General features: G+C 50.4%; 3 protein-coding genes across 4 annotated transcripts; all 3 read left to right on the forward strand.

Moving 5' to 3' along the window:
- The first annotated feature begins 20242 nt into the window (after positions 1-20242).
- Positions 20243-93976, forward strand: TRAPPC10 (trafficking protein particle complex subunit 10). The gene is made up of 23 exons (XM_065942706.1): positions 20243-20474; positions 37119-37200; positions 40936-41071; positions 49722-49918; positions 52159-52354; positions 54148-54259; positions 56697-56944; positions 63462-63608; positions 64167-64281; positions 65109-65185; positions 65942-66033; positions 68032-68172; positions 68473-68585; positions 71128-71642; positions 72477-72618; positions 74222-74380; positions 75200-75429; positions 82755-82855; positions 84347-84473; positions 85481-85651; positions 87863-88040; positions 90293-90487; positions 90799-93976. Exons 1-23 carry the CDS (start codon positions 20408-20410, stop codon positions 91035-91037), a joined length of 3780 nt encoding a protein of 1259 aa, XP_065798778.1. The 5' UTR covers positions 20243-20407; the 3' UTR covers positions 91038-93976.
- A 1225-nt stretch (positions 93977-95201) lies between these two features.
- PWP2 (PWP2 small subunit processome component) lies at positions 95202-109592 on the forward strand. Of its 2 annotated transcripts, XM_065942363.1 has the most exons (21): positions 95202-95320; positions 96571-96683; positions 97613-97707; positions 97971-98070; positions 98701-98844; positions 99728-99863; positions 100038-100264; positions 100467-100610; positions 102428-102498; positions 102818-102954; positions 103276-103424; positions 103571-103718; positions 103995-104145; positions 104735-104915; positions 105801-105948; positions 106477-106585; positions 107058-107123; positions 107627-107845; positions 107993-108143; positions 108286-108360; positions 108510-109592. In XM_065942363.1, the coding sequence occupies exons 1-21, from the start codon at positions 95303-95305 to the stop codon at positions 108685-108687; spliced, it is 2760 nt and encodes a 919-aa protein (XP_065798435.1). In that variant the 5' UTR covers positions 95202-95302; the 3' UTR covers positions 108688-109592. The 2 variants fall into 2 exon arrangements, with proteins under 2 accessions (XP_065798435.1, XP_065798436.1); XM_065942364.1 differs by lacking the exons at positions 95202-95320; positions 97613-97707 and adding an exon at positions 95424-95792.
- Positions 109593-113439: 3847 nt separating this feature from the next.
- On the forward strand, positions 113440-122067 carry GATD3 (glutamine amidotransferase class 1 domain containing 3). Its single transcript, XM_065942365.1, has 7 exons — positions 113440-113641; positions 113871-113923; positions 115183-115296; positions 116132-116251; positions 118269-118361; positions 120861-121016; positions 121536-122067. The coding sequence occupies exons 1-7, from the start codon at positions 113483-113485 to the stop codon at positions 121663-121665; spliced, it is 825 nt and encodes a 274-aa protein (XP_065798437.1). The 5' UTR covers positions 113440-113482; the 3' UTR covers positions 121666-122067.
- The last annotated feature ends 18513 nt before the right edge of the window (positions 122068-140580 follow it).

Genomic DNA, 140580 nt, shown 5'->3' on the forward strand with positions numbered 1-140580 from the left:
GGCACCATAGTAACTATTTGCATGAGTTATTTTATGACAGGAAGTGCTAGGAAGGAACACGGAACTAATAAGCTACCACTAACCAGAAGAGTCATATCTTTTTGCCTTTTCATTCTGTTTATGGGGTTCTCAAGGCAAGAATACTGAAGTAATTGGCCATTCCCTTCTCCATTAGATGGAAGTTCGTAACATAGTATAGGAGGTGGTGATCAAAACCATCCCCAAGAAAAAGAAATGCAAAAAGTCAAAATGGTTGTCTGAGAAGGCCTTACAAATAACCTGAGAAAAGAAAAAAAGCTAAAGTCAAAGGAGAAAAGGAAAGATAGAGCCATCTAAATGCAGAGTTCCAGAGAATAGCAAGGAGAGATAAGAAAGCCTTCCTAAATAAGTGATGAATGCAAAGAAACAGGAAAACAATAGAATGGAAAAAACTAGAAATCTCTGCAATAAAATTAGAGATACCAAAAGAACATTTCATGCAAAGATGGGCACAATAAAGGACAGAAATGGAACGGACCTAACAGAGGCAGAAGATATTAAGAAGAGGTGGCAAGAATACACAGAAGAACTATACAAAAAAGATCTTAATGACCCAGATAACCATGATGGTGTGATCACTCACCTAGAGCCAAACATCCTGGAATACAAAGTTAAGTGACCCTTAGGAAGCACCACTATGAACAAAGCTGGTGGAGGTGATGGAATTCCAGCTGAGCTATTTCAAATCCTAAAAGATGATGGTGTGAAAGTGCTGCACTCAATATGCCAGCAAATTTGGAAAACTCAGCAGTGGCCACAGGACTGGAAAAGGTTAGTTTTCATTCCAATCCCAAAGAAAGGCAATACCAAAGAATGTTCAAACTACTGCAGAGTTGTACTCATCTCACACGCTAGCAAAGTAATGCTCAAAATTCTCCAAGCCAAGCTTCAATAGTACGTGAAATGAGAACTTCCAGATGTTCAAGCTGGATTTAGAAAAGGCAGAGAAACCAGAGATCAAATTGCCAACATCCACTGGATCATCAAAAAAGCAAGAGAGTTCCAGAATAACATCTACTTCTGCTTCATTGACTACACTAAAGGCTTTGACTGTGTGGATCACCACAAACTGGAAAATTCTTCCAGACATGGGAATACCAGATCACCTTACCTGCCTCCTGAGAAACCTGCATGCAGGTCAAGAAGCAATAGTTAGAACCAGACATGGAACAATGGACAGGTTCCAAATTGGGAAAGGAATATGTCAAGGCTGTATATTGTCACCCTGCTTGTTTAACTTATGTGCAGAGTACGTCATGCAAAATGCCAGGCTGGATGAAGCACAAGCTGGAATCAAGATTGCAGGGAGAAATATCCATAACCTAAACAGGTAAGGACTGATGCTGAACCTCCAATACTTAGGCCACCTGATGCGAAGAGTCAACTCGTCAGAAAAGACCCTGAAGCTGGGAAAGATTGAAGGCAGGAGGAGAAGGGGGCGACAGAGGGTGAGGCAGTTGAATGTCATCACCGACTCGATGGACATGAGTTTCAGCAAGTTCCAGGAGTTGGTGAGGGACAGGAAGCCTGGTGTGCTGCAGTTCATGGGGTTGCAAAGAGTCAGACATGAGTGACTGAATTGAACTGGCCATTTCCAATATTGATTCTTCCTGTGTGGAACATCCCATTCCTCCTCTCATATAATCCTTTTTCATGTCTTGCAATAAAGTTTTACGATTTTTTTCCTTATAGATTATACACATCTGCTCGTAAGTACCAGCCACCCATTCTGGACTTAGATCCTTCTGTTTTGTGCGTTAAATCAAGTTAATCCTAGCCCTAACCCTACTTTGATTTTTCCAAACCTCTATCAGTTCAGTTCAGTTCAGTCACTCGTCATGTCCGACTCTTTGTGACCCCATGAACTGCAGCACTCCAGGCCTCCCTGTCCATCACCAACTCCCGGAGTCCACACAAACCCATGTCCATTGAGTCGGTGGTGCCATCCAACCATCTCATCCTTCGTCGTCCTCTTCTCCTCCTGCCCTCAATCTTTCCCAGCATCAGGGTCTTTTCAAATGAGTCAGCTCTCCGCATCAGGTGGCCAAAGAATTCGAGTTTCAACTTCAACATCAGTCCTTTCAATGAACACCCAGGACTGATCTCCTTTAGGATAGACTGGTTGGATCTTCTTGCAGTCCAAGGGACTCTCAAGAGTCTTCTCCAACACCACAGTTCAAAAGCATCAATTCTTCGGTGCTCAGTTTTCTTTATAGTTCAACTCTCACATCCATACATGACTACTGGAAAAACCATATCCTTGACTAGACAGACCAAACCTCTATATACTTATTTATTTCCATCTGCTCAAACTACCATAGAATTGTGCTCATTTCACATGCTAACAAGGTAATGCCCAAAATCCTTCAAGCTAGGCTTCAGCCATACACGAACTGAGAATGTTTCCTATTTTGATTAGTAAAGATGTGTTCGAGCCGAGTTGTAATGATTTAAAATTCACAATCTGAAACTGCAGTTACTTTTGTACCAACCTAATAGTTCCCTGTGCTATACTGTAGGATCTTGTTATCTGTTCTCTATATAATAGTATCATCTACTGGCTTCAAACTCCAGTCCATCTCTCCCCTACTCCCCACCCCTTGGCCACCACAAGCCTGTCCTCTGTATGTGTGAGTCTGTTTCTGTTTCGAAGATAAGTCCATTTGTGCTGTGTTTTATTTTATTTTAAAATTTTATTGATTGCATTGATTTGGCTGCTTCAGGTCTTAGATGTGGCACGAGGAATCTGGATTGCTTCATGCCGGACCTTCTGTTGGGGGCTCCTCGGTTCCGTCACACAGATTTAGCTGCTCTTCAGCATGTGGGATCTTGGTTCCCCAACCAGGGATCAAATCCCTGTCCCCTGCATTGCAAGGCATATTCTTAACCACTGGACCCCCAGGGAAGTCCCCCACTTATGTCATATTTTAGATTTCACCTATATTCCCAGGTGGCACTAGTGGTAAAGAATCCACCTGCCAGTGCAGAAGACATAGGAGACATAGGTTTGATCCCTGGATCAGGAAGATTCCCCTGGAGGAGGAAGTGGCAACCTGCTCCAGTGTTCTTGCCTAGAAAATCACATGGATAGAGCAGCTATGTGTAGCTTATGGGCTACACTCCATGAGGTCACAAAGAGCTGGGCATGGCTGAAGCGACTTAGCATGCGCATTAGTGATATCATATGATATTTGTCTTTCTCCTCTGACTTACTTGGTGTGATAATCTCTAGGCTCACCCATACTGCTACAAATGGCACTGTTTCATTCTTTCTAATGGCTGAGTAATATCCCATTGTTTATATGTACCACATCTTCTTTATCTATTCACCTGTCGATGGACATTTAAGTTGCTTCCATTAACATTCTTTCTTAAAGTAATGACCCCTGAGATCATGGACATTTTTCACTTTCCTTCCTACAGTGCATGTGCCTAGGGCAGTGTTCACATCTGTGCCCCCAACTCCCGACCACCCTCAAATATTTCCCAGAACCTGCAATTCTTTCTCATTTTAACCCCCAATGTCACCATTGCTATTTTCACAGAGAGTTCCCATTTTGGATTCCCCATGTCTGAACTTCTGGGCTTGATAGCCCTCTTCCATCTTAGAACCCCTCTGGCTAGGCTCATTGTTCTCAGAATAAACTTTTGGGAACTTCCTCGAGTGGGTCTGTTGGTGGTAAACAACTTTAGTTTTTCTGCAAATGTCTTTGTCTTGTCCTGGTTTTGAAATGAAGTTTGGCTGTGTGACTAGACACAAGCCATCATTGCTTTCTCTCAGTATTTTCAGACAATTTCCACTCCCCTTGCTCAGAGGTCTGTGGACAAGACCTCATCCCTGGCTGCGAATTCGGCCTTTCTCTCTGCCTGTTCAGAAATCCTTCCTCCTCTTTGTCTTCACTGTCTGTAGCCGCACTAGAATGTCTGAGCATGAATTTATTTTTATATGGCTTGAGGTCTGATTTGCCCCCTACCTCTGAGAATACAGTCTTTCATCAATTCTAGAAATTTCTCAGCCATCATTGTGCTTCACATTTTGTCTTTGCCCTGTTCCTTCTTGGGTTCCCTCTATAGCTCCAGCCAGGTATGTGCTGTACCTGCCTTTCCATCCCCAGGTCTCAGACCCTCTTTCCTGTGCCCCACCTCTGTGTCTCTCTGCATGGCATGGGCAATTCTGTCCATCTGCCAGTTGGCACATTCTTTCAGCAGCCACATCTAATCTGCTCTCCGAACAGTCCATTAAGTCTTTTTTTAAAATTATTTACTTACTCACTTTTGGTTGCACTGGGTCTTCGTTGCTGCATGCAGGTTTTCTCTGGTTGTGGTGAGCAAGGGCTTCTCATTGCAGTGGCTTCTCTTGTTGCTGAGCACAGGCTCTAGAGTGCGTGGGCTTCAGTAACTATGGCACGTGAGCTTTTTTTTTGCTCCATGGCATGTGGGATCTTCCTGGACCAGAGATTGAACTGGGGTTCCCTACATTGGCAGACCAATTCTTAACCACTGGACCACCAGGGAAGTGTGCCCATTCACTGAGTCTTAATTTTAAATTTTACGTTTTTATCACTATGTTTTTAAAAAAGCACATCCCTCCGCTTTTTCACATAGTATCATGTTCCTGCCCCATGCTTTTGATCCTCTTTCAATACTTGAAACATCCTGGATGCACGAAACCATGAAGGGCTAAGCCCCAAAGAGTCTTCAATCCTGGAAATACTCCTCCTCACCCAGCACAGTCAGGGCCAAGCAGCTTTCCATGGAGGTACCTCCTTTCTTGGATTACGAAGACATTGGTATAAGGGGTGCAAAGTGACCAGAGGGGTCCATAGCTTTATTTCTGTGCAGAACTTAGTGTATCCCCCGTGGAGCATCCCCTACATTTCCCCAAAACCAGAGCCACTAGTCCAACAGGATCTAAGTTTGCAGGCATAAGAAGCACACATTTTGCAGGTGGTTTCTGGAAATAATGGGGAGAGGAGCCAATGCCACCCCTCCCCGTGGGAAGTCTGATTATGAGGGGAGATTACTGTACATTCTGCTGTTGGCTAAATACATAGACCATGTCCTGGAGTTAACACCTCACCCCTGAGGACACTGGGCCTTAGCCCCACTCAGGGGTTTTCTGAGGCTGGGCTCTCAGCAGTGTGGGGAACCAGTGACAGAGCGGTGGTGTCTGTGGCCACAGCTCTTCTGCTAAGACGTGAGTCCCCCATCTGTGGCTGTGATGTGTGAGGTCTTCTGAGCATGGACTGGGCACTGCAAGGACCCTTGGAGAACAGTGTGGGCTCAGGTCCTAGGGTCCAGGCAGCAAGCCCCTGGCTGGAGCTGACATCACCTCTGGTGGTGATGACTCGCTGCCACCTCCAGTGAGGGTGGGGGTTTCCTGTCACCAGTCTGCCCCCTCCAGGGAGGATGGGGGTCTCCTGTCACCAGTCTGCCCCTTCCAGGGAGGATGGGGGTCTCCTGTCACCAGTCGGCCCCCAGCTGGCTGGTTGAGCTCCTTGAGAAAGGAACCCTTGTCACAGACTTAGCAGCACAGCCTTCTGTGGGCAGTTTGGACATTCGGCCACATCACCCTTGGAGAGCTGGAGTGGGAGTCGCCTTGAAAGTGGCCGGTGAATGAGATGCTGACACCTGCCCATGGGCCATCTGGCCACCTGTTGTCCTCTGTGAGGATGTTCTCTGTGGACATAGGTGGGACACAAAGATGCACACACTTTGGGCCATCCCCTTAGGCCCATCCACGTTCCCTAAGGCAGTGTACCAAGGCCTTTCCCCCAGACCTTCTGGTTCTGGTTCTGGTTCTGATCTGGTGCTCCCAGGCCATTCGTTGCTGCCCAGAAGTCCTCTTGTGGCCGGCCCTCGAGCCACCTGTCCCTCCATCCCAAGGCAGGGCACCATGACCTCTGTAATCTCTGCTCACGGGCCCTCAGGGCCACCTGTTTGGGCTGGGGTGCAGCCGCGTGTATGTTCCTTTGCACTATCATCTCAGGCTGAGCCACTCACGAATCGGATCTAGGCTGCCCCCCTGGTAGCATCTTAGGACTTAGGGGACACCCCCAAGTGGCCAAAGGGAGACTGAGGGGGAGGCGTCAGGGTGACAGAGGTGACAGAAAGGTCTGGACCACAGTCTGGGTAACTTCCTCATCCCTGGGCTTGAACCCAAATGTCCCATATCCATCCCAGGACAGAGGCTGTTGCACCCACCCAACCGTATGACAGTGGTTTGAGAGCCCCAGCTCGGGAGGGGCAGTTCCAGTCACACCCGATGTCGGTGCTGAGTCCTCAGGACCTACCAGGACCCAGAAACCGGAACAGGGTCTAGTTCCCTGAGCCAGAATGACTGGCATCACACTACAACCCAGGGGGGCCCTTCCCGCTACCCCCGGGGAGCCCAGCTTGGCGTCCGCATCCTGGACTATGACACTGGCCGTGGAGTGTGGCCGCCGGAGCGCCTGTGCAGTGGTGGTGGCCACGCTGGTGCCTGGCCTCTGCTTAGTGGAGAGCGGGGGACTTCTGGCCTTCCTAGGACACTGGTCAGAGGGAGGACTCTCTGACCACACAGGTGCATCTGCTCCAAGTCTCCACCCCCTGAGCATCCCACCCCTCCTCCACACCCTGGCCAGGCAGTGCTGGCATCTCCATGGGTTACAGGGAGTCACCGTGGCCACACCCCACTTCTGGCCCATTCACAGCTCATCAGGGTCACCCAGACACCCGCCCAGTGCATCAGAGGTCCCGAGTTCTGGGGCTCAGCGCCCATGCTCACACTCTCTTCCTTGCCTGGCCTTACACTCTGCACCACCATCTGCCCCCCACCATTCAGTCCCCCAAAGACCATGCCTTCCTAGGAGCCAGTCATGCTAAGTCACTTCAGTCATATCTGATTCTATGCAACCCTACCCCATGAACTTAGTCCCCAGGCTCCTCTGTCCATGGGATTCTCCAGGCAAGAATACTGGAGTGGGTTGTTATGCCCTCCTCCAGGGGATCTTCCCCACCCAGGGATCTGACCTGCATCTCTTACATCTTTTGCATTGGCAAGCGGGTTCTTTACCACTAGCACCACCTGGGAAGACCTCTTAGGATCCAGACCCTGCACTAAAGTGAACAGAGCCCATGTTCCTTTGCTCAGGCCAGGCTCAGGCCTGGCTCTCTCCTGACTGTTCTGGAATGAGGGACTGGTGTCCCCTGTGACACCTGACTCGGGTGGGGCCCCTGTAGGTCTCCAGGGAAAGGGGGATGCTCCCCTTGTAAGCGAGAGGGAGGCTGCTCTGCCGGCCCAGAGTTGGGGGGAGTTAGTTCAAGGTTTGCGGGCTTGGTCTAGTAAGATTTTCCCTCCCAGGTCTCAGGGTCCCATCCGCACCCCGTGCCTAGTCCTCAGCACAGTAAACTTGTCACGTGGCCAGGTCCATGGCCAGAATGCCTGTGGCTCTGCCTCCTTTGTGTGACTGGCCATCCCAGTGATCCTGAGACTATCCTGAAAGTCCCATGGCCTCGGACACAAGCCCTTTTGTCTCCCAGGGTCAGTCACCTGCTCATGGACAGATCCTGGGTCCAATTCAGGACAGGCTGCTTACCAGTGACTCGGGGTCCAGGGAGAGAAACAGACCCTTGCTGAGGGCACAGGTCAGGGCGCTGGAACCATGGTCATTTAATTCAGGGAACTATCTCATAACTAATGCTGGGTTCAGTCAAGGGGAATTGAGGACCCCAAGACTAAGCAACAGGTGGTTTCATTTACTTTAAAAATGCAGAATTAAGAATGAACAAATGTAACAATATATAGTGGAGCCATGTGTAACTTTGTTCTGTATTTTCCAAGTCTCCTGTAAATGTTATCATAATTTAAAACATAAAAAAGAAAGAGGAAAAAAAAGAATTAACAAATGTACAGGAAGTGAGACTTGTTAGTTGAGGGACTGAAGTTGAATTCATCTGGGGGACTCAACTGGCCCAGCGATCCTCTGACTTTCCAGCGAAGATTGAGGGGTCATCTGGGGACACAGCCAGAGCAAGGATGAGCACAGTAGCCAGCTCTTGGTGGGCACGCCAGGACCCTGCCTGCAGGCTTTCGTGGGTGGAGGGGTCACCACCTTCTGTAGCCACCCCAGGGCCTTTCTGCCATCTGGCTGGAGCCTCTGTGGCCACACAACTCACTTAGAGAGTGGCCTAGACTAATGGCCACTTAAAAATGCATGACCTCGGCTCCGGCCAGGTCCTGGGTAGTATTGGGAAGATTGATCCTGAGTCTCTCCCCCAGGGCCCCAGGGGCCCTGGAACCAGCATCAACTTCACCTCCCGTCCACCTTCCCTTTGACCCCCATTCACCCCTCCTGGGGCAAATACTGCTGCCCCGAGTTTTGTCACCAGCTTCTCTTGTCTCATGGTTGTCTGCCCAGCGGGTTCAGAGACTGCACGTGTTCATGGCACCAGGACAGACCTCAGGCTGTGAGGGCCGAGGCTGCTGTGTGGCCCATTTCCCACGCAAAGGCACCAGAGCATCAATAACCCCCATGGGTGGGTTTCCTGTCCCCCCACCCCCACGGCTCCCAGCGTGTCCCAGCCTTGCTCAGGCTGCAGGATCTGGTTCTGGCAACCCAGCAAGGCACCAGATTATGGATTTGGGCTGCAGCTCCCCAGCCAGGAGGGAGGATCGTCCCAGGAAGTGCTGTCTCTGCCTTCAGATCTGAAGGCCCCTCTGATCTGAGTCCAGCCTCTCTTGCAGGACTTTGCAGTGACCAGCATGGCCCGGAGTACCCTTATGTCACCTCGGGGCACCGGTGAGCCAGGCTCTGCACTCAAGCCCAGTGGGTAGCACTTTGTCTGAGTACTTAGTTATTCCTCTCCAGGGTCCGTGACTTGTGGCATTAGCTGCAAATGATCAGGACCCTGCTAACAGTGCCCTAAAGCAGAGTCAGTTGTTTACCCATACGCATGCCGTGCTGACCGGCTCTGCAGCTTGATGAGGTCAGCGCCAGTACATTGTCTGTGCAGCCTGCCCAGGCTGGAGGGCGGCTGGGCCTGAGCACGCCTGGCCTGGCAGCATCCACGGCAGAGGCCGTGACAGGCCCTGGGTGTCAGTTGGCTTTCTTCCCAACGTGCATGGCCTCCCAGCACCTGTGTTCTCAGGACGGCTGTCCCGAGGGAGCTTTAAGAGCCTGGCGGCCCAGGGCTGAACCTCCACTTGTGGAAGTGAGTCCTGAGCAAACTGGCTGATGAAGAATTTGGAGAGAGAGGGGCCCGTCGGCCCAGGACCCTCCAGGAAGTTACAGCAGTTAGCGACAGCTGCTGGAGGAAGGCTGGTGTGCAGCAGTTGCTGTGGTTTCTGTTTCCTTATTTTGTTATCAATTTCTGGTGTGTGTGTGCTAAGGTGCTTCAGTTGTGTCTGACTCTTTGTGACCCCATGGATTGCAGGCCCCCCAGGCTCCTGTGTCCGTGGGATTCCCAGGCAAGAATACTGGCATGGGTAGCCATTTCCTCCTCCAGGGGATCTTCCCAACCCAGGGATCAGACTCATGTCTCTTAACGTCTCCTGCATTGGCAGGCAGGTCCTTTACCACTAATGCCACCTGGGAAACCCATCAATCTCTGGTATTATTGCATTATGATTAGAAAATCTCATCTTTTCCTATAGTTTGGAAATCATTGAATCTCTCTGTGGCTCATCGTGTTGTCATGTCTAAGAATGTTCCAGGGCCACGTGGAGAGGTGGTGCCGTCCCTGAGATGGCACCGGCAACGTCTCCCTCAGTTCCACTTTCTGGTCATCTTGTTGGGTTGTGAGTGTAATTTCTTTAGTGCTGGTTCTGCTATGGATACAGAGGAGAGTAAAGGCCCCTCTTACCAAAGGGCCAGCTTTCTCTCTGTGTCTCCTGGCACGAGGCTGTGTCTTAAACTTCTATTCCTTTCCTCCACACAGTGGCCTCAAAGAAAACACTCTCGGTCTGAGCTTTCTGGGAGGATGGCATATCTTGCCCCCACCCTTGCCATCTTGTCAGGCTGCCCGAGTCTGTAGAACTCTCTGTGAAGGGAGGGTAGGGGCGAGAAGGAGCCTGGGGCCAGAGGGGCTGCTGGGCCTGGAGAAGCAGTCTTGGGGCCCAGACCAGAGACAGTGGCGAGCCCCTTACTCACCTGGGGCCTCTGTGCCAGCTGCGGCCAGAACAGGGCAGAGAGACGCTGGCAAGCTTGCCACCTGTATCAGGTGGGCCCAGCTCAGTTGCTTCTGTCAGTTTTAGTCTGGGGCTCCTGGCCTGGCCAGTCAGTGACAGCTGGCCGAGGCCTCGGGGCAGTCAGGCCTCCTTCAGGGTCATGGTCCTCAAACATTTGTTAAAAGATTCAGGGAGAAAGTGGGTTTCCTATTTAATAAGTAGAAAGTGAAAGAGGAGAGTGAAAAAGTTGGCTTAAAGCTCAACATTCAGAAAACTAAGATCATGGCATCCGGTTCCATCACTTCATGGCAAATAGATGGGGAAACAGTGGAAACAGTGACAGACTTTATTTTTCTGGGCTCCAAAATCACTGCATACGGTGATTGCAGCCATGAAATTAAAAGACACTTACTCCTTGGAAGGAAAGTTATGACCAACCTAGACAGCATACTAAAAAGCAGAGACATTACTTTGCCAACAAAGGTCCATCTAGTCAAGGTTATCGTTTTTCCAGCAGTCATGTGTGGATGTGAGAGTTGGACTATAAAGAAAGCTGAGCACCGAAGAATTGATGCTTTTGAACTGTGGTTGTTGGAGAAGACTCTTGAGAGTCCCTTGGACTGCAAGGAGATCCAACTAGTCCATCCTAAAGGAGAGCAGTTCTGGGTGATCATTGGAAGGACTGATGTTGAAGCTGAAACTCGAATCCTTTGACCACCTGATGCGGAGAACTGACTCACTGGAAAAGACCCTGATGCTGGGAAAGATTGAAGGCAGGAGAAGGGGATGATAGAGGATGAGATGGTTGGATGGCATCACCAACACAATGGACATGGGTTTGGGTGGACTCCGGGAGTTGGTGTTGGACAGGGAGGCCTGGCGTACTGTGGTTCATGGGGTCACAAAGAGTCAGACATGACTGAGCGACTGAACTGACTGACTGACTCAAACACTCTTGATGCTCAAAACAAAGCATTCGGGGACTTCCCTGGCAGTCCAGTGGTTAGGAATCCTCGCTTCCCCTGCAGGGGGCCTGGTAGGGGAACTAAGATCTGACTTGCCACTTGGTGTGACCCCCCTCCTCCCCCTGGAAAGTAAAGTTAAAAAAGAAAGCATTTATTATGTGTGATTTTCTGAGCTAGCCAAGTTCCTGGTCAGCATACTAAACATATAGCATTTATGTAATCAGTGAGTCACTGAATTTTAGGGGCCAGGCCGTGGGTGTGTTTTGAGGGCAGCATACCTCCTTTGTGATACCGATCAGGCCGCGTCTTAGGACAGGTGTGTGCAAGACTTGGGTGCAGATGGGATTTTTTGTCGGTCTCAAAAAGGGGAGGAAGGATGTCAGGGAGGGTGAGGTGGGGGAGGACAAGGAGTGCGACAGTGACCGTCACTGAACTGGTTGTCTCCGCGGGCCCTCTGTGCACCCCACACTCTGGGGTGTGATCCCACCACTCACTGAGGGAGAGCCCAGTGAGGTCCATGCCCCACCACATCCTACCTGCCTGCTTCGGAGCCCCCAGTGGGTCCTGGAGGTGGGACCCTGCCAGTGCCTGGCCGCCTAGCAGCAGCTGATCAGAGCGAACTGCCGGCATGGGGTCTGGGGTACCCTGCGTGTCTGCTGGAGTCTGGGTCACCACGCAGGACTGAACAGTTGGGGGAAGAGACACATAAGATCGGGATTAGCTGACCACCCCACCTTCCCATTTGTGCCCACGGAACTCTGGGGCCTTTAGAAGTCGGCATTCTGGGTGGCTCAGCCCATATCACTCTCTTCTGCCCCTGAATCGGATATCAGATGTGCCAGGTGCTGACATCAGAGGCACTAGGCCTGCCCTAGCTTCTGCCCCCCCAGGGAAGGCGGTCACTTGGGCTAGAAAAACAGCCCAAGCAGGTGGATGGAGGACATATGAGGGCCGCCTGCAGGGTGGTCGCTTCTGCCCCTGCCCCACCCCCAACCCATCTGGCAGGACCCCAGGTGAAGGACAGGCGGTTTGGGCATAGAAAGGCCTCTCGGGGGATAACTTCAGCTTGAAAGGGGAGAGCAAGAATCCAGGCTGTCAGAAAGCCAAGGAAAAAGGCAGCAGAGCTAAAAATAGGAGCGCTGAACAGAATGTCCGGAAATGCCAACCACAGCGCCAGGTTTGATTTCATTATTGCTAATTATTTAAGTCACAGTATGCAGAATAAAGCCCGGAGAGAGGATACTGTTCCTGTACAAACAAATGAGGAAACTACTGCACTGAGACAGTAATAGTGAACGGTACTGAGACCAAGGGGGAGGCAGTCAGCGCTAGTCCAAGGCAGTCACCCCTGGCTTTCTGATGCATTTCCTTCCAATCTCTTATATGATAAATGTTGGTTCAAACAGGTTTTTCCTCCATCGTGTTATATTATCAATTATTATTATTATTGATGAATGGTTGTTTGGGAGTAAAGTATTTCCATTGCCATAACTGACAATTTTAAAAATACTTCTTTATTTCTTTCACTTGGCTGCACCTGGTCTTAGTCGTGGCATGCAGGACGGTGGATCTTTCAGGTGTGGCACTGACAGTTACAGAGTGCGGTATTGTGGGGTCCCTTACATCACTCAATGGTGGTGCTGGGGAGGCTGTGAGGGTGGAGATGACCCCGGCCCAGGAGGAGGGCTCACCTCATGAGAAATGAGAGGCCCTATCACCTTCTCTTCTGCACTCTTCAACCCAAGCAACAGGTAGGTACCTTCCTTGTACCTTTATCATAAAAAATGGTCTTTATATCTTGTGACTTTGGTTCTGAGAAATAAAAGATGAAGATTCCTTCATGCTTTGAAGGCCCTGTTGTTTAGTCACTAACTTGTGTCCAACTCTTTGTGACCCCCTAGACTGTAGCCCGCCAGGCTCCTCTGTCCATGGGCAAGAATACTGGAGTGGGTTGCCATTTCCTTCTCCAGAGTCACTCTCTTTAAAAATAAATTTTCTTTTTTTTAACTTTTATGTAGTTGTGATCATATCACTCCTTCCCGATGATTCATTTTTAAACGCTCAGGGGAGATTTCCCTGGTGGTCCAGTGGTTAAGACTCTGTGCTTCCACTTCATGGGGCCTGGATTCAATCCCTGGCCAGGGAAGTAATATCCTGTATGCCATGTGGTATGGCCAAAAACAATAATAATAAATAAATTGCTCAAGAGACTTTGAAAAGATTCAAAGGCCTAAAGATAGGCAGGTTTCAGATTAGATGACAGGCAGGCCTAATTGTTAGTTTTCCTGTTGTTCAAGCCTCATCGCAACTAGCTCAGTTCTGTACCTCCACGATTCTTTCCAGTTAGGGGGTGATGGATTCCTCTGACTTCAGCATACTTCATCAAAGTTACCATTCCAACAAGGAGGAGAAAAACAGCGAAAAGTAGCAATCACCATCATGGCAAGGGGGAAGTTTTATGATCTGGGAATCCACTTTAACAATGAACATTTTAACACTTTCCAGACTATCACAAACCCTTTCTAAACACCATTTTGATGGTGACCTAATAGTTCATCAATAAACATAGCGTAATTGTTACATAAATTATATAACAGCCATTGATGTTTTTGCTGTTTTCAATTTTTGGCCGTCAATGCTGCAACATGAATTTTATCTATAAGGTTCTGGGAGAGGCTGTTTCTTTAAAGAGATCTAGAAGTGGAGTTGTTGCATCAGAGGATGAAAGGGTATAACTGCTTTTTAAAAAGTTGGCATCTCAGAGAACCCACTGAAGCAGAGCAACCACCATGCAGGTGTGCTGGGCCGCTCACTTCCCCACACCCGCACCTCTCTCATTTCCCACTGCCCAAGTTTTTTTTTAAAATTATTAAGTTAGTAAAAAATAAGTTTATATGGCATTTCCTCTCTAACTCACGAGGGAGATTATTTCTCCACATAACTATTCAGTTCAGTCGCTAAGTTGTGTCCGACTCTTTGTGACCCATGGATTGCAGCGCACCAGGCTCCCCTGTCCTTCACCATCTCACGGAGGTTGCTCAAATTCATGTCCATTGAATTGATGATGCCATCCAACCATCTCATCCTCCATCATCCCCTCCTTCTCCTGCCTTCAATCTTTCCCAGCATCAGGGGTTTTTTTCCAATGAGTCAGCTCTTCCCATCAGGTGGTCAAAGTACTGTAGTTTCGGCTTCAGCATCAGTCCTTCCAATGAATACTCAGGGTTGATCTCCTTTAGGATTGCCTGGTTTGACCTCCTTGCTTGACCTCCCTTGTCCCCTCCAAGGGACTCTCAAGAGTCTTCTCTAGCACCATAATTCAAAAGCATCCATTCTTTGACACTTGACCTTCTTTGTGATCCAGCTCTCATATCTGTACATGACTACTGGGAGAACCATAGCTTTGACTCTATGGACCTTTGTTGACAGAGGGATGTCTCTGCATTTCATCATGCTGTCTAGGTTTGTCATAGCTTTTCTACTTCTATCTCCCTCTGTGGACCATGTGCTCCCCTGAGGCTACCTTTCACGGAAGACTGGATTAAGTACAAGGGAACACTTGCCCTGAGGTCAGGACCACCCTGCCTCGCTCCTCAGAGTGCTCCTGCGACAATGCTCCTGCACACCACGGGAGGGAAGGAAGCGCAGTGAGAAGCGCTGGAGTGCCACAAAATGGCACTGTTCACTGGCTGGGTTCTCTCTGTGTTATGGCTTCAGGTCAGGTGAGTTTATTAAAATTCCACTTTGAGATCATGTTGATTCATATGTTGTTGTAGACAGGTCCCACACACCCTTTACATAATAGGGAAAACCCAATCTGACTCTGTGCTGGATCTCTTTCTTTTACTTTAACCTGTGTGTTCTATTGCTTTTGCCACAAGTTAGTCACTAAAGGGATGCTGTCTATAGCTTGAAGTACACATAACAGCCCAACTCTAGGAGCCCTGCCTCCCATGCCTGAGGTTAAACTGAAATACCTTTTTTTTCAGCTCACAGGAAACACCCTGACCAGGATCACCTGTAAAAGGCTGCAGGAAAGAAGAAATAAACACATCCCCTCTGGCAGTCTGGCTGGAAGGAGGAAATAGTTGCTACAGCTTAGGGCTTTTTTTTTTTTTTTTAATCTTTTCTTCCCCACCTCCCCATTTTGCTCTGTGAAAGAAACTAGCATCTAAACCTGGGCAATGAGACTTCCCTGGTGGTCCAGTGGCTAGGAAAGACTTCATGCTTCCAATGCAGGTGGGGTGGGGGGCAGGTTCAATCCCTGGTCAGGAAACTAGATCCTACATGCTGAAACTACAATCAAAGATCTCAAGTGCCCCAACTAAGACCTGGCACAGTCAAATAAATAAGTAAATATTAAAAAAAAAAAGATAAAGCTGGGCAAGATGGTTCCTTGGGACGCTAGTCCACCCTGTCTTTGGTCTGCCGACTTTCTGCTGGTCTTTCGATTTATTGGCTTGTCGAGTGGTATGTAGTGCAAGCTTGGACTGGGTAAAATTTACCAAGTTTCCGCCAGTGGCAGTGTCTTGAAAACTCTAGCACAACATCACAGCAGGGTGCTCACACCAGTGCTGTCCAGACGCAGGACATTGCATGCCCACAGGGTCCCTCCTGCTGCCCTTCTGTAGCCATATCCACTCCCTCCTTACCCCACCCCCCTCCTTAACCCTCAGCAGTCACTAAACTGTTCTCCAGGTCTATAGTTTTGTCATTTCAAGAGAGTTCCGGAAATGGAATTATATGATATATAACCTTTGGGGACTGGAGTTCTTTCATTCTGCATAATTCTATCAAGATCCATCCAGGTGGTTGTGTATATCAACATTTTAGTCTTTTTGCTGCATAGTCTTCCACGGTGCCAATGGACCACACATTGTTAGACTAGTCACCCATCAAAGGGCACCTGGGTGGTTTCCAGTTTTCAGCTACTAGGAATAAACCTGCTGTGAGCACCTGCTGCCTGGCCTTCGGTTGTGGTGCAGCCCTTTGTGGTGAGGGCCCGAGTGGTGGGGCAGAGCAAACTCTGTGAGGCCTCCCTTTAGATGAAGCATCTGCAATATCCCAATACATAATTGAACAGGCTATCTGCAACCTGGAGACAGCGTAATGGGCTACCAGGAAAGACTGTTTGGGCTCCAGTTCCAGCAACCTTTGAAAAAAGCAAATGCTATCTCAGGAGAAAAGGATCCAGGGAAAAAACAAAAACACTCAGTGGACATCAATTAATAGGAATAGCATCATTTTCACCAGTACTAAAAGGGATCACCAGACCAGAATATGTGCTAAATTCAAGCGTTTTCTAAATTCCCATGTGAAAAATAAGACCTCTGATAGGTCTGCTTAGGGGAAGAACAGCTCACTTACTGCCTGTGAGCTGGAGTGTTGCCTGGTAGAGTTTGGAAGAACTTTGACCTCCCCTTCCCTCTGTCCAGAAAGAAAATTCTTCCAAACAAGGGCTGAGCAGTGAGGCCAGGATACAGCATTGCAATGAAGGAAGAATTTTTAGTGTCTGTCTTTTCAGAGTCTCGGCACTTCTCTGTTAGAACAGATTAAGACATGGAGACCTGGCCTTGGTGCCTACGTTTGGTATCATTCATTTTATTTTTATGTTTGTTATTTGAGTAGATGTGCAGTGAGATGTTGTCGTCACTTTAATTTGCATTTCCCTGGTACCTAATGGATGTTGAGCATCTTTTCATGTGATAATTGGCTGTTTGCGTTGAATCTCTTTCCTTTTTTTGAAGTTTTGGTCGTGCTGCAAGACTTGCAGGATCTCAGTTCCCTGACCAGGCACTGAATGTGGGCCCCAGCAGTGAAAGCACCGCGTCCTAACCCCTAGACCGCCAGGGACCTCCCTGAGTTGGTCTCCTCTGATTTTTCTTCTGCTGCTGTTCCTTTCCTGCCTCCTTTTGGATTGGACAAATATTTTATATTATTCCATTTTACTTCCTCTGGAGAAGGAAATGGCAATCCACTCGCATATTCTTGCTTGGGAAATCCCATGGACAGAGGAGCCTGGTTGGCTACAGTCCAGGAGGGTGTAGAGTCACACAAGACAGGGCACACACACACACACACACACACACACACACACACCCCTCTTCATATACACATTTCTCATCTCCCACTTATCACCTCACACCTGAAATTTCTCATTTCACAATGTAACACACTCACAGATATGTGATGTCCTTTATCCATCCCATCCTTTGTATTATCATTGTCATATCATTTACTTTTTTTAAAAAAGTATTTATTTATTTGGCTGTGCCGGATTTTAGTTGTGGCATGTGGGATCTAGCTTCCTGACCAGGGATCGAACCCATGCCCCCTTGCACTGGGAGCACAGAGTCTTAGCCACTGGACCACGAGGGAAGTCCCTCATTTACTTCTATACATTTTAAAACCATCACACAGTTATTAAGCATGCTTTAAACAGTCAGTTGTCTGTTAAGGAACCTATGGGAAGAAGAAAAAAAGCATAATTTATGTTTGTCCATTTGTTGATTATTTCCAGGGCTATCCTTTCCTTCCCATACATTCAAGTTTCCAATGTATTATTGATATATTATTTTTTTCACCCTCAAGAGCATCCTAAAGTGGGAATTCCAACTCCTCCCCCGCCAAATAATATCCTAAAGCATTTCTTGTAGTCTCTACCTGCCCGTCACAGATCCTCTCAACTTTATCAGGAAATAGCTTTATCTGTTCTCTTTTTTTAGAGTTTTTTTTTGTTGTTGTTGTTGTTGGACATATAGTTTTTGGCTGAGTTTTTTAAATTCAGCACTTTAAAAGTTTATACAGTTGTTTTTTGTGTGGTGAAAAGTCAATGGAAATTCTTACCATTTTTCCCCCGAAAGTAACTTGTCTTTCTTGGCTGGATACTTGCAAGACTTTTTCCTTTATGGTTTTCATCAGTTTAACTGTAGTGTGCCTAGGTATGATTTTGAGACCACTTGGTGTCGTTTCAGGGGGGGTTCTAAAGAGCTCCGGTACCACAGTCCTTTATGTCTCTGCGGAGAATACAGTGAGAGCAAAGTGGTAGATGAGAAGTGATTTATTAGACTAGGACATTGTGAGGCTTACAAGCAGGCAGACGAGAAATGCCATGCCCTGATAACTTAGCGGACACAGTTTTCTAAACACAGGAAAAGTGGGGAGGAGAGGAGAACTCTGTCATTCTCAGGAGACGCCATGTTTCTGTCATCAGTTCCTCCCCGGGTGGAGCAGGGGAGTTTACCTGTCCCTCCCTAGATGGTCAGGCCAGGACTGTCACAGCACTTTGGAAAAACATTTTCAGGTCTCAGTACAATCAGGGTCTTTCATTTTGAAGTCACCTTCCCATAAATGTTTTCTGTGTGCACAGAGCTTGGTTTGGGGTCACTGTCTTGTTGACACCATTGGGCAGGGTGCAGGCCCTTTTCTACTGTTGTTTTATTGTTTTGTGGGCATTGTGTAAAAAGCTTGTCCTAGGGGCCAAAGAACATGTTTCGGGGGCTACTAACTCACTCAGCTCACTGGGTAGGATGTGGGTCTCATGTCACCATTGTTTTGTTGTTTGGGGGCGTGTCTCGTGTTTCTGTTGCAAGAAATTGTTAAGCAATCCTGCTTGGTTTTGTGGTTAAGCAAACCTGCTTTCTCCAGTAATCATTAACTTACAGGGGTCAACCATATTCTTTTTACCTACAATCTACTAGTGGGATTAACTATTTAATCACCTATTTTGTCTCTTCATTCTGTCCCTATCAACTTTATTTGCAGGTATTCTACTGAAGTCCTGAGTTTCTCAATCTGTAAGTCAACATTTATCATCAAGTTTGTGGACTTCTGCCCTCCTCTCACTCTCTTCTTGGTGGGTCTCTTGGAATCTCACCCAGCAAGTGTTGAGGCCAGCTGGCATGGGGCATGTACAGGGGACCCCCCAACAGACTTCTCATTCCCCATCCTGAGATTGGTGCTCTGCCTCACAGGTTCCAGCTGTCCTGGATTCTGCCTCCTGCCTGCTCACCCAGCCACAGAGCACGCACTATGCACACACGTTTAGCAACTGTGTTCACATTCAAACTGTTCCACATACATTCGCTGCTTTTGTAAAAGGTACCCCAAACCTACTTTCCTTTCATAAGAAATGTACATGCAGTTAAAGTAAGGTTTTATTTTGTGTATCCCCCAAAGGTGCACAAGCCACGGAAGGCCCTGGTGGGTATGGAGAGCGGAGTGGGTTGGGGACAAAAGTAAAAGGCAACCCCTGCTCCAAGAACTTTTCAGTGCCATGGAGACAGGAAACCAGAGTTGTGGAAATTCAGCGATGGTTGCTTCCAACCAGAGGGAGAGGATTTGTGGGGGTCGACCTCCCAGGGGAACCTTGAGGAGGTGCTGGAGGGTTCAGGTTGTACTGGGAAGGTGTATCATCTTGTTCTACTTCACGGCAGCAATATTATTTCATAAAAGCAGAATAACAAGAAACACAGGACCAAGAGTTTTGCAAGGGGTAACTACCATTTGCTCAGTGGTGGGAATTAACCCGGTGTCTTAACTCATCCCCCCAAGCATCATATCTTTAGTAAAGATAACAATGCTCGGTTATGGGCGACAGTCCCACACCGGTGAGAAACTGACATGCCCATGTCCACCTGCTGTTCTTGGTGACTCCCGGGTCCATATGTCAGTGTTAGTGACCCCAGGTGGTTTCCACGTCCGCACACGGCTGTCAGCGACTCCCGAGTCCGTCCTCGGCCTCGGGTACGCGGCGTGGAGGCAGGGCAGGGACGATGTTCCTGGGCGCCCCACCGCGAGTTTGGGCTGCTCTCTCCACGTCAACTCAGTCTGCCAGAGGGCCCCGGTTTGGGGTGGCGGCTCTCGGCCGTCCAGCCTCTACCGTAGGGGACCAGGCGGGACGCACAGGTGCCCACGGCGGGTTCACGGGTGCTTCGGCCTCCAAAGCGCAGAGGAGAGCTCCACCAATGCTCGCGCAGCCCAAACGACCGTTCCGTCGGAGGAATGAGCCCGCGCGGCGGAAATGCCTCCCCTTTAAAGCGCGCGCCCCGGAAGCGGTACCCGCCGCGCGCCGGCACCGGAAGTGGATGCGGCCGGCGGGCGGCGGCGGCGGCTGGCGGCCGGCTCTGGAGCTGCTTAGCGGTGCCGGGCGCGCGTCGCTGTGGGGGTTGCGGCGCAGCTCAGGCTTGGGCTGGCCCGGCGCGGCCTCCGGCTGCCCATGGGGCGCGAGGGGCCGGGCCGGTGACGCCGGACGCCCATGGACGCCCCTGAGGAGCCGCTGCCTCCGGTGATCTACACCATGGAGAACAAGCCCATCGTCACCTGTGAGTGCCCGGCGGCGCGGGAGGGGGCGGCGGCCGCGGCGGGTATCACGGCCCAGGTCGCCGGCTCCTGGGCCCCGGCTCTCCGGCCCGGCCACTTCCTGGAATAGAGGTGTGGCCGGGGCGGCGGCTGCGGCGGGGCTTTGACTCCGCAGGCGACCTCCGACCTCCCCGGGACCGACCTCCTAGCGCTCCTGGAGGCGACCTCTGACCTCCCCGGGGACGCCCTCCCGGTTGTCCGGCTGCAGTTGATAGCGCCGGGGACGCGGGGCGGCCCTGACCGAGGTGCGCCCCGAGGGGCCCCCGCCGTGAGCCCCGTCCGGCCACAGAGTCAGCAGCTTGCCCCTCGCGGCCCGTCCTTCCCGGCGGAGACGGTCTTCTCCGGGCACACTGTTCCTTCCGACTCCGCAGCGGGTCTCCCGGCGTTCGGTCGCGAGCGTGGACGAAGTTTGCGTGCGGCTGTGGTGTTAGGAGACGGGGTGTGCACTTAAGGAACGTGTTAAGTGGTGAGACTCAGGGTGCCCGGCAGAGCCGTGCACAGCCGGCCCTGCCTGGCTGGGACCGCGGGCCAGGACTCTTCCTCGCCCGCAACGCGGGCACAGAGCAGAGACCCATTTCACAGATGGCGTGTAAAGGTTCGGCGAGCTTTCTAGGCTCTGGACGGAGACTGGTGTCTCGATGTTTTGGCTGTCGGGTTTTTTTTTTTTTTTTTTTTTTTGGTGTCACATTTACGCACCCACAAAGGAACTGTTTTTCTGTTACAAAATTCCCTCTAATATTTACAGTTATGACTTCAGAATTCAGTACTTTCAAAAGCACTGAGTTTATGGAAAGTGTTGAAATGTTGGCAGATGTTTTGCTGACTTGCAGAGAGATTCAGACTATTAGGAGTTTTGACTTTTGACAGTGCTTTTGTCGTCAGTTAATTTTTTTCATATGGTCTTCTGTACTTGAAAGGAAGCACTCTTTCTATAGCAACATCCGGGGGCAGGCACTTAGGCCATAGTCGATGGTTCTGTAGGTAGAAGATCCTTTTGAAAGTTAAAGTTTCTCTCTCATTCTTTTTCACTTTTTTTTTTCTTCTGATTAATGGATACTCTTTTTGTGTGTTTCCTCTTGTCATATCACTGAGAAACTGTATATTTAAAGTCAAATTTTGTTACTTTATGTTTAGCTGATAAGCTTTCTTAGGAAAATGGACTGTGTTACATCTGAATTTAGATACTTGCATAATTCAGCCAAGTTTTCTCTTTTCACCAGGACACTTACCAACTGAAAGTCTTACTCAGGACGGCACCTTCAGTCTGAGAGAGCAGGTGGATGCAGTGGTTATCTGGAGGCCCTGCAGTTAATCCCCAGGTGCTTTCTGTATCCTGAGGGAAGAGGAGCCAAACTTGGGTGGTGCTCGTGTTTGGGTTCAGTGTCTTCCAGATCCTGGAGACTTCTCCCCAAGTGTCCTCCATGCTCTGAGTGCTGGATCAATATTACTTGTGGAGGCATCCAGATGCCTCATTATATCTTATGGCCTTTAGCTTCCATTTTCCTAGCAGTGTTTCTGTAGGCATTGTGTAAATACATACCTGAAGACATGGTTCCTAAAGCTCTGTTGGTTCAGCCTTGACTCAGTGGGGAGATTGTTATCCTCATGGTGTTAGAGATACGTGTGACATATTTAGTTTCATTTCAAGTACATGACAGTCAACTCTGAGAAAGTTTCCTTTCCTACAGATTTATTGTAAAAGCTACACTGGTGGAGGTTTTTCCGGTGCTTAAAGCTGTTGTCTGTACTGATGGTATCTCTGTTTTCAGAGGCACAACCATTCATTCATTGGCGCCTCAGAGAAGAAAACGGCTTCCGTAAACTTTCAGAGAAAGTTAGCTTGAAAGATAAAACAGATGCTTTTAAATTTAAAGATTTTTTAACTTTTAGAAGAGCTGACTTCATATTCACACTTGAAATTGCATTTTGGTGTGTCTGGACTGGAGCTCCAGTAAGCACTTGCTGTCCTGGTTTTGTGTCATACTTTCTTCGTTTTGTTCCATTCCTTCTGCGGCACACATTTGATGGGAGCCCCTAGTCTAAGCAATGTAGATAAAGGTAGTAGAAAAACTGCTTTAAAAGTTCATCTGAAGGCTTGGCTGTTGTGTACATAGCCCCCTAGCAGCATTTTAATTTTCAAAAATCTGTTTAATACTTTTTCCAGCCATTGCTCCTTCAGGAAGTCTGTGGTTTGTTCATTGTAAAAATGACAGCAGAGTTGATAATTTGTTTTCAGATTTTTTTTTCTCATAGAATTTAGAACATTTAACTTTAAATGAATTGTGTTATCAGCCTTTCTGAGAAGAATGTAGAATGTTACTGGTTCAGATAAGTTTTAAGAACTGTTTATTTGCAACTGTGAGAAGAGGGGAAAGTCCCCAGAGATTAGGGGTAAACAGGATACATCATTACTTGAAAACCTTGTTAAATTATTTTAATAATATTCTGAAGCTACCTAGAAGTTTTAATGACTTTCAGTTCATAATTAAAATTTTCCAGTGCCACTGCTCAACTACCTCTGGTGCAGAGTGACCACCTTAGTGGAGGATCTGCTTAGACTTCCAGGGTTGGAGAAGCTTCTCAGTTGTTGCGAGATGTGTCTGTAATGCCTGGGGTTGTCTCCAGGCACTCAGTGGTGCTGCTGGTGTGATGACGTTGGGTGATGACTCACCTGACCGTAACAATTTGAACACCTATAGTATAATTTACTGATCATGAAATTTACTATAATTTACTAATCATGCGCCGTGAAACTGAAACTAATTCAGCAGATCCATTCAGTCTAAATTTAAGGTGGAGCTTCGATTTTTTTCTTTCAGCCACCAGATCAGTTCTCTGCTTTGGAATAAAGACTGGGGTTTCTGATCTAAGGATACGTTAGGAAAGAGGTTTCGTTTCCAGCTGTCTCGTTTAGCAGGCAAAGCTATGGTAATTCCACTGATTTGTTGGTATCCTACCCAGAATTGTTATTCAGTTGCTAACTGAACAGTTGTGTCCGAATCTGTGACTCCATGGGCTGTGGTACGCCAGGCTCCTCTGTCCTCCACTATCTCCTGGAGTTTGCTCAGATTCATGTCCATGAGTCAGTGATGCTATCTAACCATCTTATCCTCTGCCACCCCCCTTCTTTTCCAATGAGCCCACTCTTTGAAAAAGGTGGCCAAAATACTGGAGCTTCAGCATCAGTCCTTCCAATGAATATTCAGGGTTGATTTCTGTTAGGATTGACTGGTTGGTTCTCCTTGCGGTCCAAGGGACTCCCAGGAGTCTTCTCCAGCCCTACAGTTCGAAAGCATCAACACGAGATTCTGTAGTGTCTGAAAAAATAGCAGGCTTCATCCAAACTATGATCTGTCTTCACCCAGTTGCACTGGATGTTGCAGCTTTAATTTTTCTCAGTCTCTATATTTAGAGTTCTGGATCTGACATTATGAATTTTCATAGTGGGGGAAAAGATAGAAGAAATGAGCAGATCTGTAACACTTTGTACCTGGCTGGAGTTTGTTTTTCTCTCCCTGTGGGTTAAAGTTTTTTAATTCGCACGTTGTGATTTTCTACCAAGCATGAAACTGTGGCGCTTGTGATTTAACCACTTTCAGTTTCATTGTTGGAAAAGTAACTTAAAATGTCTTCTTTTTAAACTGATATGCAGGTGTTGGTCCACAGTGCATTCTTAAGTTGAGAAGAGGGGGGATCGTGTTTCCTTAGGAGACCTCAGTTCTTGGGCCACGGTTGGAGGTCGGGACTGAGGAATTACTGCCTGTGCTCCCTGGCTTTAGAAGGTGCTGCCACCTGTGCGCAGGTAAAAGCAGGCACGGTTTACTGTGTGATGACTTCCTCACCCGTGACCCAGGGTCAGGGGTGGTGCCAGTCGCAGAGAGTTGATAGGGGCTTGAATGAGTATGGGTAAAGCACTCAGAAGAATGATGAATGTGCAAAAACGTTAGCTTCTCAGCTGAGATTCTTCAGTTTTCTCTCTCCGTGGTGGCTTTAGTTTCTTCAGCAATTTTTTCATGGCACTTTTAGACTCAAAAGAGTATTTTGTAATTCCATTTATTAAGTAAATTCAAGTAATTTTATTAAGTATTATGTCCTAACAGAAGTTATTTGAAAAAAAAATACACATAAATTGGAAGAAAATTTTTTATTTCTCTCTTAGATAACCAGAGTAGCATACTATTGGGATGGTTGCACCTGTTGGGCATTGCACAACTTCTCTGACCAGAGGATCGGATTGGACGCAGTGGCTCGCTTTCCTTGGGGTGGGGGTGGAGTGGTACTTGCCTTTCATCACAACAGCTACCCTGTTTTGTGATGATAGTGATGTCACTGAAAGAAATACAGCCAATGTAGTATTGAAACTGACTCTCCTGGGGCCTGGGATGGCTTGGTATTGCTCTTCCCCTTTGGGACATCCTTTGGGCCACTATGGGTTTGCTGTGGTACCCTGGGGTCCCTGGGTAGGTTTGGGAACTCATGTTACTAGTATGTTAGCCTAACTCTAGGGTGGATATGAACTGATCATTTAGATGTGAAAAACTTCCTTTTCCATTTGAACTTCAGCTCATGGGCTTGATTTCTAAGATGTGTTTCTGAAGAGTTTCCAGTGAAGTTTGGTTTACGCAAATAAGACTCAAGGGTCTGAGTTTTTTTTAAGCTCTTTGAAATAAGCATGGCACACACCAGGTAGCAGCTAGTCTTGGCCTGGAAGGGAGCTGACAGCCACCTGGCTGGTCCACACAAGAGGTAGGAAGGGCCTTGGTCACCTTTTATGGAAAAGGCAAGTGACTTACCTGAGAATTTCTTGTCTTAAATCAGATTTTTGCCAGTTGACGGAGTGCTGGTGCCTTGCCTCCCAGGGCTCCCTGCTGATCCCCTCTCCCTCTGCTCTGGCCTGGGGGGGTCTGAATGATGGACATGGGCCCCCACAGATCCTCCCTGTCACCCCTCCCTGCTGGGGATTGCCCAGAGAGCCTTCTTGGCTTTCTCTCCTCCCTTCACCTCACCTTCCCTTCTGTCTTTGCTCCCTTCTGTCCCCACTTTCAATCAGATCATCCCTGGGGGACTGCGCTTAATGTGACTTTTAAGTATATTCGCAGTATTTTGCTCTTTAAGAATATAAATTTAAAATTGACGACCTTGGAGTCATTCTTCTCTTTTTCTCTCACAACCAACATTGTCTACCAGCAAATACCATTTTATCTTTGAAATTGATCTAGAATTTAGCCCCTTTTCTCTGCCTTCACTTCTGCTCCCCCAAACCCCGGTCCCCATCATCTCTCCCTGGGACCCCCGCAGCCTTCCAGCTGATCGACTCGTTTCTGGCCTTACCCTTGAAGCTGATTCTCTCTGGGGTTGGGGGCAGTCCCTCCAAGAGAGAAGTCGGCACATAATTCCTTGGCTTCCGCCTCTCCAGGAGCCGCCCACCTTCTCGGCATGGTATTCTCAGGGCTTCCTGTGGGCTATGAGACCCTCTGTCCACGTCCCCCATCTCCACCCCAGCTGGCCTCCTGGCCGGGCCTTACACACCACACGGCCCAGCAGCTTCTGTCCTGTCGCTCTCCTGACCCCCTGGGTGTTTCCCTCCCACACCGAGGCTGCTCATGTGCCACCTCCCGGGCCTGTGAGGGTTTGGCATCGCTTGGACTTTGCTCAGTCTTCTGGCTCAGCACTCCTGACAAATTTTTTTTTCCCACCATGGTTATTTCCCTCCACCACAACCCAGGCTGCTCTGGAATAGAATGTGAGGTTCAGAACTTTATCTGCTATGTTCACTGCTGTATTTGTGGCACCTGGATGGTGCTGGGCACATAGTTGATGCTCAGTAAATATTTGTAGAGGAAATTAATAAGTGAGTAAACATTACTCTAAAGGGGAAACTGTAAGGGGAAACTGTTATACGTAAGTTAGGAGCTTTTAATGGTGTAGTTATTTTCTTTTAAGTACATGTCTTTGTCAGGATCAGATAAGTTTGTAGAAAAATGTTTGGAGAATTTGAGTCCTGACCGTTTAGACTTGTTTTTAGGTAAACTACTATGCACTTAGGTGGTTTTTTGATTTTTGGTACTGGAACATTTTCTCTTTGGAGTTTTTGAATCGAGGAAATACGTGTTAATCCAGTAGAAGAAAAGTTCCATGGCCCATCATCTTTGAAATAGTCCTTCTGAGTTGTGTTCAGATATGGTTTCTTTACTTCAAGTCCGGAGAAATGTATGAACAAACCGAAGCGTTCTCAGGTCTGTGATTCAACTTCTGCTCTGGAGCATTTAAGATTGAGGGACTGTCAATCTGGCATTTAGGTGAAGCCTTTGAAAAAGATACAGCTGTAACTTTCAGAAATGAAACTTTAACTTTAAAAGTATATAAATAAAGCAGGAATACATTTTCATTATGAAGAATGGAATCTAAAAGTATAATTGTTGGGTCAGAAGGGGAGAGCCCGAATCGCCCTGTGAGAAAGCTGCCCTCCGAGTTATATTCTGCCCCGCTGGGTCGGAGATATCTTTTTAATTTTTGCCAGTCTAATGGACAGGTTATAGTTTTTTGTTTTTTCTTTTTCTGAGCAGCTTTATTGAGCTTTAGTCTACATACTATAAAATTAATATCCGTTGTATGTGTACATTTCTCAGACTGTTAGTAAATGTTCACAGTTGTGCACCCATCACCATAGTTCAGTTCTAGAACATTTCCATCACCCCAAGAACTTGTTAGCAGTTAATCTCTTCCCCTAGGCGTAGGCACCACTGATCTGCTTTCTATCTCTATAGATTGGCGTTTTCTACACATTGCACAGAAGTGAGTCATGTAACATGCAGTCTTCTATCTGGCTTCTCTCACTCTGCAGTGTTGCTGAGGTTTGTTCGTGTTGCACCAACTACAATTTGCTCCTCCTTTTCTTGCTGTCTAGTATTCCAGTGTGTGGACCAGAATACCCCCTTTATCAGATATGTGATTTGCAGATATTTTCTCCTATTCTTTGATTGTCTTTTAGTTAATCTGTCTTTAGAAGTGCAAACATTTTAAATGTTAAGTCCAGTTACCCATTTTTTTTCTCTTCTACTTTCAATATCGTATCTAAGAACTCTTTGACCAGCCCAAGGCCATCTTCCATCATAGTTGTTTTGGCATTACACACCTGATGATTAGTGAGGTTCTTTTTATGTGGTTCTTCGTGCTTGTACTTCTTGAGAATTGCCTGTTCATCTGTGTTTATTTCAACGTATAAGTGGTATGGCCAAAAACATATCTAAAAGATGAATTGCTTCTTTATACCCCCGCCCATTTCTTCTAATCCTGTTATTTTGAAGCAAATCTCAGGCATCGAACATTTATCAGTAAGTGTATGTGTTGTGGACTGAATATTTGTATGCCCCACCCAAATTCCTACATTGAAGCCCAAACCAGTAATGTGGTCGTATTTGCAGATGGGACCTTCTGGGAAATAATTAGGATTGGCTTGGGTCACAAGGGTGGGGACCTCATGGTGGGGTCATTGGCCTCGTAAGAAGAGGAGGAGAGGCTAGGAGAGCAAGTTAGCAAGGGGAGCCCTCACTGGGAAGCCCACGAGGAGGCACCTTGGTTTCAGCCTCCAGAACAAGGAGCAAAACAGTTGTATGTATTGTTTAAGCCACTCCATCTGGGGCGTTCTGTCATGCAGCCTGAGCTAAGACAGCCTGTATCACTGAAAGATAAGGGCTTTAAAAAATATAACTGCAAAACCTTTATCACATCTAAAAATACAATTCCTTAGTATCAAATATTGAGTGTTTACATTTCCAGTGTGTCTGAAATGTCTTTTAAAAAAATGCTTTAAATTATTTAGCGGCAGTAGGTTTTTAGATTAATGTTTTCATTCCCTCTTGAAATCTTAGTTTCCCTTTCCCCCCTCTGTGGTTCCTTATCGCTTGTTGAAGAGTCTGGGGGTGGGGGGGCGGGGTGGTGCCTTGTGTCCCGTTTGCCAGCTGGCTTCTGAGGTGTAGGAATCCTTGTTATAGGAATCTTTAGTTTCTTTGCTGTCTGGTGTAACATGATGTTCCAGACTCACTTTGTGCATTTCCTGCCCTGGCCCTGGAGTCAGCCATTCAGGGAGCCCCGATTCCTTCTGGTGGGAGATGGCATTTGGTAGTTGCTGCTGGGTCTTTATAGGGGGAAGAGCTGGGCTCTAAAGTCACTCTGATCTTTTCAGTTCAAATTCAGGACTTCAGGGCTTTATTTAATTGCTCTGTCCTCTCTGTGTGCTTTCTCCCTGCTCTTTCTCTCTCTCATATTTTTTCTTCCAGTTTTCAGGCATGCTTGGGAATGATAGAACAAGGTCCTCAGACTGGATCAGAATCCCGTGGAGTGCTCGTGGGGGGCAGAGTTTCTGATGGAGCAGGATGGGGTGGGGCCCGGGCTTGAGGACCTCTCACAGATGCCCAAGTGATCCTGGTGCTGTGAGTCCAGGGCGCTCCGCGGTCTGCCTCACACAGCCTCTGATAGCCCTGTGACCTCCACCAGCAGTGCAGCAATCCAGTGTGTGGCCCTGTCCTCCCTGGCCTGTCCCTCCCCTGGCCTGAAGCGTCTCCTTCCTGGGAAAGAGTCATACCTGTCGTATCGGTATTTCCCTTTCTTAGATAAGAGATCGCAGACCACACACACCTTCCCCACATTGCCTTCCCCTCAACATTTCTGGGAGGACGGAGTGTAGAGGTGGTGCCCTCTCTTGTTTACAATCCTCAGAGCCCTGTTACGTCGGTGTGCCGTGGTTTTTTCTGTCATCCATCAGTGGAATTTGAATGGTTTCGTCTTTTGCTCTTTGACACAGTCTTGCAATCAGATGTATTTTCCCCGTGTATCTGTTGGGGTCTATCACCGTGAGGACTGCTGGGCTCTGGTGAGCACAGTTTTGCTACTTCAAATCCCCCTTCAAAATGATGCTCCTTTTGAAAATGATAGACCCCATTGAGAAAGTGAGTGATCTTTGAACGGACTTTTAAGGAGGTGAGAGGGTAATCCAGGGAAGGAGCGGTTTGGGAGAAGCCTCCTGTCCAGGTGTGCCTAAAGCGAGCAAGATGTCCTCCTGAATTGCAAATGCTGTGACTCAAATAGCTGTAGCTTGACTATGTTCCCTGTATTTTGTTAAACATACATAAACCTTCAAAGCCTGATTCTTCGGTCTTCTTATATATAGATGCACTTATCCAGTCTTTCTTTTTCTGTTAAATTCCTGAGTTTTGGGTCTAATGTGATCTCTGAGTACTAGAGAAGGCCATTACTATCTTGTCCTTCTTCTTAAAAAAGGGAGACTTTGGGACTTTCTGTCTCTTGAGTGGCCTCTGTGTATTGGTTGCAGTTTCTTTTCTGCAAACTCCCACATCATGGAACCCGATGAACCCTCACACATTGTACTTTGCCCCTTTGGTCACGTCTGCAGGCAGGGTGGTGCTGATTGTGTAACTGGGTTCGGGAGTGAGGCAGCACCCGGGAGAGCAAGCAGGTGTCTGTCACCTGCAGGCTGGGGAAGCTGGTGGACCAGACCTGTCATGAAAGCTAGCGCTGAGATGGCAGGATGGGCTGAGGTGTGATTTAAGAACACTGGAGTGTGTTGCCATTTCCTTCTCCAGGGGATCCTCCCAACCCAGGGATCACACCCACATCTCCTGCATTGCAGCCAGATTCTTTACCAGTGAACCACCCGGGAAGCCCAAGAAACAATAAAGTGAGAGAAAGATGCATCTTGGAGCAGCAGTACAGAATGCTGAGTCCAGAGTGGGCAGCTTTACTCTGAGGAGGGCTTGACTCACCTGGGCGGGGAGCCGTGGGTGCCTGGGCTTCCCTGTGTGGGGTGGCCCTCGGGCTGCTGGGAGGACTCAGGGTGACTGAGCAGCGTGCTTACAGTGCATGAGCAACTGCGCAGTAAGCGGGTGGTCCCTCCTCTGACTTCTGTCGGCTAGTTCTCATCTGGGACCATACCCTCTAGTGCTTATAGCAAGTCCTCCCGGATCATCAGATTGGGAGTAGTACATAGATTCGGGGAGGGGGTTGGCAAATCAAATGCTTTTCTTTGTTTTAAATCAGTCCCATGACATTACTTCTGATGGTTGTGTCAGTTGCTTGTGACTGCTGTAACAAATTACATAGACTTTGTGTCTAAAAGTAACACAGAGGTATTTTCTCTGAGTTGTGGAAGTCAGCAGTCTGAAGGGCTTGGTTCTCTCTGGACTGAGATGTGGGCAGGACTGGTCCTTCTGAGGGCTCCAGGGGAGAATCCCCTTTCCGGCATCTGGAGGCGCCTGCTCCCTTGGCTCTCTGGGCCCCAGTTCGGTCTTTCTCATGACGCCATCTCTCTGATTGTGGCTCTTCGCCATGTAAGGACCCTTGGGAGCATAGTGGGCCTGTCCGGATAAGCCAGGATCATCGCTTTATTTTAAGGTCAGCTGACTAGCAGCTTTAATCCACCTGCAACCTTGATTCTTCCTTGCCATGTAATGTAACATGTTCACAGGCCCCAGGGGAGCAGGACGATTCTGTCAGTTTCTGAATGCCCTTGACACGTGTCTGATGCTATAAGTATGAAAGCCCTATGTCCTTCCCAACAAATAGGTGACTTTTCTTTAACCTTTTGCTCTCCCCGAGGCATGATTGGTAACTTTGGAGCACTTGCATCACATTTGTTAATTTATGCTACCCTTTCTGTAGATGGTTTAGTGCTTAATGCAATCTTATGTCATCATCAAATCTTAAATTAAAAAAAAATGATTGCATAAATATTACATATACCCAAATACTGCATATAAATAACCATAAATATTGCAGCTACATTAGCAACAACAAACATATAGCTTTTTGAACAGAGATACAAATATTTTCTTCTCAATTAAGAGAATAGATGCCTTTATGTTAGCCTAGTGTAGACACCTAGTGCTCCTGAGATGCAGATGGGGATCTCTTTCTAACCTCCACCCCAGACGGAGCCAGTTCACATGGTTTGGTTGGATGTTGATTCCAGCAGGGTTGAGCTTCATGTGCCTTTCCTCTGCTGGAGGCATTTTCACACAGAACAGGACCCTGGACTCAGCTCTGCTCTTAAAATATCAACATAAGACTGATTCTGTTCTGGTCGCAGTTGACTGTTAACTGAAGATCAGGATTTAAAAATGCTTTGACACTAAATAACCTTGTGAAAAATAAATGAAAATAAATAAATAAATAACCTTGTGACATTGCAGTTCTAGTGGATCCTAAAATAAAAGTTTTGTGCAGAAAAATGATTGAAAGTGAAAGTTTCCATTGCTATTTACGTTGGTAAGGGGTGAAGCCAATGCTGTGTGACAGACCTCAGCTGTGAGTGGCCCTGAGTGCGGCAGGGCGGGTCTGCCGCACCCAGCTGGGCTTGGTCTGGACATGTTACTCGGCTTAGACTCTGATCTTAGTGATGGTGTGTGGGGTCTAAAAGACTGGCCTACAGGTTTCTATTTTTGATTATAATTGACTACTTTGAAAATTAGAGTTGTTTCAAAAATAGCCAATTTCTTACCGTCTTTTTTTATTGTTCATTTGCTAGGTTGTTTATGACTCCTGGCGACCCCAGGGACACCAGGCTTGCCTGTCCTTCACCATCTCCCAGAGCTTGCTCAGTGTACTCCTGTCCATTGAGTCAATGATGCCATCCAACCATCTCATCCTCTGCCCTCCTTCTCCTCCTGCCCTCAATATTTCCCAGCATCAGGGTCTTTTCCAGTGAGTTGACTCTTTGCATCAGGTGGCCAAAGTATTGGAGCTTCAGCTTCAGCATCAGTCCTTCCAACAATTCAGGATTGACTTCCTTTAGGATTGACTGGTTTGATCTTCTTGCAGTCCATGAGAGTCCAGGGGACTCTCAGGAGTCTTCTCTGGCATCACAATTCGAAAGCATTAATTCTTCAACCTTCTTTATGGTTCAACTCCCATATCTCTACATGACTATTGGAAAGACCATAGCTTTGACAATACAGACCTTTGTCGGCAAAGTGATATCTCTGCTTTTTAATACACTGTCTAGGTTTGTCATAGCTTTTCTTCCAGTATTCACTTAGTATTCTTAGGCTTCCATTGTGGCTCAACTGGTTAAGAATCTGCCTGCAATGCGGGAGACCTGGGTTCAATCCCTGGGTTGGGAAGATCCCCTGGAGAAGGGAAATGCTTACCCACTCCAGTATTCTGGCCTGGAGAGTTCCATGGACTATATAGTCCCTGGGGTCACAAAGAGTCGGACACCACTGAGCGACTTTCACTTTCACTTTTTTTCTAGGGAGCAGTGTCTTCTGGTTTCATGGCTGCAGTCACTGTCCACACTGATTCTGGAGCCCAAGAAAGAAAAGCTGCCACTCTTTTCACTTTTTCCCCATCTGTTTGCCAGGAAGTGATGGAACCGTATGCCATAATCTTAGTTTTTTGAATGTTGAGTTTTAAGCCAGTATTTTCACTCTCCTCTTTCACCCTCATCAAGAGGCTCTTTAGTTCTTCACTTTCTGCCATTGTGGTGGTATCATCCACATATCTGAGGTTGTTGATATTTCTCCCTGATGTACTCCTTTCCCAGTTTTGATTCCAGCTTATGCTTCGTCCAGACTGGCATTTCGAATGATGTACTCTGCATATAAGTTAAATAAGCAGAGTGACAGTATACAGCCTTGATGTACTCCTTTCCCAGTTTTGAACCAGTTCATTGTTCCATGTCTGGTTCTGCTTGTTGCTTCTTGTCCTGTATATAGGTTTCTCAGGAGACAGGTAAGTCTCCTATTTGGTATTCCTATCTCTTTAAGAATTTTCCAGTTTGTTGTGATCCACACAATCAAAGGCTTTAGCTTAGTCAGTGAAGCAGAAGTAGACATTTTTTTTGGATTCCCTTGCTTCTTTTTTCTTTTTCCCTTGCTTTTTCTGTGATCCAGTGGTTGTTGGCAATTTGATCTCTGGTTCCTCTGCCTTTTCTAAATCCAGCTTGTACATCTGGTACTGTTGAAGCCTAGCTTGAAGGATTTTGAGCATTACCTTGCTAGCATGTGAAAATCTAAATGACACATCTTTATCTATATTTATTTATAATCTGTTGGACATGTGTTAGTGCCTTCTCAATGTTGGTAAAAGTTAACTATTTTATAATTGAGTTCCCAAGTCCTTCTATTTTTAAAATTTTAAGAAAATGTTCAGCTGAGTTTATTGAAATGTGACCCATATATACCTAAGTCACTGAAATCATCTTTTTTAACCTCCTCCCCCCACCCCGGCCATGTTTAATTAGTTCTTACCTGCTTTTAACATAAAAATTTTAAAATTATGTGATTAATGCATAAATATATGCTTCTAAAAATCTCAGAGAATGCAGTCCTAATGCAGAAAATAGTGAAGGTCTGACTCAGATAACTGAGTGCGTGGACCAGAGCCTGATCACTAATGGCAGACGTAAGAAGAGAGTCATAGGTAGTCAGGAACCCAGGGCTCCACCTGCCTTTTTCTCAAACATCTCTTGTTGTGGAACATGGGGCTTAGTTGCTTTGCAGCGTGTGTGTGGCATCATAGTTCCATTACCAGGGATCACACCTGCGTCCCCTGCATTGGAAGCGGATTCTTAACTGCTGGACCACCAGGGAAGTCTCAGTGAATCTTAGTAGCCCTCTTGAGTAAGAAAAATAAACACAGCAGTTTTTTGAACAAAGTTCTCTCAGCACATCATCTTAAGCCTCATTTTTGCTTCTAGTAGCTGTATTCTAACAGCTGATTCCCTGTTTTCTCATGCCCCTGTGCAGCCCATAGGATCAAAATGAAGTTGCTCTTACAGTTCACACCTCAGCACTCCAGTGGCTTTTCTACTAACTGGTTGAGCTATTTTGGGGTACTACATAGTATTAATACACATTGTTAATTTAATTACCTACCAAGTGAATGGAGATTTTATTCTTCTGAGGTTTTACATATAAGCTCTTTCCTGTCTGTCTTTTATGGCTCTTTCTAGCCCATTTTCAAAGATACCTCCCTCTGTTTTCGATAATACTCAGTATAAAAACTTGAGAGTATTATCATTAATAATAGCCATGTGTTCTGAGAAAGTCATGATGGCTTTTCTTCATGTTCAGTCAACATAGGATTTCAGTGGGTGGGAATGAAAAGTAGGGTGCTGTGTCAGTTTGCTCCGGGTGCTCGGGGTAACAAAATACTCCAGGCTGAGGATGGGGGGGGGTGGTGGTGGAGCTGAAACAGCAGAACTTTATTTCCTCACTGTCCTGGAGGCTGGAGGTCCAAGGTCAAGGTGTCAGCGGGGCTGGCTGTGAGACCGTCCTTGGTGGCCTGTCAGTGGCCGTGTCTTCTTGCTGCATCCTCAGTGGTCTTTCCTGCCCTGGTGACCGTGTGTACACATTTTCTCTTACAAGGGTGCCTAAGGGATTTAATCAGCTTCCTTGGTGGCTCAGAGGGTAAAGTGTCTGCCTGCAGTGCGGGAGACCTGGGTTCAATCCCTGGGTCGGGAAGATCCCCTGGAGAAGGAAATGGCAACCCACTCCAGTACTCTTGCCTGGAAAATTTCATGGATGGAGGAGCCTGGTAGGCTACAGTCCATGGGGTTGCAAAGAGTCAGACACAACTGAACGACTTCACTTTCTTTCTAAAGGGATTTAATCAGGGCCCATTCAAAAGCCTGTGTTCTTACCTAATCACCTCTTTCAGATACAGTCACATAACAGAGGTGCTGAGGGGTTAGGGTTTCAATGTATGAATTTTGCTGGGACACACTTCAGCTCCTTAACAGGGGCTGAGATCAAATGGTCACATGTTCAGTGCCCAGTTATTATCAGATGATGTCTCTGCCCTTGACAGGTGTGTTAATTGACCTGTAATCTTTTAAGATTAAATTTAGGACACAGATTAAAGATTTATTTCATGATTGAATGTAAGAAAAATTGTTACTTTACAGCCTCCAGTTGGACAAATTTTATATTGTATAACAGGATTTCCTGTGGGAGACACTTGAGAAGGGTGTGTGTAGGAGGCACTTCATTTGTTTACCCTGTTGCAGAGGTTACTTGTACCTTTATGTGAGACTTTATTGCAAGGAGCATATATATAAAAAACCAAGTGAAAGAGGAGAAAGCTCCCCTGTGGTTGCCCTAATTTCTTTTTAGCAGAGAGTAGTCATTTTTTTTTTGTATGTTAATTCTAGAACCTTTTCAAGAGGCAGCAGGAGTTGGCACTCAAAGATAAGAAATTAGAAGCTAACTAAAGGTTTTCTTACTTTAATGATTTCTAAGACAATTACCAAATACATGAATGCAGTGAAAACTGATGAGTTAAAACCTAAAAGCTGTTTTTATGACAACAATAAATTATTAATAGTAACCCTTATTAACGATTTACTCTGTGCTGGGCCTTGTTCAAGGTTATTGTGTTGACTCAGTCTCAAAATAACCCTGTTGGGAGCTATTCTTATTTTCCTATTTCACATATGGTCCCTGAGGCACAGAAGGGATTCATGGTTTTCCCAAGCATATTCAGCTAGTAGGTGGTGGAGCTCAGATGGACCTAGGTGGTCAACCTTCCAGCATCTGTGTCCAGTCCCCGTGTCCCACTGCCTCTCTGAGGATCAGCTCAGTTGCCCAGAAACATCGCTCCTCTCTGTAGTGACTTGACATCGTTATGTGGTTTGGGAAAGGTTCCGTTTTGTTTGTTTTATTTTGTTTTGGTTCGTGGTAGTAAAATAAGTAAGTTGTCAGTGGCCCACATCGCTTCCCAATGATTTCTTTAAGATCAATATAAATGCAGTTTAGAAAAAGGTTTTGCTTAGGTAGAGGATCCTGAGTGTAAGACTGAGCCATTGGTATTGAAAGGTTCTTCCTGGGCTGAAGTAGGATGTGGCTATACTCTCATTTTTGGAGAGCTAAGTGGATTTTTCAGTTCTGTTAAGGCTGGGATGAAATAGCTGAGTTAACAGCTGAGCTGTGAAGTCAGAGACTCCTGAGTTCCTCACTGGTCTCTGCCACCAGCAAGCTGTGTACTCTGATCGCGGGGCCCTTGCAGCTCCTCTGTCCTCAGTGTGTGGTTGGATCTGCCTCCAGGACTTCCCATGAGGATGAGTGAGAGCAGGTGTGTTTGGGGTCCTGGGTACCATGTACACAGAGAGTACCTGTGTGTCTCGGCTCCTGCTGGAATTTGGTGAAGAAACTCACATCCACTTGTCCTGGCTTCCTTTTCTGCCTGGAGTGCCATGGCTCTTTCATCCAAGTTGAAGAGGTGGCTGTAGGAGCCGACACAGGTGCGCGGCTGGGCAGGGTTGGTCCAGCTCCGCCCTCCTTAGCTGTCAGACCCAGGCAGGTGACTCCACTTTGCTCCTCTTCCTGCTCCTCTTCCTCCTCCTCTTACTCTTGGGGAGAATTTATCTCCTCAGGGAGGCCAGTGGGGGCAAAGTTAGATCAAGTGCTGGCTTTTCTAGAGACCACTTCTTTAAAGATACAAATCATCCTGTTTTGTGATGTCATTTTGCTAAATTATTATTATTTTTTTTTTTGCTAAATTATTAAATTGTCTAAAAATACCAATTAATACATTTTAGAGCCCATTTTCCCTATGTTTACCTAACAGTGCCATGTTTCTTCCTGTTGTAGGTGCTGGAGATCAGAATTTATTTACCTCCATTTACCCGACGCTTTCCCAACAACTTCCAAGAGAACCGATGGAATGGAGAAGGTATGGCATCTCCCTCCTTGTTTTGTAGGTGTTTGTGTGCGTAAGTGAAGCAGTGAAAGTGAGAGCCTGAGTTCTAAGGAGACTGAGAAGAAAGCCTGTAATCTGTGGGGCTTTTTTGAAGGAACGTGTTGTTTTCTGAACAAGACCTAGGATGATAGAAATGGGGCACGGCTTTGGAGTCGCAGGCCCCTTGTATAGAGATGACTTCTGACTCCTGGTGGCATTTTGTTAAGGAGATGTGCACTCATATTCCTCAGTAGAGCTGGTGCCTCTGCATCTTAACCAGGACTTTGTCACCCTGAGTGCCTAGGCTTAAGGATGAGAAAGTGGACAGAAGGATGATCTTTAAAATTAGGAGTGAAATCAGATCAGTCCTCCCATTGGCCCTGTTGTTTGTAATTGTTCCTCTAATGACTTGTTCTGAGGAAATAATTGACTTTGAATTATTTTACTGAAAAACTAACTTCTGGTAAGATTAGATATTATTTATAGAAAATGTTTGGATTGTTAATACTGTTTATTAATTGTTAATACCTGTTAATACTGGCAATCTGATTTTAACCAAGATGAATGAAAAATTTCCTGTTGTTATTCATGCTCATGTAATTCTGATTCTTGTTGCTACATTATTCCTTTCTGACCACCAGTTTTTACCCTCCTAACGTGAAGAATTAACATTCTGGATGACTTTACCAGGCTCTCTGTTGAATCTAGTCTACTCTTCGTGCCTGCTTAGTGTTACAAGGAATGTATTTATTTACCAAAATGTAATATAAAGAATGTACAGAACTGGGAGAATTCTCTTAGAGAAAAATTATTCAACTATTGAGGAGGCCTAGTGTTGTGAATGAGAGAAAACAATTCAGCAAATGGAAGAATTTAATAATATCTGAAGAAATGGAGTGATTGGAAAGGATTTCAAACAAGTATACATTATTCAAACATTCAGAAAGATAAAAGAAATGAGAAATGGGGTTATGAGAAAAAAATGGAATAGAGACCCTGCATAGATTTAATACGCATATCCTTTTCTTCACCTTCTTGAAAGCTAAATGAGAGAAGAGTACTAGAAAGGCCTAAATGTTTAAGGACAGAGAAGGCACAGGTGGCAGCAGCGCAGACATGGGTATCTTTCTGGGAGCAGAAGGACGGGCAGAGGAGTGGGGGGGAGAGCCCTCTGTGTGTCTGCAGAGCGGACACCCTGAGAAACAGGCGGGTCCCTGACAGGTGACGGGGCCCAGGACCTTGGGAGGCAAGGGCAAGACGGGGTGCAGAGGGGTGTGTGTGTATGTGTGGCTCTTTAGTATTATTTGACATGTTAAAGTGTGAATATTTCACTTTGGCAAAAATATAATTGATTAGATCTTGGGAAACAAAATTGAAGCAAAAACTTGACTTCATGCACTGAACTTCTGTGTAGCTGAAGAACAGAGTGATGAGTTGGGAGATTGCACTTGGGAACTCCGGAGTTGAGAGCTGAGAGCCAGAGATGGAGGTCCGAGAGGAAAGCTGAGCCATGAAGGCAGAGTCCATAGGTTTCCATGTCCGTGTAGTAGGTATTTCAGAAGTGACTGTGGAGTGGGTAGAGAGACGGGCCCTGCTTGAAGCACTGGTGTCCAGGTTTTCCCAGAAGTGAGTTCGGAGATTTCAGGGGCTGCTGGATGTCAAGCAGAATGAAAACAAAACCAAGCAAACAAAAAGCCACATCAGGAAATAGGGAGAAAAGGAAAAGCAAGTCTACAGTCTCTTACAGCATTTAAGATGCAGCTTAAGATAGAGCATTTAAGAGGGGTACTTTGACTTGAGGGCTGTACCTTGACTCTCAGTTAGTCGGGTCCGACTCTTTGCTACCCCATACAGTCCATGGACTTCTCCAGGCCAGAATACTGGAGTGAGGAGCCTTTCCCTTCTCCAGGGGATCTTCCCAACCCAGGGGTCAAACCCAGGTCTCCCGCATTGCAGGCGGATTCTTACCAGCTGAGCCACAGGGGAAGCCCCACCTTGACTTGAGTTCTAGAGAGAATGAGAGTTGAGTTCTAAGAAGCCCCACCTTGACTCGAGAGTTGTGTGTTACTCACACAGCGGGAAGACTGTCTCAGCCGCCCACTGGCCTTGGAGAGACAGGGTACTGGCTGGGCCCGGGTGTCCGCACGCCACCACACGGTGCTGTCCAGAGCCCTGCTCCCCTCTTATACTCGCTGCCGCCGCAGCATGGAGATAGCTGGAAACATGCCGTCACCAGGAACACCTTCAGAGGTGTATGAGCAGAAACTGTCCTACTGTCTCTGAAGTAATTAAGGAATGTGTCTCAAGGAAAACACATGTGTCAGGAACATGAACCCTGAATTCACAGGGTGAAGGGAGCAGGTGCCTGAAAGCAAATCATAGCAAATATCTCACTATATTATGGTGTCAGTGCTTTTAAAAATTAAAAATCTAAAATTTCAGAATGTGGAAGAAAGCAGAAAGAAAGCAGTGTAGTATCTTTGTCCTCTTCAAGGCGAGATAGACACTTACTATACTTTTTGAAAGGGAAATTTAAGTTTATGCATATTCAAAATTAAAATGTAAATAACAACAGAAAAGAAATAGAATATTAAACTTTCAAGCTAATAGAGAAAAAGGATGGAAAAAGAAAACTTGATTCATCTCACCAAGGACAGAAAAAAACTAGCGTGAAATAGAAAATTCACAAGTTAAAGCATAATAACATTCAGTACGGTTGTTTTCAGTTTATTTATCATGGAGATTCCTTAGGTTAGACAAAAGGAATAAAATCCATCTATAGATGACACAACTCATTCGAGGTGGAAAATAGAGGTATGGAAAAGAGATATATGTAGCCTAATTTATTTTTCGAAGTATAATAAAACAGCATCCATACTCTGTGATAGCCATCGATTAGATGGGTGTAGCTTATGGGATCTTTGTTCTTGGATTGAGGAAAATTGGAGGATGGGACTTCCCTGGTGATGCAGTGGGTAAGAATCTGCCTTCCAATGTAGGTTTGATCCCTGTTCCAGGAAGATCCTACATGCCACGGAGCAACTAAGCCCGTGAGCCATAGCTACTGAGCCTGTGCCCCAGAGCCCAGCAAGTACTGATCCCACGCACTGCAGCTGCGGAAGCCTGCATGCCTGGAGCCCGTGCTCTGCAACAAGAAAAGCCCAAGCACTGCAACGAAGAGTAGCCCCACTTGTCGCAACTGGAGAAAGCCCACAAAGAGCAGCAAAGAACCAGCGCAGTCAAAAATAAATTTAAAAAATTATTTTTAAAAACTTCCTTGAGATGTCCTTTAAAAAAAATTGGAGGATGGTGGTTATCACTGTTTATGCTGTGTAAACAGAAACCTGTTCTTTTTCACCAGACAGTTCTCTTTTTTGGATAATGCAGTCTTTCGCAAAAATATTAGAGCAGTTTAAAGCTTTGGTAGTTTCAAACTGCACTTTTGACATTTGGGAAACTGCTTCTTATATGGTGACTGTACACTGACATTTATTTTTCTCAGTAGTCTGTATTGTTGCAAATGGAACTTATGAAGAGCTTTGACACATTAACTGTTTAAAATAATTTATAGCATCTTTTCAAATGGAACATATAATAATTAAAATTCAGGGTTAATATCACCTATGCACTTCTGAATGCATAGATATGATTTGATTGTTGTCTTTTTTTCCTTTTCCTTCTGCTGAACGTTCTCATGTTTCTCAGTGGCTTGTTCACAATTGTTGATAGGTCCTATGGCCGGGCTCCGAAGATGATTCACCTGGAGTCTAACTTTGTTCAGTTCAAAGAGGAGCTGCTGCCCAAAGAAGGGAACAAAGCTCTGCTGACCTTCCCCTTCCTGCACATTTACTGGACGGAGTGCTGTGTGAGTGTTCATTCAGGGGAGCTTATAATGGGTTGAGAATTCACAGGTCTGGGTTTTGCTGAGACAGCTATACTTTTTGAAATTTACTGTTTTAATTTTCCTGTATTCTCTTTTCTCCATTCTTCACCCAAGTGTATGACTTTGCCGTGGCTCATTTCTGCTCTGGCCCAGTGCAGTATACTCATCGTAATCACCAAGTACAGTCTCCAAATTACTCCCTATGTTTCCGCTTCTTATGAGCCGTCTCACTGTGCCCTGGTGGGCACTGGCTATTTCTAATGTCTCCTTTCAGCTTTGCTTTCCTAACACCCTGTACTCACCACATGGCTGTTATTCTCCTTGAGAGTCCTTGTCTGTCTCTGGTACTGGTTGGCAGGCTCCCTGTAGGCAGGGAACTGTCTCCTAACTCACCACCTGAGTCTGGTGCAGGAGGTGCTCTGTGATGCCCGCTGAGAGAGTGGACACTCCTGCTGTGGGCACCCTGGCCTTTACTTGTACTTGGCAGTTCTGTTCTCATGAACCTGAATCCTTCTTTCATGAATGAATAGAAAATTCTGTGGGTCATTTGTTCTGTTTCAACTCTAATAAAATAAACATTTAGCAGTGTACAGAATACATGAATCATTACAGATTGTGTCGTTTTAACCTGGATCTGAGGATGCAGAGTAGTTTTTGTAGTTCTAATGAGAAAGGGCTGGAGGCTCACACCTGGGCTTCCTTCACCCTGGGCTCCCTTCATCCTGTGTACTTTTGACTTTGCTGACTTTGTAGCCTTTCCCTTAGGCTAGCTTATGTGAGGCGTTGTCCACCAGGGGGACTTGTTAGAGATGCGACGCCTGGGGTTTTATTGGACCAGGCACATAAGCAACCTCTGCCTGGCACGTAGCAGTGCTCTGAGCTCCTGGGGAACACAGAGGTCAGCACAAGCCATGTGGTGGGTGCAGTTTGTGTGCAGGGAGGCACTCCTACGGCACAGTGACGGGAATCCTCCAACATCCAGATTGGATTTAGCACCAGGCTGAATCTTCCTGACCCAGACATCACCACAGCCTGCACACACCTCTTCCCAAGTTATCAGAAACCTGTGTGTGTTTCTCTTTTAGTGCTTTATAGTTCATTATCCTTATTTTGATATTCAAGTTGTCTCAGGTTTGGCCAGTGAGAGTCACTTCAAACTGGCTCCTGCGGCCTTCTGAGCTCTTTCTAACTTTCGACACAACAGAATATTCTGGGTTCTTGTCCCTTTGCTACCCCTATGTTGGAATCGGCCGTTTTTCCTCAGGGCCTTGGTCCCCGTGGCATGGTGGGAGTGGCCCTGCTGTTGCGCCAGTTGACTCCACAGGGCTCTGAAAGCACATGTCTTAGAAATCATGACTTGATACTGATGCCTCTGATTTTAGCCTTACCCCAGGGCGCTGTCTTGCCTTAACCTGTTCTGTGTGTTTATCCACCTTGGCCCTGACAACAGGGGCACATTCACTTACCTGCTTAGGGCTACAGTATGCTTAGAATAGTTTCAGAGTTGCTATACCCACGCGACAGCCTGAAACAAGGCTGGCTGAGATGAGTTCAGAGCTGGTGTGCAGTGTGTGCTTTCTCTGGCCTGATAGCCCACGTTCAGACCTGGTTGGGCTGGTCACTCTCAGGGTCATTCTTTTCAGTGTTTGCCTAGTTGCTCTGGCATGTTTATTTTTTCATGTGAACCTTAGTAATAAATTCCTTTTCTAAATATTTTACCTTTATTGTTGCTATTGTCAGTGGGATTTTTTTCTCACATTGTATCTTCCAGTTGGTGATTTTTGTGTATATGGAGACTGTTGGGTTTTTTTTTTCCATGTTAACCTTGCTGAATTTTTTTTTATTGTTTGAGTTTGTTTTGTCATTGATTCTGAAAACCAGTGTCTCCAGGCCCCAAAGTCTAGGGTTTTCCAGTCATCCTGTGATGCCACCTGCAGAGAGTCTTGCTGCTTCCTTTTCAGTTCTTATGTCTCAGATTACTTTCCTGGTCTAGGACATTGTCTGTTAGTGGTAGAGACCGTGGGTATCCTTTCCTTTTTCCTGATTGGTGATGCCTGTGATTGGTACCTCCCAGTAAGTAGGATGCAGGCTGTGGGAATCAGGTGAATTTGAATCAGTGTGTGAAGGAACTTCCATCCGTTCCTGTTTTCTTGAGAGTTTTTTAAATTAGGAATACACTATAGAACTCTGTTAAAGGCTTTGTCATACCTGCGGAGATAACCATATGATTTTTCTCACTTAGATCTACTAATATGTTGAATTACGTTACTGGTAATGGGTATTTTTTGAACCATACTTGTATTCCTGGTATATTCCACTTGGTCAGAGTATTATTTTCTTAATGTGACATTGGTGTCTGTTCATTTTATTTAGGATTTTTTGCATCTGCATTCACAAGTGGTTGGTCTTTAACTTTTTTGTGTATTGTGTTTATAAGGTTTAGCTATCAGTGTTATGCTTGATTCATAAAAATAACTTGACAGAATTCTCCTGAGAAATCATCTGGGCCTGGCATTCTCATGGGATAGTTTCTTGATCCTGTTCTGTATCCCTTCCATGAAAGTTGGTCTGTTTTAACCATTTGTCTACTTTGATAAACTGTGTTTTTCTTACAAATTTTACATTTCAGTTAAATTTTAAAATCTCTTTCCATTGAAGTGTATGAAGCAGTCTTTTTTTGACTTAAAATGTGCTGTGTGTCAATAGTTATTTCTCAATTGTTATTTCTCATCTTGTATATTGGTGTGTTTTTTTTTTTTCTTTCTTGATGAAATTAGCTAGTTTGATTTTTCCCCCCTCCTCCAGAACCAGGATTTTCATTTGTTAGTCTGATATACTGTTAGTACATTTTCTATCTCATTAATTTTTGCTTTGATTTTTTTACTGTCTCCTCCTTTTTGTTTTCTTATAGTTTACTTTGTTCTTTTCCTAGTTGTTTTGAGTTGAAAGTACATTTATCTTCATTCTTAAATTTTTAGTGATATAGGTCTTTAAAGATGTGAATTTAAATATATCCCAGGGCCACAGCTGACACCAGGTGGAGCAGAAGAGCTGTAGACTTGGGAACAGTCAGTCTTCTGGGCCGCTTTGTTCTGTAGTGGTTTGTTACAAAGTCATAGATAACTGTTTGAAAAGAAAAAAACCAGAAGACTGGAGGTGTTTTGATTGGGACTGCCTTGAAATTGTTAATACATTCATCTGAGAAGAATTTTAATGATGATGATGCATCTTCTCCTCTGGGAACCATTCTTTATGGCTTTTTTGTGTTCTTTTGTAATGTGTTGTAATGTTTTTCATGAAAGCCTTACATTTTTACTGCAAGATGTATTTAGTGTTTGTGGACATCATGTTGTTGCTCAGTCAGTCAGTCATGTCTGACTCCTTGCGACCCCATGGACTATAGCACACCAGGCTTTTTCTGTCCTTCACTCTCACCCAGAGTTTGCTCAAACTCATGTCCATTGAGTCGGTGATGCCATCCAACCATCTCATTCTCTCTCGTCCCGTTTTCTTCCTGCCTTCAGTCTTTCCCAGCATCAGGGTCTTTTCCAACGATTTGGCTCTTTGCATCATTATAGTGGACATATAGGTGGACATTATAGATGATTTTTTTCCTCCTTAAACTTACATTTCCTAGTAGGAATCCTGTGGAGGTGTTTTTTTTTTTTTTTTTTTTTTTCTGTTTTAGTTTTGGTTATCATCTATTAAGAAAATTTCCCTGAGTGGAGAATCCCACCATGGGATTCCCTGGTGGCTCAGATGGTAGAGTCTGCCCACAATGTGGGATACTTGAGTTCAATCCCTGGGTTGGGAAGATCCCCTGGAGAAGGAAACGGCAACCCTCTCCAGTATTCTTGCCTGGAGAATCCCATGGACAGAGAAGCCTGGTGGGCTACACCTCTGTAGGGTCCCAAAGAGTCAGACATGACTGAGTGACTTCACTTTCACTTTTTCTTTTATTAACAAAATTTTCTTGAGCAAGTTGACAACGTTTAGGATTTTAGATTTACAAGTAAAATTCCGTTGTGTTATTTTAGTCGTTGCTTTAGGGTTTATAGTCCCCACTGTAAGTTACACCTCCTTCCTTCAAGTCTGTTGTGCTGCTTGAGACAGTATACGAATATCACAGCACTGCCTTTCATTCCCCTGCCTCATGTTACTGTGGTGTACATTCAGTCTTACGTGTGTGGTAGACCGCACAGTACATTGTTGTTATTTTTGCTGTAAACCGTCAAGCATGTTTTAAAGAAAATAAACCTGGGAAAGTGTGTCTTTCATATTTGCGTGGGGCAGCCCCTTCCTTGTGTGGATCCAGGTTTTCAGTTGGTGTTAATTTCTTTCTGCCTGAAGGACTTCTTTCAACTTCTGTACAGTGCAGGTCCATTGGTGATGAGTTCTTCTCAGCTGTTTAATATTTGAGGAGGTATTTATTTTGCCTTTATTTTTGGAAAATATTTCCCTGATAGAGAGTTCTTATTTGAAGGTTCTCCCTGCCGCACCCTCCCCCACTTTCAGCACCTAGATGTTGCTTCACTGTCTTTTGGTTTTCATTGTTACCCATGAAAAATCTTTGATTTTTTACTGTTATTTTGTACATAAAATGTCTTTCCTTTGGTGTTTTTTTCCCCCCAAATTGATTAATTAATTAATGCCTGCACTGGGTCTTGGTTGCTGCCTTTGGGCTTTGTCTAGTTGTGGCAAGTGAGAGCTGCTCTCTAGTTGTGGCACATGGGTTTCTTATTGTGGTGGCTTCTCTCGTGGAACACAGGCTCTGAGGCGCTCAGGTTCAGTAGTTGTGGCTCGTGGGCTCTAGAGCGCAGCCTTAGTAGTTGTGGTTCATAGGCCCAGTTGTCCCATGGCATGTGGGATCTTCTCTTATCAGGGATGGAACTAGTGTTCCCTGCATTGGCAGGTGGATTCTTAACCACTGGACCACCAGAGAAGTCCTCCTTTGTTGTTTTAAGATTCTTTTTTTTTTTTTCCATTTAGTTTTATTCATTGGAGGCTAATTACTTTACAATATTGTAGTGGTTTTTGCCATACATTGATGATTCTTTTTCTTTATCAGTGATTTTAAGCAATTTGATTATGATATGCCATGGTGGAGCTTCGTTTCTTGTGCTTGGATTTTGGGTTTTTGTTTTTGCTTTTTTATTTCCGCAATTTATAATTTTGATCAAATTTGGAACATTTTTGGTCATTATTTCTTCAAATATTTTTTCTGTTCCTCTTCTCTCCTTCGGGGACTCCAGTCACCTCTGTGTGAGGTCAATTGACATCTCCTAAGTCCTTGAATTGTAGACATTTCATCAGTCTTTTTCTCTGTGTGTTTCATTTGGATAATTTCTGTTCCTATGCCTTCACGTTAACTGATTGTTTCTTCTACAGTGTCTAATCTGCTCTTAGTCCTACCCAGTGTATTTTTCAGTTTAGACATTGTGGTTTTCATCTCTTTGAGTTCCTCAGGGGTCTTTTCCTTCTTTTAAAGTATCTTTCCTGTCTTTGCTTAGCATCAGTCTTTCTCTGCCTTCATGAACATATGAAATATGGCAGCAATAGCCATTTTAATGGCCTTGTCTATTAATTCTGTAATCTGTATTTACTGAGTCTATTTCTTTTGAGTGATTTTTCTGCTTTTTATAGATCTTATATTCTTATTTCTTTACCTGCCTGGCAGTTTTTTATTGGATGCTAGACATTGTGAATTTTATCTTGTTCGGTGCTGTTATTTTATATAATCCCGGAAATTTTCTTGTGCTTTATTTAAGTTACTTTTAAATTTGATCCTTTTTGTTGTTGTTCAGTTGCCAAGTTGTGTATGACTCTTTGTGACCCCATGAACTGTAGCCACACCAGGCTTCCCTGCCCTTCACTATCTCCTGGAGTTTGCTCAAACTCATGTCCATTGAGTCAGTGATGCCATCCAACCATCTCATCCCCTGTCACCCCTTTCTCCTCCTGCCTTCAGTTTTTCCCATCATCAGGGTCTTTTCCATTGAGTTGGTTCTTCGCATCAGGTGGCCAAAGTATTGGGGCTTTAGCTTCAGCATCAATCCTTACAATGAATATTCAAGGTTGATTTCCATTAGGATTGACTGATTTGATCTCCTTGTGGTGCAAAGGATTCTCGAGATTCTTCTCCAGCACCATAATTCGAAAGCATCAATTCTTTGGCACTCAACTTTCTTTATGATGCAACTCCCACATCCATACATGGCTACTGGAAAAACCATAGCTTTCACCATACGGACCTTTGTTGACAAAGTGATGTCTCTGATTTTTAATATGCTGTCTAGATTGGAGCCTGGTGGGCTGCAGTCCATGAGGTCGCAAAGGGTAGGACAGGACTGAGCGACTAAGCCCAGCACTAGATTGGAGGATATATGTGTGTATATGCGTATGTGCCCCCCACACGTGTGTTCACATAGGTGTTTACCTCCACATGTAACTCTCTGTGCCCATGCATGTGAACGTGGGCACACACACAGCCCAGTTCCGGTGCACAGGGTCGGTTCTCATTCCTCCCCTTTCTGTGTGTGTGACTTTCTCCAGCTCGGAGAAGCCAGGCACTCACTGTCCTCCACGTTTGCTTCTTTGACCCATTGCTGTCTGGGAGCCTTCTCCTATCCCTGCCGTCCTCCCTGCCCCACTGTGTGGGTGCCCTGCCCCGGTCTGGGGCTCATGCTCTGTCCTGGTCACCCCTCCCCACGTACGTGATCCATGACCCCACACAGAGGCCATCTTGGCCTTGGGCCCTCAAGCCAGCTCCCCATCCTCCAACATCTGCACTGGATGCCCTCCTCATTGGGCTTGGCTCTGGTTCTGCTCCCTGCCGGGGCCCCTTGTCACCCTTCCCTCCCCCATGATGGGGTTTTCCTCTCTTCTCTGTGGTTTCCTGAGAGACCCTTACCCCATGGGTTCAGCTTGGGTTCCTCTTCTGCAGAGTCACTGAGCCTCTCTTGGAATGTTCGTAGTTTGCTCACCATCGTGAGCCATGGGCTGGGCTCTGTCCTGATTCCTCTAGGACTATGGGGGACTCTGTCCTGCCTGCTGCTCAGCGAGGCCTCTTCTGAGAGTCCCTGCAGGCTGCCACCCACGGCGTCCCCAGGAGAGGGGCTGGTGTCCCCTTGGGGTGTGACTGCCCCCCCCCCCCCCCGCTGTGGGTTGTGGAGAAGGGTGCCTGGGAAGACCTCCTTGGAGCTTGTCATGCTGCCTCACCTCTCCCTGTCCAGTGGGCCCTGGGATCTGCGTCTGTGCTTTGATTTTGAAACTGCTGGATCCAGGGCTGCCTCCCCCTGTCCTTCCGGTTTCACTTTTCAGGCGTCAGGTATCTGGGTTCTGACAGGACACCAGCCCTGTAAAACTTCTGGTCCTAAGCACTGCCATTGTGTGGAAAATAAGCAGTATGTGAGTGTGTTACTGTTGGATATTAATTCACGGAAATCAGAATTTTGCGGAATGGTTTTCCTTTTAAATAACCAAAAGTTCTTTTTCAGATTGTAGTTGTTTCAGAGTTAAACTGAGGGCATAGCAGTTTTTAACATTTTTAAGTACTGCTTTTTGGAACTTTTCACTTACTGATTAAATGAAAGGGAGGGACTTGATACAGAATTTGAGATTTAACTCATTCATAGATCAGTCACACGAGTGTTATTCAAGAGAGACTAAGAGAAAATATGGGCAGGATAATAAGGAATCCTTCTCTTCAAAGAGGGAAAGAATATATTTAGACAGTAGACATTAATTACAGTTTCCAAAGATTTTTAAATACCTGATATTGAAATGAATTAAGCATCTTGGTTTCGATTTTTGCTCTTCATCTGCTGAGTGGATTCATGGAGCATAAGGTCAGTTGTAAACAAGAGTTACAAAGCAAGGAGAATTTGTGTCTCCCTGCTTCTCTCTGGAGGAGAGTGAGGCTGGGCTTGTTGATGTTCGGGGCAGAAGGACTACTGTCTCCAGCAGGCTGGTGTTCGGGCCCCAAGTCAGGAGCAGCTTTGATTTCCAGGCCCATGTTGGCTCCCCTGTTGAGGTCATGTGAATGAGAAAAACTTCCAAAAGCCCTGGGTTGTCCTCTTTGTCTGGGTTACCTCTAAAGCTGCCTTGTCTCTGACATGGCCTGTGAGTGTCCTTGAGGTTGGAGTGGTTCTGGGGGCTCCTGGAGTGCCATGGGGCTGTGGAGGAAACCACGGGGAGGCCCCCGCCCCCAGATGGTAGTGGGCCTGCAGCGGGACCGGCCGCTCCCCTTTCCTGTCATGGCGGGGCCATGACCAGAGGGGACCCTGCCGTGTTTGGCCCCAGGGCCCTAGCCCCAGACCTGGGTTTTAAAATCCCAGCCTCCTTAGCAGAGTGTGTGTCAGTGGGCAGCGTGCTTGGCCCTCTGCCTTTCCAACTCCCCCTCAGAGCGTTGGAGGACCTCCTCGGTGTCCCTGGTCTCAAGGGATGACGCACACCGGGACGTGGTGGGAGCCTGCCCTGAGCGCCCGCAGCTGGGACCGGCCACGGACTTTCCATGGAGCATCCCCGCCCCAGAGCAGGAAAGTGTGCTGCCGTCTCTGTTATCAGGCTTCTTTGCTCTATAAACTACAGAGTGTTGATAAATCTGCATTCACAGTGACTTATTTACTTTCAGGATACTGAAGTTTATAAAGCTACTGTAAAGGATGACCTCACCAAGTGGCAGAATGTTCTGAAAGCATATAGCTCCGTGGACTGGTTAATTGTGGTGGTTGAAAATGATGCCAAGAAAAAAAACAAAACCAACATACTTCCCCGAACTTCCATTGTGGACAAAATAAGAAATGATTTCTGTAATAAACAGAGTGACAGGTATGTGTGTGTTTGCTGTTAACCTCATTGGGCTGACGTTTAGGTGAGATAGTTTACTGGCTTCCAGATGATCATAAGTATTTGCTCTGTGAGTGCCTGCCCTGTGCCTGACGCTTGAGCATGTGGTGGATGCAGCAGAGGAGACCCGGCCCCTCCTTAATTGTCTCCTTAATCGATTCCCTAAAAGAAAACTTGGGTAAAAGTTTTTGTGCATTTCCAGGCTATTGGTGAGTATTGCTGACACGGGGTCACGCGTTGTCTTCGCAGCAGTATCCCAGTGACAGGGAGGCCCCTGCCCGGAGCTCCTTGCCACGCCTGTGGCGCTCCACGCCTGCTCTGTGGACGCTGCTCTGCTCACTCAGCCCCCACCAGCCCAGACTTCATCAGCTGCTCTGGGTTCTCCTTTTCTGAGTTAACCACGCTTGATGGGGACTTCCGAAGCTTTCTTTTTTTGTTGTTTTTATTAATGAGGAGAAGATCTGGAAATAGTAAACGTTGAAGGTCTTAACGAGAGATGGAGAGTGTAAAGGATGTATTGTCTGGTTGATAAGCACCGGCTCACTGAGGGAAAATATTGTTTCCGTGGTTGCTGTTTGTGTAGGTTTCTTTTTTCATCCATCCCTGTAGTAGAGAACTCTGCATCTGCTCAGAAATAAACGTGGATGATTGCAATCCTTAAGAATGCCTTAATGAGAAACTTCTGAGCCAGTAGACCCTGGCAACTCATACAGTGAACAAATACACGTTACTCCCATGGGGCAGGGGGCTTAGGAGTGAGCTGCCTGAACCCCTTTATCTTTCAGGGGAAGAAACAGTATCTAATGGGGTAGAGTGAGGGGAGTGGGGTGACTGAATTAAGGCCAGTTACTAGTTTTAAAATTTCCCTCTTCGTACTGATTACTCATCTGCTGGGCTGTCTAGACTATGGCTGTTTCACCCTTTGTCCTATGGTCGATAATCCTCAGTCCTTCCTCCAGTGGGTATGATGGGGCCCAAAGGAAATGAAACTTAAAATCTGTTCATTTGCCATTTCTCCTCAAATATTTCTGGAGGAGAAATGTTCAAATTCATAGCATCAGTATTTAGAAGTTATTTCTGAGTTCAAATTTACTCATCTCTCTAGATTATATTGTTTTCAAGGATAAAGTAAGTTACCTTTTCCAGCCTGTTGGATGAACAGGTTATCTTTTCCAGATCCACTGGAAACACTTGTAACTTTTTGCCTGTGAGATTTGTACACCGTGGATACAAAGTTTTTTTGTAGTGACATTGTATCATACCTTTGTTGTTGTTCAGTCACTCAGTCCTCTCTGAGTCTTTGCAACCCTGTGGTCTGTAGCCCACCAGTCTCCTCTGTCCTTGGAATTCTCCAGGTAAGAATACTGGAGCGGGCTGCCATTTCCTTCTCCAGGGGCTCTTCCTGACCCAGGGAGTGAACCTGAGTCTCTAGCATTGCAGGCAGATTCTTTATTCTAAGAGCCACCAGGGAAGTTCCATAAGTTAAGCCCATCCTTCTAAGCCTTTATTTATTGTTTATTAATGCTACTCTTGAGCTCACAGTCTGGTGGGAGAGAGAGTCTAACAGTGAAAAGTGTTTCCAGGGTGCACTGACTACACTGGTCATGGAGTTGGTGGGGCTGAGCTTGGAGCAGCTGGGGCAGGGGCTGGGGAGAGGGTCAGTGAGGATGTGTCAGCTGAGCAGGGTTGTGTGGGGTGAGTAGGAAGGTGTTGGGTAGAACAGCAGGAGTGCCTAAGAAGATGAGTGGGCTTGAACTACAGAGAATTGGAATCAGAGCTGGACAACCAGGCTAGTCCATGTTGTCACGATCCGCAGGTACCATGTTAAACATCTGCATTTTAGTCTGTCAGTCACAGGGAACCCAAAGAGGTTTTTGAGTGGGCAGGGGACCTGGGGTTTGGGAACTGAGATGCAGCCACCTTATTTTCCAATGCACCCTGTGGACAGGGTCTGAATCTTGTGACTCATCATAACCCCCCCATCCATCTCACAGCACCCCTCTTGTAACAGCACTGACTGCTCACATGGCCTTAGACCAGCTCACGATGAAACCATTTCTTCATCTGAGGTCTCATCACCTGCCTGATGTTTTTCACCAGTTACAGAAGGAAGAAAGGAAGAGGAGGGAGGAAGCCAGTTTGCATCCCAAGCACGTGGTCGCTGTTGGGCAGTGGTTCTGTGCCTGGAGTGTTTTCTGCATAGTCTGTTCATGTCTTCACAGGTGTGTCGTGCTCTCCGATCCCTTGAAGGACTCCTCCCGAACTCAGGAATCCTGGAATGCCTTCCTGACCAAACTCAGGACATTACTTCTTATGTCTTTTACAAAAAACCTAGGCAAGTTTGAGGATGACATGAGAACCTTGAGGGAGAAGAGGACCGAGCCAGGCTGGAGCTTCTGTGAATATTTCATGGTGCAGGTACCTGAGTGATGATGTAGAGTGAGACTGTTTCCTTCTCTTTCCTTCCCTCTTCATTCTTGTGGATAAGGCAGCTCTCTTAGGGTCATTCATATGGACATAACTTATAAGACCAAATGACAGTGTAGTGGCCAGCTTCATTCTCGGCTTATTAAGGAGGATTGGAGAGTCTCCTGAGTAATTTCTGTGTCAGCTGCCTTGCTGCTTCAGAGCTTGGCATCTAGCCTTTTATGAAATGACCTTATCCTCAGAGCAGTTCTGGTTTCGTTAGTGTATCGGGCCTCCTGCATGTCTACCATGGGTCTGGCTTAGGCCGTGGAGCCCAACGCTGGTGATGACCCTGATGATAAGATGTCTACTGCCTGCCTGACACTGTGGTTAAATTACTTGAGTCCCAAGTATGTTTCCTCCATAGTTTTATAACTTTGGGTTCCAATGAAAAATTGTCTTAATCTGGTTTCTTTACTCTGGCTTACAAAAGTGTTTAGGTTTCCAAAGATTGTGGTCTATAATCAGTTCTCTTGTTTTTTAAGAGGAAGAGTGTGTTAAGTGAACAAAGTGATGTGAAACAGAGGAGCTTGGGGGAGGAGACCCTTCTTGCACTGCAGAGGGATAAGAGTGTTGCTCTTAGGGTCCTTGTTCTTTGTTCACCATGCTTTGCCTGAAAAAGCATGATTTTCATATTTTATAATACTCATATTTAAATATCACTTGTATATTAATTACTGAAGAAATAATGCACCTTGAATAAATAAAAGACTCTAATTAGAAATTTTAAAGTTTGTCTCTTATTCTGATGCTTCTATCGTGGTGATATTTGGATGATTTGGGTAACATCAGGGAATTTGAACGTGTTCATAATTCCCTGTATGACCGACTATGACAGAACTTTCAGATTACCCTGTCTCTTTACCCTTCAATCTTATTAAACTTATTTCCTAAGAGTAGTGACAAGGAAAGAGAAGAGTCCAAATGAACACTGTGGTATTGGTTTAGAATCAGTGAACTCGTGGTTGGATAACTGGATGGCCGGATAGATAGATTCAGAAATACTGATGTATGTGTAGGTGAGGGTTAATATGTGTACATGTAAATATTGCTTTGCTGTCTCCTCTGATGGGGTCTGGAAAAAAATGACACCTCAGTAGCAGTGAGCAGACTTAGTGCTAAGATCTTGGTTTCTAAACTGCATTCTCCAATAAAAGTTGCCAGGGCTCCTTGTGGACGTGATTGGTTCCAGGGCTAATGTAGGGAAAATAGCAATATTTTGTAAAAGCAGAAAGTAAGGAGGTGCTCAAGAAAAAGCTGGAGGTCTGTCAAAGGAGCACACACACCACCTTCAGGGGCCTCCTAACACCCAAAGCAGGAGCAGTGTGTGCAGGAAAATGAGTAATGACAGGCCAGAGATTCACCCTGTAGGGTAGAATTAGTATCCTTGTGTCTCCATAGGCATAAATAAGTCGTTGGTTTAATAAGTAAATGAAGGAGATGATTCCGCTGTTCCACAGAGCAGAATTCTGATTAAAGAGTGTGTGTCTGGGGAGGCAAGGAAGTACCAAGGACGAGAGGCTGAGCCGTCAGGCCTGGCAGCTCACAGAGGGACTCCAGGAGTCATGCTGGCCTTTTCCTGCTTCTGTCTGTGCACGGTCATTAACTTGATTTTCTTTTTCTTAGCATAAACTTATTCACAATGCTACTTGCTTTTCTCTGTTGTGATCTTTCATGGCTTCTTGTTTCAAAACATTGATTTATGATTTTGTGTTTTCTTTTATAAACTTTTTTTGGGTGACTAGGAGGAGCTTGCCTTTGTCTTTGAGATGCTGCAGCAGTTTGAAGATGCCCTGGTGCAGTACGATGAACTGGACGCCTTGTTTTCTCAGTATGTTGTCAACTTTGGTGCTGGGGGTGAGTAGTGAAGTTTTAGAAACAAGTTCTTTTCTCGCCATAGCTTTCCCCACTTTTAACTAGTATGGAAGCTGCTGTTATTCACCTAATGATTGAATCATCTTCTGTGTTTTTTAAAAAACAGATTATGCAGGATATATTCCCATGGTTGCTATAGGGAATGAATTGAGAGTTAGGTGTTAGTCACACTTGTGGAAGAATCTTGAGGAATGAAAGTGTTGAAGGAGTTGTTTTCAGATATAAAGTGTCATTTCTACAGCTTGAGCTGTCTAGGGATGCTTCTGATTCTCTGCCTCCTTGTTAACATAGTGTGGGGATCTTTTTCTTCGGTTAAGAGGTTGTCTGTGTAATATTTGAGTATTCACTACAGTGAGTCTTACATGACACCATTGTAAACGGTGTTCATCTTTTTAATGATGTCTTAAAGTTTTCTAAAAATATGAAATTAGCACAGTGACCCATGTACAAAGAAAAAAGTTTGTAATTGTGCTCACTGTTCTTTGCTTGGTACTTATTTTGGTAGAAATGGCGTCACATTATCAGGACGTTTGTCTGTAGCTTGTTCTTACTAGCAGTCCATCGCAGGCATCTCTTTAGGCTGACAGATGAGGCGCTAAGCTATTTCTGCCAGTAGCTGCAGAGTGCTTCGCAGTGTGGATTCCTGAGACTTGATTCAGTCACCCCGGCGCTGGACATTTGGGTTGTTTCTCTCTTGCTCCCACAAGCAGTGCTATAATAGATATCTTTATCAGGGGTTCTTTTGGGAACCTTTGTCACAGTGTCTGAAGAAAGGCGTGATTTCCAGGAGCCATTGTCGTGTCTGCTAGGAGACCTGTAGGGAGTGAGGTGCAGGGGCTGCCCCCTGGCCTGTGGGCCCCGCCCTGGTTCTCAGAGTGATGTGGTGTCACCCACTGAGGCCCACTTCAATCAGTTTTCTTGCAGTTCAGCTTTGGATCTCTTACTTTGCTGAGACACAGACAGAAACATATAACTAAAGCAATTTACTAATTAGATTTTGAAAACTTAAAGGGAATAAAATTACATTTCTTATATCTTATATGCCCATAGTATACATATATATATATATGTGTGTGTGTGTGTATATATATATATATATGTATGTGTCTCAAATAGCTTACATGTTTCTTACATGATATTTTACATAGTTTCTTGTTCTCTCAGTTTTAAAATAAACCTGGGGCAATTTAAAATCCAAAAGTAAGCCTGGACCAGCTTTTACAGTGAAGTGATAAGGGGGTTCATTTTTGTTCATTCAGACACATACTTCCTGAGATCCCTCTCTGTGCAGGCCCTGTTCTAAACACAGTAGGGAACACAACAGACTTCCTTCTTTGATGGAGTTTACATGAAAGGGAGACATAGGGAAAAACAAGTATGTCACTTAGAGTTAGGTAACGAGGGTAGCAAGTGCAGGCTGGGCAGAAGATGCAGGTGTGGGGGAGGGTGGCGGTAGGGCTGGTTACTGTCAGAGGGGGGCCTAGGAGGCTCTCCGAGAGAGGCCTGACCAAACGTGGGGGGAGCCAGGAGAGTGCTGGGGATGGGGCCCCAGCGGGGGGATCTGCTGAGGAAAGGCCTGACGGCTGGGGGGACACCTCACTGTGTGGGCAGTGAGCCGCTGACTCTCAGCTCAGTTAGTGAGGGACGCTGTTGCCGTTGCTGGCCCTGCAGCCATGAAGCAGTGTCACCGTGCCAGTGTAGATGTGGACGTCCAGAGAGGTGGCTGTTAGAGAGGAAGGTAGATTAAAATGTTTTTTTCCATTAGATTGAACGGCCCTGTTATTGTAGACGCTTGTGTTTAATTTAAAACCGTATTTGAGTCTTTGAGCTATTAGAATTGGGGAGCCTTGTTGGAAATCTTTGACAGTTAGAGGATGTCCCCTCTGCTTCCCACTACTGTGTCTTCCTCGTGCTGCGGGCCCTTCCTATGGGAGCTGGACTCAGGTGTTGACAGGTTGAGTAGCAGACAGGCAGGAGGCTTAAATACGTCAGGAAGAGTGTGGAGATGAAATAAGATAAAGACTGTCCCGTGGCCAGGCTGCTCCCCCGCACACGATAGGGAGGAACTCCATAGCACGCTCCCGCCTGGGCCTCATGCCTCCTCCCGGGTGACTGATTGTGGAGCCTGAGGTGTCCCAGACCCTCAGCCCGGCGGCCCGATCGCATCCTGGCTTGTTCACGACCTTCGGGGCCTGGAACAGCGTTGTGCCTTGCAGCCTCCATCCTGTCCCCCGATGCCAGGTGCCGAGTGGGTGTTCTTGTAGTCACCACCCTGTCCTATGTCCCTTGTCGGGTCCCCCACAGCCTCGAGGGGGGGCTGGTGCTTTGGGCCGCCTGTCGGTCCCCTAGGGCTCACGGTCCCGCGAAGTGAGGTGAAGGAATCTGCAGTCAGCGCCTTTCACGATGTGTGTTTGTCTAGATGGTGCGAACTGGCTGACTTTTTTCTGCCAGCCGGTGAAGAGCTGGAATGGATTGATCCTCCGAAAGCCCATAGATATGGAGAAGCGCGAATTGATACAGAGGCAAGAAGCCACCCTGTTAGATCTGCGCAGTTACCTGTTCTCTCGCCAGTGCACCCTGCTCCTCTTCCTGCAGAGGCCGTGGGAGGTGGCTCAGCGCGCCCTAGCTCTGCTGCACAGCTGTGTGCAGGAGCTGAAGCTCCTGGAAGTGAGTCGTCTCCTTTCCCCGTCACCCGCGTCCCGACTGTCGGCCTAGCAACCGATTGAGTGACTGCTAGAAAGTGCACCTTCTGCCCTCAGCACAGTGCAGTGCACAGTGGCCCACAGCGAGCCTCCCAGATCAGTGTCTCAATATAAGTTTTAAGGTAACCCTGGCTTGTTCTGTGGGAGCTGGGCCTTATTGATCAACATCACTCACCTGGGGGACATGCAGAATCAGGTTTCGCAGGTAGTGTTTGTTTTCTTTCAGAGCTGTCTTTTCAGATACATGAATTTGCACATGAGCATGCCGGTAACAGTGTGAGTGACACACAGCAAGCTGTGCACGTTATCAGTAGCACACAGTTTAATGGAGGTACGTTACAAACACATGTGTGCATGCGTGTATGAAAGAACACAGTTAGCTTGAAGGTGTTGGTTTGTAGTCAAATACTTGTTTTTCTAGATTAATATCCCCCAGGGCTCTGGACTCTCTTCCTGCCCATAGTGTTGTAAACATTTTAGTGAGGTAGGGGAGCTCTAATGACTGTCCGTTCTGGGGGTTATCACCTTTTTTGTTTTAGTGACCTCTTTACATGGAAAAATGCACATATACACACTCCAAATGTTACATACACTTTCAGAGGATTCTTAGGTACCCACCCCTACTCCCCGGTTAAGAACTGAGTGGGTGGTCTAATTCCATTTTATAAAGGAGGAAAGTGGGTGTGGAAGTGGTTAGGTGACTTACAGGTAACATAATTAACTTGTCACAGACTCAGATCTTCCCGGCAGGCTGCAGTCCTCTCTGTTGGGCTCCACACCAGGGCTCTGGGGGCACAGTTAATGAAGACCCAGGGCACTGGCGGTAAGGGTAGTTTCCATATCATAGTCATTTCTGTTTTATGTTCGCTAAAAAACTAAATAACAGACTCAATAAGATAAATTATTTTGCTAATTTCTAAAGAAGAGATGCCTAGCCTAGCTGAGCCACAAACTTGAAAATTTAGAACTTTTTATCAAATTATTTTTCTTCTTTGCATATCTAATCAAGCACATGAGAAAAAAGAACACTTTCCACCTTGAGGTGATGTTCTTGTGGCCACCTGTCACCGAGTAGGTTGAGATAATCTTCTTTGGCTATTCCACTCTTAACTGTACAGACTCTGGGCCTGAGGGGATCGCTTCATTAATGGGACAGGGCCACCTGTGTTCGTGGGGCCTAGAGATTTACTAACTGAGAGATTTTCTCTTGTTAGTGGATCACGGGAAAACATGGGAGTGTATTAAGAGCCCAAGCAGTTCAGCCTTTGCACTTTCAAATTGGGGTCACCCAGGAGGGCGCTTTAGGCCTCAGTGATGGTTCTCACTGGAGAGGGCATGTGGGGCATCAGGCAGAGAACTCCTCTACTTTCTCATCTGAGATTCTCTCTTTAGGTTGTTATTGGGAGTTGGGGGTGGTCCTTATATCTTAAGGTAGTTTTGCGGTTGGCAATAAAGCGGATAAGTTTATTCTTAGAATTTCTTTAAATTTTTATGGAGACAATCAAAATTATTTATTTTTTTCTGCATATTTGATTCCACTCTCAAAACTAGAACTCATTTCCTGTGTCTGCTAGCTTTCTTTCTGGTGATTGTTGTTGACAGTCATGTCCATGGCCAGAGGCCAGTGTAGAGCCTTGGGTTCCCCCAAACAGAGCTGGGCAGAGCCGCAGCTGCAGAGCCAGTCTTCAGGCAGCTTGCAGGTTGGGCCAGTATGTGGTGCTGGGTTAGGTTTGGTCATTTATCCTTTTTAAGCCAAAAGCATATGTATTGCATCCACTTTGTACATTTCTTATTGTGAAGTTTCTTTTGCAGAAAACGCCTGTGTTTGCTTTTTATGGTTTGTAAAGCAAGTCCTGGTGACTTCCTTGTTGGTGCATCAGTTGATTTATAGTATCTTCTCTGAGAGTAGGAGACACTGAGGTGGCCAGATGCCACCTCTGTGCTGTGGCCTGGGGTCATCACTCCCAGCGGTGCTTGCTGAGGCCAGGGGCCAGCTCCCAGCTTGGCAGTGTGTGAACGTGGAAAGGGTACCTGCCCACACCGCTGCTGGAGTCAGGAGTAATAGCCCTAAAGTTGCATCAGGTCTGTGGGAGCTCAGATGACTCCGTCAACAAAGAGTATCTCTTTGTTGTCCACAACATTTAAACCACCCCCACCCGTTTACCAAAAGTCTAGTGTATTCCCTGCGTAAATTTGGAAAACACAGACAGAGCTGCAGAAGAAAGCGTCATTGCTTTTTCTAAAGTGAGAGATTCTCTTTTTGGTCTGTGGCCTTTCTGTGTGTAGGACTGTTTGGACTTTGGGATTGTTCAGCAGTGTCTGCTGTTGCAGGAGTGTATGTCCTTGTCCGTCACCCTTATTCAGTGCATTCACATGTAGGATGGCTAGTTCAAGGCTGCACTTGTCTTTAACACTTTTAGTGTACATCATCATATTGCCTTCTAGTAAGATCATCCCATTTTTAGTTACACTAGTAATACTCTTCTCCTGCATCTTTGGTAAGAAAAAAAGTAATATGTGTATATATTTTCATCTTTACCAGATTGGTAAGTGAGAACTATTTAAGGAAGATATTTTCTAGAATGTCATTTTATGTTTGTTACAATGACTACCCAAAGGATTTCTGTGTTGATGCATTTTTCTCGGTATCGGCTTGTCTTTTATCAGCATAGGTTCTGATTATGTTCACAGACAGGGCTGGCCAAGAGGATCAGGACTTTTCAGGACCTAGAGACTGGCCAGCGCCGTGTGTGAGATGCCCACGCCCTGCTGGTGTGTGAGCAGGGCTGTGTGTGGGAGAAGCTGCAGGCTGACCAGGGTGGAGAAGGCCCACCATTCAGGCCTGCCAGCTGGCATTGGCATTCCTGGGTTCAGGCCCCACGAAGGACAGAGCAGAGGCTTTACTGAGGAGCGACCCTCAGGGTCATCAAGTTCTTGCTCATCATGTGACCTTGAGCCCTGAGGGAGGACCTGAACTGTGAGAGGAGTGGGAGTGGACGGAGCAGGAGGCACCCGGGGAAGGTGTTGATATCGATAAGAGCCAGTGAGCCTCAGGAAGAGGGAAAGAGGGTTAGAGGAGGAACTTGCCCAGCACCATTCAGAAAGCAGCTGACTACACACAGTGGTGAGGGGAGAGAGGACCCACAGATGAAGAAATGAGTCCTGCTTGACTGCAAGAAACCCACAGTTTGTGCACAGAGCCAGCTGTGTGAGTGAGCTGTCAGAGCCCAGAGCTGCTGGGCCATCAGAGCAAGCTGTTCCCGGGTGGGGTGGGTGGGTGGGGGTGGAATCGAAGAGAGAGGGGCAGCTTGCATGGGTTCATGGACACTGCCTGATGTGTCCGGGGGTGGGAGTTAAGAGGTGGTCTTGTGTGAGCTGGATTTTAAAGTTTCATCCATTTAGCAGTTACTCATTGAACACCTGTTTTGTGCAAGCCAAGCACTCTAGGAGCTGTGTTTTTAGCAATGAGCACGACAGACCAACATCACCCCTCCTCACCCCGTGAGCTGAGTCAGGACCCATTAAGTGGACATGGCTTGGGTGGCGGGCAGAGAGAGTGAGTTTCAGGCAGAGAACTCACTGTTGAGAAAGAACTCTTGAGGAGCTTAGTCTTGGTAGAACTTAGGGCTGAGGCAGGGCATGGAGGTGAGGCTCCAGAGTTCTTGGAAGCCAGGTTTAAAAGCGTACATCACCTTGAGAGTTGACTTTTATTCTACAGCTAGTGGGGAGCCACCCTTGGGTTGAAAGCTGGGGTGCTGTGAGAGGTGAGGGCAGAGAGAGGCTCCTGATTAGGGGGAGACGTGGAGAAGAGTTGGAGACTCGGCTGAGACCTGGGGAGAAATGTGAGGTCGGAGCAAAGGCACTGGGGTAGACTTTGAATAAATGGAATATAAATGGACTCAGTGAATAAATGGGTCTGAGTCAACTGAATCTTATACCATCCACAAATAATTATTATTTTATGAAAGATAAAGCAAGAAAGCTTCTGGAAGATAATAATGGAAGAATATCTTTATGACCTTGAGATTAGCAAATGTTTCTTAAACAGGACAGAAAGGCTTTGGCCAGGAGGGAAGAGTGTGGAAAACAGGCAGCCTGGAAATCAGGGCCTCTCATCATCAATCAGCACCACGGAGGTGGGTGACAGGGCAGCCAGGAGGGGACAAAGGTCTATAGGCTGTATAGTCAAGAAGGACTCTTACCCAGAGTATGGGAAGAACCCCTACAAATCAACTTCAGAGACTGACAAATCAATAGAAAATAGGCAGTTGGCTAGTAAGCAGATGAAAAGGTGCTCAGTCTCATTCGTTATAGAGAAATGCAAGCTAAAATAACCGTGAAATCTACCTCCCCCACCTCCCCCCACCCCCACCACCCCCACCCCAAGTGGCTAAAGTGGAAGGCCTTGCTTGATAAGTGTTGGTGAGAACAGGGAGCACCTGGAGTTCTTTCCTTGAGAGGGAGAGTAGGAATGGGCACCCATCTTAGGAAAGCTGTTTGGCAGCCTCTGCTGGAGCCAAACCTGTGCTGCCTGTGAGCTGGTGATTTGTCCCCACTCTGTCCAGGAGGCAGTGCAGGGACACTCGTGGTGGCCTTACTGTAACTGCCAGACCCTGGAAATAACCCAAATGTCCATCCTGTACAAAGGAAGCGGTCACTGCCATCTGTGCGGACAGCAGACGGGGGTGTGGCGGCAGAAATCAACAAACTTGGAGTGGATGAGGCTGTGAACGCAGAGTAGCTGGAGGAGTCAGACACAAGACATGCCTGCATGTTGATTTTGTGTGCACGAGTTCACGAGGAGGCACCAGTGGTGTGTTGGGAGGTGTGTGGCGGGCATGGCCCCATTGTGGTCCATATAGGATACTGGGGTTTTCAGCATTTGCATTGTTTTAAAACATAGGTTTAGAAAAAACAAAAGAATGTCTTTAATTTTATACTTGGAAAATGGTCAGACAGCTCTTGCCATGACCAATAATACTGATATCAGAAAAGGAGAGGCTTGAAGAAAAGCTAAAGAATGTTTATGAAGAAATTAGTTTTAAAAAATCTGTTGTTCACAAAGGAGTTTATCCAGAGGGCTCCGAAGTCTATGGAAAGGCACTCTGTGTCTTTCTCGTTAGAGTGCGTGAGGTGTCCAGATGCCGAGAGTGCCGCTGGGTTCCAGGTGGACTGGCAGAGCCTTGAGCTTGCCTAAGGTTTGTCCCTTGTGGGAGGCAGGCTTGCTGTTTGTCAGGTGTGATTGATGTGGGGCAATGGGGTGGGTGGCCGTCAGAAAAACTCAGCCTGCCACCGTCTAAAGATATGTGGCTTTCAGGTGAGACCTCTGTGGGCTATTGGTACCTCTCAGCCTTGCCCCCTGGGGAGTGCCGCAGTTCGACTGGGGGGAGGCATGTGCTCTGGACAGGGTCCCTGAGCTGCATCCCACTGGCCAGCTCTCCGCATCCCTTTGAGGTTGGTCTCTTGTCTGGACAAGAGAGTCATACCACTTTATCACCTTATGAAAGTTGCTTCTGATCATGTCATTATTTTCTGTACTGATTTTTCATTTAAAGGACCTAAGTAGTTTGTCTCATTTTTCAAAGACTGGGCAATTTAGCATGTATGGGAGCGTTTAATGGCATTCTCTGGGTCTTTCAGGTTGGTGCCAGGTTCTTCTGTTTATGCTCAGGGTGTGTTGAAGAAGTCTTTCTTACAGGAGTTGGTCTCGTCAGCTTGTGCAGCTCCTCCCCTGTCAACTGATTTGGGGTCACTTCTTAGTCCCCGTTGTGACTAGGACCAGCTGGCGGGTCTCACCGGAGCTGGGGCCCCAGCTGTGAGACGCCCCATGACGTCAATGCCCCCGAAAAGGCAGTCTGCACTGCCAGCTATGGGCGTGGATATGCTGTCAGTTGTGAGACATTCCTGTTTCAGAGACCCTGAAGTGTAGAGGAAAGTCCACCGTGGAACCGATCACATACAGTAGATACTTCTGAATATCTGATAGTATACTGTTGATTATATACCCAAGCAATAGGAGTCCATTTTTACAAACATAATTGCACCTAAAAAATCAATAGCAGTTCCCAAATACCCTCACATATCTACTTAATACTCAGATTGCTGGGTTGATATATGATCTGAAATGTGTTCCAGTGGTCATCTGAGGTCTTAGCTTCCCACCTTCAGAATGTGTGCTCTTTAAACTGAGAGGTGACCAGTTTCCAAACCTAGAGTAAGTGCTGACAGTCGGCCTTCTTGAAGGCATCTTTAATAAGCTTTTGAGTACACTGCTGAGATCACACCCCTGCCAAGGCCCTCCGTCTCTTCAGGAGTGTGAGCCACTGAGTGCCTCTGGGCACAGGTGGCCCTTCCTCCTGTAGCTGAGCTGCTGCCCTTGTTGTTACGCCCCTTTCTCTTCCCTGCGGTTGTGCAGAGTCTGGGTGGCTACCGGGAGGGGCTTCCCCGAGTGCCCTCCTCACCGCCTGCGCCGTGCCCCACAGGTCTCCGTGCCGCCCGGCGCCCTGGACTGCTGGGTGTTCCTGAGCTGCCTGGAGGTGCTGCAGAGGATAGAAGGGTGCTGTGACCGGGCGCAGATAGACTCAAACATTGCCCACACCGTGGGCTTGTGGAGCTACGCCACGGAGAAGGTAGCTGCCGAGTGCAGAGGGAGCCTGTCTGGGCTGTGCCCCCGGGGCGGGATGGAGTTCGCTGTTGGGGAAGTGCTGCACACACGGTCCCTCCTTGGGGGGCTCTGGCGCCTGAGGGGCGTCCGGTAGCAACATGGACGCGGTGGGTCCCTCCAGCGTCTCTGACTCCAGTGGATGTCAGACACTTGCTGCGCTCATACTAAAGATGGACTTCTGCCCCAGGAATGAGGGTGCTGGAGACAAAGCAGGGTGAGCGTGAAGCCTGTGCAGAAATCAGGTGGGGACAGTGGTGCTGTGTGGGCAGCAGGAAAGCCTGGTGGCAGTGCAGACAGAGTGGGAGACCTTGCTGGCTTGCGAGTGAGAGGCACTCCCAGGATGATCACGTAGAAGGTTTGAGTTTGAAAGGATCGTAGCAAGATGTGTTTTTATATCCAGACAAGAATCTTTTGGGTAGGAAAGCTAAATTTTTTGCGTTTAGATGGATGTTAACTTTAAATTTGTAAATTCTCTACTGGTTCTTATAGCAGATTAATTGAAATTTGGGGTCTATCTCAACAGCTGAAGTCCCTGGGCTATCTGTGTGGACTTGTGTCAGAAAAGGGACCTGACTCAGAGGACCTCAATAGGACTGTGGATCTTTTGGCAGGTTTGGGAGCCGAGCGGCCTGAGACAGGTACTTTTTGAAATGTTCCCCAAATCACCGAGAACATGGGCTGTGCTTGGCATGTATAATTCAGATTCTGGCAATATAACTACTCACCATTTGGGAAATTACACTCATTATCAGTTGACCAGATTAAGACATGGAATATTTTACCCTTTAATCACATAAAGAGATGTCAGAAATAGTTTAAGAAAGTATAAGGTTCTTAAAACTGTGTCTGAGTTTCTGGCAGGCTTACATTGAGCTGGTCAGGACTTTGTACAGCCCTCATGAAGTTTAAATGCACCAATCTCCCCCAGTTACAGGTGATTTATTTTTCTGATAATATGGCCAGACACGTCCTTTTATTGAGTAAATTGCTCCTAGGTGATAGAGCACTCTGAAAGGAGCATTACTGATTCTTTCAGCATAATGATAAGTGTGAGTTAGCAGGGCTGTTGCTGACTAAATCACACCTAGTGACCTGAGAGAACTCCTACTGGCTCGGATCAGTTCATCAGGGAAAGTGTGTGATGTACGTGTTGCTCTGTTTCAACCTGAGAGCACTTCACAGCGTTCTGAAAGTAATTCAGTTTATTGTAGGATTTGTAATACATGCTTAAAGACTTCTAGCCTCAGTTAAAGATAAAAGCATTGCATGAAGTGTTTAGATTATATCATGAGTGTGTTAACTGGACAAGAATGTGAGTAGTAGTGTGGTTTCAGCTGACATGGGTGTGTTGGTAGTTTCACAAGCATCAGACAAAGTCCTGTACCTGTGACATTTGTGGCTGAACATAAAGTCATGACTGGATGTAATGAAGATGAATAAGGACTCTTATTTCTTTCTGTTTAAGCCAACACAGCTCAGAGTCCTTATAAGAAACTCAAAGAAGCATTATCATCAGTAGAAGCTTTTGAAAAGCACTACTTAGTAAGTATTTCAAGTGTTGCCTGTCCACTGGTGGCAGAAAGCCTGTCTCTCTGAGATTTCGCTGCATTTGTAGCATTTGGGATTGGGAGTGAGCTGGTGTCTGGGACCTCCTTGCTGGGCCAAGTTCCCTCAGCCCTCGGGAGTTGTGGATGCGCCTGAAGTAGTTGGTGCGTCCGTATCCACAGTGCTGTAACTAGGCATAAAAGCATCCTTGGATATTTATCGTTCTTTTCCCCATGGGATTGCTCCTTCAGTGGAGCGGAAATTGTAAGAAAGGCTAGTGAATGAGTTTCTGCATACAGAGGAGCGGTTTGAACCTGAACAGGGGTTATTGTACCTGACTTTAAAGGACTTAAACTTGGGCAGTCTTAGCAAGCAGTGCAGGAGAAGCTCAGTGGACCACCTGGGTTCCCAAGTCACAGTTAATTGAAGAGCATCTGACAGCTGTCTCTGTTACTCAGAGAGTGAAAAAACACTAAAAATGTTACCTGCGTGTGGAAAATGCACCGAAAAAAATTATTCTATCCCTGCTGATTTCATGTTTCTTTCCTTATTATGCTTCATAGTTTATATACAAGTTGATGACTTTGTATAAATCACTGTTTTGTAAAAACTCAAATGACACAGAAAGATCCTGAGTAAAAAATTGTTATATTAATAAGGAAGTCTTTTGCTTCAGCTTTGGGTAAATGAATGTCGGGTCTGTGTAGCATTAAATTTGAAGTACAGAATTACTCGGTCTTTGCTTTTCCACAGGACTTGTCTCATGCCACCATCGAAATGTTCACGAGTATCGGGAGGATTCGATCTGCTAAGCTTGTTGGAAAGGATCTGGCAGAGTTTTACATGTAATTGATTTTGAACTTTTCTCTGAATTTCAGACATCTCCCGTGTGTAGTAAGAGGTTTGTTATGTAGGAGTTAATATGAAGTGCACCTAACTTGGTAGAATGAAAATGTAAATTGTTAACCAACCATCATCATTTTTTCAGAAGATTCTTTCTGAATACCAGAGTTTAGTCTATTAACCATAGTAATTGTTACTGATCTTTGTGTTTCTTTGACCAATTTAGTGAACTTTTACATAAATGTTACACATATGTAGATAATGTGTGCCCTGTTTTATGCAGTATATGGTGTGTGTTCTACATCATTTTCTCTGGGTGCTCGTAAGTGTCCCCTCAAGGTCAGTGACGTGGAGTACGTGCATGTATCACCTCCAGGAGAGAGGGCTGAGCTGTGAGTGCCTGAGAGCCAGAGTGTACAGAAACGGTGAACGTTTCTCATCTGGCTCCAGCTTCCGAGTCGGATTCCACAGAGAAGACTCAAAATGTGGTGTATTTCATATGTATTTGGTAAATAGCCTGTCAAAGAGAAGAACCCTGGCTGGCAATGCAGCTGCTAATTCAAAGCACTGGAAAAGATACAAGTTTTGAGGGAAAAGATGGTTGTTTTCTCAAAAGAAATATGTGTTTGAAGTGGTACCTGGATATATACAGTTTGTAATTTTATTAGATGAAACAGGAAAGAATAATTTACTGTAACTGGTTGAGTAGGCAGGGGAGGGATTAGTAGATCATCTAAGTGAACATCCTGATGTTTTAGGTGTGGTTGGAGCAGCCAGCAGTCACAGAGCCGAGGTGGGGTCTCTTGAATCTCCATCTGGTATACTGAGGACTGAGTTATTATTGGTTAGTGGAATAGAGAAGCCATGCCCTCAGATGCTATGAGCTCAGCCCCCTGAGGCTGGTACTGCGGTGGGGTGACGCTGGCCTGCTAACGGGAGACTTGGGTCCTGGTTCTGGTGTCACCATGGACTAGTCAGCTGGGTGACCTTTGGCCTGTGTCTCTGGGGGCTGGGTGGCAATGGTCTCCCATCCTGCACTACAGTGTATAAATCATTGGCTGGAGATACTAACTGAAGAAGTGTGGAAAGTTCTGGCCCCTTTAAATGACAGGATGAGAGAGGACCAGAAAAGTCTGGAAAAACTGGCACATGTGATTTGATAGGCTTGAAATTGAGAATTTGGGAACTCTCACTGTTTCAGCGTAAGGTCCTGAGGACTAAGATGTTCTCCCAAGATGCCAGGAGAGCAGATGCTTGTTCATTATTGGCCTTTATCCTGCAAGATCAGCAGTCCCAAGCCCTCTGGGAAAGGCCAGGGCATCCATGTTGTCACTGAAGCTTGGACAAGCTTCGTTAATCGTATTTTAAACTTTGGTTTGTTCTGAATATCTTGAAGGTTTAAATTGGGCCTGGGAAGATGTTCTTTAATGTGATATGTGTTGCTATTTAAATCCTTCATAGTTCTCTGTAAATCTTTGAAACCTGCTCAGTGCATTGGCCTGAGTTTTGGAGTTGGCCCAAGCTCCCATTGGTTGGTCCATGGAAACCACTCTGTTTTGGTGTGTCTTCAGGAGCTAGGGTGGGTCCAAGCCCAGGTTTCTAGCTTCCCCCATACCTGCTTCTGTGCCAGTGGGCAGATCCTTCCCCTTCCTTCACTCTTGGCGGCCTCGCAGCAGCTTGAAGTCATAAGTGATGCCCTCACAGTCTTATCCAGAGACTGAACTCTGAAGGCCCTTCAGCTAGTGTAGGATGCTGGACAAACAGCGTGTGTGGGGTTACCAGCCTGGCACGTTTCTTGGGTCCGGTTATTTGTTCCTGTTTGTGTGTTCTTTCTCACCTCGGGGGCTGGGCGGGGGGCATTGGTCAGAGGAGGACTCTGTGGATGGCACCAATGTCGTGGTGTCGCCGAGATCACCAAGGGTGGGGAGCAAGCCATGAAAGGTCTGAGTTTGTTGATTATCGTGACTCATTATGAAAGCTTCTGTTTGTTGATTTGCAAGGAGGAAGAAGTCTCCTCAGAAGGCAGAGATGTATCTTCAGGGAGCCTTGAAAAATTACCTGGCTGAGGGCTGGGCACTGCCAATCACACACACAAGGAAGCAGCTCGCCGAATGTCAGAAACGCCTTGGACAGATTGAGAAGTATCCTTTTAAGTCGAGTACATTTGTGAAATAGGAAAATTGATGTCTGTTTGTACAGCAGCAGTGCCCACAGTCGCATGTCCATAGGTGCCTGGAAATTAGGAGAGGGAAGCCTGCCTTGACATGTGCCCCTGTTGGGTAGAAGCTGGTCAGGTGTCTGCCTGCCTGACTTCTGCGTGAGTCCCTAGGACCCTGGTGGAAGGGGCACACCAGCCGTCTGCACCCCCTGGGACTGGGGCTGTGTGTGCTGCACCCCCCCCCCCCACGTGGTCCTCTCTGGCCCCTTGACTCTACACTCAGCTACCTTCAGACCAGCAGCCTCCTGGCCAGCGACCAGCACCTGACCACAGACGAGCGGGAGTACTTCTGCAGAGAGATCCTCAGCTTCGCCAGCCAGCAGAGGGACAGCCCAGGTGAGGCTCATTTCTGAAACTTCGTTACAGGAACACCCCTGGTGGGCCAGTGGTTAAGACTTCACCTGCCAGTGCAGGGGCTTGGGGTTCAGTCTTGATATGGGAAATAAGATCTCACGTGGCCCTGGGCCAGAAAACCCAAACCTTAAAACAGAAGCAATGCTGTGACAGATTCAATAAAGATTTAAAAAACTTTATTATGAAAAATGTCCGATGCCCTAGTAAAGCAAAAAGAATAACACTGTATACTGACCACCTAGATTCCGCAGTTGCTAGCATTTTGTGTAGCACCCGTGTGTCTATATCTTCCTACTTTTTTCTTTTTGCTGAACTTCAGAGCCGCTCCAGACCACAAGGACCACTCCAGTTTGGGACAGTGTAGCATCTTCTGAAAACAAGAGTGGTCCCCTAAACTCTCTGCCCACAGAAGGCCAGTGTTCTGGCTCGGGCTTCCAACTTAGCCCTCTTCAGGGCTACCTCATTGTCTCAAACAGGGTTTTTACAATTATTTTATATTAGAAGTCACTGGCCTGTAGTAGTCCAATCAGGGATCACATATTGCATTTGATTGTTACATCTCAATTCTCCTTGACCATCTTCCCATCTTTTTTTTCCCAGACACTGACCTTTTAAAACATCACAGTTTTACTGAGATAGAATTCACATATCATGTCATCCCCCATTTGCAGTGTGTAGCCTAGTGGTTTTTAGTCTAGTCACAGGTATGTGCATCCGTCACCACCGTGAAGTTTAGAACACTTTTACCCCTCAAAAGCAGCCTGCCCCATACTCATTTCCTCCCAACCTTCTCCCACCCCCACCTTCTCTCACACCCCCACCCTGCCAGGTTCCTGGGAGTCACTAGCCTGCCTTCTGTCTCTGAGGATATGTGGTACGGGTATTTCACGTAAATGGAATCATACAGTGTGTGGTTTTTTGCGACCAGCTTATTTCACACAGCACATTTTCAGGATCCGCCTGTGTTGTAGTGTGTGTCAGCGTCTCATTCCCTTCAGTGGCTGAATAACATTCCATTGGTTGGAGGGACCGCACTCATCCCCTCAGCAGTTGTGGGTTGTGAGACACTGACTCTTGGAAGTCACCCGGCCAGGTGTCTCATAGACCATCTGACCTTCTGAAATGTGTTTCCTGTGGGCGTGTAGATCTGACAGGACAGTAGATCTAACAGACTTTCCTTCTGAGTGTTTTAGCGAATGTACTTGATACACATCGCTGTGTGGTGAGATTAGGTTCATGGTGACATTCAGTTTCTCACGTTCAGTTCATCAGGAGGAGGGTTTATGTTAAACAGTCACTGTCTCCATCAGCTCAGCGGCCATGACAGAATGCCACAGACTGAGTGAGTGCCTTCTGGAGGCTGACCGCCGAGGGCCACACGCCCTCAGGGCTGGTTCCTGGTGAGGCCTCCTCTCCTCCTGACTTCTCCTTTCATGACCACGGGTGCAGGAGGGGAGACGAGCCAGGAGAGAGATGGATAGATTCAGAGACAGACGGGGCTCTCTGGTGCATCCTTCTGTAAGGGCCTGGTGGTCCCTGACCTCACCCAACCCTACTTTACTTCTCCCCGGGAGCCACTTCCAGTCACCATCGCTCTGTGGGGTAGGGCTTCAGCCGGAGAGCTGGGGGTGTCACATGCTGGCCACAGCCGTTGCTGACTGCTGGGAAGTCAGTGTGTCCAGAGGTCTTGGCCTCCGGTCGACGTGGTCTGTGACTGCTGGGTGCGCCCCTCACACGCAGCCATCTGGAGGGGCTCTCAGGGCCAGCGTGGCACTGGCCTGTGCATTAGGTTCTTCAGAGTGCCCAAACTGGCATCACAGGGCTGTGTGCCGCATCTGCTGTGTGTGAGACCGTGGACTTCCACTTTTCCCCCGTTCCGTGGCCTCTCCGTGAAGAAACTCTCCTGTGCCTGTCCCTGCTTTCTTGTGATTTTATACCATTGCTCTCAGCACAGTCTTCGGTTACTGGGTGTTTATAAACACCTCCTGGTCAGTCCAGCAGCCTGGTGGGTTCTCTCGACACAGAGCTGGTGGAGGGTGCAGTGGATTTGCCCCTTTGGTGCCCGAGGGCTGGGACTCCCTGCCATCCCGACTCGCCGCATCCTTTACTGAGCTCCCAGAGTGGCACACACTGGGGCTTACTTATTTCCAGATGTAGGGGGAACTCAGGCGTCTTCACTAGAGAACTTTCTGAAACAGCTCTAGGACTTGGACTTTACAAATCTCATTTTGAAATTGAGGAGTTAGTTGACCTGTATTTCTCTTGTGTTTGCCAAAGCGGGAGTTAGAGACCTTAAATTTCTTCAGGTTTTATGATTTCCAGGAGATATCCGGGCATGTGTTCCTGTTCTGCTTTTGACAGAGTAACTCATTTTGGTATGTGAAGATGGTGTGGGGTCGGGAGGGTCCAAACTGTCTCTGTCACACGTCACTGCTTCCGGCTGGCGTGACAGTGACTGTGTCCTGCTGTCTCGGAGCCTCTGACAGTGTGACTGGGTAGTGAAACGTGTACTGTGCGTCCACAGGTCACAGGGTCGCCCTCCCCATGCACTCCTTCGCACAGCTGCGCGATCTCCGCTTCACCCCTGCCAACGCCGTGGTCCACGTGGGTGGCGTCCTGTCTGTGGAGGTAACCGTGTGCAGTCAGATGCCCGTGCCCATCCCCGTGGAGCAGATCGCCATCCATGTCCACTTCAGCATCGAGAAGAACAATTACCGGAAGACCGCCGAGTGGCTCACCAAGCACAAGATGGCCAACGGGGTTGTCAGCTTCCCGGTGGAGGCCTCACCCTTTCCCACATCCCAGAGCAGCCTCCCCGCGCTGGAGCTCTATGAGATGTTTGAGAGGAGTCCTTCAGACAACTCCCTGAACACCACAGGGATCATATGCAAGAACGTCCACATGCTCCTGCGGAGGCAGGAGAGCGGCACGTCCCTGGAGGCGTCCTCGGGCCTGGCTCTGGAGGACGGGGCCCATGTGCTGAGGTGTGCCGGCGTGACCCTGCAGCCGGGGCCCAATACCATCGTGTTCAGGACGCAGGTATGTGCTGAGCAGCAGCTGGCTTTGGGGCGGTCAGAACGGTGGTGCTTGCAAGCACCGTCTGGAGAAGCTGAGTGTCCAGTGGTAGCCTCTGCTCCATTAGCCTGGCTCTGGTTTATCCTTACAGAAAAATAGACTGGTGTTTTGAAAAAAATCTTCTATACTTGCATAGTTGTAAGGCAGTCAATAAGTTGTGCATAAGGTTCTTAATGTAGATAATTATTTGCATTCTCACTGGTTTTAGATTTTTTCGCTTTGTGTTAAAATACATCCTCATTTGTTAAAATGAGGATGTTTCAAAGAGTCAGCACTTTCACGTGAAACTTTCTTTTCCTTTTGTGGCTGCTCAGATAGATGTCAGAACAGTCAGTCTCTTCTGCCCACTCAATATGGATCTCTGCCCGCCCCCCCCCCCCCCCCCGCCCAGTGCAGCGTGTTCTGTTAGTTACTCTGAACCTGCACAGAGGCTAGGTTGGTGGAACATACCACTATTCGCCATGTGTGTTTTCAGTCTAGTCCTGGAGCAGGTCTTAAATTTCATGCTCCCTGTCTCCATTGAATACCTTTTCCAGAAGAGAATGCCACAGATAAAGTTAAATTGAGAAAGCACTGTTAGAAGCGTCAAGTCAAACTTAAGCATCACTTACTCACCCAAACCTCACTAAGAGATTCTGAGGGACCTTTTGAAGAGCCCGAATGTAGACGTGTTAGCACAGAGCAGCAGGATAAAGGGTGAAAACAGCAGTCCCTTCGGAGGCTATGGCTCAGCCTTCCCTTGAGAAGCTCCGTTGTCACAGGTGGGGATGATGGTGCCAACGCGTGTCTCGCCCATAGGCCAGGGAGCCAGGAACGTACACGCTGCGGCAGTTGTGTGCCTCGCTGGGCCCCGTGTGGTTTGTGCTTCCTCACATCTACCCGCTGGTGCAGTACGATGTGTACTCACAGGAGCCACAGCTGCTTGTGGAGCCACTGGCCGGTAAGGGGGCCGGGGTGGGCGGGGCGCTGTGCAGGTGTCTGAGGGTCCAGGGTGGGCGGGGCGCTGTGCAAGTGTCTGAGGGCCAGGGTGGGCAGGGCGCGGGACCCTGTGCAGGTGTCTGCGGGCCCGGGGTGGGTGGGGCACGGGACCCCGTGCAGGTGTCTGAGGATGGGGTGGGCGGGGCGCTGTGCAGGTGTCTGGGGTGGGCTTTGCTCCTTTACTGAAGGGAGTCACATAAGAGGAGGCTTTTTCCTGCATCACACTCTGGTCCTCTGAGACCATGTCCTCTCCAGGTGACACTGTGGGGAGCATTGTGGAGATTTTGCCTGGGAACTGTGGCTATTTTGTTCATCTGAATATTTGCTTCTCTGTAATTGCTACTTTCATGTTTACTAAACATTCTGTATCATAAAATACAAAAAATAAGAGAAAAGTTGGCTAAATCAGCTGATGTCTGCTGCAGAGAATTTAATCAGTAAATATTACAGTTTCCTACTTAGAATTCCAAAACTAAATGCTAGATTTAGTTATGACCTATGCTGTGATCAAAAGTCTTTTCCATTGAAAGTGTTGATTAACCTTGACCCCTGGCATGGCATTTGAGAATTCAGTGCTGCTGTCCTTTTTGTTAAGTTCTCAAACTAGGAGGACTTGGTATAAACGAATTATTGAAGACGACATGGCACTTCAGTAAAACACTAATGATTAAGTGTCTCAGTTAGTGGCTGGGAGCAGTGCATTTATTTGCTCATTTCTTCCATTTGTGGGAAAAAATCAAGGAAAGCTTTTTTGCTGTTTAATCTCTCCAAACTCCCCATTTTTATGCTTTTAAACTACTCCCTTGACTTCCTGGAAAGGCCCTCAGATGTGGAGCACAGAGTCTCACAGGTGACTGTTCATCAGAGAACCTTTTGTGAGAAAGGCTGGGCCGTGTGGCCGGGAGGCGCTGGCTTGCGCCTCCACCCTCCTTTGGGCCCTCACTCCCTTACCACCTCTCACCTCCCCCTCCCTGTTTCTTGTCAGCTGTTCCTCCTCCTTGTGTCTTGTCTCTTGCTTCTTCCTTCGGCCTTCCCTGGAGCCGATTCTCAGAAACCTCAGCCCATTCCCTCCCTTCCATTTCCATCCAGGAGAAAATGTAGCTGTATCTTCTGCCAAGCTGCTGTTGAACCAAAGATCTGGAAGAGGCCTGACCTGAAAAAGCCAGAGGAAAATCTGAATAGCAGCAGCACATGCGATTTCATTAGCTTTTTTCTTTAGTGTGGTTATTATCTGATTCTCTCTTAGTAACTGACAAGCAGGTACATTTTGAGACCCTCATAGACATGGTTGCCACCTCGACCCCCAGCTTTCTGAACTGAGGTGGTGATGACTTTCCCCCACGCTCACAGATTCTCTTATTCCAGGCGAGGGCCCCTCAGCTCTGCAGTCTTTGTAATTGAGATGAAAAGTGAGGGTGGACGGATGGACGCTGAGTGAATGGATGGAGTATTTAGAATGAGCAGATCTTTTCTAGCAGAGAAAACACACTGGTCTAACTTACAGTAGGCCTTCCATTGGTCATCTTGGTTGATAGCAATGCTAATTGCTGTCTTTTTCCCTTTAGATAGTCTTTTGGCTGGCATTCCTCAGAAGGTCAAGTTCACTGTCACTACTGGCCATTATACAGTAAAAAATGGGGACAGCCTCCAGCTCAGCAACATAGACGCTATGCTTATCCTGTGTCCTGAGGAGAACAGAGCCGTGATCTATTCTAACACAAGAGGTAAGGGGAGCTCACAGGTGAAGGCAGGCCTTTGGCCTTGTTGCATACCATCAGGCTCTTAAGGCACTGTTATCCGTTCATCCTCAGGTGGCATCCAAGGACCTGTCTCTTTGGAGCTCTCTCCTAGCAGTGTTCCACCTGTAGGTGAACAGTAACCCTGTCCCTAGACGTGGCATGACATTTGAGAGGATAGATGTATCCCCCCACATAGAACTGTGCAGTGCCCTGCGGCCAGGCGGTGTGGACCTTGCTACAGTCTGTGATGCAGCATTACCGCCTGGCTTGTGCTCCCTGGCGATGCCTTGGTGGCCTCCAGTCTCCTTCCACACCCCTCAACTTTCCTCTGCAAAAAAGCAAAAACAAATCAGTCTTTGAAGGCACTGGTTGGAAGCCCTAAAAAAATCCCATCTCCCACAGTCCCCAGCCTTGAGGTTGGAGACGGAAGGATTCAGCACTCTTCCTAAGTGGGAGTTGGTCTGGTGGTGGGATGGGGTGGGGCCACCTCACACTGGGACACAGGCCATCTTAGGTGGGCTGTGTGGAAGTGTCTCTTTTCTGTCTTCAGACTGAGCACAGTGACAGTTCTTTGAGCCAAGCTCGACCAGACAGCTTTCATGCAGTGCTGCTTCGTCTCAGGGGATTTTGTTCCTGATTTTCCTGTCTCCCTCCCTCTGTAATCCTTCCTGGTCACACCCTTGCAAGTGTGTACGCGCAGTAGGAGCTGGGCTGGAACTTTACTACGGGGCCGTCATCTACAAGAGGAGAAAGGAGCAAGGAAACGGAGGCACTGTGTTAAAGGTGACTTTTTCTTTTTCCTAGAAAAGGTTTCTGACGCGCTGCTCCGGGTTCAGTCATCCGACAAGGTCACCAGCATCAGTTTGCCGGCTGCACCCACGTACCACCTGATCGAATTTGAACTGGAAGTTCTCTCTTTACCTTCGGCTCCAGCAGCAGGAGGGGAGAGCACCCTGCTGGGGGTGACAGAGCCCCACGGGAAGCATAAGGACTCGCAGAAGACTGGCTACTGCATGGCTACCACGGACCACAAAGTAAGGAGGGGCTGGAGCTGTGCAGCCTATGGGGGACAGCTTCTGCCTGTCCTCCTTGATTTGAAGACGGCACATTCGAAATGACTTCTGTTGAGGGGGCAGATTTCCCAGTTCCTAACACCACAGGTTCTGGTTGGGTTTAGCGTTTATATCTGTGAATCACCCCTCCTTAGATGAGGGGTACATCTTGCAAAGACAGAGGCAAACAGGCTGTTAACTTTTCTGTCCCACCTTGGGGAAGGACAATTTACTGTAAGAGATACAGGTTTTGTTTAGTACGCAGTAGGTTTGCCTCTGTGGTCCATTTGTCCTGGTGATTAGGCTAGATGGCGTTCTGTGTCTTGGTGTGCTTCACTTTTTGTTCCCTGAAACATCACATCATACTTAGCAAGGAAGACGTGCTACCATTTTATCCTTTGATATGGGTATTTATTGATAGTTATTTGATAGATTCATAGCTTTAGTCCTAAGTCCACAGTCCCTCAGCTCACAGAACCTGCACTAGCATCATGCTTACTCTGATTTTGTCCATGTCTCGTAACACAGATATCTGTTCTGAGGGCTTTTGAACAACCCAAGGGTTGAAGTGTGTACTTGTCATCCCACGGGACTGTCTTTCTGTCATACTTTTAAAAGCTGCTGCCTGAGGGCCTAGCTTCCAAACAGCCTGAAGGTAGTTGCTGAGATCCTCCCTTTTGGGACAGTGACAGGTCTCGGCACATCCTCAGCTTGTGGAACCATTGAAAATATAATAGGCTGCTTGGGCAAGCACAGAGATAACCAAGAGCTGTGGCAAAGTGGAACATTTATCTCCTACATGAGGCCTCTCTGTCAAGACTGGGAGAGGTGCCTGCTTCATCCACTGGGTAGAAACTGACACAAAGTCAGGCAAAATAGCGGAGCAGAGGAGTATGTTCCAAAATGAAAGAGCAAGGTAAGACCTCAGCAAAAAACCTTAATGAAACAGAGATAAGTAATTCATCTGATAAAGAATTCAAAGTAATGGTCATAAATGCTCATTAAACTGGGAGGAAAATGGATGAAAATAGCAAGAACTTTAATAAAGAGAGAGAAGGCATAAAAAAGTACCAAATAAAAGTCTCAGAGCTGAAGGGTACAATAGATGAACTGAAAAATACACTAGAGGGATTCAGCAGCAAACTAGATGTCAGAAGGGAGTGGCACAATATATTAAAATGCTGGGGGGGAAAAAAAAACTTCCAACCAAGAATATGTGGCAAAGTTGTTATTCAGAATTGAAGGAAAGATAAGAGTTTTCCAGACAAGTAAAAATTAAAGGAGTTTATTACCACTAAACTAGCCATGTAAGAAATGTTAAAGAGATTTCTTTAAGATGAAAAGATACTGTTAATTATAGTAACAGAAACACAGTGGAAGGGTAATGGATTTGATAAAGGTAATGGATTAGTCACTTATAAAGCTAGTGTGAAGGGTTTTTTAAAAAGTGAAAATAGCTATGATTACAATTATTAGTTAAGAGGGATGGATACACAAGATAAAAAGATGTAAAATGTAATTATCTCAAAAGCAAACATTGGACGAGGAAGTTAAAATGTTGAGTTTTAGAATGAGATCAAACTTAAGTTGTTAATCAACTTAAAATAGACTATTATAAATATAATTTGTTATATATAAGCCTCATGATAATCACAAAGCAAAAACCTATAGTAAGTATACAAGAGATAAAGGAGTATAAACGTACCACTAAAGAAAGGCATCAAACCACAAAGGAAGTGAGCAAGGGAAGATAGGAACAAGGACGAACTTTAAAAACAGCCAGAAAAGAATTAATAACATGACAATGAGCATACACCTATCAGTGATTACTTTAAATATAAATGGGCTAAGTTCTCCACTTAGAAGACATAGTAGCGGTATGAACTAAAAACCAAGATCTGGGGCTTTGCTGGTTCCGGTGGCGAGGACTCTGCGCTCTAAATGCAGGGGCCCGGGCTTGATCCCTGGTCAGGGAGCTGGAGCCCATGTGCCACAGCTAAGAATTCCTGTGCTGCAAGTAAAACCCCACGTAACTGCAGTGGAGACCACACAGCCAAGTAAACAATAAATAAATAAAAATAAATAGTAAAAAAAAAAAAAGGCCCATCTTTAAGTTGCCTACAGGAGACTCAGTTTAGCTGTAAGGACACACAAGCTGAGAGTGAAGGGATGAAAAGAGCTGCTCCGTGCCAGTGAGAAGGAGCAGCTACACGCATATCAGACAAAGGGGACTTTAGGACTGTTAGTAAGAGACAAGGCCGGGAGTTAGGTGATGGTAAAGGGGTCAGTCCGTTCAGAAGGTACCATTTGTAAGTACTTAGGCACCCAACATAGGAGCACCTAAAATATAAAGCAAATACTAACATATTTAAACAAAGAAATAGCAATATAGTAACAGTAGGGGGCTTTAATGCTCCACTTATATAAATGGATAGATCCCTCAGACAGAAAATGAATAAGGACGCATTGGCCTTAAGCATGTTAGACTAGATGGATTTAACAGACATTTACAGAATATACCATCAAGAAACAACAAAATATACATTTTTCTGAATTACACATGAAGTATTTTCCAAGATAGAGTATATGTTGGGCTGCAACACAAGTCAGTAAACTTAATTGGATGGAAATCATATCAAGCATCTTTTCTAGCCACGGTGGTATAAAACTGGAAATTAATTACGTGAAGACAACTGCAAAATGCACACATATCTAGAGATTAAACAACGTGCTATTGAATAGCCAGTGGGTCAAAGAGGAAACCAAAAGAGAAATAAAGACCTACCTTGAGACAAATGCACATGGAAATGTAACATATCTGAATTTCTGGGTTGCATTGTAAACAGTTCTGAGAGGGAGAGTCATAGCAATACATGCTTTCCTCAAGAAATAAAGTCTCAAACAACTTTAGACCTCAGGGAACTAGAAAAAGAAGAGCAATGCCCAGATTTAATAGAAGGAAGGAAATTACAGGTGATCAGAGGAGAAACAAATGAAATAGAAACCAAAAAGACAATAGAAAAGATCAGTGAAAGTAAGAGCTTGTTCTTTGACAAGATAACATTGACCAACCTTTAGCCAGACTCACCAAGAACAAAAGAGAGAACTCAAAATCAGAAAGGAAAGAGATGTTACAGCTGACCTCACAGAAATACAGTGTTGTAAGAGACTACTATGAATGCAGAGTTCCACAGAATAGCAAGGAGAGATAAGATAGCCTTCTTCATGATCAGTGCAAAGAAATAGAGGAAAACAATAGAATGGGAAAGACCAGAGATCTCTTCAAGAAAATTAGAGATACTAAGGGAACATTTCATGCCAAGACGGGCACAAGAAAGGACAGAAACTGTATGGATGTAACAGAAGCAGAAGATATTAAGAAGAGGTGGCAAGAATACACAGGACTGTACAAAAAAGATCTTCATAACCCAGGTAACCACTCAGCTGGTGTGATCACTCACCTAGAGCCAGACATCCTGGAACACAAAGTCAAGTGGATCTTAGGAAGCATCACTATGAACAAAGCTAGTGGAGGTGATGGAATTCCTGTTGAGCTATTTCAAATCCTAAAAGATGATGGTGTGAAAGTGCTGCACTCAATATGCCAGCAAATTTGGAAAACTCAGCAGTGGCCACAGGGCTGGAAAAGGTCAGTTTTCTTCCCAATTCCAAAGGAAGACAATGCCAAAGAATGCTCAAACTACTGCACAGTTGCACCCATCTCACACACTAGCAAAGTAATGCTCAAAATTCTCCAAGCCAGGCTTCAACAGTATGTGAACTAAGAACTTCCAGATGTTCAAACTGGATTTAGAAAAGGCAGAGGAACCAGAGATCAAATTGCCAACATCTGTTGGGTCATACAACCTACCAAGACTGAATCATGATGAAATAGAAAATCTGAATGGACTGATTACTAGTAAGGAAGTTGAATCAGAAATCAGAAAACCCTCAACAAAAGTCCCAAGACCAGATGTCTTCACTGGTGATTCTACTAAACATTCAAGTACCAGTTCTCTCAACCTCTTCCCAGAAATAGAAGAGGAGGGAACTCTTCCAAACTCATTTTATGAGGCCAGCATTACCCAGATACCAAAACCAGATAAGGACACCACAAGAAAAGAAAATTACAGACCAATATCTCTGACAAACATAGGTACAAAAATCCTGCACCAAATACTAGCAAACCGAATTCAACATATGTTATGCACCATGATCAAATGGGATTATGTGATCTTGTTGATAGATACAGAAGAGGCGTATCAAAATTCAACATCCATTTATGATAAAAAATTATCAACAAAGTCAGAATAAAGGGAATGTACCTCAACATAATAAAGGCTGTATATGATGGGCCTACAGGCAATATTGTACTCAATGGTGAAAAGCTGAAAGCTCTTCTTCTGAGATTAGGAAGAAGACAGGGACACTCGCCACTTTTACTTAATATAGTATTGGAAATTAGACCAATTAGGCAAGAAAAATAAAAGTCATCCCTGTTGGAAAGGAAGAAATAAAACTCACTATTTGAAGATGACATGATATTATATATATTGAAAAATCTAAAGATTCCAACAAAAAACTATTGTTTGCTTAGTCTCAGTCGTGTCCAACTCTTTGTGACACCATAGACTGTAGCCTGCCAGGCTTCTCTGTCCATCGGGATTCTCCAGGCAAGAATACTGAAGTGGGTTGCCATGCCCTCCTCCAGAGAATCTTCCCAACCCAGGGATCAAACCCAGGTCTCCTGCATTGCGGGTGCATTCTTTACCAGCTGAGCTACCAGGAAGCCCCTTTTTATATATAGAAAAATCTAAAGATTGCAACAAAAAACTATTAGAACTAGTAAACAAATTTCATGAAGTTGCAGGATACAAAATCAATGTGCAGAAATCTGTTGCATTTCTTTACACTAATAAAGAGCTGTCAGAGACATTAAGAAAATCCTGTTTTCAATTGCATCAAAGAATAAAACACCTAGGAATAAATTTGACAAAGACAGTAAGAGACTTGTGTATTGAAACTGAAAAGACATTAATGAAAGAAATGGAAGAAGACACAAATAAATGTAAAGATATTGCATGCTTATGTGTTAGAAAAATTAACTACTGTTCAAGTGTCCATACTACCCAAGGCAATGTACAGATTCAGTGCAGCCTTTCTCAAAATTCCAATGGCAATTTTTTCACAGAAATAGAAGAAATAATCCTAAAGTTTGTGCAGAACCACAAAAGTCCCCAAATAGCAAAAGCAGTCTTGAGAAAGAGGTACAAAGCTGGGAATAACATGCTCTCTGATTTCAAATTACATTACCAAGCTATAGTAATTCACAGTGTTTATGATACTGGCATGAAAATAGACATATAGATCAGTGGAACAGAATAGAGAGCCTTTTAATAAATCTTTGCATATATGGTCAATTAATTTATAATAAAGGATACAAGAATATATGTTGGAGAAAGGACATTCAGTAAAAAATGTTGGTAAAACTGGAGAGCCACATGCAAAGGAATGAAACTGGAGTTTACACTGTACACAAAAATGAACTCAGAATGAATTAAAGACTTGAAAGTAAGGCCTGAAACAGTAAAACTCCTGGAAGAAAGCACAGGTAGTAGGTTCTTGACATAGGCCTCGGTGATGATTTTTTCAATCTGACACCAAAAGCAGTAAAAGCAAAACTAAACAAATGGGGCTCCATCAAACTTAAGACGCCTCTACCCAGCAAAGAAACTGTCAGTGAGGTGAAAGGCTGAGTGGAGGACACTATTCCTAGATCATATATGTGATAAGTGTCTGTATATAAAGAACTCATACAACTTAATAGCAAAAAAAAAAAAAAAATCCCAGTTTTAAAATGGGCAGAAGATCTGAACAGACATTTTTCCAAAGAAGACATACAGAAGGCCAACAAATTCATGAAGGAAATGCTCAACATCTCTGATCATCAGGAAAGTTTAATCAAAGCCACAATGAGATCACGTCTTACACCTGTCGGAAGGGCTGTTCTCAGGAAGACAACAGATAGCAAGTGTTGGCGGAAAGGTACCCCTCCTGTATTATTGGTGGGGGATATAAAGTGGTACAGCCCCTGTAGAAAACAGTGTGGAAATTCCTCAAAAAATTAAAAATTGATCTGCCATACAATCTTGCAATTCTACTCCTTGGTATTCTTCTGAAGACAACAGAAACACTAACTCAAAAAGATATCTACACCCCCATATTCATTGCAGCATTGCTAATAGTAGCCAAGATATGGAAGCAAACTAAAGTGCCCACTAATGAATGAATTAAAGATGAACGCACACACACAGCAATATCATTCAGCCATAAAGAAGAATGAAGTCTCACCATTTGTGACAGCATGGGTGGAGGATGGATCTAGGGCATTCTGCTGAGTGAAATAAGTCAGAGAAAGACATACACTACATGATCTAACTTATATGTGGAATCTGGAAAATAAAAATAAAGACAAGCTCATAGATGGAGAGTAGGTTGGTGGCTTCATGAGGTATGGAGAAGGGATTGAGAAAAAGGGGTGAATTTTTTTTGTTACTTGTGCAAAAAGAAGGATATACACAAAAGCAGTAAGATAAAAGGCTAATAAATGCAGTCATTTCAAAAGGATTATGGCATCAAATATCAGACAGGGCAGCACCTGAAGAGTAATGTTTTAATTTTCAGTCCTTGGAATTTCTTCCCTCCTTACCTGATACAGAGTTCAGGAAGCAGAGACGAGACATATATATCAGTATGTGCACACTCTTTACTCAGTATATGCATTTATTCCGTGAGGAAAATAAATAGAAGTTTGAGACCTGGTTTCTGCCCTTAAGAACATTAGTAGTTTGGTCTCCATGATGTCCTCAGATTGATTGGTTTTCAGTTATGTGGTCAGTGTCAAGTGGATTAAGAGTTCGGACAATTCGTTTAATTTTATAATAGTTAATGCTTGATTAGCATCATCTGCACATGTGTGACTAAAAGCACTTTGTCATAACCTCCTGCATGTTAACGCATTTAGTGTTGTGGCCACGTGTATGTGAGAATAGTGTGTGTATGTTTGGGGGGGTGGTGTCTGCACTTTCAGCTGCGGTGTCTGCTTGGGAGCCATTGAAACTGCCGGTGACTCACTTTTCTCTCCTTCCTTTGTGGTGTGTTCAGTGGGGTTTCTCTTTCTGAATAAGGAATGGTAAGCACATTAAATGTCTAGGAAATTGGCAGCCACCACAGTTCTGGATGGCTGGGGTGGCAGTGGCTGTCCCTGTGACAGGTGGTCTGAAGACCTGTTCCCTGTTTCTCCTCAGGTGTCCATCGATTGCCCATGGTCCATCTACTCCACCGTCATCGCGCTCACGTTCAGCGTGCCCTTCAGGACCACGCACTCCCTGCTGTCAGCCGGGACACGGTAAAGGACTGTGGCCTTGCTCCTTTCCCAGTCTCCCCCACACGCAGGCCCTGTTGCTCAGAGCTTGACTTTGGTGACACTGACCGTGTTTTATCACAGCCATAGTGCTGCGGTCCACCTGTCAGATTCACAGTCATTCCCTGGATCCTAAGTGCCCAGGCCCTATTCAGGTTTCCCCAGCTGTCTCAGGAGTGAGTTTGCACAGCTGGTTTGTAGGATGTGGGATCCAGACCAAGTCCCCTCTGTTTCTGAGATCCCTTTTTATCCCTCCTTCCCTGTTTTCAAGACACTGGCCCATCGACAGACCTGGGTCAGCTGCCATCCTGGATTCCACTGATCACATCATCATGGGTTTATGTAACTAGTTCCCTGTCAGCTGCCATCTCTTACCTCAAAGGTGGGGTTTTCAACTTCAGCTCTTCTGATGCTCCCTTAGTTAACCCCACGTGGTGGGTGTTTGGCAGCATCCCTGGCTCCCCCACTTTTTGCCAGGGGCACTCCTCACCCTCCCCACCCCCAGTGTGAGAACCATAGATGTCTCCAGACATTGCCCCCGGTTAAGAGGCGCTGCTTTGGAGGCTTGACCGGGTTCAGATTCAGTGTCTGAACAAGGAAGTCTGCGGGTGTCGTCCCGCACTTCGTCTGTCTGGGCATCGGGAGACGCAGTGTCTGGTGCTTGGAAACACCAGCAGTGGACTTTTCAGGTGGTGCCAGTGTAGGGGACCCAGGCTTCATCGTGGTCTGGGAAGATCCCACATGCCATGAAGCAGCTCAGCCTGTGCGCCACCAGCACTGAGCCCGTGCTCTGGAGCCGGGGAACCACAACTGCTGAGTGCACGTGCCCTAAAGCCCGTGCTCTGCGGCAAGAGAAGCCCGCGCACCGCAGCTGGAGAGAGTGGCCCCTGATCTCCACAACTCGAGAAAGCCTGAACAAAGCACTGAAGACCCAGTGTGGCCAAGAATTAATTAGGAAAAAACGAACAAAAAAACACCAACAGTTCTACAGATATTAATGATTCAACAATTCTGTAGATATTAATGGTTAAAAACACCAATGACTCTACAGAGAATCTGAGTTGTTGGCGTTTGAGACTGATTTTTCAATATTTCTCTTACATGTAACAGAAATTCAAGTTAACTCTACTTACCTAGTTGAGTTTGCTATAGTTATGCTTCTGTTTTATGCTTTGGTTTCTTGGCATAAGGCATGTGGGATCGTAGCCTTCCCCTCCCCCCGCCCCCCCCCACCCCAGCATTAGAAGGTGGAGTCTTAACCACTGGACCACCAGGAAAGTGCCCCAGTGTCTTCTTAACACAGGTAAAGTGCATTTAATGAAGTTCTCAGGCTGATTCATGTCAATGTATGGCAAAACCACTACATTATTGTAAAGTAATCAGCCTCCGATTAAAGTAAATAAATTAAAGGAAAAAAAAAACATGCAGAAAAAAAAATAAAGTTCTCAAACATCAAGATCTTGCTTTCTTCTTTAGGAAGTACATTCAAGTATGTGTCCAGAATTTGTCAGAACTTGACTTTCAACTGTCAGATAGTCGTCTTGTAGACACCCATGATAGTACTGACCTGCGACTAATACCGCTAAACACGGAATCTGAACAGGTAAGCTCTCAGCAGAATGCAGAGTGAGAATAAGAGTGTGCTGGCGTTGATGGAGCTGACCATGTGCAGGGAAGAGCCACGCAGGTGGTAGTGGGACGCGCCCACCCAGGAGGAGCACCCTGACATGCACGCTCAGGGTTCTCTGTGGGCCAAGGGGCACATCGCACAGAGTAGGAAACAGATTGTGTTTTTAGAAAAATTAAATCTTCCGCTTGTCCGACTCCACGCACAGATTTACTCTAAGCTCTTCCTCGAGTCTCATGCTGATGCATGGATGCCATCGCCCCAGCAACAGTGACTGCTGCGTCCTGCCCACAGTCACAGGCTGCCTTGCCCAGTGATGGGCTCTTGGGTGTCAGGGTAGCTTCGTAAAGGAGTCATGTTCGTGTTCATGCTGCCTGGCTGAATCCCGGCCCCGCCTTTCTGTTCATTTGTTGTGTATGTTTTTAGACAGTCAGTGCTGAGTGTTTAGAAGATCAAAGGTTTTCTTAAGATTTTCTTATCTGATGTCTAGCATTTTCAAAGGGCTTTTCCCCACATTTGGCCCACTTCAGTGCTTCCTGAGTCTGTCCACACTTACAGATGTGGACTTGATGCCAGAGGTGGCTCCAGTTCTTTTCCCCACTTCACTTAGTCTAGATCATAGCAATTGTCATGGTGTAAAGGTGTCCCTGTAATTGTTTGATGACGTTTCCCACTTTGGAAACGTATGGGATACTGTGTACCAAGAGATATTCTTTACCCCTGTGCTGTCAAGCATATGGAATCATAAGAAATCAAACCCTTTGACTAGTTCCGGACAGTCTGGGGGCAGGGCCTCGGGAGGTGCTGGGAGGCAGGGCTGCAGCAGCACACCAGGTGTGTCAGGAAGCAGGCCTGGGGACAGCCTTCCCACTTCCTCCCCCTGGCCTGGTGGGGCACACACACCCTTGCCCTGACGTCTGCAGAGTGTGTGTACCTGCGTGTGCATGTGTGCGTGCGCACAGTGACAGCCGACTCTCTTGCAGTGCATCCACAGCAGGCAGGCCGTGTTCTTTGTCTGGGAGCTGAAGTGGACACAGGAGCCTCCCCCGTCTCTGCACTGCCGCTTCTCCATCGGGTTCTCCCCAGCTTCCGAAGAACAGCTGTCTATCTCCTTAAAGCCCTATACCTACGAATTTCAAGTGGAAAATTTTTTTGTACGTATTGCCTAGTTTTTTTGGTGGGGTTCTGGGGTGGAAACATGGAAGGTGATGTCATATTCTTTACCTTCTAAAAATCAGACAGACAAAATCTTCCAATATAATGAAGCAACCTGTCATGGAAAAGAGCCAGCACTCGGGGCATGGGGGCAGCGGCCAGCTGTGGTTAGAGCCCTGGTCCTCTCAGGTGGCGTGTCTGCCCCTGGGGCCCTCCTGCACGACCCCCACTGAGCGTGACATCTCCAGAGAAAGGACTCCAGCCTCTCCTCCCTGTTGTCTCCCTTAGTTTTTTAAAAGAAAGCAGGTTTTCTTTAACCTGCACGTTAGGTGTGGAGCTAAAAGCAGCCCGGAGTTAGGTGAGTCAGGGCCGTTGCGTGATGTTTGTTTAGTGAGATGATTGGGTTTGGCGTTAGGTAACCAGAATGTGGGTACACAACTTTGTGGTGTTTTCTTCTCTTAATGACGGAGATTGTCAAGCAACCCTTTGTTCAAGAAGGTGTTTGTGCGCATAGTTCTTGATATTAGCAGTTTTTTTAATACCTCCTTCTGACCAAAAGACTATCTAAACCCACCTGTTTTCTTGAGTGTTCGTATTGGCCTTAGAATTAAACATAGCCACTAGCGTAGTTCATCATTTTGTTGGGACAAGCAGATGCCCCTTTGATGTGGTGATAGCTGTTGAGCATTAGATTATTCACATGGTGAAGAGTCTGCAGAAACTTAATGTGGTTTGCTTACTGCCAGTGACGATGAACTCATTAGCAGATTCCACCGGTACTTTTTTGCCTTTTTTGCTTCCTTTTCAAATTGAGCATAGGAAGAATTTTCCCTTAGAACTGTACAAGCTTAGTAAAAAAGCCAGAGAAAAATACCTGGTGGATTGCTCTCTTCAAAACTGAGAATTTCTTCTTCAAAACTCAGAATTCAAATTTCTGAGAATCAGAAATACGGAATTATTATTTTCTTTTTTTAAAGTTTCATTTCTGTACCATGAAGTTCCCTGGTGGTACAGATGGTAAACAGTCTACCTGCAATGTGGGAGATCTGGGTTTGAGCCCTGGGTCAGGAAGACCCTCTGGAGAAGGAAATGGCAACCCACTCTAGTGTTCTTGCCTGGGCCATACTGTGGATGGAGAAGCCTGGCAGGCTACAGTCCATGAAGTCACAAAGAGTCAGACCCGACTGAGTGACTAGCACTTTCACTTTCACCATGAAGTTCACCATTTGGGGTGTTCGCTTCACTGAAGTTAGTATATTGAAAGAGCTGGGCCACCAGCACCACGATCGTATTCATTCTTCCGAGAAGAAAGTCTGTGCCCATTCACACTCCCCCCTCCTCCTCTTCTCAGCCCTGAGCTACCCCGCTCTAGAGCAGGGTGCCTGAGCCTCACCTGTGCAAAGATAGTCACATTCAATGTGATCTTCTCGAGACTTGACTGTTTTCACGTGATATGATGTTTCCAGTGCTCGTTCATTTTGGAGAGTGTGTCAGGACCCCATTCTTTGTTACGGCTGGGCTCCAGCTATGGGCTTCCTAGGCCGGGCCTCTTCCCCCTGCCCCGCTGGTGTGGCCATTCTCTCATGTGGCAGTGGGGCTGCCAGCACGTGGAGGGCAGGCTCTTGTCCCCTGTGTAGGTTTGGGGCCTTTGTCCTGGGAGGTGGGCAAGGGTGAGTAGGTGTGACTGTCAGGTAGGAAGGTCACAGAGAAGGGAACATCATGGAGAATGTTGAGGATGGACTTAATATGGGGTAGTTCCAAGGAACTCTGTTCATTTTACTGGTTGTGGTAATGGCGTTGTGTCTTTTAGTGATGCATCTGAACTGTCCAGGGTGACATGGCAGGTCTGGAACCTGCTTTACAGTAGCCCTGGCAGATACGTCAGTGTGTTTTGGTGGGGAGAAGAGGCTCATGAAGCACGATGCTGGCCCGGGACCTGGTGACAGGCCTGTGCGGAGTCACCGGGCCAACCTCCCTCCTCCTGAGAGGCTTGACCATGTTCACATTAGGAAGATTTTAAGGCTCTTGGGGTGGGACTTCCTGAGGACAGGTCTCCACAGGGAATCAGTCAGTCAGAGGGAGCGAATGCACAGCTGCTCCTCTGGTCCATTCTCAAAATTTCAAGTCTGCAGGCAGCACCGTGACGGCCTCAGAGAGCCGTTGTTCAGATTGTTGACTGTCTCCTCTGCCCTCTCTCCTTTCTGGGCCAGACCTTGTACAACGTGAGAGCGGAGATATCCCCGCCTCCGGGCATGGAGCACTGTAGGACGGGCTCACTCTGCTCCCTGGACGTGTCCATCACGCGGCTCTCGGACCTCCTAGAGGTGGATAAGGATGAAGCTCTGACGGAATCTGACGAGTATTTTTCAACAAAGCTGATGTATGAAGGTGGGTCCGGAGGCTTCATTCCTTTGACTTGTGTTCGGCCTTGTCATTGACAACGTGCAGTGCCCCTCATCTGAAGAGAGAAATTCTAGAATTGAAAGAGCATGTTTGAATGTCCCAGTGTACGATGTGGTCCTGGACTCACAGGGTGTGGAACCTGGTTCCTGCAGAGCTGTTGCTCTGAGAGGTGTTGGAGCAGCTGTGGGCTCGGGGCTGAGCGCGCAGCGGTGCCTGGAGCTGCTCTGTCCCCTGCCTGTGAGGCAGGGCCCCCCTCGCTTAGCAGGCCGGGTGTCCTGTGCTCATCTCCCACCCTCTCCCTCCAGCCTCCTTTCACCCCTTTTACTCCTCCCCGCCTCCCAGACGCCCCTCTACAGCCCTCCTCCTCGGGGGCCTGGGCTGCTGCTGTAGGATTCTCAGGTTTTGGTGTCAGGCCCTTTATGCTCTAAAAATGGTTAGGGAGGCAAGTCTTCATTTACTTCCTTTAAGATATTAGAAGAGCCATTACATGATAGTACTCCTGAGAAAGAACTTTTTTCCAAAACAATAAACACAGCAAGAAGAACGATGTTTTGCTGTCTTCACATCTCTTCAGTGTCTGCCTCCCGGAAGGTGCCTGAGTTTTTCCCATGTGCTGCGTTCAGTCTGGTGGAGGACATGGGAGCCTCCTGTCCCGAGTAGATTCGTAGTTGGTAAAGGAGGACTCTTGTTACAGCCTTCAGAGGACTGGGCCACTCCTCTGACCTTCCACCGATGCTTGACACAGGCCGGTTTCTCACAGGCCAGCTGCGGCTGGACTCTGAGATGTGTGAGCAGCTCATTTGGTGCTTTCCCCTGTCCTGCATGTGGAAAGGCTCTCAGTCGGGCGCTGTTCCTCCCCTCACACCTCGGGCATTTGTGAAACATGGTTGCTGACTTGTGCGGATCCTCTGCACGTCGGCCCTTCTTGCTGTTGACAGTCGCGCGTTCACACTGGTTCTGGGCTTATCACGGCACTCTGAGTTGGGACACTCCCACGCTCACAGTGGCAAATGCATGTTTCTCACGATGCTGAGTTTTGGTCAGTTTCGAACTGTACTACGGGCAGCCTCTTCCACGCACCAGGCTTGTGCCATTGATTTTTAAGAAGGCCTCTGCCAAATTCCTGAGACTGAGGAGCTCGCTGCTGAGGGCTGCCAGCCGAGTGCCCGGTGACCTGTGCTGGGCCTGGGCCTGTGTCCCCTGGCACAGGAGGCAGGGTGGTGGGTGCACGGACCTCTCACTACTGTTTTGCAACTTCTTGTTGAGTGTATGATCATCTCAGAATTAATGTTAAAAAAAAGCCATGTACGAAATGGTTGAATGAATTAGATTTTGACTGTTCCGTGAAGAACATCCTTACTGGAAGCAGCAGTTTTCCCCCTTGAGTTTATAGTGGTGAAGAACATGGGGCCTCTACTCCGAGTGCCAGTGGGGCCCCGGCTAACACTCAGGCCTGTGGGTTTCCCACCAGAGGGCATGCCAGCACAGTGAGGACGGGACACGTGCCCTCATGGGTGCCCTGAGGACCAGCTCCTAGAGCCGCTGCTCCAGTGTGTCCCTCCCGGATGTCGCTTTGGCCTCTGCACATCCTCAAAGCTCCCGCGGCCTCAGCGGCAGGAAGCTCGCCCTGCTGCCCCTCCTTCCTTGTCGGCCTTTGCTGAGCTGACGAGGATCCTGCCCTACATGCCCGTGGGTGACTGCTCAGTCCAGCGTTTGACTCGCACTGAGTTACATCACAGTCACAGTCTCACAGCGACCCTAGCAGCGCCTGCCGTGTGTGCAGCCTCCCCGTGGTTCCCGAAGAGGAGCTCCGTGCTTCACATGTACCTTTTCTTCCCCAACCATTGGGGCTGATGTGAGCGGCAGTGCTGGGATCAGATGCACTGGTCAGTACCAAGTGTGACAGAGGAGTCAGCGCCCAACCCCATCCTCACTCCTGATGACGCCTCTACGGTGCTGGTGGGAGGTTACACCGCATTTTCAAGGGGGTTTCAAGGCAGCATTGACTCTGCTCCCTCACGAATGTGAGGAGAAAGAAGCCATCTTCCCCCGTATAGCCAGCCTGTACCTTCCTTTCTCAGAGGTGTTCTTTGAGATGCAGCTCCAGGGCACCAAGCTATGGGACAGACCCCCACTTCTGGACTTCACTCTGGAGCGTGGACTGGCTGCCTCTTCCTTTGGTGTGAACCCTGGAGGCCCTTTCCGGGTAAACACGCTGCTTTCCATCTTTGTTTCAGTTGTAGACAACAGCAGCAACTGGGCAGTGTGCGGGAAGAGCTCTGGAGTCATCTCCATGCCCGTGACGGCTCAGGCCACGCACCGTGTCCACATGGAGGTGATGCCGCTCTTTGCGGGCTACCTGCCGCTCCCCGACGTCAGGCTATTCAAGTACCTCCCCCACCACTCTGCACAGTCCTCACAGCTGGATGCGGGTAGGGACCCTGTTTGGTAATGGATGCAGCATGCCCTCGGTGCAGGGTGTGTGGCAGCTCCATGCTGTTCAACAGCCCCACACTCGGAACGCGGGTGCTCGAATGCCAAATACTTGGTCAGGGTCACTTGTCCTGGGCCCCTGCTCCTGAGGGTGATCCACCCAGGACCTGTGTACTGGGATCTCACCAAAGGCGTGGTGGCTTTTGACATCCTTGTGCCTTGAAGGGCAGCTTGGGAGGCGGGTAGCTCCCCAGGGTGGGGAGAGGCCACTGCACAGCAGCCTCTGTCTCACTTACTGTTCGTTTTGCAGATAGCTGGATAGAAAATGACAGCCTCTCGGTGGACAAGCACGTGGACGACCAGCTGGACAGCGGCAGTGTCAAGAGCAGGGGCAGTGTGCACTCGGCTGCCAGCAGCGAGCATAAAGGCCTGCCCATGCCCCGGCTCCGAGCACTGCCCCCCGGCCAGGCCTTCAACTCGAGCGCGGGCACGCAGGTCCTGGTCATCCCCAGCAAAGACGACCACGTTCTCGAAGTCAGCGTCACATGACGCACAGGGCTCACAGTCCCCGGGCCGGGTGTGTGTGCGCTGGAAGGACCCTGACTCGATGGTAGCCTTCTTGCTCTACCTGCCTTGTGTGACTCTGCCTGGCCGTGGGAGCGTCAGAGAAGTCCCCGTGCTCATCTGGTGGTTTCCTGTCACCCGGGGTGTCAGAGGCCACTGACTTTCTCACCCCTGCCCCGTGATGTCCTCCAGGTTTGCCCAGAGCCCTGCCCCCTCCCTCCTCCTCCCTGCTCCCTGAAGAGCTTTCTAGAGCCCACTCGCCTGAGCAGCCTGTCATCTGCCTGAAGCCCAGGTGTCTTTCAGATGGACACACACAGGCCCTGTGGGCTTCTCAGTGACACGTATGCCTTTCTGGCTGCTCAGTTTCTGGACCAGGTGGGCTTGTATGTCTCCTCAGGAGGAAAGCACAGCCCTTTACCCCAGATCATCTGGTTGTGCTTTCCTAGAATAACTCCCTTTCTAGGCAGGGGGATTGGGGGTGAGGAGGGAATAAAACCCCTTCTGTGCCTTGGGACATCAGACTGGGAGGGCCTGGAGCATCCGACAGCTGGAGCCATTTTAAAGGTACTTAAAGACTAGACCAGGGCATAAGAAACAACTCGGCACTGAAATAATTTAGGAATAAATGTTTCTGGAACCCTTTCCCCCATGTGGATTAGGTATCATAGGCACTTGGAATTAAATATATATTTATTTTAATTATCCTTTTATATGTGGGGGTTAATATGTTGTGTTTTTCTCTCACCTTTCAAGTCTACATGTAATTGTTACTGTATAATCAGTATTTTTCTTTTGCACCTTAAGTCTCAGAAATTAAGAGGTTCCATTTAAATGACGATTAGAGGGGTCTTCTCAGCATATTTCTAGTCTGGTTGTATGAGGGCGAGAGTCTTGGACTGTTACTCTCTGCTGCCTACTACTTGGCAGTCATACCATACAAATGGGTTAATTTGCTTTAGGTTGTACATTTAATTGTACATATGGTTGATTTATTATTTTTAAAAATACATACTAACTGATGTTTATGTATAAGTTGCACCAAAAATCAAGGACAAAATAAATGTGTGTTTGTTTTTATTGGTGTGAAAGTCACAGCTTGTAAATAAGTGTTGTATGTATTAAACCTTTTCCAGCTCTCCAAAGCGATGTATTTTTGTACATATGAAATAGAGAACTCTTAATTCATTGGGAAAGTGTGCTTGGAATTGAACCTGACCAGATTAATGCAAGTGAGTGTAGTCGGTCCAGCAGAGGGTGGGACCTCATGAATAACCTCAGAGGTGTGAGCCTTAGAGAAAAAGGAGGCTTCTGCAGCCACCGCTGTCCCTGGTTGTCACCTCCTGGTGGCCTGGGGGCTAGAAGGCACAGGGCAAAATGAACAGAGAGCAGAGCATCACAGTCTCTTTAGTATATGGTCTTCTGGCTTGTTTAACAAATGAAGGTGGTGATCCTTGCTCCCCTGGTTTTCATTTATAGAAACTGGAGAAATGTACAAAGAAGATAAATACCGGTACATTTAATTAAATTTTTCAGAAATTTACCTTCCGTATGTGCAGTTTAAAGCTAATAAACTAAGCAAATTAGAAGTTCAGAATCTAATGGTAGTTTACAGTTTCTAACATGAGTTTGTTTTATTGTAAAAATCGATGATTACCCTACAGATCCGTCAAGCCCAGTGAATGAAGAGATCTTTGAGATTTTATTGTGTTGAAAAAGCTTCTCACCCATCTGCATGGTGAGCCTTGAGTCCAGGACGGCACCCTCCTCCATGAGTGACCTTCCGGAGGGGGATGTGGGTCTGTGCTTCCTGATACCCAGTTGACTTTTGCACTGGGTTCTGATTCCACTATGAAATTCTCTAATTACACACATATTCAGAAGGGAAAAAATGAAGTGGAAGTACAAAATATTCATGGTGGTTTCTTATGTCTGAAAATTGAATGACATGAAATTTATCACAGGTTTATATTTTTCCTCATTGATTACCCAGAAGATCTTTTGCAGTCTAAATTACACGGGTACCTCTGTTGTTATTTTTTTAACATAAATGAAGAATGTCACCTAAAACTTTTTTTTTAGTCTAAAAGGCTGTAACTGAATTTTTGTTGTGTTTAAAATAAGGTTTATGTGTTTGAGACAAGCTGGTTTTGTAGGTAAAAATGTAAAGCCAGGTATCAAATGTGCATCCTAAGAAACAGTATGCAGCCATTTTACAGATATCTGTGGAAGATGTAAATATTAGCAAGTGGAAAAGAAAATAAGTTATAATTTTGGTGAATTTCATAGGGTCTCCTATGACTGGAAAAATTATAACTCTTGTTTTAATGTGGAAATTCTTGTATTTAATCTGAAAATGACTTCTACCTGCAACTCCATCAGCTCAGCCTCTCATGGACTGGGTTCCTATACTGGTCTTAGGTGATGGGGCTGGGTATCCCAGAGTTGGCAGAGAAAAGACACACAGGCTTCTAGTCAATTCTGTAGTGTTTAAAATAAAACTGAGTTACAAAATGAAGTTAAACACTCCAGGTGTGTATATGAAATGAAAACTTGTACTACTTTTTATAAAACAACAAACTAACCTGATCTAAATGTTTTATTGTCAACTGTAATCTTTAAAAGAAATCCTATGTGATTTTAAAATTTGATTTTTCATGAAAATGCCCCTTTCTCTAAATGTATTCACCCTGTGCACCAGGCTGTAAGACCTGAGTGTGGTCAAGATGGTTTGCTGGCGCTCAGCGGCTGGAAAAGGTGACAAGTTGGTGACTTTGATACTGCAGGTATTAACTCCATTTTCATAGTTTACTATGAAAGTCATTTTTCACATTATTCTGTAATATATTGTTAGACTAAAGCCATTGTATTAAGACTGTTTAAAATGTAAGCATTATAATTCTGAAAATACACATTTTAAGAAGAAACCTGCTGTTTTGGACTTCATTCTTATCCTGTGGTGTGTGAAAATTGAGTGTGTAAAAAAAAAGAGAATATTCTTGTCTTCTTTCCCTAATCCTTGTTCCTGACTACTAAACATTAATTATTTTGGGGGTAGCATTAGGGGTCCTTTCTCACAACTTACTGCCCAATTGTTGTTTGGTTGCTAACTCGTTTCTGACTCTTGCGACCCCGTGGACTGGATAACCTGACAGGCCCCTCAGTCCATGGGATTTTTCAGGCAGGAATACTGGGGTAGGTTACCATTTCCTCCTCTAGGAGATCTTCCCGACTCAGGGATGGAATCTGTGTCTGCTGCAGTGGCAGGTAGAGTCTTTACTGCTGAGCCACCAGGGAAGCCCCTTACTGCCCAATAGCACACTGGAAGTAAGACATCTGAGTCTAGAGAGTTTTTGAGGTTTTTTTGTAGACATATGTGCCATCCTACAGTTTGACTTCTTAGACTACAAGGACATCAATGCAGTCAATCCTAAAGGAAAACAATCCTGAATATTCATTGGAAGGACTGATGCTGAAGCTGAAGCTCCAGTGTTTTGGCCTCCTTTTGCGAAGAGCTGACTCATGGAAAAGACCCTGATGCTGGGAAAGGTTGAGGGCAGGAGGAGAAGGCGTGGTGGAGGAAGAGACCATTAGATAGCATCACCAACTCAGTGGACATGACTTTGAGCAATTTCTGGGAGATGGTGGAGGACAGAGAAGCCTAGTGGGCTACAGTCCATTGAGTCGCATTTGGACACGACTTAGCCCCTGAACAACAGTCTGACAAGGTGACTGCCTCTGTCATATTTGGAAGCTTCACTAATACAATTTATTTTCTTCAGAAAAGGTTTTCCATTTACTTAGTCTTGCTGTTTTGGCCCCTACTTAATGATCTAGAGCTTTTAAACAAATAAGCGTAGGATCGGACGATCGGATCGGATCTCACCCTCCATGGTGCTGGAATGGTTTGTCAAAGCAGCCGGGCAACCCACCCCAAGCCCAAGAGGACCTGAGCCTGACCTGGGGGGTGCGGAGCCGCGGGCTGGGACTCCACCTTGGGACCGTGCTGGCTGCAAAGAACCCGCGCTTGGGGGCGGGGTCGGTGGGTGGGGCTTCACCTCCGGGGCTGGACCTGCAGCCAGGAAGCCACCCTTGGGGCGGGGCCGGCTGGCTGGGACCCAAGCTCGGGCGGCGCTGCTCCTCCAGGCCTCGAGGGGCGCTATGGCGTGTGACCGCGCTCCCATCCCGGAAGTGCTTGCTGCGGGCCGAGGGGCGGGGCGCAGAGAGCAAGCAACACACGTGTGGCTGCCGGGATGAAGTTCGCTTACAGGGTGAGCGCGGGCCAGGGGTGGTGAGGGGGTCCGGATAGAGTCGCTCCTCGAGACTGCTCCCTCGGGGCCAGGGAGCTGGGCCTGGGTTCACTGGGTCAGGCACCACCGACTTGCTCCTCACCCGGCAGCCTGAGAGAGGCCCGGCCTGGGGCCTCAGAGCCCCGGACTGGGACGGAGCGGGCGCGCAGACGAAAAGAGCGGAGTGCTGAGGGAGGGTCACGCCGAGATCCGAGCGGGGCAGCGGAAGCCAGCCCGGACGGAAGCCCTGGTTCCCAGGCTCCGCAGCTCGCGCCGTGGAGAGGACGCGGGGGCAGAGGGCGGGAGCCGGGTGCCGAGCTCACCGGACGCGCTTCTGCATCTTCCCCGCGTCTCGGGCCCCTTGGCACAGCGGGCCACCTGTGTGTCTGAAGCTGTGAGCGTTTGCGCGGCCCTGCCCGCTGCTGCCACTGCCCTGAAGGCTGTTCCTCCGCAGGTTTGTTGTTTCCAGCCTTTCTCTCTCTGTCAGGTCCCAGCTCCTCACGTCCCAGGCTTGGCCTGGCCCTAGCCTCGGCGGGAGCTTCCTCAGGTCCACCTCACACACACGCTGCCCCTACCCAATCTGGTCTTCCTGCTTAGAATGCTCCCCCACTGTGACCCCAACCTCCCCCATCCAACTCCTCTCGGGGTGCCTTCCATCCCCAGCTCTCCAGTCCCCGTAGCCTCTTGGGGTTCCCAGAACCCTGCCCGCCTGCAGCTCCAGATGCTCCTTGGAGATTCCTCCTGTCTCAGTGGCCCACACGCAGGTCGTGGGACCTGCAGGTGGTTGATGGTTGAATGAATGATTGAACGGATGGGCTGCCAGCAGGCTAGGAAGCTTTCTGCCAGCTGTTCAGGAAGCCTTGAACCCTACATGCAGTCGGAAGGCTGTTCCGTCCGCAGTTCTCTTCCTGCAGCACAGGTCCTGTCCTCCCCGCCCTCCAGCAGACACCTCCTATCTGGAGGCTACCCTACGCTGATCCTGCCCTTTGTCCACCCCAGCAGAAGCTCAGAGACCCTGGGGACTGGGCTTATGTATTCTCTCCTGCTCGGGGCTGGATTGAGAGGTGCCCAGGAACTGTCCTGGGAGGAGGGGGTTGGCTCGAGGGACCCCGGGAATAATGAGGGAGCCTGGAGAGTCTGCACCATCATCTCCTTGACCAGAAGCCTCGCTTCGTCGTTTCCAAGAGTTGTATTTTCTTTACATAATAAAGACAGTTTTGTTTTCTTTTCAGTTTTCAAATTTGCTGGGGACAGTCTATCGGTGTGGAAACTTAAATTTTACCTGTGATGGGAATTCAGTTATCAGCCCTGTGGGAAACAGAGTTACTGTGTTCGACTTGAAAAAGTAAGTATGCTAAAATGATCTTAGCAATAGTGATCCTTGTGGTTTGCAGGTAAAAAGTGTTTTCCTCACCTGTCTAAAGCATACCTTTTACTTAAGACAGCCCAAGAGGGGCCTGCGGATTCACGTAGTGCCGATGGTTCAGCAGTGGGACTGGCTGTAGGGGTCCTGGTTCCTCCCTTCTAACCTCTCCGCTGGACCCTGTGTACTGAGGTTGCATCACTTGGCTGAAATATCTGGTAGAGGATGCCTGGGCATGGGACCAGCCCTGGACTGCTGCCTAGCCAGCACGCTTAGGTTCACTCTGTCTCCACTGAGCACGCACGTGACTCTGTTCCTGTCTTCTCAGATGTGTGTGGCCTGGGTGAGACCCTCCTGTGGCAGAGGCTGCCTGGATCTCTGCATGCCTCAGTTTTTGCATCTATAAAATGGGGCCGTAGTACTTGCTTGTGAGTTGTTTCCTAAAGTGCAGGGCCAGTTCCTCGCAGGTCATTGCTGGTGTCAGCTGTTTAAGTGACATGTGGCAGGGGCACTCCAAGGTCGAGGCCTCACGGCTGCTGAAGAAGAACTGGAAAGTGATATGATAGAGGACAGAATTAGAGTGTGATCCAGTGGTTATTTATCTTTACTTAGTTTTCCATGACTCCACATTTTTACATTCCTGCAGAAGGCCTTACTGGGTGTGCTGTCCCTGGGCTTACCCTCTTATTGGGCAGCTCAGTCGTTTCCAGTTTCCTGACTGTATGTTTGCATACAGTCATTTTGGGATGAGGCCCTAGAAGCAGAACTGACATGTTCAAAACCCATTTTTAAGGTTTTTATGTGTTTTGTGCAGGGGTGAGGGCTGCTGGTCCAGGCTGGCCTGCCCCCGCCTCCTGTCCCTTGCCCAATGTCACGAGCGTAGTGGCTCAGCTCTGGTTTTTGTCTCCCAGCAACAAGTCCAACACCCTGCCCCTGGCCACTCGCTACAACATCAAGTGTGTGGGGCTGTCCCCGGACGGCCGCCTGGCCATCATTGTTGATGAAGGTAACTGCCTTGACTGGGGGGGCAGGTGTGGGGGTGTCCAGATGACTAGAGGCCACCACTGAGACCCTTGGGTATCGAGGCCCGCACAGTCCCTCCACTGCCTCAGCGGCTTCTGTGTCTGGGCCTGGGTGGGCCTCGGGTTAGGCATGTGGGGCATCCTCCCTGGCGGTGTGCTGCCCACACCGCAGGGCCCAGGGCCTGCCTTCAAGGCCTGGTGCGTGCGTGCCGTGTGCGGAGCCTCACTCTGCTCTCCCTTCCCTCAGGGGGCAATGCGCTGCTGGTCAGCCTGGTCTGCCGGTCTGTGCTGCACCACTTCCACTTCAAGGGTGCTGTGCACAGCGTCTCCTTCTCCCCCGATGGCAGGTACACATCTGCGGGCGGGGTGGGAGCCGTGGAGCTGCATTACTCATGTGGTGGGCTCGGGTGGCCCACCATCCCAGCTGCAGACGGCCCCTGAGCCATGAAGGAGCCATGGTGTTGGGTGGCACTGGCCCCTTGCCCCGACGTCCACCATGAGGATGATGTGGCCAGACCTGGCCTGTTCTTGGACTGCAGGAAAGGGGGCTCGATCTCGGGCTGCTCACACCTGGGCCAACCTGGCCATGTTGGGGAGGAGGTGCTCCAGTGGTCAGCTGTGAGCCCCGGCTCCATGTCCACACTCTGAAACCCAGTAGAGGGCGTCCTGGGCCGGGGCCGTTCGAGTTTGTCCTGACCTTGGCGACCACCTCCCAGGCTGGTGAGAGGGCCTGAAGGGGCATCTGCTCCAGGGCAGAAGTGTGGTGTGACCTAGAGTCTGTCCACTTCTTCTCCGAGTGTCCACCCAGAGGAGAGGGGACTCAGGGCCGGTGAGAGGCAGGGTGAAGGTTAGGGCCCCAGGTTTGCCTCCCGTGGGAAGCTGGCCTCGCGGCAGGAGACATGCCGTCTCCGGAGCTCTGAACTGGGCTCAGGACCTGCCCTGGTGTCGGATGTTGACGACACCCATTTCCACGGCAGGAAATTCGTCGTCACGAAAGGCAACCTTGCTCAGATGTACCACGCCCCTGGGAGGAAGCGGGAATTCAACGCATTCGTCCTGGACAAAACCTACTTTGGGCCGTATGACGAGACCACGTGCATTGACTGGACAGACGATTCCCGGTGAGGCAGGGGTGCTGGACATAGGAGGGGCTGGAGAGGGCACCTGTGAACAGTGTCTCATCACGTGGGGTGACTTGTCATGTCCCTGGCTCTCTTTCACATGGCCTCTCACAAGCCTCACGGGTGGGTTGGACACAGGCCTGGCTCTTGAGTCTGAGTCAGGTCTGCCCGGCCCTGGTCACTGGAGAGCAGAGCGAAGCATGGCCCAGAGTGAGGACCGCCTGAGCCAGCGTGCGCAGCTTCCAGAGCAGCCGTGGGTGGCGGGAGTGCTGGCAGCATCTCCCAGTCAGCTGCCCGGGCAGTGCCCTCCCCAAACTGTCCCCAAAGGTGTCCCAGGGGCTGTGTCTGCTGCCCTGCTTCCGGGGGTGGGAGGGAGCGGAGGGCACGGCTGGAGGCGGCTGCCACTTTGTAGGTCAGGCCAACTATTCCCATGTTCTCTGGGCTTCAATGCAGAAACACAGCCCCAGGCTCACACTGTGTCTGTGGGAGACGCTGGTGGGCTGTGGGCTGTCACAGCTAGGAGGTCGTGCCCTTCTGCATGGCCTGGGCCCACTTCTGGCTCTCCTCCTGCCACGAGCACAGTTCGTTCTGATTGGGGTCAGGGAGATGGGAGGCACAGGGTCCCCCAGGCAGCCCTCCGTTGGGCTCAGTGGTCAGTCCTTGGGCTCCCCTGGGCCATCCCCACAAGAGACTTTTGCAATGAGGGGCAGCGACACAGGTGCGGTGAGGCTCCTGGCCCTGGGAGAAGCACAGGTGGACCCAGCCTTCACCCAGGGTGGACGCAGACCCGAGCCAACCTCAGGCGTCACCCCTGTGCCCCGGGGACACTGTGGAAGGTGGACACCTGTGAACCCAGGCTGAGCTGTGACCCCCTGTCCCCTAGGTGCTTTGCAGTCGGGAGCAGAGACATGTCCACATGGGTGTTTGGGGCCGAGCGCTGGGACAACCTCATCTACTACGCTCTGGGGGGACACAAGGATGCCATCGTGGCCTGCTTCTTCGAGGCCAGCAGCCTGGATGTACGTCCCCATCGCAGCCTCGAGCGGGGTGCTGGGCCCTCCTCTGGGACATGGGGGGCCATGGCAGTCAGACAAGCTTCAGCAGCACGGGGCCACATTCTTGTCCCCGTGGTCTGGGTGGGTGTGGGCTGGGGGCTGGGGAACCCACCCAGGCTCACACGTCTTCCTCTGCAGCTGTATACGCTCAGCCAGGACGGCGCCCTGTGCGTGTGGCAGTGCGACACCCTTCCTGAGGACCTGAGGCTGAAGGCCCCCACAGGCTGGAAGGCAGACCTGCTGCAGAGGGAGGAGGAGGAGGAAGAGGAGGAGGAGGGGGCAGAGAGGGAGACCACCATCCGTGGGAAGGCCACACCGGCCGCGGAGGAGCAGCAGGGGAAAGTGAAGTACTCACGGCTGGCCAAGTAGGTGCCCGTCCTGTACCGGGGCGGGGGGTGAGGACCGGTGGCACTGCAGGGCAGCACCAACCTGCTGTCCTCCGCCTGCCCTGGGGAGCTGGGGTCTCCGCCTGCCCTGGGGGTCCGGGGTGGAGGCTGGGGTGAGTGTGTGGGACCAGCCGGGCTCTCTGGTCCTTCTCCCACAGTTCTTGTGTCCCTATCTGTTTAGGTACTTTTTCAACAAAGAAGGAGATTTTAACAATCTGACAGCTGCTACATATCACAAGAAGGTTCACCTCTTAGTCACTGGTTTTGCTTCTGGAATCTTCCACCTTCACGAGCTCCCAGAGTTCAACCTCATCCACTCGCTGAGGTCAGCGCCTCTGCTGTGTGTGCGCAGTTGTGTACATGTGTGTGTGCGGTCGTGTACCTGTGTGTGCGTGCAGTTGTGTACACGTGTGTGTGCAGTCATCTACCTGTGTTTGTGTGGTCGTGTACCTCTGTGTGGGTGGTCATGTACCTGCATGTGTGCGATCGTGAACCTATGTATATATGCGATTGTGTACCTGTGTCTCTGCGGTCATATACCTGTGTGTGTGTGTGCAGTTGTGTACATGTGTGTGTGCGGTCGTCTATCCGTGTGTGTCGGTCATGTACCTGTGTGTATATGTGATCATGTACCTGTGTGTGTGCGGTCATGTACCTGTGTGTGTGTGCAGTTGTGTACATGTGTGTATGTATATGCGGTTGTCTACCTGTGTGTGTGCGGTCATGTACCTGTGTGTATATGCGATCGTGTACCAGTGTGTGTGTGTGTGCTCATGTAGCTGTGTGTGTGTGCAGTTGTGTACACATGTGTGTGCGGTCGTCTATCCGTGTGTGTCGGTCATGTACCTGTGTGTATATGTGATCATGTACCTGTGTGTGTGTGCGATCGTGTACCTGTGTGTGTGTGCAGTTGTGTACACGTGTGTATGTGTATGCGGTTGTCTACCTGTGTGTGTGCGGTCATGTACCTGTGTGTATATGCGATCGTGTACCAGTGTGTGTGTGTGTGCTCATGTAGCTGTATGTGTGTGCAGTTGTGTACACATGTGTGTGCGGTCGTCTATCCGTGTGTGTCGGTCATGTACCTGTGTGTATATGTGATCATGTACCTGTGTGTGTGCGGTCATGTACCTGTGTGTGTGTGCAGTTGTGTACATGTGTGTATGTATATGCGGTTGTCTACCTGTGTGTGTGCGGTCATGTACCTGTGTGTATATGCGATCGTGTACCAGTGTGTGTGTGTGTGCTCATGTAGCTGTGTGTGTGTGCAGTTGTGTACACATGTGTGTGCAGTAGTCTATCCGTGTGTGTCGGTCATGTACCTGTGTGTATATGTGATCATGTACCTGTGTGTGTGTGCGATCGTGTACCTGTGTGTGTGTGCAGTTGTGTACACATGTGTGTGCGGTCATCTATCTGTGTGTGTCGGTCATGTACCTGTCTGTATATGTGATCATGTACCTGTGTGTGTGTGTGTGTGTGCTCGTGTACCTGTGTGTGTGTGCAGTTGTGTACATATGTGTGTGCAGTCGTTTATCTGTGTGTGTATGTGATCGTGCACCTGTGTGTGCTGTTGTGTACACGTGTGTACAGTCATGTACGTGTGTGTGCAGTCATATACTTGTGTGTGTGGTCGTGTGTACACATGTGCTCTCCGTCTGCCAGGCAGGCAGGGTGGGTGGAAGCCACACCATGCCTGCCAGGACCGAGGGCTGTGGAAGGACCGGGAGGCCTGACCAGCTGCATTGTTGGCTTCCCAGGACACCCATCCCCCCCCTCCATCCTGGGTTGGAGGGGTTTGGGGTGCTGTGCCACCCTCCATCTCAGACGTGCCGCTCCCACCCCGAGTCACGGGGAGGTGTGTGCAGGTCATGTTGTTCTTGTTTTCGTTTTCCCTCCTGTATCTTTGGAATGTGGAGGAAACCTTAGTGTTGGTTTCACGAAGCCACAAAGCTCCTAGTGTTTGAACATGGGGTACAGAAACTCTGGGTTTTCTGTTCTGAGTGAAGTAAACACAGTACCCGGCCGGGGAGGAGGTGGGTGCTGCCAGCCAGGAGACATGGCCCCGTCCTGGCTCGTGCAGCCACCCTGGGGTGGGATGGAGGCCTTGCTGTGCTGACCAGGTCCCATGTGTCTCCCCAGCATCTCAGATCAGAGGGTTGCGTCTGTCGCCATCAACAGCTCTGGGGACTGGATCGCCTTCGGGTGCTCAGGTTGGTGCCTGGGTGTTTGAGGGCCCAAGTGGAGCTCCTCCTCCCCGGGAGAGGCTGCCTCTCCTGCCCTGCCCCACCCCGCTCCTGAGGCTCCGGGGCCAGCCTGGCAGGCTGCTGGCTCACTGTGAAGAAGCAGCCGATGAAACCTTGAGAACAAAGGCTTCTCTGAGTCCTGAGTCCCGTTGCTGCCTGGAACTCTTAGCCTGTGGCTCCGGCCTCTGGAGGCGATGTGGGAGGCTGGCTCTGGGTCCGCTCTGGGTCCCTGTGTCCAGGCCCAGACGGGAAACGGGGGTCACGAGCAGTCCTGTGCACCCCGCAGGCCTGGGCCAGCTGCTGGTGTGGGAATGGCAGAGCGAGTCCTACGTGCTCAAGCAGCAGGGCCACTTCAACAGCATGGTGTCCCTGGCCTACTCCCCCGACGGGCAGTACATCGTGACCGGCGGGGACGATGGCAAGGTGCGCTGGCTGCGTCCCGTCTGGGTGGGGGGTCCCCCTCCTGTCTCTGTTCTGCTGACTGGCTGAGGGGGTCCCACACTGATGGCCTGGCCCCGATAGCAGGGCCCCACCCGCGCTCCTGAGAAGCCATTCACAGGCTCTCCGGGGTCAGAATGAAGAGCCTTACAGCGTCTGTTTCCCTTCCTGACTTGATTTTCTGTACACGGCTTGGGTCTGTGCTGCCAGCAGCTGCTCTGACGTGGGAGGCCCCCCTGCATCCCCTAGTCCTCACTGACCGGGGCACCCACGTGGGCTGTCCTGAGCCGTGGCCTCCCTGCACAGGTCAAGGTGTGGAACACCCTCAGCGGCTTCTGCTTTGTCACTTTCACGGAGCACTCAAGTGGAGTCACCGGCGTGACCTTCACCACCACCGGCTACGTCATCGTGACCTCCTCCATGGATGGGACTGTGCGCGCCTTCGATCTTCACAGGTGACTTCCTGTGGGGACCTTGGCTCTGTAGGCTCCCCCTGAGCTCTGGGCTGTGAGAGCAAGGTCAAAGGGTCGGAGCTTGTCAGGAAGACACGGGTGAGGGCGTGCGGCCCCGGAACTGCCCCAACTGGGCCGTCCTCCCACAGGTACCGGAACTTCCGCACCTTCACATCCCCGCGCCCCACCCAGTTCTCCTGCGTGGCTGTGGACTCGAGCGGGGAGATCGTCTCTGCTGGGGCACAGGACTCTTTCGAGGTCTTCATCTGGTCTATGCAGACGGGCCGACTCCTTGATGTAAGGGCCCCAAGTCTGGGAGGGGCCAGGCTGTGGGGAGGGGGCCTTGCTGACGCGATACGGGTGAGGGACAGGGTCACGTCTGGCACAGGTGGCACCATTTACACATGTTTCCTGGCAAGCTCCACTCCCTGGCCCTACCAAGGTGGGGTTCCCTCACCCCCAGCCCAGGGGCCGCGGCCTCTGCACACCAGCATCCAGCAGGCGAGTCCGGCCCCAGGGTGGAGGGCCCCCAAGGGTCTCAGGTCCTCAGAGCTCTCTTCTGATTGGCCACAGGTTTTGTCCGGCCATGAGGGGCCCATCAGCGGACTGTGTTTTAACCCCATGAAGTCGGTCCTGGCCAGCGCCTCCTGGGACAGGACGGTGCGTCTGTGGGACATGGCGGACAGCTGGAGGACCACAGAGACGCTGGCCCTCACCTCTGACGGTGAGTGGCACCCGGGGGAAGGCCCAGTCTCAGTCACGTGCTTGGATAAACCCAGGGACCCAAGCGCATGGGCTGTCAGGACTGGCGGCCCCAGAGTTTCATGGGCTGTTGCGGTTGGCAGCCCAGTCGTGTGGCTTGGCATCAGGCGCCCCAGCAGAGTGAGCGAGCTAGCGAGGGTCCTGCTGCAGCAGGCTTCCCTCCCATTCCCGGGAGCGAGGCCTGACCCCACCACCCGCCCGTGCCCAGCCTTCACAGAACCCAGCCGTCGGCCCCGGGGCCCTCAGTCTGCGGTGGTCTAGGCTTCCTGCTACCTTACACGGCTCTCATTCAGGCTTTTAGCCGTTGGGCCCTGCATCTTCCTGGGGCCCCTGTACTGAGCCTGCCTCCAACTAGTCTGTTTCTAGCCTGCCCATGGCCTCCATGTGGCGCCTCCTGCCCGGACTCTGTCACCAGGCTGCCCGGCTCGGTCATGCTTATGTGGGTCCTGCAATCCCCAGACCCTCAGGGTGCCAGGCTAAGCGCAGGGCAGAGTGGCCCAAGGGCTGGAGCCCAGGGTTTTCCGTAGCCCTGATTACACGTCTCTTCTTAGCTCTGGCCGTGACCTTTCGCCCTGATGGTGCCGAGCTGGCCGTGGCCACACTGAACTCACAGATCACCTTCTGGGACCCCGAGAATGCGGTGCAGACGGGCTCCATTGAGGGCAGGCACGACCTCAAGACGGGTCGGAAGGAGCTGGACAAGATCACCGCCAAGCACTCAGCCAAGGGGAAGTGAGTGCCCGGCAGGGCGTGTCCCAGAGCCTGGGGGCTCCCTGGCTGGGACCCCAGAGGGAGCGGGTTGTCCTAGGGTCCATGTGGGTTGATAGGTGTCCATGTCCTCACACCCTGAGGATGCGTGTTTGTGGGTCCTGTTATCAGGTTCAGGGGTGCATCCCTGGCAGTCTACTGCCCCGCAGGCCATTTTTCAAAGAGCCTGCACTGTTTACACCCACCCAGGGCAGTGGCTTCCAGTCTCCCCACATCATGAGCAGTGCTCTTTACTCTGTTTAACAGTCACAGCTGCGCTGAGGGGTGGGGCAGTGTAGCCATGCCTAGGGCTTGGCGTCCCCGGCGCACTGGTCTTTCTGGGCATCTGCTTGTCAGCTGATGGGCCATCCGTGTGGGGGCTGTCTGCAGACTCGAGATACGAGGCCTCATCAAATACACAATCTGCAGATACCTCCTCCCCCTGTGGCTTCTCTCCACTTTCTCTCGGGGGCGTTAATGTGAAGCACAAACGATTTTAATTGTGACGAAGGCCCACTTGTTTGTGTTTTTTTTTTTTTGGTCACTTGAGCTCTTTGTGTCATAGCTGAGAATCCTTGGCCAAACCCCAGGTTGCCATCTCAAGTCCTGGGAGCCAGCCAGGGCAGCGCAGGCCTGAGCTCTGGTCCTGTACGTAGCCGCTGTGGGGGTGGTAGGCGGACTGACCTGTCTCCGTGCTGACTTCAGGTGGAAGCGCCCTGACGCAGCCCCGCGGTCCTTGACCTTCTCCAGGGGTCATGCTGCCCGCAGGGAGCCGGGTGACGGGGCTGCAGGGTTTGGGCAGGAGCCCTAGAGGGGGTGGGGGCCATTTGCCCTCTGGGTAGTGACTAAGCCTGCACGCCCTCTGCCCAGGGCCTTCACCACTCTGTGCTACTCCGCGGACGGCCAGAGCATCCTGGCGGGAGGGATGTCCAAGTTCGTGTGCATCTATCACGTCAGGGAGCAGATTCTCAGGAAGAAGTTCGAGATCTCCTGCAACCTGTCTCTGGATGCCATGGAGGTGAGTGAGCTCCAGGGGTGCTGCAGGGCCCAGGGGATCCCCGAGTGGGATCCCCCGGCTCTGTGGTCCCCAGAGATGTCCGGCCTCACCTGGAGGTCTCCTCACACCCTGGCCCCACAGGTAACCTGGGGACCCTCCAGACAGGTGTGCTTGCCTGGGTTCACGCGTCCTGGCCCTTGTGCCAGGTGAGGGGCTTCTCCGTGTGGCCGCAGCCCACCCCTCCGAGGTGTCGGGGCTGGGGTGTCCTCATCATGTCCCCAGGACAGGCCGAGGCCGGTGGCGGCAGAGACTCCCGATGTGCATCTCCCTCGCGGGCTCACGCGCACCCTCTGTTCAGCCATTGAGTTACGAGAACATGCCTTCCACAGGCCTGACTGTGGGCCCCGGGCTGTCTTGTCTCGGGCTCCCCGTGTCCCGTGTGGGTTCCAGGCAGGACTGGGCCCCGTGTTGGTGGCGCAGGGGGAGGTGGGGCACATGAGTGCACCCTCCCCGCCTGCCACAGTGGGACGTCTGGATTTCACCCTTCAGGAATTTTTGAACCGAAGGAAAATGACGGAGTTCGGCAACCTGGCACTCATTGACCAAGATGCTGCGGAGGAGGGCGGGGTCGCCATCCCACTGCCGGGCGTGAAGAAAGGTGAGCAGGGGGTTCTCTCGTGTCCCGCGGTCAAGCCACAGCAGGCCGTCCTCTCCCCGGCTGCTTTCCTGGCTGACAGCCACGTTGCTCTCTTGTCGAGACTATAGTGATTGACGTGTAGGAGCCTGGCCTGGGTGGCCCCTGTGATCAGCTGGACGTCTGGCTGGTGCCCAGCCCTGTGCCTTGCTCCTAGTTCCTGCCCCCAGGTGGCCAGAGGGGAAGCCTTGTGTCAGGAGTGCGGGGCCTGAAACTACCTGCCTGGCAGCCCTGGGCTGGCCGGGGCTTTCCCTAGGAGCAGGGGGGCTGCTCTAGGCTGGGCCCGAGCCCACAGGAGTGTGCACACTGAGGGCTTGCCTGTGGAGGCCGCCGGCAACCCGTGAAGCAGTACCTGAGGCTCTCAGCGTGGGCCTCCCTTTGTGGGGGGTGGTGAGGCGTGTGCAGCGCTGTCAGTAGGGGGAATCTCTGTTTCCAGGTGACATGAGCTCCCGGCACTTCAAACCTGAAATCAGGGTGACTTCACTCCGCTTCTCCCCCACCGGTGAGCCCTGGGCTTCGGGTTCTCAGGGTGCGAGAGGTGGGCTTGGTCCCAAAGGGCTTCTGGGCCTGTCACCCTGCTCCCAGGGCTGGCTCTGGGCACCGCAGTCCCCCTGGGGTCAGATGTCATCTGTGTCCTTGCTGGAGGGCAGCTGTGGCTGCAGACGTGCCTGGCGCGGGGGCACGGAAGCAGGCGGCTCCCCCACTTCCCCAATCCCCAAGGTGGTGGCCCTCTCGGGCCTCGCCCCTGCCCGCCCCAACCCCTGGAGTGTCCGGCGGGGGCGGAACAGGACAGGGTCTCAGGGGCTGGGGTTCACAGAGCCCCAGGCACCCCTTCTTGAGGGGCCAGCATCCCCAGGCTCCCCTTCTTGAGGGGCCAGCATCCCCAGGCTCCCTCCACACTTGCACTCGGGGTCCCAGATGTGTTCAGGACCTGTTCTTCAAAAAAAGGGGGAAAGTGGAAATAAATGTTCAGGAAGCCTTTCTCAAGTCTGCTTATTGTTCCAGGGCGCTGCTGGGCAGCAACTACCACCGAGGGGCTCCTCATTTACTCCCTGGACGCCCAGATGCTCTTTGACCCCTTCGAGCTGGACACCAGTGTCACCCCTGCGCGGATCCGGGCGGTACTGCGCCAGCGGGACTTCACCAGGGCCATCCTCCTGGCCTTCCGGCTCAACGAGAGGAAGCTGCTGCAGGAGACCCTGGAGGCGGTGCCCTGGGATGAGAGTGAGCCTGGGCTGGAGGAGCAGGGTGGGGCAGGGGCCGGCGTTCACACGTGCTGGTGGGTTCTACATGTGCAGAGGCCACGAGCTGTGAGAGCGTCTCTCCTGACGGGGTCTTTGCGGTCTGAGTGTGGCTGTCCTTCCCTCACAGTCGAGGTCATAAGCTCCTCCCTGCCCGACTTGTACGTGGAGAAGGTGCTGGAATTTTTAGCTTCGTCCTTTGAAGTATCTCGCCATCTAGAATTCTACCTCATATGGACTCAGAAACTGCTCATGGTGCATGGACAGAAGCTGAAGTCCAGGTACACCCTGCCTGCTCACTGTGGAGTCTGGTCACTGGGTCCGCTGGTTGGGGTGGGGGTGGCAGCCTTTACCTGGGGACAGCATGGAGTGGGTCCCAGGGACCTCAGGCAGCGGCCCACACTGAGGATCGTCTCTTTCCAGAGTGGGAACGCTGCTGCCGGTGGTCCAGTTCCTTCAGAAGAGCATCCAGCGCCACTTGGACGATGTCTCCAAACTGTATGTGATGTCTCTCGGGGGGCGGGGGCAGGGGGGCTTTCCCTGTCGACAGCTGGTCCAGCCAGGGCTGCTCCCCATGTTGTCAGACCTGGGCACAAAGGGCCCCCGTATCGGTCTCACTGACATACAAGTCCCATGTGTCCTCACAGCTGCGACTGGAACCGCTACAACCTGCAGTATGCGCTGGCCGTCTCGAAGCAGCGGGGCCTGAAGCGGCCCTCAGAGCCGCCGGGCAGCGAGGAGGAGGCAGACGCGTCCGAGGACGACGATGACAGTCTGCACCTGCTCGGGGGCGGGCCTGGGCACGCGGACGGGCCGCTGGCCTAGGGCCACACCCCATGGCTCTGGTTGGGACGCTGGGTGAGGAGGGACCGCCACCGCTGGGGGCAGCCGCCCGGAGAGCCGGAACCCCAGCACCGGGCTTGCTCTGTGGCAGGCACCAAACATCGTCGCAGGGTCGGTGCTCTAGCTGACGGGTTCCCGGTGGGCACGGCTCAGCACTCAGGGCCCGGGAGTGTCTGCGGTTGAAAACACCTTGCAAAGAGGCTAATGGGCCAACTTGTGTAGATGCAAACTTTATATGAGGATTTTTATATTTTTAATATAAAGTTTTGATAATTTTAGGGATGAAAAAGACATGTATTTCTAAAACATAGGTATTAAGGCTGATCTCTGAATTTGAAGTGTTTGTAACGTATCCTGGGTATGACTTTGTGCTGGCACCTCCATGCCAGCGAACAGGTGAGCTGGGCAGGTAGCCTGGCCACCAGCCCCATCTCTCTGCACAGGGTTGGGGCAGGGAGCATCCGCTGGACTCTTGAGTTTGGAGATGGCCTGGAAGGGCTTCCCAGGGAGACTTGTCGGATCTGCTTGCTAGCTCCAAGGAGGACTCCATCCCGCAAGGCCCCTCAGGAAGGGTCACCATGAGGGCGGTCTAGACCACAGCCAGGTGCCTGATCTCTCAGCAGTGACAGCCTCCAGGGTCGGGACACAGGCCCCAGCGTGCAGGTCTCCAGAGGTGTGGCCAGGAGTCACTGGACTGTTACTGGGAAGAGAAGCAGGCAGGTTCTTGCATGTCAGGTGGGACCGTGTGTCACCGCGCGGTGCTCTATGTGCTTGTGAAACGTGGGTGCTACCTCCATAGGAATCATTTCTTTTGTAAAAATAACATATCAGATCCTGTTCCATGATTGGGTCTTAAGCTATAAAATAAACACATGGATGGTTATGTATGTTCAGACACAGATAACTCATCTGTAAGCTATCCCCGTGGTCCTGAAAAGAAGTCGGCCAGACCATTTTCTCCCCTCTCCCTGCTGGTGGTTGTCACCCACCAAGATTCAGACACAATCACTCTGAATCTGTCAAAAGCCGCTACAGCAGCAAGCGGTGAAGAGTGGTGTAGGGTCTGTCTTCCCACCCCCATCTAGGTGTCAGGCTCCCCCAGTAATAATCAAAAGAGGACCGAGTAATGTAACCTTGACCTTCCTCTAGAGGCTACCCTAACATCACTCCTGAAACAAAATTCCTGTGTTAATTTGACTTTCCCTTACTGGCAGCTATACAGTTTTAAAAAGATTTTTACGTGTTTATTTTGGTGGCACTGGGTCTTCACTGCGCATGTGGGCTTTCTCTACTTGTGGCAAGCGGGGCTACTCTTCCTCGCGCGCAGGCTTCTCACCGTGGTGGCTTGTCTTATTGCAGAGCACAAGCTCTAGGCTGGCAGGCTTGGTAGTTCGGGCACGTGGCTTACTTTCCCCCTGACAAGTGGGATCCTTCCAGACCAGTGACCGAACGTATATCTCCCTCATTGTCAGGCAGATTCTGTACCACTGAGCCGCTAGGAAAGCCCACACACGACTAGACAGTTCCCTTAACGATGTACTCAAATGCCTCCCTACAGAGCTCAGACTTGCTGTTATCCGCAACCCAGGATATCCTAGCAAGTGGGTGCCAGCCAAAAGCTAACCTTACAGCTTGTTATCTGTTCCACAGAGGGGGCTCCAAAATGAGTCAGCAAAGGAACTGACCCAAACCAAAGATGGTCAAGCCTTCCAGGGCGCTCCCAACTTGCCTGGGCAGCCTCAGAACATGCTGGCTACCAAGAGCCCATTGAGTGTCAAGCATGGGTTCAAGTAAGATAAGTGTAACAGGTCCCCAGACAGGAATTACTTAGAGTTCCCAGTGTAAAGTCACTATGCCTGACAGCTCGACCAGCGGGACCCATGACTCCAACCCTCCCTCTGGGAGCAGCCTGCAAAGCAGCGTCACCTACAGCCTTTCAGGGCCGAGCCTGCGCTCCCCCGTGTGAGCTCACACTGCTCACTTTTTCATTACAGAATAGTTTCCCTTTGCTTCTGAACTGAACTTGGTCTCCATCTACTGGCATGAGGGACAGCGAGCAGAAGGTGGCGCCTGACTCACAAGGGTCGTAACGTGTCACCCCGAGACAAGTATTTTTCACCCAGGAGAGCAGATAAAAAGGAGCAGGCCTCAGGGTTGATGATCACGGGCGCCGGCTTAGCCCAGGGCGAGCTCACCATGGGAAGGGGGGCCTATTGGAGATCTACCCGCCCCTGTGGAGGAACTGGCTGAAACACCAGGCTCAGGTTAGACTACAGACCGTGGGGAGTTGTGTAGACAGCGTGGTGATGGATAATAGAGCAACCCTCAGTTCTGGCAGAACAAGATGTCTGTGGCTGCCACACCTGCTGCTACACGTGGACACCGCCCAACGAGTGACCACGATAGAAAGGAACTATACCAACTGGGCAGCTGGGGACACAGCCCTGCTGATTCTGCCCTGGAGGCATGGAGTTCTATAAAGGACCTTCTTGTAAGTTTGAGTGAAATTGGCTTTATCCGCTGGTACTTCTTTAGTCACAGCACTATTGATTCCTCTGTTTGGGCCTGTAATTCTTAACTTTCATGTCAAGTTTGTCTCTGTAAGGCCACAGGCAACCAAATTATTCCTCTTTGTCAACCCCTGTGTCAACCCCAAGCTGGTAGATCCCAATCCCTCCAACAGTCCAGTTTGAATACCCAAGAATGTGTACAGCTCCATTGTCAAACTGTTTTATTTCCCAAGCCCTTGCTAGGCCTACACCCCTTAGCAACAGGCGGCAGCTAGAGTGGTAGTTGCCTCCATCCCTGAAGACTGAGGAATGACCCAAAGACAGGCATGGACTAAAGCCACCTCCTGTAAGTTACAAGGCCCACGATGTAGAAAATGATACAGAGAAAACCAAGCCTGTTTGCAGGGGTGACTGTGTGGATCACAACAAACTGGAAAATTCTTAGAGAGAAGGGAATACCAGACCACCTTATCTGCCTCCTAAGAAACCCGTGTGCAGGTCAAGAAGCAACAATTAGAATCGGACATGGAACAACAGACTGGTTCCATATTGAGAAAGGAGTACATCAAGGCTGTATAGTGTCACCCTGTTTATTTAACTTATATGCAGAGTATATCTTGAGAAATCCCAGGCTGGATGAAGCACAAGCTGGAATCAAGACTGCCGGGAGAAATATCAATAACCTCAGATATGCAGATGACACCACCCTTATGGCAGAAAGTGAAGAACAACTAAAGAGCCTCTTGATGAAAGTGGGAGAGTGAAAAAAAAACTGGCTTAAAATTCAACCTTCAAAAAATGAAGATGATGGCATCTGGTCCCATCACTTCATGGCAAATAGATGGGGAAACAATGGAAACAGTGACAGACTTAATTTTCTTGGACTCCAAAACCACTGCAGATGGTGACTGCAGCCATGAAATTAAAAGATGTTTGCTCCTTGGAAAGAAATGCTATGACCAACCTAGACAGCATATTAAAAAACAGAGACATTACTTTGCCAACAAAGGGGCATCTAGTCAAAGCTGTGGTTTTTCCAGTAGTCACATATGGAAGTGAGAGTTGGACCATAAAGGAGGCTGAGAGTCGAAGAATTGATGCTTTTGAACTGTGGTGTTGGAGAAGGCTCTGCAGCATCCCTTTGGATTGCAAGACAATCAAACCAGTCAATCCTAAAGGAAGTCAGTCCTGAATGTTCACTGGAAGGACTGATGCTGAAGCTGAAGCTCCAATACTCTGGCCACCTGATGCGAAGAGCTGATGTGTTGGTAAAGATCCTGACGTTGGTAAAGATTGAGGGCAGGAGAAGGGGATGACAGAGGATGAGGTGCTTGGATGGCATCACTAACTCGATGGACATGAGTTTGAGCAAGCTCCGGGGATGGTGAAGCACAGGGAAGCCTGATGTGCTGCAGTCCATGGGGTCGCAGAGTCAGACACAACCAACCAACTGAACAACAGGGAAACAGCTTGCTGACAGCCCCTCTGACCAAGAATCATGCAGGCACATGAAAGACCAGAATGAAGGATAGTGAACTTGTCGTCAAGGGCTGAAGACCCACCGTGTCTTACTCCCAGTCTGGACGTGGACCTGGGAAGAGGCATGAAGTGCCGCCACTGCCCCAGCACAGAGCTCTCCATAAGGCTACGCGGACACTTTCCATCAATCCTACCCTTCCCTTCTTGCTTCTTCCGCATAAACAGCCCCTTGGAAGCCCTCAGGTACACACATCTGAGCTTCATCCCCTGGTCCTTACCTGGTCCCATGGGATAAAGCCCCTTCTCCGCAAAGAGCTGGCCTCTACCTGACCTTCCCCTTGCACAACCGGGTCAACGGAAACGAGAAGAGCGGCGGGGGTGGGTGTTGGGGAACGGGGTGGGGCTTGGGGAGGGGGGTAAGGTCGCCAGACAGCTGAAGTCGGGACCCTTACTCCGTCCCAACTCAGCGAACCGGAAAGGGGGGCGTGGATGAGAGTTGGATAAGCGGGCGCCGGCCATTCGGTGTCGCCAGTCACGTTGAGGCCTTATGGCGACACTGAAGTTAACTTTCCGGAACCAGTATCTCCGCACGGTGCTTCTCGGGGACTGCGACCCTACGTCGTTCCCCCCCCGCCCCGGGGACATCGGCGCGGAGCGGCGACAGCGCGCGAGGCCGCGCAGACACTGTAGGACCGCTGTAGCTCTCGGGGCGGAGCCCGACTCACTGGCTACTGCGCAGGCGCGGCCCCCGCACACCGTGACCTGTGACCCTGCTCTGCTCGCGCAGCATGGCGGCGCTCAGGGCTCTCGCCGCGTCCAGGCTGGCGGTGACCCCCGGGTTCGCGCCGCGTCCCGGCCTATGGCTGCTACCCTTCGGCGGACCGGCGCCCTCCTCACGCGCGGCCCTCCACGCCTCCGCGCCGCGCCCCGGGCCCAGGGTTGCAGTGGTGAGCGGACGCGGGCACCTGGGGAGATGGGAACCAGGGGCCGTGGGAGCCGAGGGCCGAGGCCCGCCTTCCCACCCAGTCTCTGCCCGCGATCGGCTCCTCTGCATCCACGCCCTCCCTCGGCTCCCCAGCCCTCTCCCGCCCCCGAAATCGGCCTCTCCCCCCGTTGGAGGCGGTCGGCCGCCCTGCTGACGCCTTGATCCTGGTGACCGGCCCTCCATCCCCGCAGGTGCTGTCTGGATGCGGGGTCTACGATGGAACCGAGCTCCACGAGGCCTCATCGTAAGCCCCCGGGCGGCTCACCCTTGGGAGGGCCGGTCCCCCTTTTCCTGAACCGTCTGGAGAAACGTTCCTTCTGGTTAGAAAGGCAGCGACCATGGTGGACGTGAAGGAAAACGTTTGAAATCATGCATGTGAAATACAGGGAGGCACAGAATAAGCTTTTTAGCGTCACCTGTGATGTTGTCACCCAGCATTAAACACCCTCTCCCCTCCTGTTTTTCCACCCCCCTGTGTAACACGTTGGAATCACAAGATCTTGTGTTTTGGAGATAGAGCTCTATCCCATGTTTACAATGTGATTGTGAAGGGTGGTGCAATGACCTCGCTGTAGACAGGTGTCATTGGTGTAGCCTGCCAGTTGTTACCAAGTAGTTTATATCTTGACTTTTCATTTATCTGAGAAGTTACTGTGTGCAGGACTGAAGAGGCTGTGAGATTCGAAGTTAATTGGACGGGACAGTTAGGTAGTAGTTAGGGAACACCCCCCTCCCAAGCCTGGGACCTCACTGGCCCCAGAGGACCCTGACGCTGGTGTGTCCGCTGAGCCCTCCCATTGGGAGTGGCCAGCATGTGCTGATGTTGACTGGACAGGGGGTGAATTTCATGGGTTGAATGTACATGAGGTCCAGGGAGCAGAGACCAGATCCAGGGGTTCCCAGCCCTGCCAGGAGATGGCTGTGATCTCTCTTGGGGTCATGCTCTCATGCCACCTTCTTCCCTGGAAGAGGATGGTGACACCCCTGCCGGGGATGGATCACACGCCAGTGTTTGGACTTGGGCTGGCACCAAGCAGTCCTGGGCAACGCTGCTATCATCAGCAGCCCCCAGGATGCCTGCGTGTCTTCCTGCCTCCCACCCCCATGAGGGGAAGATTGAGGGGACCAGGAGGACCAGGAGCCCCCCTCAAGCCCTCAAGGCCATTGTCAGGTGGCCTGTGGGAGGACGAGTGCCCAGAGGCCGCCTGGGAACCCAGACATCCAGGCTGTGACTGCAGGTGGTTGCTCGTCCCCACACCCTGGTTTGTAGAAGGAGCTTGTGCACTGGCTGGTCTCCTCAGGCCAGGTCAGTGACAGCGATTCACATGGAGGGTGTTTGGGTTGTTAGCGAGCCAGCTGTAACTATTTTCAGAGCAAGGAGACTTAACCTGGGTGAGGCGTGTGCACCTGTCAGTCAGGTGAAACCCTGTGTTTATAAACCCCTGTGGGCAGGTAAAGTTGGGCTGGGCTCAGGTCAGTCTGGTCTGATTCCCCGCCATGCAGGATCCTGGTCCACCTGAGCCGCGGGGGGGCCGAGGTCCAGATCTTCGCCCCTGATGTCCCTCAGATGCACGTGATTGACCACATCAAGGGACAGCCTTCCGAGGGCGAGACCAGGTACGAGCCCCCTCCTCATCCCTCGGTGTGGACAGGGCAGGTTGAAACGCCTCGAGAGCCCGCCCACAGTTGCTTCGTCTTAGCTGTGAGCCGAGTCCGTGTTCAGGTGGGCATCACAGCCATGGTCCTGGGCTTGTCCTGGGTCTCGGGGTTTTCTCACTTTCCACGCTACAGGAACAGTGAAGGTGGGTCTCCCCGCGAGTCTCTTATACGTGCCTTCTGACCTAAGGCGTGTGCGTTCCTTTAGCTTTGAACCTCATCCACCCGCCTGGGCCCCAGATATCTGTGAGCAACTCCCACCAGCATTTCTGTTCTGAGGGTATGCAACCCTGGTCTCAGATTCTGTCCTGCCTAGGTTGTGGGGTGACGGCCCCTGGAGGCTGTGTTTCCCAGGTGCCCTCAGGCCAGGGTGCAGACAGTGAGGGACGGGATGGTGGGAAGGAGGTGTGGTGCCCTCTCCTGGGACTGAGGACCCCCGGTCAGGACCCTGGCCCTGGGCTGCCCACAGGGCGGGGAGAAGTTCCCGCTGCGGCTGGTCCCTCAAAGTCGCCTCTTAAGGCTCTGCTCATGGTTCCGTCCCCATCTGTTGTGCTCGCTGAATGCCACCTGGTGGTCCTGCCTGACGCTGGCGTCTGAGTGACTGGGTGTGGTGGTTCTGAAGCGCCATTTGACAGGGTCCGGAGACTGAGTGTAGACCCGCAGCGGTTTCCTGTTCCTCTGTGGCCTGTGAGCTGGGAGAATGGGTCCTCTTGTGTCATGGCAGCTCCGCCCCACCCCCGTCCATGCTGAGGGAGGGAGTCCGCACTGACCCTTTGGGGCCTCTGCTCATCCCCAGGAACGTTCTGACTGAGTCGGCGAGGATCGCGCGAGGCAAGATCACCGACCTGGCCAAGCTGACTGCTGTCAACCACGACGCGGCCATCTTCCCCGGGGGCTTCGGGGCTGCCAAGAACCTGTATGTGTCGCCACTTGGGCTTTCCTTCTTTTCCCCCGGGGCGCTGGGTGGGGACACGATGGTGACAGGAGCAGCTGTGGGGGGACAGTGACGATGTAGCTGCCCCAGGACAGGGGACCCCGGAGGGAGGAGGCTCCCAGACCAGGCCATCAGGCGTGGAGTTGGGGGGCCATTCCCCGGAACTGTTCCCCACAGACACCCACCCTCCTGTGGAGCTTGCAGTGGGGAAACGGCCCTTCCTTCCCAGTGGGGCCATTTGGAGGATGGTCCTGATGAGGCCAGCCTCCCTGTTCTTTCTACCCCGTGGGGAACAGGAGGGTAACGACCTCGAGCCGGGAGGCCGTCATGACCGCAGCCGTGACGTGTTTTGGCTTTCAGGTCCTCTTTCTGTTCTCCGTTCCTTTCAGTCTCTTCTCCACGTTTCATGGAAGTCCTCTTAGGCTGGCCTCATGGGTCCAGCACATCCCTTCCGCCTTGCGCAGGGCTGCTGCTCCCATGACGGAGGGGCTCACTTCAGCTGGGGCTGTGCCAGGAGGCCCCAGACAGCTGCGCCCATGGCTCTGGGGCTCCAGCGCAGTGCATTGTGCCCAACACGACCATTCTCCTCAGCTGAGCCGCTCACTCGTGGTGGTTCTGCTGCAGCACGATGGCCCCCCAGCTGGCGCTCTGTCTGCCCAGGTGTCGTGCCCCCAGGAGCAAGGGCAGAGGCGCTTCCATTCCCTGAGTTCATCCCTGCCCTCGGCCCTTCACCTCCAGGCTCCCCTCTGCTTGCGGACGTCCCCAGAGAGCCTCCTCTCTCCACATTCCCAGCGGTTTCCACAGTCCTTCCCCCGCACTCCTGCCACGCCTCGTGTCCAGTGCCTCTCACAGCCAGCCTTGGGGTGCTCTCCACTGTCTCTGTGCTCCCCACCGTCTCTGTGCTCCCGAGCCTCTTCGCGGGAGGCAGGAGGTCTCGTCTGCCTTGGCTGGGCTTGTCCCTCTGGCGGGACCCGGCTTCCGTCTCTGAAGGATAAACTGGATTCACAGAGCCTGCCCCATCCCTAGACCCTGCCCAGTCTGAGGGCAGCGGCACCAGTGTGTCCTTGCGTGTGTGGCGGGGAGGGGGTTGGGGTTGTGTCCCTGGTGTGGCTTATGGCCCGCCTGGGGTGACTTCGCGGTCGTGAGGAAGCATCCTTGTCTGTGAGCTCACAGGCCCCCAGGGAGCTCTCTCTCTGACCTTTCCAGAAGAAAGGCCAGCTCCTTGCCAGTGGTCTGTGCAGTGCATGTGGGGCAGCAGGCGAGCTCAGTGTGACTTATTCCCTGTGTAACTCCAGTTCTTCCTGCAGGGGGCCCCAGCACCCTTCTCCAGCACCACTGCCAAATCTGTGTTCTGCTAGGTTCACACACTTGTCTTAAAAATCCCGTAAGATGGTAGCCTCTTGTTCTGCACTTTGTATTTTTCAGTTAAAGCTGCGACTCGTCCGTTAACGGGCAGCCGCACATGCAGATGCCATCATGTAGAGACGTGGAGCTGACGAGTTTCTGGGAGTCTTCATCACTCGTGGGGTTTAGCTGATGTGCATGTGGTCAGAGTGTAAAGTCTGACCCGTTTTGAGGCTCTCACACAGCCTGAGAACCTACTGGGGCAGAGGCCTTGACCACGGGAGCCTGGCAGAGGAAGCCAGGAGGGGGCTCATGGTAGAGAGTGCTGTGGTGTTGCCGGGTCTGAGCCCACCCGCTGGAGAGGGACCATCCAGACCCTCGGTGCTCTTGTTCTGTGAAGAAGACGGGTCTTGTTTGACTTGACACTCATCCCTGTTAGTGCCTTGCAGGCTCCGTTGCGGGTTTCAGGCCAACAGCACGTTCTGCTGCTCCGGGGCTGACCGAGCCGACGGCTGAGCACCCACATATGTCTGCACACGTGTCATTTCCTTCAGCTGCTGAGAAGCTGACGGAGCACTCAGGATCCAGGAGGGGGTGCTCCCCAGGCAGGCGGAGGTTGAGCCCTGAGGTCTGAGGAGCCCTCTTCTCATGGCAGGAGCACATTTGCCGTGGATGGGGGCACCTGCAAGGTCAACAGAGACGTGGAGCGCGTGCTGAAGGAGTTCCACCAGGCCAGAAAGCCCATTGGGTAGGTGCGGCTGGGAGGGTGGCCATAGCGGGGCGGTGGGAGGGCTGTGGTGGAGCCCACGGCATGGCCACGCCAGGTCCCCCAGCCAGGTGCTGGGCTTGGAGCTGTGTGGATTTGGAAACTCTCGGCCCTTTTCTCAGTATAACTCGGGGTTTTGTGTGAGTTCACAAAGCCTTCCAGCTCTGAGAATTCTGAAGTTGTGTGGTTACATTAATGTTTCTGGGTGACGTAACAGGGAGGGGAGAGGGTGAGCCTGTCATTGTCTAGAAGGTTCTCTGGTCCTGCTCTGGCCCCAGCCTTTGCCGGGCATCTCCTCACTCCTGGCTCAGGCAGCCCCTCAGCTAGCTGGCCTGTCCTTCCTGGAGCCACAGCTGCCCTGAGCACCATGCCGGCCCCTGTGACACAGCTGAGCTTCCTTGGGGACTAGATCCTGTGGCGGTCACACACTGGGCCCACACTCAGGGCACAGCCACTCCACACTGCCCGGTCCTTGGTCCTCGGTCCTGGTCCCAACAGACTGCGAGGCCGGCTGTAACTCACACCAGGAGGCTCTCAGAGACAAGAAATGGCCACGCCATCATCAGACCTGCTCTTCAGGCTGTCCTGTCCACGGGCATCCTCAGGGGTCTCCTTGGTTCTGCTTTACTGAGACAGCGGTGCTGGAGCGCATGTGTCGCGTGCTCTGGGGTCATCCCTGACCGGGGAAGTCCTCCCAGGAGCACAGTGGTGCACAGACACACTGAAAGCAAAACTTGCCAGGCCTCCGTCACAGCTGTTTGCTGCTTCTCCTGGCCAACTGGGGAGGGGGGTGGTTAGAGCGCTCAGTCTGGAGGGGGCACAGAGGCCAGAGAGGACAGCCTGCCAAGGGTTAATCGACCAGTGCCAGCAGCCACAGCCCAGGAGGGCATGTGCCCAGACAACACCTCCACCCCAGACCCTGGATGCTCCGACTGCCCGCGGAAGGCGGTGCTGAGCAACTGCAGAGCCCAGCTGATCAGCCCTGGCGCCTCGCTGAGGCGGGGCCTGCGCGTGCGGACAAGCGCCTCGCATTCTTCCTCTGACAATTCGACGACACGATGAACAGGACAGGTACCCAGCAGACCGACCCCCTCCCGGCGGGCGCTCCTCCACCTCCCAGCAGACTCTCCTGCTCCAGTGAGTGGATGCCTCAGCCGAGCTGCACGGAGCCGGGGGGAGGGCGCGGGGCGAGGACATCGCCCTGTGCTGGCTGCCAGGTCACTCAGGGCAGCTCTGTTCAGTGCCTCCTACAGCAGCTCGCCTGTTTCTTTCTAAAAGTGGCAGTGTCATTTGACCATGAGCAAAACGCCCTTGCTAGGTCAGAGCCCCTCACATCCTCCTTCCAAGGTGACTGCCCATCACTCCTTGGCCTGCTCGTCAGGAGCACAGACAGTGTCGGGGTCCAGCCAGCTTTGTGCCAGGCCCCTGCATTCGGCCCTGCACTGCAGGAGCCCCTGGCAGCCTGCGGTGGCGTCCACAGCCCAGCGTGCACCTCTGGGCATCACCTGCTGAGTTCGGTGCTTGTGACCTGGTGACATGACGTTGTTTCCAATGACGCTCACCTGGTTCAGGCAGCAGGGCTTTATCTTGTTCCCAGATGCTGTGGTACCAACTGGTGTGAAGGTACATTCTTAGGACATTTTATTATAGGGGGCGCACACTCGGCATTTAAGGTCAGCTTAGGACCAGATGAACAGGTGAGGGAGGTGGGGTGCAGACCCTTGGGGGCATTTGGGCCAGGGGAGTGGGACCGGCCAGGCCTGGAGCTGCTGTGGCGGGTGTCACAGGTGCTTTCTTGGGGAGCAGGGCACTAGTGCAGCCCTGGCTCCCGTGGCCTCAGTGTTTGCTGATCCAGGGGCCCAGGGGCTGCCGGTTGGGAGCCCCCCGATGAAGAGCAGGACCGTGGAGCAGGCACCCACGTGGCAGGTGTCCCCATGAACCTGCTGGGCGCCTCTGGGGACAGCCTGTTGTGGGGGGCAGGGGTGGGCTCGGCCTGCTACCAGGGCAGGGCCCTCGCCTCCGCTCGACAGGCCGGGCGAGGCTGCTGGTTGGACCGCGTCCCCCAGCCGCCGCCTCTCCCTCCAGAGGAGGTGGTCGGGTTGGAGCCAGTCAGTACCGTTCAGCTTTGTCGTGTGACAAACCAGCCGAAAGCCTCAGCCAGAGATGGTGCTGCTGCGTACGGTCTCCCCGGGACACAGGACCCTGCGGGCGCCTGGTGCACGCGTGGCAGCCGGGGCCTCTGCTGACGGCCCCCCGAGGCTCCCCAGCCTGGCGCCGGGCCCTGCGCTGCCCCATGCTCCGCCGGTCACCATCACCGCGGGCAGCCCGGGATTGGGGTCAGACTGCAGCCCTCGGAGCCGGCAGAGCCCACGCACGGGTTCACGCTCCTTTCTGAGGCTTATGTTCCCCGAGGGCCTCACCGTGCCCCCGGCCGGGCGGCCACATGTGGTCCTGAGCTGACCCCTTCTCGTCCCCTTTCAGCTTGTGCTGCATCGCTCCCGTGCTCGCGGCCAAAGTGCTCAGAGGTGTCGAGGTCACTGTGGGCCACGAGCAGGAGGAAGGCGGCAAGTGGCCACACGCCGGCACCGCGGAGGTCATCAAAGCTCTGGGCGCCAAGCACTGTGTCGTGGATGTGACCATATCCTTCCAACAACCGGGGCGGCGTGGGGACCCCCTCCGGCCCCTCAGGGCCGCTCGGGGCACTGCGGGGTGGGGAGGCCCAGGGCACCTGAGTGATGGGTGGGCAGCGAGGCTGATGCCGCCCCTGCCGAGTGGCTCCGTTCCCACATCCCCTCAGTGGTGCCCGCTGAGCTCAGCGCACCCCAGACTCGGGCTCCGTGGGTGGGGCGAGGAGACAGTCTTGGGCTCATGGCGGGGATTGGGGGGGTGGCGGCTGTGTGGTGTGGAGATGCCCTGCAGCTGGCCCCCAGTGGCTTCCCAAGGGATGTGGTCAGGAAGCAGCGCTCTGTTTGTGGGGTCTCAGCAGCTCGCTGGCTGGTCTCGGGTCTTTGCTGAAGCAGCGCAGTCAGTGCCGGAAGCCCCTTCCAGGTGCTGTTGCGGCGCGGGAGGGGGAGGCACTTCTGGGGGTGCGGGGTGGCGCTGGACACCAGACCATCCTGGTCCTGGCTGCGGGTGTTTTTCCATAACCTGTGTGCACGAGGCTCACGTGGACCTGAAGAACAAGGTGGTCACGACCCCGGCCTTCATGTGCGACACCGCCCTCCACCACATCCACGACGGCATCGGCACCATGGTGCAGAAAGTGCTGGAGCTCGCTGGCCGCTGAGGCCTTGGCACAGGCCCGCCCAGCTCCCTGCACAGCCACCCTCCCGTCGGCCTGGGGCCCTGCAGGGGCTGACTCTTTGCTTAAACGTGTAGGCATTGTCTTTGTAAGGAGGGCACTTCTCACACACTCAGGGCCGAGGGGCTGCTGACGTGAGATGGTCCCCCAGCAAGGAGGGAGGGGGCGGCGGGGCCCACCCTCTGAGGAGCGCTGGCTACTTGCTCTGCTGGCTCAGGCTTCAGCTTGAGTCTGCTCTTCAGCACACGCAGCAGGTTGAGGCGACGCCAGGCCGAGGTCAGGCTTGCTTTGGGGCACCTTATGTAGTGTTTGGAAGGAAACGTTCTCGAAGCTCACAGATCTCATAGTTAGGAGACGAAACTACCATTTCATCAGTAATTAAAGATTCTCTCAAAAAAAAAAAAGATTCTGTCACCTGGAGTAGACGTGTCCTGATTAGACCAACCTGTAGCTTTTCTAGAGCAGCATGTCCTCGGCTGGGAGAGTAAGCTCGTGTCCGAAACAGACAAGGGCGCCCCGTCCAGGCCTCCTGAGCTGGCACATGAGGGGCGGGCCCATGTGAGCTCCTCACCTTGGGCTCAGGTCTGCTTGTGTCAGGAAGGGAGGGTGGACCCTGGGGGTCGGGCCCTGAGCAGAGGGCAAGGGGACCGAGACGTGAGGGAGGAGCCATGAAGAGTGAGCCATGCTGGCTGGCGCCCTCCTCTGAGCGGGAGTGGTGTCTGTCCCGGGACAGCCCAGGGCTTCGCGTGTCATAGCACAGCCCTGCCCGCCTGTCATCAGGCATCCGCTGTTCAGTGCCACTCCGTCCACTGCTGGGCAGGCACAGCTGGGCCCAGTCCACACAGCTGTGTCTAGGTGGCCTGGGCGGGGGCCTGGACAAGTCCCCCACACTGCCCCCCCCTCCCCGCCACATCAGGTACAACGATGCCCCTCTAGCAGCTGTCTGCGTTCTCGAGTAGCGTGGCTGGGGCAGGGGCCTGGGGAAGGCTCGGTAGAGCCTGAGTCCACACCCGCCCAGTCCCCTCAGCGCCCCCGTGTCTCGTGTCTGCCGTTCTCTCCTCCCCAAGAACTTGTTCTCTGGTGACCTGTCATCCTCCCACGAGGCTGGGTCCCCTGGGACACAAGCCCCTGGGCCCCCTTGGGAGCACCAGCCTGGCTGGCCAGGACCGTCCTGCCCCAGGCGGCTGCAGAGGGCTCGCAGGGCCTGCAGAGTCAGGGAGCTGAGGGTGACAGCTCCTCCTAAGGAGCTTGTTCACGGATAAGTTTACTACAAATGTGTGTGTGCCCGTGAGTGCCTGCATGTGCACGTAGGAGAGTGCAGAGTCACAGGCGTGCACCTCCCCTTGCTGCCTGTGTTTCTGTCCTGTGGAAGAACTTCCTCTCCTGGAAGGAAGCTGCGTTCTGCCGTGCTTGCTCTGAAACCGGGGTCCGCTGTTACTCCACCTCCGTGTTAGGTCAGCAGTTGGTCTGGAACCCTCTGCATTCCATCCTTGTCTTCCAGAAATCCTGGGGCCAGGCCCGCGGAGCAGAGCGTGGTTTGATGACCCGAGAACCATCACCACGAGGCCACCAGGGGCCCCGCTCGCTTGGGTTCATCCCAAGCAGAGAGCAGGGAGAGCTCAGGAGAAAGCCCCCCAAGGACGTCATTGTGGTCACTGGGGTCGTCACATGGTTCCCTGTTGTCTGCCCTGGACTCTTCCACACAAAGCAGCTGGGTGTCAGGGCTAGGTGCCAGCCATCACCCTCTCCTGCGAACTGTGCATCTGCCCGCTTAGCCCTGGTGCCAGGCCCAGCAGGGGTCCTCAACTAGGGGCCCAGGTCAGGCAGCAAAACCGGCGAAGAATGCAGCTCTGGAAACACCTCTAAGACATTCGTAAGCCCCGGAGGGACCAACAGACCAGAGCCAGAGGGAGTCCAGGCACAAGTCCAGTTGACAAGGACTGAGTGCCTGCCTCATGCCAGGCAGTGTCCCCGGGCTGGGGTGCGAGGGGCAGGGACACGCGGCGCGGAGGGCCGTCAGGGAGGGGACGGTCACCATCTGAGCAGGGTCGACAGCAGAGCGAGCAGGTGGCTGTGTGTGAAGAGCGGTCCTGGCAGGGGTGGCGGTGCAGAGGCCCAGCAGGGGGGCTGGGTTCAGCATGGCACCGATGGTGGGAGGCACTGGTGCCTCAGGGCTGTGGGTCCCTGGAGGCTTCTTGACAGGCGGCCCGGCCACCAGGGGCGCTGCAGAGCCATCCTCAGGCCTGCTGCAGGCTCCAGGGTTGACCCCGCCCAGGTGGGCAGCCTCCCCAAGCCGCCTCCTCCCGCACCCCGGGGGCAGGGCTTGTCATTTCTGCCCAAGGCCCTCCTGGCCCCCACTGCCCCTCCCTGTCCCCCTGTCTGGGCCCCTTCGTGGGCACCTCCTCACCACCCCTCCATCCCTTCCACCTGAAGAGCCTGCTTCTGGACTCCCAGCGCCCTCGGCCCTCAGCCCCCTGCCCCAGCGTCACCCTGCTGATGACTTGCCATGCTGTCTGGCTGAGGCAGTGCCCCCTGGCTTTCCACCTTGAACTCGGTTTGTGACCTGTGTGTGTGTGTGTGTGTGTGTGTGTGTGTGTGTGTGTGTGCATGCCCACGTGTGCATGCCTGTGCACGTGCATCTGCACATTCTCATCACTTGCTTGTCACTGGTCCCATCTACAAGGACTGAGAGCTCCGAAAGAGAAGGCACTAGACAGCTCCTCCATCTCCCCGGGACCAGGTTGTGAACTTACTGGTGGGCACCAGAAGCTGCGTAGCTTGCTGGCCAGGGTGGGGCTCACACGGAGGCCCTGGTGCTGCCCTCAGCCTGCCCCAAGCCTGCCCCGTGGCCCCTCCGCTTGATGGTCCTGCTTTTCCTCAGCTTCCTTTTCCTGCCGGACTTCCTGTGATAACATGGTTCTCTGTCTTACACAGACTTTATTTCTTAGCACGGTCTTAGGTTTGCAGGAAAGTTGATGGGAAGGTACAGGGTTCCCACCTCCCATGCGCACAACCTCCCCCTCTATCAGCAACCCCACCAGATGTGCAGCTGCTTCAGCTGAGAAGCCTGCACGGCTGCCTCACCCCCACCCAAGTCCACAGTGTACCCCGGGGTCGCTCCTGGTGTTGGACAGCCTGTGTGTTGACGTGTGATACCATGACGTGTATAATGACAGTGATACCATGGTGGTATCATACAGACGGGTTTGCTCTAAAACAGTTCCACCTGGGCAGCCCCCCAGCCCTTCTCCTGGCAGCCTCTGATCTTACTGTCTCCAGAGTTGGGCCTTTTCCAGAATGCTGTGTAGTTGGAAGCGGTCTGTAGCCTTTTCAGGCTGGCTTCTTTCACTTACTGTATTCGTTAAGGTTCCTCCAGGCCTTGGCTTGATGGCTCATTTCTTGGTGCTGAAACGATATTCCATTGTCAGATTGGCCCCGTTGTTTATCCCTTTACCTACTGAAGGGCATCTTGTTTGCTCCCCAGTTTTGGCAGTTGTAGAGAAAAAGCTGCTGTAGACGTGTGTATGCAGGTTTTTGTGTGGACATAATTTTTTAGCTCCTTTGGGTAACCACCCCCCGCCAGGAGCACAACTGCTGGATTGTATGGTGGGAGTATGTTCAGTCTGAAAGAGACCGCAGTGCATCCCTCACAATGGCTGTACCGTTCTGCGCTCCCTCCGGCAGTGAGGGAGGGCACCGCGTCCTCCCTGGCCTTGGGTGTGTCAGGTGTGGGGTTTTGGCCCCACAAGAGGTGCTTAGGGGTAGCTCACTGCTGTTTCCATTTTCCTCCTGATAACGTGTGACGTGGTGAATCTTTTCACAGGCTCGTTTGCCATCTGTGTATCTTCAGTGAGGTGTGTTTTCAGATCTTTTGTCCACTTTAAAATCTTGTTCATTTACTTTTTGTTATGTTTTAAGAGTTCTTGGTATGTTTTGGGTAACAGCTCTTTCTCAGATATGTCTTCTGTAATTATCTCAATCTGTGGCTTTTCTCATTCTCCTGATCGTGTCTTTGTAGAGCAGAAGTGTTTGTGCTGTACATTTTGTATACAGCTGAGCTACCTCAAATCCTAAAAGACGGTGCTGTTCAAGTGCTGCACTCAAATTTGGAAAACTCAACAGTGGCTACAGGACTGGAAAAGGTCAGTTTTCAAGTTGATCCCAAAGAAAGGCAATGCCAAAGAATGTTCAAACTATTGCACAGTTGCACTCATCTCACACACTAGCAAAGTAATGCTCAAAATTCTCCAAGCTAGATTTCAACAGTACATGAACTGATAACTTCCAGATGTTCAAGCTGGATTGAGAAAAGACAGAGGAACCAGAGATCAAATTGCCAGTATTTGTTGGATAATACAAAAAGCCAGAGAGTTCCAGAAAAACATCTTCTTCTGCATTATTGACTATGCTAAAGCCTTTGACTGTGAATCACAACAAACTGGAAAATTTTTCATGAGATGGGAATACCAGACCACCTTACCTGCCTCCTGAGAAATCTGTGTGCAGGTCAAGAAGCAACAGTTAGAACTGGACATGGAACAACAGACTGGTTCCATATTGGGAAAAGAGTACATCAAGGCTGTATATTGTCACCCTGCTTGTTTAATTTATATGCAGAGTACATCATGAGAAATGCTGGGCTGGATGAAGCACAGGCTGGAATCAAGATTGCCAAGGGAAAGATCGATAACGTCAGATATGCAGATGACCACCCTTATGGCAGAAAGTGAAGAAGAACTAGAGAGCCTCTTGAAAGTGAAAGAGGAGAGTGAAAAACCTGGCTTAAAACTCAGCATTCAGAACACGAAGATCATGGCATCCGGTCCCATCACTTCATGGTAAATAGATGGGGAAACAATGGAAACGGTGTCAGACTTTATTTTCTTAGGCTCCAAAATCACTGCAGATAGTGATTGCAGCCATGAAATTAAAAGACGCTTGCTCCCTGGAGGAAAAGTATGACCAACCTAGACAGCATATTAAAAAGCAGAGCCATTACTTTGCTGATAGAGTATGGTCAGCAAAGTCAAAGCTATGGTTTTTCCAGTAGTCATGTATGGATGTGAGAGTTGGACCATAAAGAAAGCTGAGCGCTGAAGAATTGATGCTTTTGAACTGTGGTGTTAGAGAAGACCCTTGAGAGTCCCTTGGACTGCAAGGAGGTCAAACCAGTCAATCCTAAAGGAAGTCAGTCCTGAATATTCATTGGAAAAGTACTGTTGTTGAAGCTGAAGCTCCAATACTTTGTTCACCTGATGTGAAGAACTGACTAATTGGAAAAGACCCTGATGCTGGGAAAGATTAAAAGCAGGAGGAGAAGGGGATGACGGAGGATGAGGTGGTTAGATTGCATTACCGACTTGATGGACATGAGTTTGAGCAAGCTCTAGGAGTTCGTGATGGACAGGGAAGCCTGGCGTGCTTCAGTCCAAGGGGTTGCCAAGAGTCAGACATGACAGAGCAACTGAAGTGAACTGAACGAACCACTAGACCACCAGGGAAGCCCCCCCTGGCCTTTTAATAGCTAAGTAAATTCTGCCTTGATGTGAATTGAAGATGAATTTCAAAAGTGGGGGCATTTGGATTCGGAATGCGTCAATTCCAAAACCAAGACCCACACACACAGGCTTACACAGGGGAGGGGTTCCTGAGCTTACCCCCGAGAATTCTGGGAGTGAGCTGGCCTCAGGTGAGGTCGCCAATGATCAAGTCCCTTTTCCTCATCAGACCTGTGTGGCTGGTGTCTCCTGATACCAGGGACTCCCATGCCCTCGACTGCCCCCACTGGGGAGGGTCTTGAGTTAGCAGCTTTTAAGTCCTGAGGCTCACGCTGACCCAGCGCTGGCCCAGCTCACCAGAGTCCCCACAGCCAGCTATTCCATGTGCGTGCCTGCAGGCCTGGGCTCCGAGGATCCGGAGAAGGGCGCTGACCGGGCAGAGGGCCCTGCAGCTGGGTTGCTTGCTGAGTCTCCAGTGAGAGGAGTGGTGAGGGGCTTCAGGGGTCACAGATGTGGTAAAAATCCACAACCATTGTTCATCCAAGAGAGAAACAGAACAGTCCCACAGGGGAGAAATGCCCGAGGTGTTGTGTGTGCTGGGGGCTCATCCATGTGTGGACCGGAGCTCCCCAGTGGGCACCAGGTGTTTCTAGAACAGGCCTCCCCATCGAGGCAGGCCTGGCTCCCCGGATGCTCTGCAGTCAGGTCCGGTGGCCCCACGCCAGTCCTCGGGGAACAGAGGTTGGGTGTTTTGGATTTCCAGGAGGGTAGATGTTTGGCATGAGCTTGAGTGCTGGAGGAGTCCAGGTGCTCCACGTCCCCTGAAGCTGCCAGAGGGAGGTCCTTGCCAGCCTCTCTGTGCTGTGGGCACGTGAGCCCTGTGCCCATCGCCAGAGGGAGGTCCATGCTGGCCCCTGTGTGCTGTGGGCATGTGAGTCCTGTGACCACTAGCAGCACCACCCCTCCCCTGCCCACCACTGCTGAGCAAAGAGCAGTGTTTGGTCTGCACCTTGATCCCTTCTCCTGCATGACCACAGGCAAATCTCGTGACTGCTGAGGCCACAGAGGAATGGAAGTGACAGCGCCTGCTCATGGGGGCTTTTGAGGACTTGGGCTGTGTGTGCTTGAGTGTGTACATATATGTGCACAAGTGTGTGCATGTGTGTATAGGGTATATGCACACAAGTGTGTGCAGATAGGTGTGTACATGCATGTTGGTGTGTCATGTGAGTGTGCACAAATAGGCATGTGTGCTTCTGTGTGTGGTGCTGCTACATGTATGTGTGTAGGTGTGTGTGCACGTGTGTGTATGTGCACATGTGTGTGTTGTGCGCATTAATGTGTGCATGTATGCCAGCATCTAGAGTAGTCAGGGAGATGCCAGTTTGCATAAACAGTAATTATTTTTGTTATTATTACATAGCATGAGTTACCTTCTTAGAAAACCACTGCAGCCGTAAGAAAACAGCCACCACTCTGTCACTTGGGCCCTGGACTTGACTGCCAGGGGCAGCAGAATCTTGTGTGGGGAGCAGGTGGGATGTCACTTCTGACCTCAGGACCCAGCTGCCACTGTTGCTATGACAACAGCAGTCCGGGGCCCTGCCCTCAAGAAAGGCTTTTGTAGCTCCTGAGGGCCTGGCTGCGTGGGTCCCCACCTCTGCCTGGAGGGGAGGGGGACTCAGGGGGCTGGTGTGCTGAAACAGGAAGCCAGGAGTGTCCTGACCCCACAGGGTTGTGGGGGGCTGCTTTTAAAGGCAGGGGTCAGTGATTTACTCCTGCTATGGGGCCTGACCCAGCCCACAGGTCCCAGCCTCCTGCCTTGGCCTGGGGACCGTGAGCCTTGCTCGGTTTGGAGCCTCACTGCTAATCCCTGCCCACAATTCCCACACGGAGACAGCGGCTGGCCCTGGCCTTTCTGGCAACGTTGCAGCCCCTCAGGCCCCACCCCCAGCCCCCCCACATGTGCAGCCTGACTTCTTGGCTCCAGAAGGGCGTTCCTGAAGGGGCTGAGGCCCAGGAACACACTGGGGGACTCAGGAAGAATTTATGGAATTCAGACGTCATAACCCATGGCTCCTTTTGAAAATGTTATCTTTACTTTCTGTCTCCGTGGCATGCCTCCCTGCACTTCCTGGTTTGGGCTGAGGTCAAATAGCAGAAGTACTAAAATATTTCTCATCAAATGTCTCATGGTTCTCTGATCTGGCCCCAAACAGCAAGTTCCCTGAGACTTGTCACCGGAAGTCTCCACGTCCACTGTGGGTTCGGTGGCCCTGGCTGGGGTCCTGCAGGGATGCGGGGCCCTCAGCCCAAAAGGCCTGTCCCTGACCTGGGGATGACGCCAGAACCTTACAGGGACTGAGGTCATTTGGGGAAACTTGGGACCCAGTCCTCTCAGGCTGTCGTATCCGACACTATGGTCGGGGCGGCTTTCACAGCAGAAGTTTGTTCTTCTTCAGTTGAACCTGGAGGCCTGAGACCAAGGAGTCAGCAGGATCCCCCTGATGCCTCCTCCTGGGCATGTGACAGCTGTCCCCGCCCTGTGTCTCCCATGCTTGTCCCTTGTCTATATCTGATCTTCCCTGGTCACAAGGACCCCGGCCTGGTTGAATTGCACCCGCTCTGGTGACCTCCCTATAACCTAGTCACGTCTCTGGAGGCCTCACCTCCACACGTCGTCACATTTCCAGTGCTGGGGGCCGGGGCTCCAACATACAGATTTTGGAAGATACCAGTCAACATATAAAGCCATCTTTTTTTATTTTTTTATTTTATTTTATTTTTTTTTTTACAGTTTCCACTTTCAGTTTTTATTAAGTGGACTCAGAATTTAAGGACATTTGAAAAAGTTTTCAATATAAACTCATTCCAGATTTCTATGATTGTTTTCTGTCCAGTTGCTTCAAAAACACCAAGTCCAAGAGCATTTTTTAAACAACATCTCCTTATTAAATTTCTCCAAAGCCTTCAACCTAATTTTCACACAGCACTCTTTTTTGTATATTAGTATGTTTACTCAAAAATTCAATTGTTTAGTTAGAAAAGTAAAAATTACTGTCATAAATTGCTCTGGGAATCAGTATTAGTTCAGTCACTCAGTCATGCCCGACTTTGTGACCCTATGAACTGCAGCACACCAGGCCTGCCTGTCCATCACAAACTCCCGGAGTTTACTCAAACTCATGTCTATTGAGTCACTGATGGCGTCCAACCATCTCATCCTCTGTCGTCCTCTTCTCCTCCCACCTTAATCTTTCCCAGCATCAGGGTCTTTTGAAATGAGTCAGCTCTTAAAGCCATCTTTTTTTAAAAGTCAGTACAGAGGCTGAAGGTGAGGCTGTTGACTCCCTGGGGTCAGGTAGTGTCCGTCTAACAGCAGAGCTTGTTCTGGGTGGACCCTCTTGGACAGGGTGGACAGGCTTGCAGGGCCCCTGCCCACAGCTGGCCCCGACACAGCCCAGGATGAGAGCACTGGTCCCCACTCCCCCACCCCACTCCTGGCCCGTGGACTTTCCGGGGTGAGCACAGGTTGTTTTAGCTGCTACCATTTTAGCTGTATTAAAGCAGATGGTTCTGTGGTTGACAAGGACAGTCCTGATGCCATAAGGCCACCAGCGGAGTCAGTTCCAGGTACCCTCCCTCGTCACCCTGGATGCCACCAGACAGCCGCCCGCTCACCTGCCTGGGGTACTTGTCAACTCCAGGTGGACATGGGTTTTGGATCTGGACACGCTCAGAGGAAAAATTAAGAGGCCACGCGGGTGTCAGACCACAGCTCTTCCCAGCAGTGCTGAAGCTTCGGTCACACCCTGAGCTCGTTTGCCTCCCTCTGCCGGTCCGTGAGCACAGCAGCGGGGCCCCAGCACCGAGGGAGCCCGAGAAAGTCCTGACGGCCGCTTTCTCCCCAGAGCCCACCCTCTCCTGGCCGCCCCAGGGCTGGCACATGACCCCACGGAGGGACTCCCTCCACTGAGCCGGGGCTCCCATGGGCTGCCTCAGACCAGCGCTCTAGAAGCCACCTGGGGCGGGGGTCAAGGGGTTTATGGAGGAGGGGCGTGAACACGGGCAGACAGGTTGGGGGGCAAGCATGGCAGGTTCAAGGTGGATCCCGGGCCCTGGAGGGTGAGTTAGCTTCGAGATCCCAGCCGGCAAGGTGGGCGGGGCTCCCGTACCCCTGCCCTGTCCATCAGCCCAGGACACAGGTTCCCAGGTGCCTCTGCCTGGGTGGGGACTTCAGTGCTGGCTCCGGGAGCCCACTGCCCCGAGTGCCTTCCATGGGCGGGCTGGGATGGGGGCACAGGACGGAGGATCTGGGAAAGGATCTGTGAGAGCGTTGTCCCCCCACCAGCTCTGGGCCCGTGATGTCCTGGGTGGGACCTACTTGTCCCCTCACCTGTCTGACTGCTCCTGCAGGGCGGGGCCGGCACGGGTCTGGAGCTGGGCAGGTGGCAGCCAGTGGCCCAGCCCTTGGCTCCGTCTGGAGGAGGAAGTTGGTCTCTGGAGCCCATGGGGGGTTTTGTATGTGGCGGGGGGGTGTTCTGTTCAGGCACCAGCTTTCTTGGAGGCGCTAGATGGCTCTTAAAGGTCAGTCCTTACCAAGTGAGTCACCTTAGAGCTTAGAGCTCAGCCCCTCAGGTCCGTGCTGTGCCCACTGGGGCTCAGTCCCGTGGGCTCCTGAGCAAGGGCGGGCGGCAGGGCCTCCCCACCTGGCCCTTGGTCCCAGCAGGCCGATGCCCAGTTCATGTTTTGTGTTACCTGCATCTTGGGGTGCTTCTGAGTGGGTCTGACTCGGTGGACTCTGCCTTCCTCCCCAGCAATGCCAGTAAAGCCAACAGGAAACCAGAGCAAACACCAGGACCCTGTGAGCCCCCAGCCCAGACCTGGGCTGTGCAGGGGCTCCTCTGGCTGCTGAGTTGCCTCCACGGTGGTGTCCTGTGGGGGAGGGGCCCGAAGCACCCGCATGTCGTGTTTGGTGTGTTTTGGGCATGCACACTCATGTGCACCCTGCAGCCTGTTTGATAAGCCCTGGGTCTCACGGCCTCTCCCAACGTCCCTGCCGGGACCTGGGGCCTCCAAGTGGCCGTGGTGTTTTCTCCACGGGGGCTTTACATAAAACTCCCTCCTCTCCCCATTACTGTGACCCACGTTGGGGCTGTTTGCGATTTTTCCTGATGAAAATAACATTGGCAAGAACAGTTTGGCCTCTAAGGCTTTTCCCTCAGAGTATTTTCTCAGAAGCGGGTTACAGGATCGAGGTTGTGAACATTCACAGCTGAGCTTCATGGGGGGAGGTTCCCATGGCGGGAGCCACTCTTCAAGGGACGTTCTCAATGTGACAGGCCAGGACCGGGCCGCCGGGGTCCTGGTGGGGGTGCTGGGTGTCCTCGGCCTGGCAGGAGGCTCCCCAGGGCTCCCCTGGGGCTGCTGCAGAGACGCCCTTCTCCCAGGAATCCCGTGTTAGGTCCCTCTGCTATGCTTGTGGTCCTGGCTTGCGCTGGGCATCCCCACATGCTTCCCTGGTGGCCCAGCTGGTAAAGAATCCACCTGCAATGCAGGAGACATTGATTGATTCCTGCATCGGGAAGATCCCCTAGAGAAGGGATAGGCAACCCCCTCCAATATTCTTGGGCTTCCCTGGTGGCTCAGACGGTAAAGAATCCGCCTGCAATGTGGGAAACCTTGATTCGATTCCTGTTGGGAAGATCCCCTGGAGGAGGGAATGGCAACCCCACAGCCTGGTCCGGGCCTCACGGGGTCGCTGGCTGTCAGGTGGAGGCCCCGCTGTCTGTGTAGTTAGTCTGTGAGAGGAGCTGTGTTCTGAGCACCCTCGACGTTGTCTGCACATGCAGGTGGACGGGCAGTGGGTCAGGAGGTGAAGGCGGAGCTTCCGGGCAGGATCCAAGGGCAGGTGGGGCTGCTCAGCCCCGCTCCTGGCCCCCTGGCCCACTGTCACCACAGGCTCCAGGCAGGTCAGAGCACATGTGGCACTTGGGGCTCTGGGGGTCCCCTGGCTGCCCCCATCCTGGCCCTCAAGGTCACCTCCTCCCCTGAGACTTTCTACTGGAACCTTTGGCAAATCATGGGAAGGACATGGAAAGAAAGGCTCGGCCCCCTGCCCCCCCTCCATGCTCCCCCTTCACCCTCTCTCCTCTCCTGGTGTCCCCACCTCCTGTCTCCCCCCCCCCCCCCCCACCAGCCAGCCGCAGCCTTTGCCCCGGGCCAGACGTGTTCCTTCCTCTTCATGCTGACCTAGAGCCTGGGACAGACGCACCAGCCAGGCACTTCTGTGCACCTCCCTCCCCACTGGGACCCCCCCAGCCCCACCCTCTATATGTGACACATCACCCTCTTGTCCCCCGAGCCATCTGATCACCCACTCACCCCCAGCAGGAGTCCTGTCAGCCCCGGGATCTCCGAGAGTTGTCACACGACTTTCTTCCTCCGAGGCTCCCTTTAGACTGGGCCGGGGCTCTGGGTTTAAGTAACCGCGCTGCCCAGCCTGGGTTCCTGGGTGCCCCCGACCCCGAGTCTTTTCCTAGGCTTCTGTCCTGAGCCCAGCAGCTGGCCCTGGTTTCCAGCTCACTCCCGCAGGCCTCCTGGAGCCCCAGGGGTGGCAGAGGATGAGGGAGAGCCTGCGGGGGGTGGGGGGGGGGGCGCAGCGAGGGCAGGACCCCCTGTCTGGGCACCATCCCAGGTCGTGGGAGGACCAGGTCCATGGCCCAACCTCCTTTGGAGGGGGAGGGGGCCTGGTGTCCAGCACACATCTGGGCAGGTGACCTTTCCTGTGCGGGAAAACAGCAGGTTAAATGGAACTGAACCAAACTGGCATCTTTAAAGGAGATCTTGGGTCCTGCACATGCCTCCCAGGGGCTCACCTCACAGGGTCATGGACGCTGCTGACCCCACCGATCCCGCCAACCTTCTTTGCTTGTATCTTGCTCCAGTGATGCTTGTGGAGCACTGCCCTGAGGAACTCCTTCCTGGGACCTGGACTAAGGGCATTGGCATCATGAACAACCCCCACATCCCTCGTCTGTGATCCCAGTGGGGGCGCTGTCCAGGACCCCGCGTCCCCAAGGTGCTGGTCTGCAGAGCACACATGGGTATGGTCTGGACACGGCTGCTTTTCTGGGAAGGAGTGTACTGGTCCAGATCCTATGGAGGGTTGAATCGTGCCTGCCCCAAATATGCTTCCACCTGGACCCCTTTCTTGGAAGCAAGGTCTTTGCAACGGTGATTACATTGAGGATCCTGAGATGAGATGGTCCTGGTTACAAGGGTCAGCGCTAAGTCCAAGGACAGGTGTCCCTACAGGAAACACAGCGAGAGAGGAGGCTGTGTAGTGATGGCGTGGTGTGACCGCGAGTGGGTGATGCGCGGGGCCCCTGGAGCTGGAGGCAAGGCTGGAGCAGGGCCTCCCTGAGTCTCTAGGAGGGAACAATCCTGCAGACACCTGGGTTCCCAACCCTGGCCTCGGGAACATGAGGGGCTGGATCTCTGTTGCCTGAAGTCCCATGTCTGTGCTTATGGCAGCTCCAGGGAGCTGATACTGAAAGCTTGTTGCTGAATCACGCGAAGACGTTGGGGTTCGTGGCCTCCAGAGGAGTAGAATTCGATCCGGCGCCAGAGACGAGGCTGGATCGCTCAGAGCTTTTGTGTAATAAAGTTTTATTAAAGTATAAAGGAGATAGAGAAAGCTTCTGACATAGACATCAGAAGGGGTAGAAAAAGTACCCCCTTGCTAGTGTTAGCGATGGAGTTATATACTCTCCAATGAATCCAAAGAATGTCTGGAGGTTGTAAAGGCCTCACCAGACCTACTCCCATGATTTACACTTTAAGTTAACAGAATTAGCCAGAAGGTTTAATCCAGAGACTATCCTCAGGCAGGATACATTATTGTTATATGATCCTAAGGAATGTAGAGGGAAAAAAATAAGTGAGAAGTTTGTCCTTTCTTCCTCCTTGAGTATTCCAGACCTCTCTCCTTGGGGACCCCTAGACTTATCAACCTGCCTAGGAAATGACTCTCCCAATACGATAGAGAATGGAGGGTGGGGGCTGCCCCTCTCAGAGTGGATGTGGCCACTCCTTCAGGTCATCCCCAGGTTCTCACCAAGCAGCCCACCGCACCCGTGGCTGGGCGCGGAATCCTTGGCCTCCTGCTGAAAAGCAGACTCTGACTCAGCATCAGGGCGGCCAGACTGGGCTTCCCACTGGTTCTGGGTGTCTGCCCTCATGCTGGTGGGCCCTGGACCATGAGTGACCAGAAACAAAACCAGAGGCCCCCTTCCCCACCCCCAGCAGCACCTCTGACGCTGCTGGGAGCTTTCCCCATGCCCCGGGGATCCGTGCTCACCGCCCCTGTTGGATTGATGGAGTGCGTGCTGGGCAGCAGATGTTAACAGCTCCCTGGGACCGCCCCTTCACAGCCCAGCTGGAAACCCCGTGCCCAGCAGCCCCCAGTCCTGACACTGAGGATGGAGGCACCTGGAGGGCAGTGTCCCCAGAGGAGCCATGAGCGTTCACAGGGTCAGGCGGGGGCCCTCCCAACGTGTTCTAGCACCAGCCAAAGGGGTGTGACTCTGGGCGGAGCACAGCCCAGGGCACAGGAGGGCCAGGACCTGACCTGGAAACCGAGACTCAGGTCGGAGAAGGAGGTGGGTGCCCGCCGCGGCCAGCAAGGTGGGCGGCTCCCAAGTCAGCTTCCTCTCCTGGGGTCCATGGGGTCCTAGGTCAGGAGAGGACCGAGTAAGAGCGGGGGCGCCATGTGGGGGCGGGGCTGGGGTGTCAGCTGAGGTTTGCAGTGCGATCACTGCCCGTGTGGGGACAGACCGTGTCTGACCCAGGCGGGCCTCTGCCTCGGACCCCACGGCCCAGGGAGCCATCCCCTCCCCTCCCGGTCGGCTCCTCACACTGAGTTCAGTACAGACCTCCCGCCTGCCTGGGCTGTTGAACTTGGACCTCCGGCTGTCCTCCGTTGCAAAACAGACGCCTGACCGAGTGCCTCAACCCTCCAGGGCCAGACCCTGGGGGAGCCCAGCTGGTGAGAGCAGTGACCTGACCAACCCTGACCCTCGGTGCAGCCATCATGGAGCTTCAGGTGTGGGTCCTGAGTGTCCGCATTCCAGCCTGGAGTCACCAGCGCGGAGGAGACCCTCGTGGTGCAGGGAGGTGGCACCACCCCCCCGGCATGTCCCCCAGTCTGACCCCCGCCCCGGGCTCAGAGCTGTGGCCTCAGGCACCCACTCAGCACGGGGGTGGCCGCCTTTCCATCTGTCCACCTGCCCGCAGTGACCTGAGGAGACCCAGAGGCCGGGGAAGGGTTTTGGAAGGACCCTGGGGGGTCACGCCAATGCCGTCTCTGTGGTGTGACAGCTGACCAAGGACAGCCCTCCGAGCCATGCGTCACCATGCGGTGACTCACTAGGAAGCTGGTGGCCAGGCTGCCCTGCAGCACCAGGCTCAGGGCTGCCCCCTCCCAGGACTCCTGGCCTCCCTGTAGTGGGGCCCTGGGCTGAGGCCATGGGGCTTGGAGCATGGCCCCCACCAGCCAGGGGAGGGGGCCAGGACCCCCAGTTCCCAGGTCCAGCGCTGTGTTGGCCTCTTCTGATAATCCCCTCCCCCACACCCGACTGCCCCAGGTCCCTGTGTATCCGGGCACCCTCCTTGGCACTGGGTGCCCTCTGACCCCTGACCCCTAGCCTCCAGCCAACACCAGCCCAGCCACAGCCTGACTCCTCCCTGTCCACCTCCAGCCCCAGGAGTGCCATTTGGTCATCTGCAGGGGTCACCTCCAAAGGGGAGGGGATGTCCCTCTGGAACAGGGATGAGGTCTGAGGGACAAGTGGGTGGGGTGGAGGGCCCCTGGCCGAACTGCTTTATGGAAACTTCTCCCCAACCTCAGGAGTGTACCCCCACTTCCAGGAGGAGGCCAGCCTGTGCCAAGAGAGCAGCCGTGTGGTGGGCTCGAATGGAGGCTGGGGGCCGTGATGCCGATTAGAGTGTCTGCCCCGGTGATCCCCCCACTTTCTCCCCAGGTACCCAGGGGTGGCTGCAGATGGGAGCCAGTTCCTGGTCCCAAGGCTGCCACCTGCCCAGCCCCACAGGCCCCTCCAGGTTTGGGACAAGTGACGGGTGAACAGCGTGGGCTCTAGGACAGGGGTAGACGAGGAAGCTGTCCCTGGAGGAAGTGGGGAGAAACCCCAGAACCCCCTGGTGGGGGCGGCCAGCTGCGCGTGTTTCAGCCACAGTGCCAGCTTCCCTCAGAGCAGCGCGTCAGGCCGCGGTCTCAGGAAATATTGGGGAAGTACTGGAGGTTGGTGGGCGGTGGGGAGGCCTGAATTTCAGGATCACTGAGTGGGCAGTTGTCAGACTCAGGAAGACAGAGTGGAAGCACACCCCCCTCTCCGGCGGTGGCCCAGCACCTGGAGCCACCAGGACCCCGTTCCCCTCCGTCCCAGCCCCCACGTCCCACTCACCAGCTGCAGCCACTGAGCAGAGCTGACATGACATGACATCGAGCAGGGCTGACGTGAGCGGGCCTTCCCTCCAGAAAGGACCCCGGGGTCTGAGGGAAGTTTTCTCCAGTGCTTTGTTGTGAAAACTTTTTTTGAAACCAATATTTCCTTCTTTAAAATTGTAGGAATATATATATAATGTAAAACTTGGCACCGTATCCATTTTTAAGTGCACAGCTCAGTGGCATTAAGTACACTCGTGTTGTTGTGCAAGCATTCCCACCATCATCTTCAGGACTTCCCATCTTCCAAACTGAACCTCCGTCCCCAGGAAGCATTCCCTCTCCCTCCCCCACCCCAGCCCCTGGCCCTCAGGGGCTTCCTGTCGCTATGGATCTGACTCCTCCAGGAACCTCACGTAAGTGGATCACACAGTATTCGTCTTGTGTCTGGCTGGTGTCACTGAGCATCATATCCTCAAGGTTCATCCATGTGTAGCAGGTGTCAGAACCTCCTTCCAAGGCTGGAAGATGGACCTTGTGTGGGTGGACCACATCTTTTCTGTCCATCCATCCATCCATCCATCCACCCAAGGGCCCTTGAATTGTGTCCACCCCTTAGCTCTTGTGAGTAATGCTGCTATGAACACAGAGGTACTAATCCATCTCCAAAGACCTGTTTGAGGCCCTGCTTTCAATTCCTTGGGGTCTATACCTAGAAGTGAGTCATATGGAAATTCTATTTTTCACTTTTTGAGGAACCACCATCCTGTGGCAGTTGCACCACTTTACACGCTCGTCGTCACCAACACTTGGGTTCCTGTTTCTTTGTTTCTACGTCACTGTCATCTCAACGGGGGTGTGTTGTGAAAACTGCTAAGTGTCTAGGAAGTCTGAGGACCCCACCCACATCCTCTATCCCAGGAAAGCAGTTAGCAAGTTCACTCCACCTCTTCTGATATCAGCATATATATTGTTTTCGGATGTTCCACTTAAAGTGAGTTGTAGACATTTGGACACTGGATCCCTGAGCCAACTTCTGGGATAAGAAGTCACCACAATGACATCTCTGCCCTCAGGAAATCCGTAGCTCCTCACCGCCCACCCCCATCACCCTTCCTGCCCCTGTCTCCCAGGTGCCCACCAGCCTGCGCTCCAGGTCACAGCCAGCCTCGGGCCACACTTTCTTGTTGATGATACTCCCTTGGCTGCAGTCAGTCCACACTCTGGGTCCATTTCACTGCCCCCTGGAGTCTCTGGCTTGCCCACCATCCCCTGCCTTGTTTCCTGTAACCTGGAGGAAACCAGGGTCCAGAGTGGTCATGCTTAACTTTGCCCCCAGGAGACAGTCACCAACACCCAGAGATGTTCGGGGCTGTCACTCCCAGGGATGGCAGCATGGTTCAGCACCCTGCACCGTGCAGGGCAGCCCCCACCCCACAGGGCTGTCCCCCCAGAGCTCAGCAGCCTCAGGGTGAGGACCCCCAGTCTGCACGGAGCTGTCCCCCCGGAGCTCAGCAGCCCCGGGGTGAGGACCTCCGGTCTGCACGGAGCTGTCCCCCCGGAGCTCAGCAGCCCCGGGGTGAGGACCTCCGGTCTGCACGGAGCTGTCCCCCCGGAGCTCAGCAGCCTCGGGGTGAGGACCCCCAGTCTGGAAGCTGCCGAGCTCCAGCTCAGACACCTCTGGCCAGGTCCTTGCAGCGAGCGCTGCCAAGAGCTTGCTCCTCTGCCAGGGCAGCCGACAAGGGGCGCCTGTGACCTGTCCGTGGGCAGGCCCACACCCCGGACAACTCCTAAGTCACTGGGGACCCTACTTCACCCTCCAGAGATACCTCTTCACCCAGTGGCCTCCTCCTCTGCCTCTGTCCCAGGAGGTGGGGGTGGCCGTCACCTCCCCGCTGTCAAGCCTCCTTTCCCTGTGTCTCCAGTCTCTTGCTTTTTTCGTTAGATTAGCCTTAGGGTTTTTAAAAGCATCTCTCTGGATTTATGGATTTTTACTCATTCACAGTGTTACAGTGGATCACAGCTGTTATTCTGTGTCCATAGTGTGGCTGCTGGCCTCCCCCCAACCCATGGTCCCAGGTGACAAGTGCCTCCTAGCCACACCTGCGCCCCCACGCCCCCTTCACGGGTTCCCACCCACCTCCTTCCTGGTTCCTTTCCGAAGGGAGGGGCATTTGAGACCGAGGCCCAGGTGCAGTCAGTGGCCTCAGGTGTCCCTGTCTCTAGATCATTCCTTCGAGCTAGCTCGGATACAGAGCGCAGAGTAAGCACACACAGGTGGACACACGCACGGCAGCGCTGCCGCTCACGCGACGTCAGGAGGCTCGGCCGTGTGGTTGTTCGTCTGTGCTACCTCCTCCTCGCCCTGAAACTCTCGGTTTCTAAGAACTTTGTGATATTACTCAGTTGCATTATCTCACGGGACCCGGGTTTCACATCTCGGCCTCGATCTCCGGCCCCGAGGAGTTGCGGGTTTCCTCGTGGGGAAAGCGCAGGCCCTGACGAGCAGCTTCCTGAGGCCAGGGCTCCAAGCCGCCTGCACTGACTTCCCCAACGGAGGTGCTGCTGATCTGGAGAAAGTGTGACATGCAACCCCGTTTCCTCAAATACCCAAAGCAGTGCTCTGCACACAGACTTCTTCCACTCTTGAAACTGTTTTGAAGTGTGAAGTGTTTTAGGATGTCAGCAGGGGCAGGCCGGTGCTAGAGCCCTGTCATTGCAGCTGCACGCTACCTCCAGGGGCTCCCCCGCCGGTCAGGCCATCAGGCGCCGCAGGCCTGAGGTGCGGCGGGCGTGGGCGTGGGCGTGGGCAGGGCCCCTTCTCTCTGAACAAGCTCCGTCCTCCATCTTTGTGGCCTGGGGTGAGCCGCCCAACTCTGGGCCTCAACTTCCTCACCTGTGAAATGGGGAGAATAAGGAGCTGCTTCCTGAGGTGCT

This window comes from Muntiacus reevesi, chromosome 8, assembly GCF_963930625.1.
Source record: "Muntiacus reevesi chromosome 8, mMunRee1.1, whole genome shotgun sequence".
NCBI lineage: Eukaryota > Metazoa > Chordata > Mammalia > Artiodactyla > Cervidae > Muntiacus > Muntiacus reevesi.

What these genes read in the sequence shown, in the direction of transcription:
- GATD3 (XM_065942365.1), top strand. Translation starts at nt 113,483, where the DNA reads ATGGCGGCGCTCAGGGCTCTCGCCGCGTCCAGGCTGGCGGTGACCCCC. An exon ending in CCGGGCCCAGGGTTGCAGTG is followed by an intron (nt 113,642 to 113,870) that starts GTGAGCGGACGC and finishes CCATCCCCGCAG; the next exon opens with GTGCTGTCTGGATGCGGGGT. An exon ending in GAGCTCCACGAGGCCTCATC is followed by an intron (nt 113,924 to 115,182) that starts GTAAGCCCCCGG and finishes CCCGCCATGCAG; the next exon opens with GATCCTGGTCCACCTGAGCC.
- PWP2 (XM_065942363.1), top strand. An exon ending in CCGGCGGGGACGATGGCAAG is followed by an intron (nt 102,955 to 103,275) that starts GTGCGCTGGCTG and finishes CTCCCTGCACAG; the next exon opens with GTCAAGGTGTGGAACACCCT. An exon ending in TGTCTCTGGATGCCATGGAG is followed by an intron (nt 105,949 to 106,476) that starts GTGAGTGAGCTC and finishes TTCACCCTTCAG; the next exon opens with GAATTTTTGAACCGAAGGAA.
- TRAPPC10 (XM_065942706.1), top strand. Translation starts at nt 20,408, where the DNA reads ATGGACGCCCCTGAGGAGCCGCTGCCTCCGGTGATCTACACCATGGAG. An exon ending in GAACAAGCCCATCGTCACCT is followed by an intron (nt 20,475 to 37,118) that starts GTGAGTGCCCGG and finishes TTCCTGTTGTAG; the next exon opens with GTGCTGGAGATCAGAATTTA. An exon ending in CGCCTTGGACAGATTGAGAA is followed by an intron (nt 68,173 to 68,472) that starts GTATCCTTTTAA and finishes CTCTACACTCAG; the next exon opens with CTACCTTCAGACCAGCAGCC.